Source organism: Bidens hawaiensis, unplaced genomic scaffold (assembly GCF_021521415.1).
Source record: "Bidens hawaiensis isolate Kalapana, Puna unplaced genomic scaffold, B.hawaiensis_p1.1 tig00045529_1, whole genome shotgun sequence".
Lineage (NCBI taxonomy): Eukaryota > Viridiplantae > Streptophyta > Magnoliopsida > Asterales > Asteraceae > Bidens > Bidens hawaiensis.
The window spans coordinates 1-143,049 of NW_027498116.1; the positions used below are offsets into that span (position 1 = coordinate 1).

Below are 143,049 nucleotides of genomic sequence, written 5' to 3' on the forward strand. Positions count from 1 at the left end.
GCTTCAAAAGCTGACGTGACCCGGCTTTTAATGCCTGGCACACCACACTGGGGCGTTAAAGTCCGGGTGATAAAAAAAGGGCTTAAGCACATTAACATGCGGTAAAGAAGGACTTCAACATATGATGGGACCAAAATGCTAACATGATCATAGGTTTTGATATGATAACATGGCATTAAACCACAATACAGCATTAAAGAGATATTGCTTTATCATGGCATAATGCTATAATTTGATATTTAAAATTCATCCATAGCAACCTGTCTCATACAAATAAAACTAGGGGAATTCCAAGGACACTCCGCATTTTGTTAAAAAAATAACCTATAAATACGTCACGTATAAGACTATACGAGACATATAGGGCCCGTATACCATCCATGTACCAACCAATTCTTAAAAGTATTATACTATTACCCATAGAACATTCTTATTACATGTAGGTTCTTGTTCTTACAAATTGACATAATTACCCTCACTATCTCATTCATAGGACATCCCTACATATGAAAGGCTCCACCAAGCTGCAAAGTGACCCACCACCAACACCTTCCAGAAGTTAATTACTTTCAACACCACCCTCATCTCTAAATAAACAAACACCAAGAAGAGATCAAAATAAGATCATGGGTGGTAAGGATGGTGGGCCATGTGGAGCCTGCAAGTTCTTGAGAAGAAAGTGTGTGAAAACATGTGTGTTTGCACCTTACTTTGACTCAGACCAAGGTACTGCTCACTTTGCTGCTGTCCACAGGGTGTTTGGAGCTAGCAACGCCTCTAAGCTCCTCCTTAGGGTTCCGGCCCACCGCCGCCTTGACGCCGTCGTGTCGATGTGTTATGAAGCTTTGTCTAGGGTTAGAGATCCTGTGTATGGTTGTATGCCTAACATCTTCACCCTCCAACAACAGGTACATGTTTTTTTTAAGAGAAAGAGAAACCTTATTTGGTACAAATATTTGTAACCTTCCAAATATATGTCAGTGGCTAACGAAAACCATCAGCCCGAAATCAAATATGTCGGGTCTTGAGTTTTGAGAGGGACATTTTTGAAGGTTACAAATATTTAGGCCAAATAAGGTTTTTCTTTCTGGAGTGTTTTGGAAATATTCTATTTTTTAATACATATTTTTGGGTTGAAAGAGTATCCAAAATATTCAAGGTGAGTTATACATAGCATCAAAATTAATAATCAAAATTAAAATGTTTTTTTTTTATTATTTTTATTTGTTGAAACACTGCATCAGATTGTCACTAGACCTTTTAAAATGACACGAGCTTGCTTTTAAACTTTTGGTTTTGTTTTGTTTTATTTTTTGTAAAGTTTCGAAATTAAATTTGAAATAGGGTAAAAAGCACTTGAAGATGGTACAAAGTCATATTATATATTGTCATTGTCATTCTATATGTACATTGACATAATATAATCACATCAATGTCCAATATGTATATATATATATCGAATGACAATATATAATATGTAATATTAATATATGATATGTCATAGACTGACCATAACGCTACATGTAAACCTTATGAAAATTTTCACTCTTTTAGCCATTTAACAATTTTTACCAATGACATTGAGTATTTGTAAATTGTAAGTTCCATATAACTTGTGCTTGTTAAAAAAAATTATTAGGCCATGCTTCAATAAGGTATTTGCTATTTTTATAATCTTTTCATTATGACCTATAGTGATTAGTTGCAACAAGATATCTTTATTTCATAATAATATTTGTATAAATAATAAGAATAATTGTCACTAAATCCTAATATTTTCGTGTTGGTATCATAGGTTGAAAACTTGCAAATAGAGTTGGCATACATTCGTGCTCAAGTTACAATTTTACAACACTTACATCAACCAAACCCATCGCCAAGCGATGTTTTTTGGTCGCCAACACCTTTGTCTAGTTCCACCGAATCATTGGTGCACTCCGAGCCCGTTATAAGCAACAAAACATCACTAGCAGTACCAACATTTCTCGAGGATGATACATCAAGAAGCCAAGTACCACAAGAGAGTGATCTAGAAGTGTTAGCTCGAGAGTTCTTGACGAACTACGCGCCTAGAGCCGACGAATGACAATCTTTTTGAAGAACATGACTTTGTTCTAGTGTTTCTTCTAACAACTAATGTTTAACCATTGTATTAAACTACTTTTGGTTGTTAATATGATCTGCTACGGAATAACTTACAACTTTAAATGATTATTGTGGATTACGGAACATATATTTCATTTGGGTAAAAGTTACAACCCACTGTTTCATTTGACACCTACTTTAAGTCTTTAACTAAAAGTTTTATAATTAATGAATTTTTTTCTGAGAAATTAATGAATTTGCACACAAAAATAACACTTCCCAAGTTCCAATAAATGTGTGATTTTTCAAGGTTTTGAAGTACATTATTTATTAAAAAAATTACATGGGGCCATTGATCTTTTCGTCCATGTCAAGGTCATATGGCATAGAGAATAGTTAAAACATTGACTACCAATTGTTGTCCGCTAGTGGAGCCGTGAAGGAGGTGTCGCGGGCCACGTAGATGGCGCATACCACACCGGCATCCCGCGAGTCATGGTGCGAATGGACCCTCGCAAGCCATCGTGAGCCAGGCCGCTGCTGGTGAAGAGAAGAAGATTAAGAAGAAAGGAAAATAGAAGGATGAGGAAGAAAGAGTGATCTAGTTATTTGTTTATTTTATTTAACATAATTTTTGTTAGGCTTTGTTATGTTTGAAAGATTATTGGACTTGGGTCAATTTTTTTTTCTATTTTGTTTTTTTTCATATATTATGTTTACTAGTTTTAGAACCCGTGTAATGCACAGGATAATTCAAATAATAAAGAATACAATAAAATTTTAAAATAAATGTATAATGTATGTGAAAAAATGTATTAACATTATACTTCTATCTATATGTAGAAAGAGGTTTTTCATTTACAATTTACAAACTAAACTTATATCGAATGTACAAGAACGAATCCTTTGTTAACTTTTAGTCTTTTACTGAAGCTTCAACATACACTAATAAACATAAATGATTGCAATTCAATGAACTTTTCAACAATCTTTATGGACAGTCTGTTATCATGTCATATACCTACTATTATTCTATAGCAGCCATCCATCATTGCCTAAAGTTAAAACATACGTAACAGGCAGACCTGTTTGATGATTCAACATGTGTAAAACAAAAAAAAATTGATGTTGTGGAAATCAAGATTTGTAAAATAGTAGAAAAAGAATCAAACAGTTGTTCCTATGAATTACCGGTGCTTCAAGCATGTTCTATCGTACATGATCAGACGCATCAACCATCATCATTTTCAGCAATATTGTTATTCATCTTCTGCTATTAATTCTTCATACTATGGACATAAAATGAACTGTAATCCTTCAATATACCTTAACCTTAAAATTGTATCTAATTTCACCTGCATTTTCTTTAAAACAATCAACACTAAAACCTCATGGGACATAATGCAATATATAGAGCCTGTTCAAAAGACAAACTATTACCAACAAATGGGTTGCTCCAAAAAAAAACTAACATGGTAATGATCAGAATATCATGTTGCAGCCCCGACTCATAGTATGATAACTCAAACAGAATAAATGCATATCTAGTGTGATTCAATGTAATGTGAAATAAAAATGTAAATATTTAACAACTTACCTATTTATTATAAACAAAACCCACAGAAGCATAAATTTCATTTGACATAGTCTACATTTCTCTGGTCCTGCTCACCACAAAACTAAATGGATTTATAATAAGAAGCTGCTATGTTTCATAATAAGATGACAAATATATTAATACATAGAGAATGCGCTATATTCAAAACCTCAATATCATTATATTCAAATAATCAATAGAAGTTTCCATAACATAATTTTAATTTTCTAAATGAACTACTTCAAAATCAAAATTCATAATTTAAAAAGAGGGTTGAAATCAAGAAATTGATTAAACTGGAAAGTGGGTGTGTAAATGCAAGTATGATTTCCATAAAAAAAAAAGTCATCTGTTTACACAGTAAGACGCACAGAGATACAAACTATTGACTCTGATCAAGATTATATTTTGTATTGTTTGAGTTGTGATTTTATAAATCTAGCATATAATTTTATCTTTATTATAAAAAAAAATCTTTTAATACATATTCTTGTTTTAAATTAAAAAAAAATCATAAAATTCGCTGAAGCCACCATTCGCCTGAACCACAACAGGCTCAGGCGGCTTCTAAGTGGCTTTAGCGAGTGTCCAATCATCATCTAGTTAGTACTGCATTTCACAATATTATTGAATGAATTTAGAGGCCAGCTTCAGCGACAACACATAGTCTCAAGATTTTATGTTTTTATGTTTGAACTAGACTTAATAGAGTTTTCCTCGGAACAATGAGTTTCTTCTTGATGATGTTCTTGAGTGAGTCAAGTCATATCAAGGTCAAATGGCATAGAGGTCATAGTTCCTAATGTGTTAAAAAAATTATATGTTTGCAAAAATTATAAACTTCACTTTGGACGTGATAATTATCAATTATCAGCACCGTCTCCTCTTGTAGGTATAATATATATATATAAATCATAAATTGAAGATTGCTTCGAATCATAACTGAAGAGGTAAGATACTAAGCAACTCAATACCATTCAGATTCGCCCCTATTAACAGATATAACACTTAGTTGGCTGTTAGTTCGTTACGCCTACGTGGCAAAAGCAATGCCATGAATTCACCAATAGAAAGATATCACCATCATAAAACACTTATACCTGAATTCGGAACCACTTCATTTAACAACAACATGTAATAACCATTCTCCATAAGGTGACACATTCATTCTCTCACATTCACTCACACTTACACACCCGCACACTCATCTCTACTTTTCCGATTATCGAGTCTCACCTCAGACGATGGTCATAGTCTCACAGAAAGAATTCAAGAACAACCTTTTTATGACGAGGCTAACGACGCTCCAACCACAAAATTACTATAATACCCTTTCACATAGACATTATATATTATGGAAAACAATATAAATTATAAGTTTCCAACTCCAAACCCTCATCATGTCAGAGTAGACTCAACTCCCCTTTCATCACTCACACAATCAAATCAAATCAAACCATGAACACAACCAAACCCGAATCCGATCCGTTATTCCACCACCACCTCGATCCAATCGACGATCCTCACCCGTTGATCTCACACCACCACCACCACCCGCCGCCGGACTTCTCTCTTCCGCACATGCCGGAATTCGACTTCTTCCGTGACGACGAGGACGACGATGACGTCAGCCACACGTCATCCGACGCCGAAGGTATCACTAACACTAACACTAACCCTAACTCATCCGATAACACAAACCCTAGGTTTCACTCAATTACAAACCCTAGGTTTCAGTCTATCGATCCAGAGCCTCATATATCGTCACAGTTTTACACATTTAATATTGATTCTCATAAGTTAATGATCCGGTGTATTGTCGAAAACCGTATCGCCACGGCGGAGGAGATTAAGGACGCCACGACGGCCTCGGTCCTCGCGAGCTGGCGGTCGGTGTGGAAGGACCGCAACGAGGACACCGCGTATTTGACCGCGTGGAAACGGATTCAGGATAAGCTCACGGTGCATATTGGCGAGCTCGGCGATAGGTTTTTGTGTTTTAAGAATAATTCTAATAATCAGTTTGTTTCGCATATTAGTCAGTGGCAGGATATTGTGATGCGGTTTCATAGTGCGGATGAGAAGCATTTAGGGTCGAAGGAGACGGTTGAGAGGATTAAGCAAGTGTGGACTGTTGGTGCGAAGTTTTATGGTATACCGGAGTCGTATATTAGGGTTTGTGTAGCTGCGTGTCCGGTTTGTTCGGGTTCGGAATTTGGTGGCGGAGGGCGGTCGAAGAGGCGGAGGTTTGAGTATACGGAGTCGTTCGATGTGCCTGCGACAGAAGTACCTAGTAAGTTGCAGCAGTTGGCGGCTAAACATAAGGTTGTGTTGTGTATAAGACAGAAGTATATTAGGTATAAGCCGTTTATGGCGGAGGTTAAGGATTATGCTTGTCATCGAGCGGGTGAGCCGGCTTCTTCGTCGAAGAAGTCGAAGAATTTTAAAAGAGAACCGTATGCGTCGAAGAGATGTGGATGTGGATTTAGGATAAGAGCGATTGTGCCGATTTTGAATTATAATGAGAAAGATAAAACTTTTGTTTATCAAGAAGAGGGGATGGCTGTGTTTAAGCTGTATGCGGTGCATTCGGGGCACGAACCGGGGCCGTTGTATGGTAATGCAAGGATAATGCATAGGGTTCTTGGGCATAAAGGAGGGTTATTGATGGATCAAGATATGGTTTACGGGATGAGTGATGATGCAGATGCTGTTTATGGGGATCCACATTGTTCTGTGCTGCAGCAAGTTAAGGAATTGAGAAATGAAGTCGGGTTGCTTGAAGGGAAACTGTTGAAAGTCCCACCCGAGCTGCTAGGTTCAGTGTCTCGGGAATTGTTTGATCTGTTGAATAAAGTTAAAACTATTGGAGCGTACGAGTCAACTTCCGAAGGTTTGCTTTCTGAGAAGATGCAGGCTGATGATGTATTGGTGGGAGAGAATGATTTAGCTGATTGGAGCCATCATCAAATGATGTACGGTGATGACAAGGATACAAATTTGATTGAAGACGATGATGACAGTTTCGGTCATACGCTTGGGGATGTTGCTTCTTGGGATCAGATCAGGGCTGATTGCAGGACCGAGAAAGCAGAAAACTGGTTGAAATGTGGTGGCATTGATGAAAAAGTTATACTCAATAATGACGACTCTAAACTAATAAAACCGGCGAGAAATGATATGGAGACGGACAGCCTTGTTGGTCTGCAAGTTGATGGCTTTTACCCTGAGAATCCAAAATGGTATGATTCTCCATGTGGGTTGGACCCGGGTGATAACGGGTTCAGGCATGGGGAAACTGTGTAGAATAATAACAAAACAGGGGCCGGTGTGCAGTAACATTATTCTGAGCATATATGGTGCCATTCACCTTTTTTGAGTGTGGGTTGTATATTTGTGTACACAGCAGGATCAGGTGGCTCACTTACTTTAGGCCTTTTATGAATTATGACTATGTCAATTATGTTGTGAATCTAGTAAATTTATATGTATCTTCTTTCTTCACATGTGTGAATATTTAATTCTCTCCTATCAAAGTTTTTTGTTTTTGTTCATGTTCGATTGTGACGTTTTTCAGTTTTCGCATTCTATTTTGTCAGTTGCCTAATTTAGGTTAACCATCAAGAATCATTCGAGAATGATGGCTATATTCATGCATGGACGTTAGACTGCACACTTGATAATACTTATGTGCGGTTGATTGTTTTACAAGGCATACAATGCAGGATATGCAGGTATTGCTTTGTCAATTCTAGCATATATTTGAATAGCAAATTTATGTGATATTCATTACCTTTTGCTTTTATCACCAAAAGCTATGGTCAAATCTAGTTTTAGGTTGTTTCGAGTTGAACATCAAGATTGTGTTTAAAGCACAAAGGAAAGCATCTTCACTTTCTGCAGCACATCAAAGTTAGGAAATCGAATCAAATCATACCACTTTTTTTTGGTCTTTTTATAAGATATTAATATCGAATAAAACGCAAACATAAGTGGAAGATTTATACTGTTATGTATTGTGGAGGATCATCTATGCTAGTTGAACCCAGTACAACCTCCCTCCTTAGTTTAGTAGTAAGCTTATGACAAACCCGCAGCTGCAAATAAACAGTGAAGCATCTTTAAGGAAACCGAGCTGGAATACACATGGCAGAGATCGAAACTTTATAATGTATACCTCGGATCTGATGATAAAAACAAAAATTCTCTGACCCATGTGTTTTAAATCCGTAGCAACATTTTTTAGCACCGAGTCACTGCAAACGGGTCAAAACCCCGTTACATATATCAAATGATTTTACAAATGAGGAAAAAAGGTACCTTGAACATCCATCATCGGATGCAAACTTTCCATGTCCCTGTGTCCTTCTAGATCTCCTTGATTGTTGGGCCCCACTCTTTTGTGCAGGACCAGCCACAGCCACTCCTAAAGACGAACTCGTTTCGTTTATGCACGGGAACTCGCCCTTCGGTAGATCATGTTTCTCAATCTTTTCAATCAACTCCTAAATCATTACATAGAAAATTAAGTTATTATTAACATTGATATGTTTGTTAACATGTAATAAAGATACTACCTCTATGACGGGAAAGAATCGAAAGAGAGCCCACGTTTCTTCTTCTCCTTGCCTATCTTTTCTTAGCGCTTTTTGTGTCTAACGTTAACCAAACCGAACATAACAACTTTCACAACTTCATGTCATGATGTAAGAATTAAATGATGTTATCTCACCTTTTTATCAAACATATGGAAACCACCTTTTTTTTCTTCTTTAACTTGTTTAGGTGGTCCTTCAAGCAATCTCATGTTATCTATTATCATCATATCCTCATGAGGCAAGTTTGCCATCTGAAAACACAACAAAGGAAAATGGGCTAACACTAAAAAAAATATTTATTTTTTAAACTAATTAATCAAGTTGGTACCTCCAGAAGCGACGCTGCCTTTTCGCCCTGGAAATTTTCTGGATCCGCTAATGCATAAATCATTAATAATCTTAACTTATTTTCATCATTACTGTCCTGTGAAATGTGTAAATATAAACTGTTTGCCATGCAAAAAATATGAGGTCTTAATGGATGTTAAGTTGAGCGAAAATGTACCCCGCTTTCCTCTAAATATTCAACGAGTTCTTTGTATCCAGCGTCGCCAAAGACAAGATCCTGCTCGATTTGACCAAGATCTCTAAGTCCGTCCTCGCCTATTTTTGCATTAATTTTCCCTGCAAGCTGATTTATGAGATATATTAGTCACGCAGCCGTTTAAAGATATAACTTGAAATGATTAAGGTTTTAGGATATATTAATGGAAACAAACCTCAACATGAAGTGAAAGTTTTTCCATTTGTTGGTTGTATTCGGGCAACGCTTGAACCAGTTGTTGCATGTCTCTGGTCGATAATTCACTACTATCTCTGCGCTCATGTCAAAGCTGTAATGTGAGAAGCACACACGCATATATGTACGTATAGGAGCGTGTTCTTATCAGAACCAAAAATACGTTGAGAACCGCGAGAAGCCGAGAACCATATAAAACTGTGCATTCCCCACTACTTCTTTACCTTATCTCCTCTCTCCTATTTATTTAAGTATACAAAGATGCGTATATATGCGTTTAGATACAAGACTATCAATGTTATATTTTTTAAAAAATAAATCTTTTACGGAATGAAATCTACATGCTTTACAGTAAATATTTATATTAAACAGTACAAGATTTAATGTGGTTCTCGCAGTTTTCAGCATATTATTTGTTCTGAAATGAATGCTAATTGATTGGAAGTACTCACTTTTGTTGCAGTTTTGCAGCTTTGTTTTTTGACCTCAAAGTGTCCATCTTATCACTCAATTTTTCACTAGCCTAATATGTAAACAAATGAAAAAAAAAACATTAAAAGTAGCCGAATTTAGACAAAAGAAAAAAGAAGAAACTAGAGACGCACGTCAGCGATATGCAAATGGTGCATTTCAAGCCAAACCGAATCATGATCTTCCAAAAGGAACTCTTTTTTCTCGGGAGCGCCACCAGATTTACTAGGAATCTGAATGAAAACGCTTGTGATTCATAGACGATAAGTTTTAATTATTTTACTTAATTTAAAAATGTACCTCCATAACATATTTGTTTCCATCCAAGTCTACTAGATCATGGCACATTGCATCATAAGTCCATTCATGAATAACTGGTGCAACCTAAACTTAAACTTATGCATTGTTACACATTACAGACGATAAAACTTCGAAAATTATGACAAAAAAAAAACTTATGACGATAAAACTTAAACTTATGCATTGTTACACATTGCATCAAAGAAAACAAGAATATAAAACAAGTGAAATAAATTACCAGATCAACCGATCTATCCAGAATGAGCAACTCGCATGTTTCTGTTTGTGGAAACTTAGGAATAGTAGTTTTATATGTTTTAATATCTTCATAAATAGCCGAAGCCAGCTTTTTAGGAATTGCGTCACGGAATGTTGCAGATCCCTTTACACGGTACCGTATAAGGGGATGCTCCTGAAATCAAATATGATTCTTTTCACTTACATAGATTGTTCATATATAATGATATAACTCTTTACCTTAAGTGAAGCAAAAATAGTGGCAATGCGAGTAGCCATTGATTGCTTCCTACATTTTCTCAAGTCACCAGATTGCTTTATTTGTAAATGGAGGCTTCTCATGCATTTGACCCGAATTCACGGGTATGGGTCTCACCAAACCCATATAACCCTTAAACGGGTTATAACATCTCATTATATTAAAAATTAATCTCACCAAATATTTGATATGAAATCCTATAAAATAGGGATATACTAAAACTAATATCCATTTTTTTTTAAAAAAAGATATTATTTATATTAAGAAACAATTTTATAGTAAAAAAAATAAGCGGGTCATGAGTCTCCACCAAATCCAGATAGCTTTTAAACGGGTTATAACATCTCATTTATTTATGAAACCCTTTCAGCATCAAACCATAAGTATATTATTAATTTTTTTACAATAAATAAAATTAAATTAGAAAAATATATATAAGTGTTAGAAACGAAAAATGAAAACAACCCCCGTAATACGGGGGACAAAACCTAGTAATAAAAATATTTAAATGAATATCAAACCATAAACCAAGGAGTTGTTAATAACTTAATAATATTCGAAGGAACCAGTGTTACCTGATTGTCTAGGAAAGTACTCCAGGTTCATCTGCAATCAAATAGGATCATACGAGTTTACACGGAAAAAAAGTATCAGAATCTAAGAATACTGTGATAATAATAATATTAACCTCTCTTAATGCACCAATGCGTGGTACAACACTCGAATCGGCCTTGGTTTTACTAATAAAATCCTTCGGGATTGGAGAACTAAAAAAAACAAACGCTCTGCAACAGAAGGAACAATATTAACCATAAATAGAATCCGGTTGATTGTAGCCTTGTAGGTAGCAACAAATCTTTACATACTTCTTATACAAAGGTTCTCTCCCCGACATGTCGGATATGAACATGATGAGGCTGCAAATGAGAGAAAAAAAAGGACTAAATCTTAGTCTCATTACAAACTATTAAGAAAATAAAGTTTGTTAAATGACAAGAGTAATATTATACTTTTCTTTACTTGGCTGCATGTAATATATGGCATCCATGTTAGGCATTGGCTCCCTTCTTTTGAAAAGTTGTTCCACCACTGCATAAGATGAAAAGATGCATCTTTAGCATTTTTTACATACGTGACACGAGTGGCGAACTCATGGTTATGTTAAAGTCAACAATCACATGTTAGTATTGAGTTTATATTCTTACACGAAACGCCTTGATCTGTGATGTCCGCCATTTTGCATGAAGCAGACATAACTTTCATAGTAACTTTATCCATGATAAGTACCTGCGAAAGATCATACCGAGATCGATTAAAATATTTAAACGCATCATACATTTTCAAAAATTAAGTCTTTTACAGCAGGTATAAGTCTTTTTAACATTCACAAATGAAACTCAAATTTCATGCAAAAAATTATGAAATCTGTACCTTCCAACTTGATTTCGAGGCATTTTTAAGCATTTCATATAGCAACCCTGCAAAATGATAATCACAGAAAGGAAAGATAAAGCATGAGCTGCATACAATGTCTTTCTGCAAGTTAAGTTGACATGCAACTAGGCTGTAAACAAACCCAACCGAACAAGGTCTTGTGTCTGTTAAGCTTTTATAAGACAAGTGAACGGTTCACAAACACCTAACTGAACGAAATTTCTTGTTTGTGTTGGCATGCTTGTTCATTAAGAAAATGAACTTGTTTGTGAACGGTTCACGAACATAAGTGAAACAAACAATGTTTTATTTTTTTGGCCAACCGAGAATGGCCAGTGTTAACGGTTCGGTTTGGCTACCAAGTTTGTGTTGGTATTTTTGGTATATTGGTTTTTATTAATCCCAACTATCGTCTTTTGGTCACTACCGAGCCCCCAACTAACGAATTGGCTGCTGACGGTCCCAACTTTTAACGTATTTGTTCCTAACGGTCCACGACTAACAGAATCCTAACGTCGTTAGTTTTAGATCACCGGAAGAACGCTTTTGGCTGGAAAACTCATTTTTTTTCCCGAAAACTCAACATTTTGGTAACTTTGTATCGGACCTTTAGGAACCTTTTTCTAGTAAAAGCCCCAAATATTGAGGTCACCGGAAACCATAGAACCATCGTCGGAATCGGTTGATGGTGCTCAAGTGGTGGTAGTTGGTTGGCGGTGAGTCAATTGGTGGTAGTTGTGGTGCTCAGGTGGTGTTTTCCGGCAACAAATTTGACTTTTCCGACCAAAAACGTTTTTCCGACGACCTAAAACTAATGGCATTAGGATTCCGTTAGTCGCAGACCATTAGGAACAAATACGTTAAAAGTAGGGACCATCAGTAGCCATGTCATTAGTTGGGACCGGCAGTAACCAAAAGGCGATAGTTGAGATTAATAAAAACCAATATACCTATATTATAACATTCGCATTCATAAGTGAATTAATCACATAACACTCATGTATGTTTTTGTTTTATGGTTGATACTTAAATTTATATGATAAGATTAGAAAACTCATTAAGAAAATATTAATAATCTTCATAATGAACAAACATAAACAAACTAACAAACATTAACGACCCGAACACAACTGAATAAACATGGCCATTAAGTTAATCGAGCGAAATCTGTTGTTCATGTTCGTTCATTTATTAAAAAATCTAGAACATAAAAGAACTTCTAGCCAAACAGTTCTACACATAATGACGTGGAGATTATTAACTTACGGTCGCGTGTGACTTGACGAAACATCTGGTGATCTCCTCCATGGGAGTCAGCTTCTGAATCGGACACCATCGAATTACAGCTCCAACAAACCTGTGACCAGGAGACAAGAGGTTCGAAATCCGGAAACGCGGAAATAATGCAGATGAATGCATCAACAACGGAATGGAATTCAAGTGAAGAGAGGATGAGAGGTAAAAGAGGCGTAGGTAATGGGAAATCATAAAATTATATTATAATATATTTCTTATTTTTACGCGCCATTTCTTTTTTGTAACGATATTTTAGTTGTTTGTGGTTTTACTATTTTGCCCCTGGTGTTTATTGGTTCGGTTTACGGTTTATTCGGGTAATTAAAAGTTAAAACCGAATAGAAAACTGGATTGAAATTACGTTAGGTTCAGGTTTCGGTCTTAAACTGATGGTTCTTTGCAAGTTTTCATAGCTTGTAAAGATAACATTTTATTAATTTGTAACGATGAAATATTCTGGAGTTTCTGTATCTCATAAATTATATACTTGTTATTAGAGTAAACTGCGGTTTTCGTCCCTGTAGTTTATTTAAATCTGGTTTAAATTCAATGGCTTTAAATTTACGATTTTCATCCCTGAGGTTTCTTTTCACTTGCAATTAAGCTAGACCCCACTAACCTCGTTAAGCCTTGTTAAACTCGTTAGCATGCCTCTCATGTGATGGGCAGTTTTGTCCATTTTCTCCTCAAATAAAACCAGCCCTAATTCGCAAGCCCCTCGCGTGAGGGGCACACTGATGGGTTCAATAACCAAACTTAATGGGTTTAGTAGGTCGGTTTAATTGCAAGTGTAATGAAACCACATAGACGAAAATCACAAATTTGAAACTATTGGACTAACCCCGCAAATTTAGACAAAACACATGGAAGAAAACCGCGGTTCACTCTTGTTATTATTTTTAATTTTTATGTTGATAAGTGATATTTTATGGTACTTTACTTGCATATACACGTTTTTTTGCCTTTTCATTTATTTGTTCTTGTTATGTGTATTTAGTATAATCACGGACGGTTCTTCTCTTGGGTCAAACCGGGCCGCGGCCCCACCATCTTTTTCGTTTAGTAGTGTATTTTTACCCGAAAAATTTTAAAAAAATTATATTTATTAAGTCCGACCCAACCATATTATTTGAGTCTGACACATCCATGTTATTTGAGTCTGGCTCATCCTTATTATTTGAGTCCGGGCTAACCACGAAAGGTTAAAAAATAAAGCCTAGTACAAAAATAAGCCCAAATTTTGTTGAATGTAATTTCCATCTTAATAAGCATGTCATGTGTAGATGACCGGGTCGGACCTATTGGGCCCGTGAGATTCATTAATATGTAATGAGTTTATGAGGTTGTAATCAGGGTTTTATTATATTTGGTAATGTCTTGGCTAGCAAGTTAGGTTAGTATATATAAACCGAGTTATGGTTAGACATTAGAAACACACACAGATGAAATCGAGTTAAGGTTCATCTAGAGAAATACGAGTTATATGTAATAGGGGTTGAGTTATATTTCCTTATATAATATTGAGAGTTATTCAATATTAGTTATTGTGTGTTTACATTTTGGTGAGTTATATCAATTCTTCCTTAAGATTTGAGTCCGGCCCATCTCTATTATTTGTGTAAGAACGGTAATTTGAATGATTGGATTTAAATTTAAATTATTGAATTGGTATTTGATTTGATTGATTGAATATAGTATGTTTTAATTATTTGACCCGACCCGAAACATAGGAGTAGAAAACAAAATTTTTTGGCTCTCGTTAATTTCAGCCCATCTATACTAGACGTTCAAGATCCGCCACTGGGTATAATGCAATCATATGATAAGTAGTAGGGGGTAGGAGTTCACATTGGAGGGTAGAGGGTAACACCTAGGAGGCTAGGACCATGTACGGTTTAAATAGACGAGGTCTGGACTGGCTTAACTCTAGACCTGATATAATTAGGTTACATTCTATAACTAAGCGAATAATAATATAAACCAACTAACAGAAAGGAAGAACACCAATGTGGAGCTATATCATTTAGGGCCACTTGAGGAGAACATATATCATTAAGTGCTGATAGTAGATGGACACCAATGTGTAGAGCTATAGGTACCCTCTCAATTGGTTAGAGGGAGCATTCACTACCACATAAACGACACAGTATTCAATTTACTCTTTTAAGAAAGGTGAACATTAGTTACTTTCACGGTAAAGTATAGTCAATGAGAAAATTTGACGAAATTAACAATATTGTTCTCTACAAATAATATGTAACGCGATTCACATGTTACCCGAGTAGAATCTCATATAGCAACTCACCCAGAGAGTTAGTATATAAAGATTTACAAAAATATAGCCAAAGTTAACGAGATGTATATACAGCATTTGTAACATTTTTGGAAAAATAAAGTTAAATTTATATATAGTGGAACTAGTATGCATAACAACTTCCTACTTCATTCTATTTATAAAATAACTTTAGATTGTAGAAAGTTAAAAAAGACTAGACAGATTAACAACAATTAATCCCAAAAAAAATTGTTTATGTCTGCCTAACTTATACTTTCATTAAATAAATTGCAAATTACAACTTTATTATACCAAAACAATAATTTTAAATTATCCTAATAATAAAGTAATAAACCCACAAGGTTGACCCAAGTTTAATTCATTCGACCACCATTTAGCTTCGACAACACTAGATGATAATAAAAGACCATGTGAATAGGTGATGATTACTAGTTCGATCATTAACTCTATAGGTTTAATCTCATCGTATTATCGTGTTTTCAAGCGAGTATTCACGGGTGTTGACCAGTATACTCTGATATGATGAATTTCGTCAGTAACCCATTTTAAGAATTCATTAATCGATAAATAAATAAACAAATAATAATAATAATAAGACTATGCGTTGTGGCCAAGCGAGCACCAGCTTCAACGAGTGGCACGAGCCACGTCCGCCACGAACACAACAACACCCTCGCTTCACCACTCGCCGTGAGCGGGCGCCACGACCATAGGCGAGCGTGGCCGCTTGGGTTAAAGGAAAAATATTGATGGGTTGGCTCGAGAATAGACGAATTCAGCAGCGCAAACGACAACAGAATGAATTCACCGTTGGCACGACCGACAAGATCTAGTAAGCACAACGTGACACAATATAATTACACCACGTGGTACAATATGATTGGATAAATTCGCACGCTACTACGCACCGTCTAATCCCACAAGTTCATTTGCATAATTCATGCTGACTATTCCTTTATCTCAAAACAAAAATAAAGCCCCCAGTCTTCTCTCTCACCATGTATCCACCATTTCTTCCCTAAAATTCATAAACCCTTAAAATCATCACAAGATTCACCAAAAATCAAAACCCACAAACCAAAATCAATCTTTATCAAAACCCTTCAAGGGTTTCTTGATTCATTCCATAATTTCAAGATTTGGGTATTCTTTTTCACTGATTTATTTGAGGAGTATTATGTATAGATCTGGAGCTGTGATGGCATGGAATGTGTTCAAATTCTGTACGGCTTTAAGAGGCTTAGGCTCCATCATGATCTTATTGGTTCTTGGTGTTGTTGGTGTCACTTATTATGCTGTTGTGTTGTGTAATTATGGACCTGCTTTGGCTGCTGGTGGGCTTGATTCGGTCATAGCACTTTTGGTTTTGATCATATTTCATACCCTGGTAATAAAATTTTAATCTTTTTAAGTTCATATTTATGGTAGTGAATTATTGTAATTTGTAAGTGTTTATTTGGTATTTTAGCTGCATATTTTATGAAAATTTAGCTGTTTGTTAATTCTTGAATATTGTTTTATGGGATGTGTAGTAGATCTTTGGTCATTTATGGAGAATTTGATCTGCTTGTAGTAAATTAGAAATTCAATATTTCCAAGTTCATATTTATTATAGCAAATTTTTGTAATTTATAAGTGTTTATTTGGAATTTTTGCTGCACATGTTATAATCTTTATGAAAGTTTAGCTGTTTGTTAATTTTTTAATATTATTTTAATGGGATTTGTATTGGATCTTTCGGTTTTGGTGATAGGAATGAGACCGGAACAGATCTTCAAGCCGTTCATGGGGGTTTCGGTTTTGGTGATAGGAATGAGACCGGAACAGATCTTCAAGCCGTTCATGGGGGTTTCGGTTTTGGTGATAGGAATGAGACCGGAACAGATCTTCTAGAGTTTGCGGTGGCACATGACCTAGGTATTATAAATTCTTTTTTTAGGAAACAAGATTCTCATTTAATCACTTTTAGCAGTGGCGGACGCGACACGCAAATTGACTACCTTTTGATGAGGCAAGGAGACCGACGTTGGTGGAAGGACTGCAAAGTCATACCTGGGGAGGCAGTTGTGACTCAACATCGACTACTAGTGACAGATATAGCCTTCAGAAATAAGGTGACTGTTCGAGAGAAGAAAGGTACACCGAGAATTCGATGGGGAAATTTGAAGGATGAAAATCTCGTACTGTTTAAGGATAAACTCATGCTGCATACGCGGGCTCGACTAAATGGGGACTCAACTCATATATGGGAAGCTATGGAGACAAAGATCATCCAAGTAGCAAAGGAGACTCTCGGGGTCACAACAGGAAAGACAAGTGGGCATAAGGAGTCTTGGTGGTTGAATGACGCAGTGCAAGACAAGATAAGGGACAAACAAGGATGTTTTAGGGAGCTAATGAGGTGCACGAATGAGGAGGAGCGAGTGGAATTGAGGGACAACTACAAAACGGCCAAGATAGAGGCGAAGAAGGCAGTGGTGGAAGCAAAGAAGGCGGCCTTTAAACGGATGTATGAAAGTCTAGAAACAAAAGAGGGGGAACATGCTATGTTTAAGATTGCCAAAGCCAGGGAGCGTAGAAGGCAAGATCTAGGACCGGTGAAGTTCATAAAGGATACAGATGGGCATGTACTGGTCAAGGAGCAGGACATCAAGCTAAGATGGCAAACCTACTTCCACAATCTTTTTAACAATGGGACAGCTTTCCAAGAAGAACATGACAACACAAACTTTCAACGACAACAATCGAATAACTGCTACTGCCGTCGGATCACACGAGAAGAGGTGAAGGATGCACTTAGGAGGATGGGAAGGTCTAAGGCGGTTGGCCCAGACAACGTACCCATTGAGGTGTGGAAGTGTCTGGGGGAGGAAGGAGTCATGTGGTTAACTACTCTGTTCAATAGTATTCTCAAATCAGGTAAGAAGCCAGACCAGTGGAGGAGCAGCGTTGTAGTCCCTATCTATAAGAACAAAGGAGACGCCCAATGTTGTGGTAACTACCGAGGAATCAAACTACTAAGTCATACTATGAAGCTATGGGAAAGAGTGATTGAGGGTAGACTTAGACGAGAAACTCAGGTTACGGTCAACCAATTTGGCTTCATGCCGGGGCGTTCCACCACAGAGGCAATACACCTTATAAGAAGATTAATGGAAAAGTATAGGGAGAAGAAGCGTGATCTACATATGGTGTTTATTGACCTAGAAAAGGCCTACGACAGTGTGCCACGACAGGTGCTCTGGGAGTGCTTGGAGGGTAGAAGAGTGCCCAGGAAATATATAGAGATAATTATGGATATGTATACCAGGAGTGAAACAAGTGTCCATGCGCCAGTGGGGGATACTGATTTCTTTCCTGTAGAGGTAGGTCTTCACCAGGGGTCAGCGTTGAGCCCGTTTCTTTTTGCAGTATTGGATGAGTTGTCAAAGTCGATTCAGGGGACTCTCCCGTGGTGCATGATGTTCGCAGACGATATTGTGTTACTTGCTGAGAAAAAACAAGATCTAAACATGAGGCTTGAGGAGTGGCGAACAACCTTAGAGACAAAAGGTTTAAATATTAGCTGATCTAAGACGGAGTACCTCCACTGTGATTTTGGTGGGATAAACGACAATGAAGACACACAGATCACAATTGAAGGGCAGGTGGTCCCGCAGGTGACGAAGTTCAAGTATTTAGGATCTTTTGTACAGAGCGATGGGGAATTAGACAGTGATGTGACCCACCGAGTTCAGGTAGGATGGTGTAGATGGAAAGCAGCCACAGGTATATTGTGCGACAAGAGTTTCCCGACTAAACTAAAGGGAAAATTCTATAGGGTGGCAGTTAGACCTGCAATGCTATATGGAACAGATTGTTGGGCCATCAAGAAGGCACAAGTGCGGAAGATGGAGGTAGCAGAAATGAGAATGCTACGTTGGATGTGTGGGCACACAAGGCTAGACCGAATAAGAAACGTTGTGTTTCGCGAGAGATTAGGGGTGGCGAACATAGCAGACAAGATAAGAGAGTGGAGATTGAGATGGTTTGGACATGTAAAGAGAAGACAGACGACGAATCCTGTTAGATCCGTAGAAAACATTACTATAGAGGGGAGGAGGGGTAGAGGACGACCGAAATTGACTTGGGATGAGAGGATTAGGCATGATTTGATAGACCTAAACCTCTCCGAGGACATGGTTGAGGATAGGAATTCGTGGAGAAGTAGAATTAAAGTTAAGGATTTTTAGAGAGAATTGAATACCTTAGGGCTTAGACTTAACTTATTTAGGCCACATACCATAATGGTATTTCCCTTACATATATTATTATTATTATTATAATTATTATTAGCTTTTATATAGCTGTTAAACTGTGATCTTATTATTAATATTATTATAATTAGTAGTAGTTTTTATATAACTGTTAAACTTTGATTTCCTTTATTTTGCTTTATTTTCCTTTATTTTGCTTCATACACATGTACTTAGAGCCGAGGGTCTCTCTGGAAGCCGCCTCTTTATTCCTTTGGATAGAGGTACGGTGTGCCTACATCCCACCCTCCCCAGACCCTACTTATAGCTTTGCTGTCGGTGGGATTTTACTGGGCATGATTGATTGATTGATTGATTGTATTGGATCTTTGGTAAATTATGGAAATTTGATCTGCTTGTAGTAAATCTTTGAGTTAATCAACTTAAATACTCTTTTAATGAGATAAGTTTAAAATAGGAAAAAATGAAACTATTATAATTTTTCAAGGTGTTTTGTTTGTGTTCTAGCTCTTAATATTGCAAGTTAATGTAATTTATAAAACTATAAGAGTAAATAGAGGAATTTTTAGCTGCACATGTCATGCTTTTATGGAAAATTTGCTGCTTGTTAATTCTGGAATATTGTTTTAATGGGATGTGTAGTAGATCTTTAGTAATTTATGGAAAGTTTGATAATTGATATGCTAGTGGTAAATCTTTTTCTGTTTTAGCTATATCTTTTGAGTCAATCAAGTTAAATACACTTTTAATGATTATAAGTTCAAAAATGGAAAGAATGAAATTATCATCATAAATTCCGGGATTACCTACTTATCCAAATCTAATTTTTTTGACCATTAGTAGTTATAAAGTAACTGTAATTAGTTTAAAAGAACATCCAAATACCTTCTTATTTGGTACTTTGTTATAAAATGTTTAGTCTTTCATGTCTATTCGTTTGATATATGCCAATTCCCATTAATTTAATTCAAGAAATATGCAATAGAAAGATTCTTATGCTTATCATGCAATAATTAGTTTCATATTCTTAGCAATACTCAATATTTATTACTTTATCATTAATAATTTATCTTTTGGATTACATCGAAACAGAAGGCAAGCGGGCAACAAGCTGCGCCGCTACCCCTTTTTTGAACAATTTTTTAACTATTATTATTATTATTGTTATTAACTAACAATTATGATGATCCAGCTGGTGATGCTATTATGGAGTTATTTTTCTGTTGTCTTCACGGACCCGGGTGGTGTACCACCTAACTATAGGCCTCTAGTGGATCAAGAAAGAGGCGAAATTAATCCATTGGAAGTGTCTGAATTTGGGCCATTGACTACACTTGATCCATCCAATTCAAGAATCCGTTATTGTCGCAAGTGTAACCAGTTAAAACCGCCTCGGTGCCACCATTGTTCTGTTTGTGAGTTCAATTTCTTACGTTATTTATAACCCTTGTGCGTGTTTCGTTCTACGTTTTGAATATTATAAAGAATATATGTTTTGTTGCGTTTTTATAGGTGGAAGGTGTGTACTGAAAATGGATCATCATTGCGTGTGGGTTGTTAATTGTGTCGGGGCACTAAACTACAAGTACTTCCTTCTCTTCTTGGTATGTTTGATAATTCTATCGTCCTTTTGGTGAAATGTCTAAAATACCCTTTTGGTGTTAATTGATATTATGTCAAATCTTTTTTGTGATATTTTTGTTACTTAACACAGTTCTACACGTTTCTCGAGACAACGGTTGTAACTTTGGCCTTGTTACCGCATTTCATAGCGTTCTTTAGTGATGGAGAGATTCCGGGGTCACCTAGCACTCTAGCAACCACTTTTCTCGCTTTTGGTAATATCAAATGAAGCAAGTTTACGTTTTTTTAACCTTTTAATTTTTGCTATCTTTTGTTCAGTTATGTAACTGGCTATTCTTTTTTGCAGTCTTGAATTTGGCTTTTGCTTTAAGCGTTTTCGGGTTTCTAATCATGCACATTTCGTTGGTGTCTGCTAATACCACGACAATTGAGGTATTGCTTATTTAACTTTAATTGTTTACAAAGGACCCATATAACCCGTTAAAATGTTGTTATGATCAGGCATACGAGAAGAAGACCACACCAAAATGGCGTTATGATCTTGGTCGCAAGAGAAACTTTGAACAGGTGCCATTTCATTCTTTTGAATCATATAGTATTTGACCTTTGAAGTTTGAACCAACCGGTTACTTTGACTTTGCTAAAGCGAATTTGAGATATTTGGTCAAGTCAAACATTTCTATCGAATTATATAACCTAGACTTTGGACAATACTATTAATATACTATGCTTGTGACATCATTATTATCTTTCCTCAACCTTTTGGTTTCAAAGTTTTTCTTTTGACCATTTTAGAAATGGTCCAAATAAATATTCATCGTTTGACTAAGCAAGGCTAAATACTATGCTAACAAAACTATAGTAAATGCTATATCACACCAGCTAAACCTCTTAGTTTAATGACTAGGTAAATAATTAACTTTAACTTGAAGACATGGTTTTTTATATTATTTACTTTAGCTACGAATCTCGTGAAAATTTCAGGTATTTGGGACGGTACAAAGATATTGGTTTATTCCAACTTATACTGACGAAGATTTGCGAAGAATGCCCGCCCTTCAAGGCCTCGAGTATCCATCGAAACCGGATTTGGACGCCCAAGAATTCTAAAACTTTCCTCAATTTAAACTTTACTTCATTTATAGCATCAAACAACCCCCCCCCCCCCCCCCACATCAACTACCAACACACGTGATGCACTGAATGGATTGCCACTAATTTAAGTTATAGGTGTTTTTTAACTTTTGTAAAAGTAGTAGTAACGCTGTAAGCCGGGAAAGTTGGAGAAACGAAAAGTTATTTAAATGTATACAGTTTTCCGGTTGGGATTGATGAAGTTAGTGTGAGCTGTGTATATGGTTGTTGTCACGAAATTACATTAGTAACGGTTTGAAGAACCGCCCTCATGTAATGAACTTGCATCTTTGTGTTGGTTTGTTTGTGTTTGTGGTTTATTTATGCCAATGGTTTTGCTTTATATGAAGTAATATGTGTTTGGAAGTGATGTTATACTCAAAATGAGATTGAAAGTGTCGAAGCATTAAATGAATCTGACCTGATCCATGACGATGTTTCCACGGTTTTTCGAGATGAACGAACCACATCTTGTTCTTCTTCTTTGGCTGCTTGAGACCTGCAATGGTTTTTCGGGGGTGTGGAGGTGACTGCTAAGAAATCCTGAGGAATCTCTTGTTTACAGACATAAAAAGTGGTGGTGGCTCTTATTGAGCATGACCCTTTAATAAGGAGGTGGAGACCTCCTTATATAGAGAGTCTCATGGCCACCATCATGGTACCCTAATGGGCCTAGCCCAGTTAGGGTTACCTCCACAAAACCCCCTCAGCCCAATAACATTGTATTAGTCCATATAATAAAATAAGCCAAATATAATAAATTTAAGGTCGTAAAACCGGGTTTAGTACCATACCCCAGCCAGCCCCCCCAAGTCCAGTGTTGCTCCTGGACGCGCAAGCGTCTAGGTGGAGCGCTGGACTTTATGAGGTGTGTTAGGCTATGAGGCAGTTTTTTCCCTGTTCTTTGGCCTTGTCTTTGAGTTTTGGGAGGTTTTCTTCATGATGGTGACGAGCTGTAAAAATAATGAAGCCTGCGCGCGAGGCGACTTATGGATCTATGAGAATAATGAAGCCTGCGCGCGTGGCGTCTTACAAGCTATAAGAATAATAAAGCTTGCGCGCGAGGCGTCTTACGAGCTATGAGAATAATAACAGCTTGCGCGCGAGGCGTCTTATGAGCTGTATGAATAATAACAGCTTGCGCGCGTGGCGTCTTATGAGCTGTATGAATAATAAAAGCTTGCGCGTGAGGCGTCTTACGAGCTAAAAGAATAATAACAGCTTGCGCGCGAGGCGTCTTATGAGCTGTATGAATAATAAAGCTTGCGCGCGTGGCGTCTTACGAGCTATAAGAATAGTAACAGCTTGCGCGCGAGGCGTCTTATGAGCTGTATGAATAATAAAAGCTTGCGCGCGTGGCGTCTTACGAGCTATAAGAATAATAACAGCTTGTGCGCGAGGCGTCTTATGAGCTGTATGAATAATAAAGCTTGCGCGCGAGGCGTCTTACGAGCTATAAGAATAGTAACAGCTTGCGCGTGAGGCGTCTTATGAGCTGTATGAATAATAAAGCTTGCGCGCGAGGCGTCTTACGAGCTATAAGAATAGTAACAGCTTGCGCGCGAGGCGTCTTATGAGCTGTATGAATAATAAAGCTTGCGCGCGAGGCGTCTTACGAGCTATAAGAATAGTAACAGCTTGCGCGTGAGGCGTCTTATGAGCTGTATGAATAAAAAAGCTTGCGCGCGAGGCGTCTTACGAGCTATAAGAATAGTAACAGCTTGCGCGCGAGGCGTTTTATGAGCTGTATGAATAACAAAGCTTGCGCGCGAGGCGTCTTACGAGCTATAAGAATAGTAACAGCTTGCGCGCGAGGCGTCTTATGAGCTGTATGAATAATAAAGCTTGCACGCGAGGCGGCTTACGAGCTACTTTATGTCCCGCGCCACGCGCAGATGTTGCATGCGCGTGCGCGTAGACTTTGGTTTTGTGTTATGCGCCACGCGCAGATGTTGCATGCGCGTGCGCGTAGGCTTTATGTCCCGCGCCGCGCGCAGATGTTGCATGCGCGTGCGCGTAGACTGTGATATGTGTGAGCATGTGATGCGTAAGCATGTGTAATATGCGTGAGCATATGTGATGCGTGAGCATGTGGTATGAGGATTCCCAACCCTTAAGTTTGGCGCTTGTCCATATGGGATATTATGAGGATTCCCATCCTTTAAGTTTGGCGCGTAGCCATATGGGATATTATGAGGATTCCCAACCTTGAAGTTTTGGCGCGTAGCCATATGGGATATTATGAGGATTCCCAACCTTTAAGTTTGGCGCGTAGCCATATGGGATATTATGAGGATTCCCAACCTTGAAGTTTGGCGCGTAGCCATACGGGATATTATGAGGATTCCCAACCTTGAAGTTTGGCGCGTAGCCATACGGGATATTATGAGGATTCCCAACCTTGAAGTTTGGCGCGTAGCCATACGGGATATTATGAGGATTCCCAACCTTGAAGTTTGGCGCGTAGCCATACGGGATATTATGAGGATTCCCAACCTTGAAGTTTGGCGCGTAGCCATATGGGATATTCTGAGGATTCCCAACCTTGAAGTTTGGCGCGTAGCCATACGGGATATTATGAGGATTCCCAACCTTGAAGTTTGGCGCGTAGCCATATGGGATATTATGAGGATTCCCAACCTTGAAGTTTGGCGCGTAGCCATATGGGATATTATGAGGATTCCCAACCTTTAAGTTTGGCGCGTAGCCATATGGGATATTATGAGGATTCCCAACCTTTAAGTTTGGCGTGAGGCCTGATGCACGCATGCACGGCGATGGAGTGGTGACTCGCGAGTGCGCGTGCATGGCGGAGGTCTCTTGCGCAAAACCCACATGGTGGTTTCCGCGGTGGCACATGCACGGCTGCGGAATGAGAACCCGCGGGCGCGCGTACATGGCGGCGGAAGTCTGGTAATTTTTGGATCTGCAATTTAAGAGTTAGACCTGCAATTTTAAACATAAAATCCAGGTCTGTAATCTAGATCTAGATCTGTAAATCAGATCTGGATAGATCTGAAGCTCGGAGCAGATTTAAAACCATCACAGATCCGGAGACTTGATCATTCGAGTCCGGCAGTTTCTTTTCGCACAGATCTGGAAGCCTCTTTTAGATCTATGGATCTTTTTGAGCTTTAATAGAACAAGCCTTGAAGCCTTTTTTCTGTAAACTTCCAGATCTGGGTTTTTCCTGGGAGAGATCTGACAGCCGAGATGAAGATCGGAGGGTAGTTCGTTGCCGTCCCACGGATGGCGCCAATGTCGAAGCATGAAATGAATCTGACCTGATCCATGACGATGTTTCCACGGTTTTTCGAGATGAACGAACCACATTTTGATCTTCTTCTTCGGCTGCTTGAGACCTGCAATGGTTTTTCGGGGGTGTGGAGGTGACTGCTAAGAAATCCTGAGGAATCTCTTGTTTACAGACATAAAAAGTGGTGGTGGCTCTTATTGAGCATGACCCTTTAATAAGGAGGTGGAGACCTCCTTATATAGAGAGTCTCATGGCCACCATCATGGTACCCTAATGGGCCTAGCCCAGTTAGGGTTACCTCCACAAAACCCCCTCAGCCCAATAACATTGTATTAGTCCATATAATAAAATAAGCCAAACATAATAAATTTAAGGTCGTAAAACCGGGTTTAGTACCATACCCCAGATCCAGATGATTTCTTGCAAATATGACGGCACAACAGATCCAGATGATTTCTTGCAAGGTTTTTACAACACGGGAAACCTAGAGAGCTGGACGATGCCAACATGGTGTCACATGTTTGCTCGCTGCCTCACGGGCGCGGCGCGTGTCTGGTTCGAGAGCTTGCCGACTGGGCAAATCGATGGGTTCGAGGAACTATTGGAAAAGTTCCAAGCCCACTTCGTACAGCAGCGCAGACACACGCGCGACCCTGATGACATCATGCACTGCGTGCGCAGGAATGATGAAACGATTGAAGACTACATAACACGTTTCAATCAGGAGTCTCTGGCAATCGGAGGTATAACTGAGCAACTCCTGCGCGTGGCCTTTATACAAGGCGCGCGCAGTGATCAACTCCGCCGAGCTCTCGTAAGCAGAGATGGCATGCCCACCACTTGGGCCAAACTAATGGAAGCATCGCGAGTCTTCGCGAGAAATGAAAAACAAATTGCCCAAGATAGGGCAAGAGAAAGAGCGCATCAAGCTGAGTCACCGCGCAGCAAAGAAAAAAGGGGCAAACAGAACTCTGTATGGTCCAGGTTGCAACCAACCAGTTTTTCTTCCGCAGAAAAGCAGGCGCAACCAAGCTCACTCCAGCCCCAAAAAGATGTTCGTAATCGCGGGGAGGGTGACAAGAGGGAAGGCGGCAGAGATCCTAACAGACCTCTGCCAAGAATATGGACTCCCCTCACTAAAACGCCTTCACAGGTGTTAAGCACTGAGAATGTCCAATTCAAAAGCCCCAAGCCACTACACTACAAGGGACCATCAGACAGTGGCAAGTACTGTGAGTTTCACAAGTCCACAGGACACAACACTGATGCATGCCACCACTTGAAGGATGCAATTGAAAAGGATGTGAAATCAGGCAAGCTGGCTCACCTGGTAAAAAACTCAAGACCAGAAAATGAACAACCAGAAGGAGCCTCTGCCAGCAAAAAGTACAAAAGAATCTGTGTAGCCGAGGGAGGAAGGCAAGGGCAAACATCAAGAAAAAGAAGCGCGCAAATCCAAGGAGATTGGCGCGAGCAACAAGTAATCTTCCCAAGAATCAGGGGAGGCCCTTCAATTAGCAGTCCTCTGGTCATCACTACACACATTGCTCATTACGAAGTGTCAAAAGTCCTGGTGGACACTGGCAGCGAGTCAGACATCATGTATGAGCAATGTTTCAGGAAACTGGATCCGGCAGACCAAGCAAGGCTTGAAATTGTGAATGCACCAATCTCTGGTGTTTCAAATGAAATCATTCATCCCCTAGGTCAAATACAATTTGAGCTAACTATGGGGGATGAGAAACACAAGCGAGCCGAAGTTGTTAACTTCTTGGTCTTGCCCACCACTTCTTGCCACAATATGATCTTGGGTAGGGGAACGATTGCCCAATTCAACGCCATACCGTCACCAGCGCACGGCGCGTTGGGGTTCCCAACACCAACAGGTGTAACTTTTGTATACCGAGATCATTTGTGCGCAGTGACAAGTACTCCGCGGGAGGGGAGAATGAAAATTCCAACGGCAGAAAACGCGCCAGAAGAATGGATTCTCAACCCGAAATTCCCGGAGCCAAAAATCACAATTGGCGCTACGATATCAGACGTCACGAGGTTGAGAATGAAAAGGTTGCTCACAGCATATATGTCGGTCTTCACGTGGCAACACTCTGATATGACTGGGGTTCCGCGAGACCTGGCACAACATTCTCTCAACACGTTCAAGTCTGTAGAGCCAATTGCTCAAAAGAAGAGAGTCATGGGGGATGAGAAAGTGAGGGCCATGAATGAGCAGGTTGAGGATTTACTGCGCGCAAACATCATCCGCCCGATACGATACCAGACGTGGGTAGCCAATCCTGTGATGGTAAAGAAAAGTAACGGGTCGTGGAGGATGTGCATTGACTTCAAAGACCTCAACAAAGCGTGCCCAAAAGATTGTTACCCCCTCCCAAATATCGACGCAAAGGTGGACTCCGTGGCGCCATTCAAGCTCAAATGTTTCCTGGATGCCTACAAAGGCTATCACCAGATTCAAATGGCACCACAAGATGAGGACAAGACCGCATTTAGAACCGACAAGGGTGTTTTTTGCTACACAAAAATGCCCTTTGGTTTGAAGAATGCGGGCGCCACCTACCAAAGACTTATGGATGCCGTTTTCAGCGAGCAAATCGGAAGAAACCTAGAAGTCTATGTGGATGATTTGGTGATCAAGAGCAGGGAGGAAAAGCAAATGCTCAAAGACATCGAAGAAACCCTTGGGCGCCTAAAGGAAGTTAACATGAAGCTCAATCCGAGCAAATGTACTTTCGGCGTACTAGAGGGAAAATTTCTAGGTGTAATGGTCACCAAGGATGGTTTCAAGGTGAACCCTGAGAAGGTGGAGGCCATCCTTGACATGCCCTCGCCATCCACCATGAAAGAGGTCCAGAAGCTGAATGGTAGATTGGTTTCAATCAACAGGTTCCTAGCGAACCATGCAAGCAAATCTACCCCATTTGTCAACACATTGAGGAATTGCTTAAAGAAAAGCCAATTCAAATGGACTCCTGAGGCCGAGAAAGCTTTCAGGGAGATAAAAGAATGTTTGATAAATCTGCCCGCGCTCACAGCTCCACTTCCTGGTGAAACTTTGACATTATACCTATCAGCAGGAGAGCGCGCCATCGGCGCAGTATTATTGGTGGATCGCAAGGGAATCCAAAAGCCAATATACTATGTGAGTCGGGTGCTGACAGATCCTGAGACGCGCTACTCCATCATGGAAAAGTTAGTTTTATCACTAACACACGCATCGCGCAAGCTTCATAGATATTTCAATGGTCATCCCATTGAAGTTCTGACTGGTTACAACATCCAGCAAGTCTTGCGGCGCCCGGCGCTCTCAGGAAGGCTAACAAAATGGGCGCTGGAATTAGGAGAGCACACGATCGCCTATAAGCCTCGTCCAGCAATCAAGGGACAAGTCTTGGCTGATTTCATTGCCGAAGTCCCCGAAGGAAAAATTGAAGAGGCTCAGCGCGAGGCAGACCCTCCGCGAGCCAATGATGAAGAAAATGGTTGGAGATTGTTCACTGACGGAGCTTCAAACAACGAAGGGTCCGGCGCAGGCCTAAAACTGGTAGATCCAGAGAATCATGAATATACTTACGCCATCAGGTTGGACTTCAAAAGCACCAACAATGAAGCTGAATATGAAGCCCTGCTGGCTGGCTTGCGCATCGCGCACAAATTCGGAGTTAAAAAGCTGGAGGCCCATGTTGATTCATACTTGGTAGCAGCACAGGTCAATGGCCTTTATGATGCCAAGGAGAACACCATGCCTCTGTATCTAGAGCAGGCGAAAAAGCTCATCGAGCAATTTGACTGCTTCAGAATCATTCATATTCCGCGCAGTGAAAACAAATCTGCTGACGCGCTGTGTAAGATGGCATCAACCAGTTTTGATCACTTTGGCAAAGATGTCAGGGTAGAAGTAATGAGCAACCCGTCAGTGGTAGCGAAGTCTGTCCTTGTAACTCATACAACCCCTTCATCATGGATAACTCCAATAATGGAATTCTTGAAGGAGGGAAAGGTACCAGATGATCGCGCACAGGCGAGGAAGATAAGACACAAGTCGCAGAACTATGAACTCCTTGATGGCACATTATATCGACGCTCTTATCTTGGGCCGCTCATGAAATGCCTAGATGCTGAAGAAGCAAGTTATGTGATCAGAGAGATACACAAAGGAATCTGTGGAATACATGCTGGCCCGCGCATGGTGGTTGCCAAGGCAATGAGCGCAGGTTACTATTGGCCTGGCATGTACTTGGACGCTCTAAAAGAGATCCAAAAATGCAAAGCATGTCAGAGCTATGCGCCAAACACCATGCGGCCAAAGAACAACTTGATTCCGGTGACCTCCGCATGGCCTTTCCACAAATGGGCAATCGACATTGTGGGTCCCCTACCGCAAGCGCAAGGGCGAGTAAAATTTTTGGTAGTGGCAGTAGACTATTTCACAAAATGGGTTGAAGCCAAGCCACTAGCAAAAATCACAGCCGAAGCGATGAAGCAGTTTATATGGAGCCACATCATATGCCGTTTTGGCTTGCCCATGGAAATTGTGAGCGATAATGGCAAGCAATTCACTGACAAGAAGATATCCAGCTGGCTCAAGGAATTGCACATCAACCAAATTTTCACTTCAGTTTATCACCCTCAGGGGAATGGCCAAGTGGAACGCGCTAACCAAAGCTTGCTGAATGGGCTGAAGAAAAGGTTAGAGGGAGAATCCCATTCTTGGGTCGAAGAGCTACCTAATGTCCTGTGGGCACACAGGACATTAAGCAAAACCAGCAATGGCGAATCCCCGTTCAGCCTAACCTATGGAACAGAGGCAATGATTCCAGCAGAAATTGGGTGCCCATCCCATAGAGTGCTCATGATGAGCAAGATTGATAACGAGCGCGAAAGAAGGTTGGATCTCAACTTACTTGAAGGGCGCAGAGAGGCGGCTATCATCAGTGAAGCCAAATACAAGAAAAAACTGGAAAAATATTACAACCAGCGCGTGAAAGAATGCCACTTCAAGAAAAATGATTTTGTCCTTCGAAACAATGAAGCTAGTCGCGCGATACCCCCGGGAAAAATGTCCCCCAATTGGGAGGGACCTTATCAAGTCTTGGAAGAATTGGGAAAAGGCGCATACACCTTAAAAGATTTGAATGGAAAGAAGATCCTGCGCGCATGGAACGCAGCACAGCTTAGAAAATGTTTCATGTAAAAATGTCAAGTTTGTAATCAAGGCTTTTTAAGCCATTATGAATAATGATACGCGCTATCTTCTCTTAATGTGGATTCTATTTTGCATACATGTTTCACACTTCCCTTTATTAGTTTTGAGCAATATGACAACATTGTATTGACATCAAAATGAAATAAAAACGAAGTAAAACATACATGCGCGAGCTTCAAGCTCAAACACGTTAACGAGTCTTAACTCTAAAACGACAGGGCCTTAGCCCAATTATATTACCCTTTGCATACATGTTTCACACTTCCCTTTATTAATTTTGAGCAATATGACAACATTGTATTGACATCAAAACAAAATAAAACGAAGTAATACATACATGCGCAAACGCGTTAACGAGTCTTAACTCTAAAACGTCAGGGCCTTAGCCCAAAATTATGAGCCTTAGCTCAGGGCCTTAGCCCAATAATGTGAGCCTTAGCTCAAATCACTCACAACATCCATCCTACATGCTGCGCAGCCTGACCATAAAATACCTAAACACAACTAAGGCAAAGCAAATGCCAAAACATAGTTGTTAAGGTCTCAGGTCGAGGTCGCGCATAAAATTGTAATGAATATCTGAGTAACACATTGACACGTAAAGGCTAAAAAAAAAAAAAAAAAAAAACTCATAATTCCATAATGCGCGATAACGAAGCGCAAAAGAGGAATAATGGAAACGCCAAGACACGTGTCAACATAATCAAGATATGGCGAAATCACTTACAATATGACAAGGATTAAGTATAATAATTTCCTTACAACCTTGTTCTTATTTCAACGTGCAAGCATATCTTATATTCAACAAGCAAACATTCAATATAAAGAGATGAATGGGAAATGCGCAAGATGCGAAGAAGGGAAAAACAACATTTCATTCCAAAGCGTTGAAATTTACAAGTTTACAAGATGAGATACAAACTACAAATAAAAATAAAAAACATGAAGGGCTTCTCAAGTCTCCACGTTGACATCAGCCTCTTCATCATCCTCATCACCGCCCTCAGCATCTGGCGCAGCCTGCTCCTCGTCATCTCCAAACTGACCATAGTCAAGTTGTTCATCTTGAATGGAGTCTTCTATCACAGTAGTGTCAGGAGCGGATCCTTTGGCCACGCCAGAGCCGCTTGCAGGAGCAGTATTCCCCGCGCCATCATCGCCGCCACCAGCCCCTTCGCACTCGTCAAGTAATTTCTTTAGCGCGCCGAGGTCGGGCTGGTCAGCAAGCGCGGATATCTGCAAATCATAAGCAAAAATATGAGTACAAAAATACTTGGAAAATAAATCAAAGTAATCTCATTAAAGTTAAAATACCTGCCCAAGGATGGGAATGGGAGTATTCAAATACTTCTCCCCCATCGCGGCCATGTCCGCGCAGGCAACGTCGCTCTGATAAGGGTATTCGGATGGGTTCTTCTTCAACATCCCATATTCATAGCCATCCTTAAACCCTTCAGCTCGACCAACCAAGCGCGCGGCAGCGTTGCAATCCATCACAAGGGCCTGAAACTCGTCTGAATATTTCATCGCATAAGCGCAACGAGTCATGCCCTGTGAGACTAGCCATTGGCGATCCTGCGCGAGAGAAGAAACAGTCGTCTCGAGGGCAGGAACCTGAGAGTTTAACAACTCAACAGTTTCCTTAGTCTTTTTTAGCTCCTCTTTGTCGGACGCTGCTGCCGCCAAGGCTTCTTCCTTTTCCGCCCGCGCGGAATCAAGTGCTTCCTGGCTAGACGCTGCCATCGCCAAGGCTTCATCCTTCTCGGCCTGCGCGGACGCCAGTTCCTTCTTCAGGCGCGCAACCTCACTCTCCAGTGATGATTTTTCAGTGATAGACTGGACAAGAGCCTGGTCACGCGCCTCCGCCTCTAGCTCCAAGTCGGGCGCTCTGCGCGCGTACTTGGCCGCGTCCGCCTCCGCCGCCTGCAGCTTCTCCCGCGCAGCCTGAAGCTCATGACCGCGCTTCACGAAGGCGCTGTTGGCACTTGCTCTGTTCTCACTGAGCTCTGCTTGGAGCTTCTCAGCTCTCTCGCGAGCATCAGAAAGATGCCAAGCAGACACCTTAGCCTCTTGCTTGGCTTCCGCAAGAGCATCACGTACTTTTACGTAATCATTGCGAAGCTCTTGGGAGGCAGCAAAGAAGGCCGACCCAGCAAACATATGATCGTTGAGCAAGTCGTCGCGAGCGCGGTACTCCTGGAACCTCCTTTCAGATGGAGGCACAGCATGAGCCCAGAATTCCGCACACACACCCATGGACTGAAATGTGCTGTCTTCAGTAATATTCCATCTCGGGCGGTAAATGTGATCGGCTTCCTGCAAAAACAAAGTAATTATCTAAGTCATCAAAACATTAAGATGGAAGTCCGCGCAGCGGAGCAAAAAAGAACAAATACCTGCGGGGATGAAGCAGAAAAGTCAGCGCCAGCCCCACGAGAAGGCTCCGCCGCGAAGCCTCGTGGCGCTGCAGGACTGGCGCGATCGCGGTCGGAGTCTTCAACTTCAAACTCCTCATCCTCCTCGGAAACAGGCCTTTTCTCCTGCGACCTAGAGCCAAAATCGGTCTCGCGAGGAGGGCTGTGCGCAGGAGGAGGTGAGGGAGGTCTCGACGCCGCCAGGTCGGCGCGCAAAACGGCCTCCTGCTCCTTAGTAATCCCCGATGAGGGGAGATTCATCGCTTGCAGGAGCAGGAGCAGAGCCAATAGCGCTGGCACCGGCGCCAGGAGTGCCGCCAGCAGCTTGTACGCCAGCTACGGCTTCTATGAAAAAATCAACAAAAAGAAATGGTTCATGACTTGATCTAAAAGAAAGTCAGAAAATAAGAGCGCAATACGTACCTTGGCGCAACTCCGTTCGCGAAGCAAACATCGCCATGAAGTCCATTCTACCCTTCTTTGAGGGTAAAACAGGGGACTTCGAAGCGACCTCCGGCGCAGCCTCGGCATCTTGTTGCGCTGTCGCAGGCTCTACAATCATTTGAGTGAGCAAAGATTCATTAGTAATTCTATCAGAATCGCGCTCATAGAACCACAAAAGATAATCAAAGGATAAGCAAAGTATACCTGTCGAAGGCGCAACACCGCTTCCCTTTTCCGCCGCGCGAAGGGAGGAGGTAGTGGCACCATGCCTCAGGTGGACAGGAGGTCTGCCCACTTTTTGAGGCAGGGAAGACAAGGAAACCTTGGTGGTAAACTCCTGGGTTTTCCCAAATCCCCCCGCCTGAGTAGGAGGATCCTGAACAACAGGGGCAACATCTTTCTTCTGTTTCTTACTGGCCCCCGCGCCAGTTTTCCCCTTAGCTTTACGCTTTAGTTGGGGCGCCTCCTCCTCCTCCTCTTCCGCGAGCTCCAGCTCGTAGTTTTCGAGCGCATCTACAATACACGCAACAGAATTGTTAGCAAAATTTGGTATTATAAGGAAAAATGCATAAGTACAAAGGATTACCAGGCGCATCGCTGTCGAAGACAAATCCCAGATCAACAGGGATGAACATGTCATCAAAGCGATCGGGGAAACCAACCTCCCCAGCGCCGAGCGCGACGGAGCCACCCTCCATATGCTCATCATATGCGGCGTGGATATACTCCTTGGTGACTGCACAAAACAAGTCAAATGATATCAGCAAAAAGAATTATATTCGCGCAGAAGTAAAGCAATGACATAAACTTACACAAGCCGTCGACTTGGATAACGGGCTCAGTCGCGCTGTCCGCCCACCTCCTGCTCATACCAACCCCCACCAACGCCTCCTCACAAATGTTCTTGGCGGGGGATGGTTCAGCGGTCAACTTATTAACCCAGGCGCCAGTTAGGTTCTTGAGGACACCCACATCCGCAGGCGCAGAAGAGATCTCGCGCATGGTCATGCGGATAGGGATCACACCAGCCCTGATGTAAAAAAACCTCTCAGACCAGTCATGAAGACTCTTGAATGAAACAGTGGAGCACTTCACCTTCTGACTGCGAGGAATAAAAGAGAACCAAGAGTCTTGGATCTTGGGCTTGTAAAAAAACTGAAAGCGCCGAGGGGTGGGCTCCTCGCGCTGAGATTTGCACATGAACTCAAAGTGAGTCATGCGCACGAGTCCAAACGGATGGACTTGGGATATATGAATCCCATAAAACTTAAGCAGCGCACCCACAAACCTTGTCATCGGGAGACGAAGGTTGCAGTGGCTGAAAAAAATGGCAATACAAGGATATATAGCCGGCAGGCGGGTCCGCCGCCGTTTGCCCGGCCCCAGGCAACATGCAGCCAAACAGAGGGGGAAAACCCTGAGAGGCGATAAGGCTGTCAAGATCGGCCTGCCTCAGTTTGCAGGGGATTTCATTCCACCTCTTCACGGCCTTGGTCCTCCCTACCTCCTCCGATGAGACCTCAGCAGCCTTCTTCCCCTTGCCGGTCTTCTTCAATGTAGACATTACTAACGATTTTCTACGGCAATGGATGGGGGAGATTGTGTTGTCTGAGCTATCAGACATACAACTGTGACAACGAACAAAGGATGATCTGAAGAACAGGGACCTGGAAGCAGAACAAAGGTAAGCAGAAGACAAGGAAAGAAAGAAAAGAACTCTGAATAATAAACAAGAAGATGAAGGATAAAAAACTCAAAGGGTTGGCTTTTATAGGCCCAGGAGAGAGAAGAATTGGTGCTGATCGGACTTCACGCGCCCCCACTCGCAGGTGTAAGCCAACGGGAGCGCGACACGTGTACATGACACTGTGTGAGGGGACACGAAAAGAAACTGTACAGCTGCTGCCAGAATTCACGCGCCACCACTCGCAGGAACGGACCAACGCAAGCGCGACACGTGTCCCTGACAGCATGTGAGGGGACACGAAAGGCAACTGTAGCACCTCGAGCACACGAAAAGTCTGACACGTCTCCATCACTGGCCCACGTCAGCAACAACCAACCACGTATAGGGACGATTCGTTTGCAACCAAAAGGATAGAATTTCGCGCAACGATGAATAATAAGAAGAAAAAGACAAACCCCTACTAAAAGAACAAACTAAAGTCTAATATCTATCTTGCCTCGCTCGCGCGAGACAAGACACACATTAGACTGGGGGGGCTTGAAGAGGTATGTACCCGCCTCAACACCGAGCAAGGCGGGTCAACCCACAAGATATAGACAAGAGGTTTGAAATCAAGACACTATGAAGGCACAAAGCCAAAACCTATGCGCATGGCGCATATCACATATGCTCATGCATCACATGCTCAGGCATCATATGCCCAGGCACCACACATGCTCAGGCATCATATGCCCAGGCATCACATATGCTCACGCATATCACATATGCGCGTGGCGTATCAGCGCGCGGCGCATATCACATGCTCGTGCATATCACATCTGCGCATTAAACACCTGCGCGTGAGAATAAAGAGAAGACCTCGCGCATCCTCAGGATTGGCGCATATCACACATGCACATAATCAACCTCGTCCTTATCCAAATCAGGATTAGGGCAACCTTGATTGTGCACGTCAGACAACCTTCCAGAAGGTATCTTTTTAAGGAATAAGAATATGCTGATGTTGACAGCTGCCAAATGAAAGGTGGACAACTCAGCATAACCCCTGTGCTACCACGTGATTATAACCAATGAAAAAGCACCAGGTGTCCCAAAGGACACGTGGCGCAAAGCAACTGGAAGAGGCCAACAAAACCCTAATTGGGTCTGAGCCCAATCATTGGAAACCCTAGCACTATAAATACAGCATCAACTCCACAAGGAGAGATCATCAGATAACATCCAATAACAGAGTATTCAGCTATTAAGCAATACACTTCAAATTCCTTACTCTCACATATTATTATCTTCTCCCACAAATACTTATTCTCACACCGGAGGGTTACCCCAAAGAGGACCCCTCTGTCCCTTTCTGAGGGGTAAGTTGACGGTGCTGTTCATTTTGTAGGTGGAAGAACCCAGATCCAAGAAAACCATCGGTGAAATAGTATAATCATACCCGAGGAAAGTAGATCGTCTACCAGTGAGTCGATCCACGCTTCTTCAGAAAGGATTAAATGATTGAAAATGATGTCTTTTGCTTTGCATATTTGGACAATAAGATTGTTTTATATGAAGTTATATGTAATGTTCTTAATTGGTTGTTATCCTGCTGCGTGTTGGGAAAGACAGTTAAGAAACGATATGTTGTAGTGCAAAAGGATTAACGAACGCAAGCTACCATATTAAAAACTTCAGGGGTTGTTTGTGTAAGTTAATGAAACTTGAGAGTTATCATATTAACTTGCGGAGTTAATAGATAACTTAATGAAACTTAGTGTTGATTATATAAGTTAATGAAACTTGAAGTTAATTGTGTAACTAATTACACTTGAAGCAGTGGTGCACAAACGGGTTATTTTCAAAACCCGTTAGTGGTCAACGGACAAAATAGCGGTTAATCAGGTCGGGTACTAACCGGCTTTGAGACGAAAAAAACCGCAACCCGGTATAACCAGGGTAAAACTGGAAAAAAACGGTTTTAAAAAATTAATAAAAGAAAACCAGATAACCAGTTCGGTTAAACGATTTATAACCAGTTTCAAAAATCATTAATATAACCGAAACCGGTTAGTGGTGGGACCGTGCGTCCTTAGCACCATATCATATACGCATGAAAGTAAAAAAAAAAATAGATAGAAAGAGAAAAGTAAATTACATGGAACATCTACGACTCTACTAGTTATCATTCGACTTCATTTAACTTATGATCTCATAGTAATTATTTAAACGAAAATGTTTAGTTTGCAAAGCTTATACAGCTGAGGGTGCTGGTAATAATTACAAGAAAATAAAGGCGGCAAAGTATAAATACACACAACTCATGTCTCATGAGAAGTTGAGAACTATCTAGGACCAGCTACACGACAAAAAGACACTAAAACATATTTATACACTTGCTGTTTTGATCATTCCATTTTCCTCGTAATATCTTCCATTGCTTCAGATCATTTTCTTAACTGAAATTCATAGGTACGCAATTTCTGTTTCTCACATGTTCTTTTTTTTAATCATCATTTCGTTTATAAAAAATAAAAATCTATACACTTGTGTTATTTTTTGGCAGTGTTTATGTGTAGTTTTAAGTTTATAATTCTGAAGTTGTTTATGTAATTATTTAAAATATATCCGGTTAACTACCTTAGGATGCAAACGAGTTGATTCGAGCCTAAACTCGACTAGGCTTAAGCTTGTTTTGAGCTATTTTTCTAAAGTTTGAGCTCAACTCTGAGTCAAATGGGCTTAGGTCGTTTATTACTTATTAATTAGTTTATATACGTTTTATATTTTGAGTTTTTTAGAAAAATTTAAACGCGCCTACGCTAGGCCGGGTAGCGTGAAATTAGTACATGAGGTTCAAAAGAGGTAAAAAAAACAAAAAACACGAGGCTCGGGCTCGGGCTCGGGCTTGATTTTGATAACTAAACGTTCTTTATTTGAAGATCGGGCTTGGTTCAAGGTTTTCATCAATCCGAGCTCAAGTAGCTTTATCTGAGGATCGGGCAATCAGGATATATTATTATTGCTCTATGCTCTCGTGACTAGAAGCAACAAGTACAAGATCAATTTAAGTAGAGACTAAGCTAGGGTTACAAACTTAGAAGAAAATAAATTATAAACGTTCCATAATAAAGAGATATAGGGTCGGTCCAAAATGTCTTCAAATTAATAACCGGGCGCAAACCGAGGCCGAAGCCTCCACAAACCCAACAATAACTTTGTTCTGAACTAGGAATCTTGAATCTATAGGATCTGTTGTAAAGGAATATGCAGCGGGACCGACAAAACCGAAGCATATTTTCTAGCATTTTTGGCGGAAGGGATCCATTTGACGACCCGTTTTTCACTCGACCGTTTGGGAGTATGTTTAACACACATAGTTCTTTTGATGAAACGCCACATTCAAACACAAATAGTCCCAAGGGGCTGCTTATTGAAGAGCTAGGTTCTGATGACGAATGAGAATATAAAAACGGTGATTCGGGCAAAGATCCCGTTGTTCCACATCCTGATGATGAAGGTACCGTAAATCAGTAAATGCATACAGCTTTAAAGTTGTGTTTTGTTATTTGTTACATATAATGATTATGTTTATAATTTATTTAGTAGAGGAAGTGAAGGAGGATGTGAAGTTTAATGTGAATCATAACCGGATTGCGAGGACTGAGCCTCAGAAACAGGGTGTTAGCTTTAAGAAAGTTACATATGGTGGTATAAATGGGACGTACTATACTGCGACTACAACCAGGAAGTCGGGCAGTGATGGAGTAAGTAAAGTTTATTCATTTGAATATGGTGCAACGGTGCGACGACCTTGATATCGATATTGATAATGCTATTTTTGGCGATCAGGTGGTGATCGAAGATAGCAAAGAAGCCGATAAAACAACAGGTCGAGCAACACATATAGTTTCTAAAGGAATTCATGAGAAGGTGCATTTTGCTTATTTGATTTATAATCATGTGGTTTCGTATTCATGTAAATAAGGTAGACCAAAGGTTAACGGTTGAATCTTATTGCATTATGCGGTAGTGTTATAGAATTTGTATAATAGAATTTACAGTTTTGTTGATTTTTATTTAGGCAAATTGGAAATAGATTTGAAAATCACTACTAGCGTCCCAACTTTGAACTATTTTTGTTTCAATGGACCTTCGTTAAAAAACACTTAACGCCTTCCGAGTTTCAAACCGATGTTTTAGGGATTTTGATATGAAGAACGATACGATTCGACTAATGTAAAACTTATCTTGAAAAGGTGATTCAAATGGCTTGATTTTTGTTAATTGGTAATTCAAACACCCGAATTGAAACACTATTCGTTGTTTGGATCACCGTTTCGAGAACGTTTTACATCAATTGACTCGTATCCTTCTTCCGATCAAAAGCCCTAAAGCATCGGTTTGAAACTCGGGAAAAAACTTAACGGCGTTAAATGTTTTTTAACGGAGGTCCATTGAGACAAAAAATAGTTGAAAGTTGGGACCGCTGGTAGTGATTTTAAAGTTGGGATTATTATCGGCCAATACACAAAAATACACAAAAGCTGGATTATTTATTTCCAATCTGTCTTTTATTTATTAATGAAGAAACTTAATGTTGCTACTTTATTTCTTTAGGGTCATTCGGTCACAAGGAAACTTGGTACCGACGGGAAAGTGGACACGATGCAGACACTACACAACCTCAATGAAGGTTAATTTTAAGGCTCTTAATAATCTCTCTCATGGCACATTTATTATTAGAGGCGGCATTTTTAACTCGTTTACTTATTGGCAAGTCTTTTATCTCAGATGAGTTAGCTGGTTTTGAACAAGAGTGGAAAGGTCGTGCCGACACGCACATTCCTGGATGGAACGAAGAATTCAACTTGTTTGAGAGGACAGGTAAGCATTGGTTAATTTGTCCAATGTAGAGGTGGCTAATATGACCCATTGGATTGGGTTGAATGAGTTGTAATAAAATGTATAATGGGTCAGAATGAGTTAAATTAAAATAAGAATACGGTCAAAACGGGTCAAAACGGGTTGACATTTTTTGATTTTTTTTATGTAACGAAAAGGAGGAAACTTTTTAGTTCTTTTACTTTTTTTAGTTTTTGATTTATATTTCGAGTTATGATTTTTTAATTATTTTTTTTGAATATTTTAATGAAGGGTTTCTGAAATCTCAACCCATTTTGACCTATTTCAAAAACCTATCATTAAAAAATTCAAAAAAATAATTAAAAATTCATAACTCGAAATATAAATAAAAAACTAAAAAAATACAAAAACAAAAAAGTTTCCTCCGTTTTTCTCGTTCCATAAAAAAATAAAGTAAAATAAAATAACCCCTCGAGAAATGCCAACCCATTTTGACCCATTCAATCATTTCCATTTTTTAGTTTGACCAATTCTGACATATTATATACATTTTATTACAACTCATTCAACCAAATAGGTCACATTTGCCACCCCTAGTTTGATAGTTATATGTTTTACTAAAACAAATCCAAAAGGTAAAAAACCAAGAGCTGAGTTCAGTTAACAAGTGGCTCATTTTATTAACTGTTTTACAGGAACAGGTAGCTCGCGACCATTTAGCTTGGCACTTAAGGGTAGCGAAAATGCAAACAATGGCAATGGTGCGAGGAGTAGTGGTTCGGGTGGACGGCCTAAAAAGGTGGTTACAATCAATATAGATTTAAGATCGAATCCATGAAAGCAGATGTTGTATATGATTTGAACACTCATCAGAATTGCATGCTATGGGCCGATCTGTAAGATAAGATATATTACTATTATTACGATATAATAAAAGAGGAGTTTGGTGCCGCTAAGCCCTCATTGGGCCAAGTGGTGGCACCAAATTGGTCCACTTCATTTTGATGTATTTTTTTTAAGTTTGGTACCATAACGAATGCAATGTAAACAGGCCGAACACCAATTTTGTGTTAATCCCAGTTTTGTAACGAATGTGACGAAAACTAATCGAATTCGCGAGCCTCACCGTCTGGGCCCGACATTCTCAGGTTTGACGTCATTTCATTGGCCAATCTCAACTTTCTTACATTGTTTGTATTATTGTTTTAGTTCCGATATCCTTATAAACGTAATTGAAACCGACCGAGTGCGCATTGACTTATCGTCGCAGCTCCTGACGCTGACAATGCTTGGGTTTTACCAACACCGACGTAATGAACAAAGCCAATATCGACCGAATTCGCTTTGACTCGTGCGGAAAATAAATCAGTGTCGTTCCCGTTAGACCTTTTTTAATATGTTATTTTTTTTATTATTTTAAGTTATATGAGTGACACTGTTGTTTCGGCATTTATAGATTAATTTTCGTGTTGGCATCTTATCGAACTTAACTTGTGCCAACCGAACCCCATTAATGCATTGCCGTAACACGACAAGTATATGTAATATGCTGCATTTTATTTTATTTTAATTATGTATGTTTTTTATATTTGCTATTGTATTATTATCTTTGTTATTGGGTCAAACCAGTTTTGACGATGCAAAACCCAAACCGGTTCGGTTTAGAAAAACAACGGTTTTGTACATCGCTAGCCTACAAGTGGTCAAGTATTTGTTCTATATAGATATAATCTTTTAAATTTTTTATCTTAGTTTAAGTTTAACAAAGTATTTGTTCCAGCAAATGCAAAGGCATAATAAGGCCATGAATGTAGTGTTATAACTTATAAGCCAATGACCTAATTTACGGTTTTAAGCCGAACCATGAACATCACCACTAAAAGCATGGTACGAAGTGGAGTCCTCATGGAATATATGGGCCCGGAATACATGGATTTTGTTGTAACACCATAAAAAGAACCGAGAGGTCATCAAAGATTGATCGACGATTCATATTTCTTAGAATCATTATCCTTTTGCAGATTCTGAAAAAAAAAATAGATAAATAAAAATAGTGAAAATAGTATAAAATATAAAATAATAATAAAAATAAAACATTACAAAGATATAACACTTGCACTCGAAAATAAATATATACATAATCAAATTAAATTAAGTTGAATAAATACAAGCAATTTCATAGAATAGTAACCAATTTTGAAAAGTGTTTCAATTAGGTCACTCAAGTTTAAAAAATATTCTAATTAAGTCACTCTACTTTCATATTTCATTAAATTAAAGATTTTAACATGTTTATTTTAGCATTTTTCTTTTTTGTTCCACATAGTAAATCTTTTTATCTTTTTTTTATGTTGACGTTGAGTGGTGACGTGATTCTTAATTTTTATTTTTAAATTTAACTACATATATTGCAAATACCGACTCACAAATCTTATCTTTCATTGTTTTCTTGAAGCACAAAAATCGGTGAGGCTAGATTTGAAGATTCGGGGAAAATTTGCAATGAGTAACCTAATCAAAACACATTTGAAACTTAATTACTATTTTATTGCATTTTCCCAATAAATAAATATACAAATAGAAAAAGTTGGAGAAGTATTAGGGTATGAAACAAATAAACTAATTAATTAATTAATGCACAAACATATAAATAACAATTAGAGTGACGAGACAAAAGTAAAGAGAAGCCTCTAAGACACGAAATGTAACAACATGAAATGTAAGAAGGCATTTAAGACAGGTCAAATAATATGCAGTTTTAGTTTATCCTTAAAACAGTCAGTTTTTTTTCTTTATCTTTTTTTGTGGCTGGCAGGAACTTTAGTTTTCAGATATTTCTAATGAAAGTCACTTTATTCAAACTCGAAAAACTGATTATTGCAAAAAACACCGCACATCCAGACACTCTTTGTTTTGATTTGATCCCTTGCTCACATATGTTGAGCTCTATTATCTTATTTTATTGATGATTTTCTTTTTCTGTTGTACAAGGGGGAACCGGTCTAAGAAATATGAAAGCCCAATCTCTGAAGATAAAAAGAATAATGCGACGGAGTCTCATAAAGGTATTGCAGTTTTAAGCCTCCTAAGTTAATTCATTAGATTATTACTGCAGTTTCTGTAATCACGTTTAACACATATAAAAGCTAGAAAAAACAACGAAAAGTGTATGCATCTTAACCTATACTAACATGCACCGTTTTGACCCGAACCCATTTTGAGTCAAAAAGAAAAAATGAGTAAAAAGAAAAACTTAAATCTTTTTAGGCAAAAAGAAAAAATTTAATCTTTTGATGGGTTAGTAAAAGCGTCAGTGATAAAAGGAAGAGAACAGAGCCCCACCCTTTTGGAACCGTCTACTAATTTACAAAAATGGTGTACTTTATAAATGAAAATGGACAATTATGTTCATTGTGCTGATTACTGACAGCATCATGCTTTAGATTTTAGGCATATACTAATGTTAGTTATATGGTTTAGGTGAAAATATGAGCAACCCTCGCGTGTTCTTGGAAATATCCATTAACAAAAGTCCTCCTCAAAGATTAGTAATCGAGGTCAGTATGTTTGTTTTTCTCAGTATGCATGCATTATGAATGGATTTGAAATATTAATTACTGAAATTTTGCAGCTTTTTGCTGATGTCGTGCCTAAAACAGCCGAGAATTTTCGAGCACTCTGCGTAGGTGTGCGAGTTTTTTTTAAAAATATTGAGAAGATGTACATTTGCATTGTAATTACAATATATTATTATTATTATTATGTGCAGGGGATAAGGGGAATGGAATCAGTACCGGAAAACCATTGCACTACAAAGGATGTGTATTCTTTCAGATCATTAAAGGCTTCTTCGCTCAAGTATGTTTATATTCTTATCTCAACCAAATACTTGCAAATTCTGTTCAAATTGGTTTCTTTTACCCTATGATTGCTTTGGAAAGTGAAGTTTTGGATATAAGGATTCATTTTAACATATAATTCCAAAATTTTGTTGCAGGGAGGTGATTTCTCTAAACAAAATGGTATGTATTTTGTTTAATTCTTGTTTTCGATAGAGTGAACAAGGGTTTCATGATCTTTTGATGGCTTGCAGGCACTGGTGTGAAAGCATATATGGAAATATATTTCCAGGTAACTTTAAAAAAGTTGTTTTGTGTTTAAGATTATGAGTACTTAAAATTTCATGTGTGGTTTTGTAAATGAGAATTTTAAACTGGATCATAGTGGGCCCGGTATACTATCTATGGCAAACGACGGTCCAAATACAAATGGATCTCGGTTTTACATAAGCTTCAGCCGTCAACTTTTTCTTGATGGGTAATACACTTAGAATTATGGGGAACATAGGGGTGGCAAATGTGACGCATGGGTTGAATGGGTTCTAATAAAATGTATATAATGGGTCAGAAAACTAAAAAAAGAAAAGATTGAAACGGACCAACACGGGTTGACATTTCTTTCGAGTTTTTTTTAATGGAACAAGAAAAACAGAGGAAACTTTTTTGTTTTTTTTTACTTTTTGATTTATATTTCTAGTTATGATTTTTTAATTATTTTTTTTGAATTTTTTAATGAAGGGTTTTTGAAAAGGGTCAAAATGGGTTGAGATTTCATAAACCCTCATTAAAAAAGTCAAAAAAAAAATTAAAAATCATAACTCGAAATATAAATAAAAAAGGTAAAAAAACAAAAAAATTTCCTCCGTTCCATTAAAAAAAAAACTCAAGAAATGCCAACCTGTTTTAAGCCGTTTCAATCCTTTTCTTTTTTTAGTGACCCATTATTTTATTATAACTCATTCAATCCAATGGGTCACATTTGCCACCCCTAAATTATGGATTTAATTGTTTGGCCATAAACTTATATGCCTTTAAATGCTGTTGATTTTGAAAGTAAAAGTAGTAAATTTATAAGCCCGCAATATGCTTTGAGATGAAGTGAAATTGTTATCCCTTGTTTAACTAGTCATTGTTTTGTTAAACGTCAGGTGTCATGTTGTTTTTGGAAAGGTCATAGAAGGAATGGAAACTGTTCAAAGTATTGAGCAGTTGGGAGCAACTTCAGAAGACCTATTGGGCCGGTAGAAATTACAGACTGTGGTGAAATTCCTCGAGATGAAAAACGTAACGTCATGATCTCTGATATACTTCAAGGTCCCCCCCCCCCCCCCCCCCGAAGTGCGGATATCTTGTTTTCATGATTTTTTGAAAATTATTTCAAAGATTATAGTTTTTTGATTTAAGGAAAAATGAGTAAAATCATTGAAGTATAACAGTTATGAGACAGATATACCTTAGATCTCCATTGTCTCTGAACCTTTGTGACGAGTGACCAATCCAATCATTACCTTCCTATGTCCTCCTGCCTTGACGGAAATAAAAATGACTCCAGGTTTCATAACAAGACTCAGAGATGATGATAAAAGGGAATATTTTAATTCATAACTGTTCTTCCCGAAGGAAGAACTTCTGGATATTTACATCATTTTCCCCTAAGGGGGGGCTTACTCACACATAGCTAAGATTACAAGGAAATTAAATTTTTTGGGAGAGTATTCGATGATCTATCCCTTACAATCGTCACATTATATAGGAAAAACAATGAACGTAAAGTTCTTTTTGTTTACGTAAGTGCTTACGTAATTATCTTCATAATTGAACCCATACGGGGTCCTAATTACATGTCCTCTATTATTCGACTAAGAGGTTGTCGCTTTGCCTGCTTTTTTCACATGCTTGCTTTTAATCAATGAACCCATGTGTAGGGTCCAATTCATGTGTATCCTCCATTATCTCGTCTGAGAGGATGTCATTTTCTCTGCACTCTTCACATGCATGATTTTCTATTAGGTGTGCTAGTTCTTGACACAATAATTTTTTAGTGGCCGGACGTACATCAAGTTGATTGGGAGTGATTCGTTGCTCAATGGTCTCTATTGCATGTTTTTCATGAACAGACAGGGGGGTTCCACTGTAACTAGTAATTATGCAGTTTTGGCTGCAGTAGTTAATTTTCTTAAAACTTCCAACTTTAATCTGCTGAAGAGTCTTTAAGATTTTTAGATATCCATTAACTCTAATGGAGACCCAATTGCTGATATCTTCTTTTTCTTCCATGACTTTGGAAGGTTGGACATTTCTTGTTTTAGCTAAGCCAACCTCTAATAAATGTAAAGCAGAAAAGCTTTTTCCTTGATACGAATATGGTAATGCAGAGGTGCATTCAATATAGATGTTGGCATCTTTGGCTGCTGCAATCTTTTTTCTGAAGGTTTCTATAGCCTTCTTCATGCCTTCTGTGAACAAATTGATTTCTTGTAAATTAGCAGAAGGATATATACATTTAATTAGTCCAGCAGAAAATGCTAGAGAAACTAAATAAGGATCAGATCCTGGACAGAAGTTGTATAGACTTTTTGATGTCTTGTCTTCTGTGTATATATTTTCGACTTCAAAGTCGTCTGGTCTAAGAGCCCTAGCTTTAGACCAGACTGATCGGAATTCGTCCAAACTTATTAGGTCGATTTCTTCATTCTGAATCTCTATTCTTTTTTCTGATCTTCTTTCAAATGGTGAATTTGAAAACCGGTGAGGTTCTTGTCGTCTTTACTACAGGTGTAGGAAAGATAGAAACTCTTAATGGAATTTCTTTTCTTCCAAATTCTGCAGAAAATCTCGTGGCTTCTTGTTGGGCTTGTAACAAGGAGCTGAATTTTTTGTAGGGAACTAATGTATTCTGGACATATTTTGAGACAATAGCCTAGTCTGCATAAATTCCTCTGTGGTCTCTATAAAAAATGACGTAGAATCTTGTATTTTGATTTCCTGGAGATGTTTTAATAGTTTTTGGCAAACTATCAGCCGTAAACGGATTTGAGTTGTCTTTATCGGAGCCGTTTGCTTCCGGACTAGAAGATGATTGTGGCTCATCTTTTGCCTCATGTATGCTTTTTCCCAAAGCATCAGGTATCAACGGACTTGATTTTTCTTTACCTTTAGCCGTTTGTAAAGGAATAGATTCTGTTTTTAGACTTTCGTCTTCCTGTACAGAATTTACAGTTTTGGTGTTAAGCAAATCATTGTATAACACAATTTGCTGTTGCACAGCTCGTAATTCTATTAAAAGAATTTTTTCTTTTAGGCGTAGGGCCTTGATTTTTTCTTTTTCTTCTTCCATCACAATTTCTTTTTCTAAATTAGGGTGTGATGAACTTTTGAAAGAGACGCATTCTATTTATAGAAAAAGATTACGTCATTGCTTACGTATTAAAGCAGTAAGGATTTTATTTTTTCTTGAAAAAGCCTTTGAAACTAGGCTTTGCAAACTATTAGGTTGATTAAAAACCTGTCTATTATTTTCAAAGGCTTAAGTTCAAGCTTAAGTTCATGCTTGATAAGCAAGCTTAAGTTCAAGCTTGATAATAGACAGGTTTTTAATCAACCTAATAGTTTGCAAAGCCTAGTTTCAAAGGTTTTTTTAAGAAAAAATAAAATCCTTTACTGCTTTAATACTGAAGAATTTTCAGTAGACATAAAGGATACATCGGGAAAAGTATTTTTGCCACTCTTAACTAGAGGAGAGATAGCAAAAAGACTTTTGACTATTAAACCCGAATTAAGAAAATCAATGAACATGGTGCATATAGGAGCGGTAAAAATCCTACTAAAAGCACAGTTCAGAGATGGAATTAATTTTCCTATAAAAATGGCTGTTGTTGATAATAGAATCGTTAACAGACAAGATGCTCTCTTAGGGGCAGTACAAGGAAATTTAGCTTATGGTAAATTTATGTTTACCGGATACCCTAAATTTGCTTTACATCGAGATTCAAAAGATTTCGACAAAACTCTTAGTTTCATACATCAGTGCGAAAGAACTGATCTAGTGGAACCAGGAAATAAAATATTGTAACATCCTAAAATTTTTAATGTTGAATAAAGAAAGTTACGTTTAGTGATTTCCGCGTTATTAATTAATTAATATCGAGTAAAGAACGGATCATGGATTTAGATTAATTGAGATGGGTTAAATGAGAATGGGCTTTAGGTCCATGGGCTTTAAGGGATATAAATATCCAATAAACCAACCTAAAACCCTAAACCCTCATTTCATTTCCATCATAATCTCTACACACTCCAAAACACACACACACCACACACCGCCATATACGGCCGGCGGCCGAGGGAGAGAAACGAGCAAGATCCGAGAGAGAGTAAACGATTAGTTGTGATTAAACAAGTTAAACGAGATCCAAACGAGCACAAAAGGTATGTTCTTGACCTTTAAAGTTTATGTTTTATTGAATGTCCTTAAGCTTAAAGATCCAAGCTTTATAGTATTTACGGGATATATATACGAACGAAATGGTTAGGGAACGTTAGTGGGTGATGTCGAACCATAACAAGGGTATTAAAATCGCCAAAATGCTTGATAAAAACCAAACCCGTAGCTGAACTGGGCAACTTCGCCTGCAAACTGGTAACTTCGCCTGCAAACTGGTAACTTCGCCTACGGCCAAGTTCGCCTAGCTGGTAACTACGCCTAAAGCTAAGTTCGCCTAAAGTTTAACTTCGCCTAAAACTAAGTTCGCCTAAGGTTTAACTTCGCCTAAAGCTAAGTTCGCCTAAGGTTTAACTTCGCCTAAAGCCAAGTTCGCCTAAGGTTTAACTTCGCCTAAAGCTAAGTTCGCATAAGGTTTAACTTCGCCTAAAGCTAAGTTCGCCTAAGGTTTAACTTAGGTTTTTAATTTAAAAACCTAATGGAAAATGAGTTAAGACAGTTAATGTAAATAAAATTTTTCTAAGTTAAACCTTAGGCTATAGAAACCTTCAGAAAAAAGATTGCAGCAGCCAAAGATGCCAACATCTATATTGAATGCACCTCTGCATTACCATATTCGTATCAAGGAAAAAGCTTTTCTGCTTTACATTTATTAGAGGTTGGCTTAGTTAAAACAAGAAATGTCCAACCTTCCAAAGTCATGGAAGAAAAAGAAGATATCAGCAATTGGGTGTCCATTAGAGTTAATGGATACCTAAAAATCTTAAAGACTCTTCAGCAGATTAAAGTTGGAAGTTTTAAGAAAATTAACTACTGCAGCCAAAACTGCATAATTACTAGTTACAGTGAAACCCCCCTGTCTGTTCATGAAAAACATGCAATAGAGACCATTGAGCAACGAATCACTCCCAATCAACTTGATGTACGTCCGGCCACTAAAAAATTATTGTGTCAAGAACTAGCACACCTAATAGAAAATCATGCATGTGAAGAGTGCAGAGAAAATGACATCCTCTCAGACGAGATAATGGAGGATACACATGAATTGGACCCTACACATGGGTTCATTGATTAAAAGCAAGCATGTGAAAAAAGCAGGCAAAGCGACAACCTCTCAGTCGAATAATAGAGGACATGTAATTAGGACCCCACATGGGTTCAATTATGAAGATAATTACGTAAGCACTTACGTAAACAAAAAGAACTTTACGTTCATTGTTTTTCCTATATAATGTGACGATTGTAAGGGATAGAGCATCGAATACTCTCCCAAAAAATTTAATTTCCTTGTAATCTTAGCTATGTGTGAGTAAGCCCCCCCTTAGGGGAAAATGATGTAAATATCCAGAAGTTCTTCCTTCGGGATAAACAGTTATGAAATAAAATATTCCCTTTTATCATCATCTCTGAGTCTTGTTATGAAACCTGGAGTCATTTTTATTTCCGTCAAGGCAGGAGGACATAGGAAGGTAATGATTGGATTGGTCACTCGTCACAAAGGTTCAGAGACAATGGAGATCTAAGGTATATCTGTCTCATAACTGTTATACTTCAATGATTTTACTCATTTTTCCTTAAATCAAAAAACTATAATCTTTGAAATAATTTTCAAAAAATCATGAAAACAAGATATCCGCACTTCACGGGGGGGGGGGGGGGGACCTTGAAGTATATCAGAGATCATGACGTTACGTTTTTCATCTCGAGGAATTTCACCACAGTCTGTAATTTCTACCGGCCCAATAGGTCTTCCTGAAGTTGCTCCCAACTGCTCAATACTTTGAACAGTTTCCATTCCTTCTATGACCTTTCCAAAAACAACATGACACCTGACGTTTAACAAAACAATGACTAGTTAAACAAGGGATAACAATTTCACTTCATCTCAAAGCATATTGCGGGCTTATAAATTTACTACTTTTACTTTCAAAATCAACAGCATTTAAAGGCATATAAGTTTATGGCCAAACAATTAAATCCATAATTTAGGGGTGGCAAATGTGACCCATTGGATTGAATGAGTTATAATAAAATAATGGGTCACTAAAAAAAGAAAAGGATTGAAACGGCTCAAAACAGGTTGGCATTTCTTGAGTTTTTTTTTTAATGGAACGGAGGAAATTTTTTTGTTTTTTTACCTTTTTTATTTATATTTCGAGTTATGATTTTTAATTTTTTTTTTGACTTTTTTAATGAGGGTTTATGAAATCTCAACCCATTTTGACCCTTTTCAAAAACCCTTCATTAAAAAATTCAAAAAAAATAATTAAAAAATCATAACTAGAAATATAAATCAAAAAGTAAAAAAAAAAACAAAAAAGTTTCCTCTGTTTTTCTTGTTCCATTAAAAAAAACTCGAAAGAAATGTCAACCCGTGTTGGTCCGTTTCAATCTTTTCTTTTTTTAGTTTTCTGACCCACTATATACATTTTATTAGAACCCATTCAACCCATGCGTCACATTTGCCACCCCTATGTTCCCCATAATTCTAAGTGTATTACCCATCAAGAAAAAGTTGACGGCTGAAGCTTATGTAAAACCGAGATCCATTTGTATTTGGACCGTCGTTTGCCATAGATAGTATACCGGGCCCACTATGATCCAGTTTAAAATTCTCATCTACAAAACCACACATGAAATTTTAAGTACTCATAATCTTAAACACAAAACAACTTTTTTAAAGTTACCTGGAAATATATTTCCATATATGCTTTCACACCAGTGCCTGCAAGCCATCAAAAGATCATGAAACCCTTGTTCACTCTATCGAAAACAAGAATTAAACAAAATACATACCATTTTGTTTAGAGAAATCACCTCCCTGCAACAAAATTTTGGAATTATATGTTAAAATGAATCCTTATATCCAAAACTTCACTTTCCAAAGCAATCATAGGGTAAAAGAAACCAATTTGAACAGAATTTGCAAGTATTTGGTTGAGATAAGAATATAAACATACTTGAGCGAAGAAGCCTTTAATGATCTGAAAGAATACACATCCTTTGTAGTGCAATGGTTTTCCGGTACTGATTCCATTCCCCTTATCCCCTGCACATAATAATAATAATAATAATATATTGTAATTACAATGCAAATGTACATCTTCTCAATATTTTTAAAAAAAACTCGCACACCTACGCAGAGTGCTCGAAAATTCTCGGCTGTTTTAGGCACGACATCAGCAAAAAGCTGCAAAATTTCAGTAATTAATATTTCAAATCCATTCATAATGCATGCATACTGAGAAAAACAAACATACTGACCTCGATTACTAATCTTTGAGGAGGACTTTTGTTAATGGATATTTCCAAGAACACACGAGGGTTGCTCATATTTTCACCTAAACCATATAACTAACATTAGTATATGCCTAAAATCTAAAGCATGATGCTGTCAGTAATCAGCACAATGAACATAATTGTCCATTTTCATTTATAAAGTACACCATTTTTGTAAATTAGTAGACGGTTCCAAAAGGGTGGGGCTCTGTTCTCTTCCTTTTATCACTGACGCTTTTACTCACCCATCAAAAGATTAAATTTTTTCTTTTTGCCTAAAAAGATTTAAGTTTTTCTTTTTACTCATTTTTTCTTTTTGACTCAAAATGGGTTCGGGTCAAAACGGTGCATGTTAGTATAGGTTAAGATGCATACACTTTTCGTTGTTTTTTCTAGCTTTTATATGTGTTAAACATGATTACAGAAACTGCAGTAATAATCTAATGAATTAACTTAGGAGGCTTAAAACTGCAATACCTTTATGAGACTCCGTCGCATTATTCTTTTTATCTTCAGAGATTGGGCTTTCATATTTCTTAGACCGGTTCCCCCTTGTACAACAGAAAAAGAAAATCATCAATAAAATAAGATAATAGAGCTCAACATATGTGAGCAAGGGATCAAATCAAAACAAAGAGTGTCTGGATGTGCGGTGTTTTTTGCAATAATCAGTTTTTCGAGTTTGAATAAAGTGACTTTCATTAGAAATATCTGAAAACTAAAGTTCCTACCAGCCACAAAAAAAGATAAAGAAAAAAAACTGACTGTTTTAAGGATAAACTAAAACTGCATATTATTTGACCTGTCTTAAATGCCTTCTTACATTTCATGTTAATATGAGGAAAGATAACATGACAATTTTTAATATAATAAATAGCTTATATATTATAATAGCTGGTTGAAATTATACCATCATATTTATAGTTGAATTATATAAAAGAATGACTCTTTAGTCATGTCATTTATCTGTTACTCAAATAATCTGAACTGTCAAAACATTTTATTATCCATTTATAAAAAATTTATTATTCAATATCAAATAACCAACTCCGAAATGCACATCCAAGATTCCAAACACCCCTAAAAATACATATATTGTAGAAAAGCATCAGCCAACCTAGATTTGCTTGGATCATCTGTATGCTGATGTGGCTTTTCAAATGTAACTTCCCTATCATCGCTAGTTGTAACAAGCACGTTGTTCTTCAATGTAGCCGATTCATATTTCTTTAAACTATTATCCTTTTGCAGATTTGCTTCAGATTCTTCTTTCCTGACTACAATTAATTAACCGGATTAATAAAAAGTAAATGGCAATACAACAACCATAGTAAGTAAAAATTCCACAAATAGTAAAGCTATTAGCAGGGTCTAGGGAGGGTGCGATGTAGGCAAACCGTACATCTATCCCAAAGGATAGAGAGGTTGCTTCCAGAGAGACCCACTGCTCCAAAACCATATGTATGAAACAGTATAAAAAAATATATAGCAGAGAGGGACAGCTGGACAGATAAATACAATAAAATAAATAAATCGGTAGCAATAATAATAAAAGTCATAATAATAATAATAAATAGATAAATAAAAATAGTGAAAATAGTATAAAAATATAAAATAATAATAAAAATAAAACATTACAACAGTATAACACTTGCACTGGAAAATAATATATACATAATCAAATTAAATTAAGTTGAATAAATAAATATACAAAATAGAAAAACTTGGAGAAGTATAAGGGTATGAAACAAATAAATTAATTAATAAATACATAAACATATAAATAAAAATCAGACTGACACAAGACAAATATAAGGTAAAGAGAAGCCCCTAAGACACACCTGAAATACTTTGAGGTACATGAGACTCTATCACATTGCGCCTTTTATCTTGAGAAATTTCACCACAGTCTATAATCTCTACCAGCCCTTTAGGCTTTCCAGAAGGTGTTCCCATCCGCTCAATATTTTGAACGGTTTCCAAACCTTTTATTACCTTTCCAAAAACAACATGGCATCTGCGATCAAAAATAACAATGGCCGGTTAAACCAGGGCTAATAAAGGTTACTTGATTTCACCCAGTTTCTATTTTCAAAATCAACAGCATTTAAAGGCATCTAAGTTTATAATAATCAAACAACTATTTGAATATAAGCTTATAATATAAGCCCTTAAATGTTGATTTTGGAAGACATTCCTAACAAAGAAACTGAGTTGAAACGCATCCATAATTCTGGTCAGTGAATTACCCATCAAGAAAGCGTTGACGATTGAAGCTTATAAAAACCGAGATCCATTTGTATTTGGGCCGTCATTTGCCATAGATAGTATAGTATGACACAGTTTAAAATTTTCATCTACAAAAACCGCACATGAATTATAGATACTAATAAATCTACAACATCAAATTGAACGTTATTTATAAACTGTACCTCGAAAAGTTTTTCCATAAATGCTTTCCCCACCGGTGCCTGCAAACCATCAAAAGATCATGGAAGCTGCCTTATGAAAAACAAGACTTAAATAATATACATACCATTTTGTTTCGAGAAATCGCCTCCCTGCAACAAAAAAATTATATATAAAAGTGAATCCTTATATCCAAAACTCATAGGGTAAAAGAAACCACGGGTTGAACAGAATTTGCAAGTACTTGATTGAGCTAAGCATACAAACTATTAAACAAACATACTTGAGCTGCGAGGCCTTTAGTGATCTCATGGAAAACACGTCCTTTGTAGTGCAGTGGTTTCCCGGTAGTGCTACCAATCCCCTTATCCCCTGCACATATATATAATAATAATAGTTATATTGTAATTACTAATTACAATGCAAATTTTAAATATCTTAAAAGACTCACACATGCAGAGTGCTCGAAAATTCTCGGCTGTTTTAGGCACAACATGAGCAAAAAGCTGCAAATTTTGAGTCATTAATTAATATCTGAAATCCACCATTCATCCATAGTATTAATGGTAATGATGCATATTGAAGAAAGACACATACCTCGATTACTAATCTTTCGGGAGGACTTTTATTGATGGATATATCCAAGAACACACGAGGGTTAGGGTCACTCATTGCTTCACCTAAACCATAAAACTAACTAACTTTAGAATATAATAATAATAATAATCAATACACAATGAACAAAATTAGCCTAATATGATAAAAACCTAACCCTCCTTGCAGATAAACGCGATAAAACCCTAAACCCTGCGCGAAGATGTAAATTGAACAACAACAATTTACAGAAAACTATTACAAATTCCCCCCTGGCCATATTTGATTTGATTTGATTTGATTTTTTTTTTTGAACAGCCAATTTGGATAGCTTACAAGCCACTGACCCACCCAATCATCTACATTCCACCCAACTTAAGCCACCCAAAGTCCCAAAGTTAGTTCCAAGCCCCTTATCCCCTACACATATAATAATAATAATAATAATAATAATAATAATAATAATAATAATAATAATAATCTTAAATTATGCATGTTTATTGATTGTTAGCTAGCTAGCAGACGAAATCAATCAAATGTGATGCAAACATAAGTGAAACTAATATCATAATCATAATAAAATAAAGCAAAATCAAGCATTAATCGATTAATTTCGTACAAAATAAAATTAATTAATAATTGTCTTAATAATTCAATTCCAGTTCGTTTTTTAGTATATAATCAACCCTAATCGAAAAAAGATGTATAATTTATTTATTTATTTAAGAATACCTGACTGACTGATCAATTAATGAGCGTCAGGCGTTGAAGTAGTCGGGTCGGGTCAGGTCAGGTGGTGATCCACGGCAATTTGGTTTACTGACGAAGAAGCAAGCTTCGTGACCTAATAATATGTATATATATAATTAAATAAAAAAAAGATAAATAAGTGAAGCTCGAGCTTGGGTTTGTTTATTAAACGAGCTTAATTTTAGGCTCGAGCTTGGGCTTGGGCTACATCGAGCTTTTTACGAGCCGATCTCGAGTAGCTCACGAGCAGCTCGGCTCGTTTGCACCCTAACCCTAATTAAATATATACATTCTTTATGTAATGAAACTCATCTCCTCTCCATCCGGCTATATAAAGAGGGGCTGTTTAGGGGGTGTTTGGGATTGCTTATTTTCACCAATCTGTAACTTCTTAACTTTTCTAAAAAGTTAATAATTTGTTTGGTATTGCTTATGTTGTCATGATATTTGACTTGTTAACTTACGACTAAAAGTTACAGGGAGGTAAAATAAGGATCCCCAAACACCCATCCATTGCAACTTCAATCTTAGCAACACTTTACAAAAGTTGTCTTATTGGCTAGCGCTAAATCAAATTTAATATATGTATAACAACAACCCCAACTTTCAACATATTTTCCTTCAATGATCTTTTCACAAACGAGGTTAAATTCCGTTAGTTTTTTCTGGCATGGATGATTATGTATTAAGAAAATGATAATAAAACAATAATGCGTGCACACACACATACATACACCACCATGTTTTTGAAAATATACATACATATATGAAATATGTGTTTAGATCAAATACAAATGGCTTTATTGTGAAAAGTGTACAAATAACTATAGTAATTATGTTAACACTAGGGCAAATAACTATAGTAATTAAGTTAATACTAGTGCATAAGTTATGTTATTATGTATATTATTAAATTTAACTTTTTGTTGCATTTCTTTAACCACACATGTATTACACGGGCTATATCCTAGTAATTATTATGACATTATTTTATTTTTTATAACATAATTATTTTAGTTCAAAACTGTAATTATTCTAGTTTTTTGTATATTTAGTAGATTAATTTTATTTATATCGTACTTCACCCACCGAGCCCAAAACCCAAAATGGGCCAATGGGCCTCCACAAACCCAACGCGATACGCCAGATAATGCATATTCATAGTTGAAATGTCAAAACCAAATAATAATCACCTTACTAAATAACTTGCAACCGGAAGTGCATAAGATTACACCCGAAACTTACCACTCAAGGTTCTAAAAGCAAATAAATTACTCCAAAAAAATCATACACTATGGGTTGGCCCTAAAAATGAGATATATTCGATCTAACTCCAATAGTCCAATTCTATCGATACTTACATAATTACATAAAGATATTTTTTACCATAGTTTTTAGAAAATATGATTGAAAAGCTACATGTGTATACTGTATAGTATATAAGTGTCTAAAAATGTAAATATGACGGAGAGTCAGTTATAAATTGTGTCTTTTTTCTTAAGTTAAAGCCTATAATTGAGTTTTATTAATCAAAGTTTTTAATGAGATAGTGTTAACTCACTATTGAGCTTAAACTAGACGAAGGTGGTTAGGTGTAGAGGATCTACATTCCAAAAATTAGGTACAACCGTACAATCAAAGTGAGGTGTTGGCTTATACCTACCACTTTAGGGGTTGGTGGCTTATCATTAACCATCTAGCTACAGTAATAACGGGTATTTTTGAAATATCATATTTTGCATGTTCAAGCTTTGTTATTTTTGGTCCCTCAATTTTTAAGTTCTTTCAATTAGCCCTTTCAAAGTTTTAAACTGTTGTAATTTGATCCCCAAACATTATCTTTTGCTAAACTTTGTTTTATTTTGCCCTCCTAAAGTATTCATGGTTTTAACTGTTCCCTAATCTGTTATTATATATGCATATTTAAGTTACTGATGTTTTTTAATGAACGCCATACGAAGTTTTAGATTTTTTAGTATGCCGTTACGTACGACATGTTTATTTCATCAATGTAGTGTCGCTAAAACGGATATGTATTCACAATAAAGTAAATAAGTTTCGTTGAAAAAGAAATTGTATTCGCAATAGGATATAAATTTTTACTGTAAGCTATATAGTGAGTGTAGTACCACGTCGATACCGTAATGAGTCGAACCGATACCAACCAAGTTTTTTTTTAATATTTAGATGAACATTTTTTGGTATCAAAATAAAAGTCGTTATAATGTGTTTGCATATCTACGTTTAAAAACTCGAGCCCATTACTAAGTTTTTCAACGCGCGAAGTAAACACACTAGTTCTATCTATGCAATCTTCAATTATGCATGTTGTTATACATGGTTTAAGCCCAAAGTTAAAGGCCCACTAGTCTTAAAAGTTTAATCTTTTAGAAAAACGAGGCTGCCGCACTTTTCAAATTTGGAGAGTCCTGATGTTCTATTCTGGTCAGACTATGTTGTCTTAAGCAGGCTCATATGTGGCTTCAGAGTTTGGCTTGGGTGTTCCCCGGGAAACTATACCGCCAGTTGCCACTTGACAATCATTGTGCTGCCACAACAGTTGAACTCTTTGCATAACACACCTCGGACGAAAACCCGGTTGGTCTCAGGATTCGAACTAGCAATCTCACAAGACCTAGCTCAAATCCTTCATTGCTAATGTCCACTCAAAGCGACACAAGTGGGGATCGGATATTAAATTTTTTATTATAAAAATGTATTTTGTAACTTAATCATTCGAAATAAAGCATCCTGTAATATTTAAAAAAATGCTACATTTTCATATTAAAATTTCCTTTTTACTAGTTTGAAGAAGTTTTTTTTTAAGAAGAAAATACACTCATTAAAAAGTTATCACGCTTTTTTGAATTTTGAACATATGAATTATAGAATTACCACATGTTAAATAGCTATTATAAAAATATATGTGGATTAGCAGTCAAAGATTCCAAGTGTTAGGTGGATGCATATTTCTTTTAAGATTATTCTTGAGTATGCTATTTAATTTCTAATCAAATATGTTCCATTATTCAATCCATAATTATACATTTATACATGCACACAAAGAGAGACTAAATACTGATTACTAAACAACCTTGATATAATCAAAAGGTGAATTGGATTTTAATAATCCCAACTTAATGCAGTTGACCGATAATAATTTCAAGAAAATAGTTGTTACCGGTTCCAACTTTCACACCGTTTGTTTTCATTGGACCCCGTTAAATAATCTTAACGGCGTTAAGTTTTTTCCAAATTTCAAATTGATGTTTTAGGGCTTTCGATCGGAATGAGGATACGAATCGATTGATGTAAAACTTACCTTGAAACGGTGCTCCAAACAGCTTGACTTTTGTTAGCTAAAAGTTTGCACACCAGAATCGCAGCATCATTTAGTCGTTTGGACCACCATTTTGAGATAAGTTTTACATAAATAGACTCATATCCTCGTTCCGAATGAAAGCCCTAAAACATCAATTTAAAATTTGGAAAAAACTTACTACCGTTAAGTTTTTTTTAACAGGGTCCAATGAAAACAAACAATATGAAAGTTGGGACCGGTGACAACTGCTTTCTATTTTGGGATTATTATCGGCCAACCGTCTTAAGTTGAGATTATTAAAATCCAATTTACCTAATCAAAAGAAACTTTTAATAAAATAAAGTATTTATAAATCAAGTAAAATACTTTGTTGGTTTTTATAAAACCTTATAAAATGTTTTAAAAGGTTGTAGAAGTTAACAAAAATACTTCCGACTCTTTTATAAAGTTTTTCACATATGCAATTGGTTGGTTGGGGGAATTTCTGGATAAGAAAAGCCTTCCAATATGTTTTGCAACTTCAACTTTATAGTTCTTACATTTTTGTTAAAACAAAAATAAATAAATAAATAAATAAAATATATTGATGAAATATTTGACTATATTTTTCTGTAAACTTGTTAACAAAGTCCTTTCAATATCCAGATTTAATCCTGAAAAATAGTATACCATCCAAATAAAGATTAAAACAAAAAACTCTATCCTATGGCCACATAGTTTATAAAATTTTTATCCCGCATATCCTATTATGGCTTAGCTTGCCATTTTGTAACCCACATTTTATATGCAACACAAATAACTTGAACCTTAACAAAGATTAGATAACCTTACCCATTTTCAATGGCTCATATCCATCACCCAATCCATTCAAATAATAAAAGAACACCCTAAAATATAAATTCTTTAAAATTCAAGAATTAGATAAGAAAGCAACCTTTTTTCACATAAAATATAAAAACAAAGATTATATCTTGTAATCATAGAAAATGTAAGATGCTAAAAAAGCAGAATAATATCTTATTATAAGTTGTAAGATTGTACATTACTCAAAACAACACCTCAATAGTAACCAAACAAATCACAAAACTTTGAAAATTATGTTTCAATTTTGGTACAAATAAACGAGAGCATTAAGCGATCAACCATTTAACTTCTAATTGTCTCTTCTGATCTTCGTTTGATTTAAGGTGTTCGTTGAAAAGCATCAAAGACTAAAAAACCGACTTCTTATTATTCCTCGAAGAATTTGATGTCGGGTTCAAACCAACAATCCTAACACACTTGTTTAGCAGCTGCAATCACAGCTTCAACAGTAAGCCCATATTCCTTGTAGATCTTTCCTGCTGGTGCACTGGACCCCCATTTGTCAATGCCAATAGATTTTCCTACACTTCCAACAATTTTCGCCCAACCGAAAGTCGACCCGGCTTCGATGCTAACACGAGCAGTCACGCCCGATGGAAGCACGCTTTCCTTATATTCATCAGATTGTTCATCAAAAAGTTCCCATGATACGAAAGACACCACACGAACCGTTTTCCCTTCTTTTCTTAGCTCATCAGCAGCTTTAACCGCGATTTCCAGCTCAGATCCGGTACCGATCAAGATAACATCGGGCTTGTTACCGGTTGAGTTATCGGTTATCGTGTACCCACCTTTCGCAGTTCCTTCAATTGAAGTTCCGGGCAAGTTGGGCAACTTTTGCCTAGAAAGAGCAAGAATTGAGGGTCGTTTTCGGCTTTCAACTGCGACCTTGTAAGCACCAGCTGTCTCGTTTCCATCAGCCGGGCGGAACATTAAGATGTTGGGCATGGCTCGGAAACTGGCCAGGTGTTCAATGGGCTGATGGGTGGGCCCGTCTTCTCCTAGACCAATGGAGTCATGTGTCATTACGTAAATGACTCCTGCTTCTGATAAAGCCGAGATTCTGATAGCGCCTCTCATGTAATCGGTGAAAACAAAGAATGTAGCGCAGTATGGAACGAACCCAGGGCTGTGGAGGGCAATACCGTTTGCAATGGCTCCCATACTGTGTTCACGGACACCGAACCGAACGTTGCGTTCTTCGGGTGTGTTTTTTTGGAAGTCGCCGAACATTTTCAAAAGAGTCATGTTTGAAGATGCAAGATCTGCACTTCCACCAATCAGACCGGGTACAACTGGTGCCAATGCGTTAAGCATTGTTTGTGAGAGGTTCCTGGTTGCATCACCGGGTGTTTCTGGTGTGTATGTCTACATAGATAGCATAATTATTATAAAGTTCCGGAAATTCAAGATTCAAATATGCATGACTTAATAATAAGGTACTCACAGGAAGAGCCTTCTCCCATCCAGCTGGCAATACACCAGTGACAATAGATTTCAATTCAGCAGCCTCTTCAGGATACTTACTTTCATAAGCTGCAAATTTAGAATTCCAATCAGCTTCAAGAGCTGCACCATCAGGGGTGTGTCGGCTCCAGTGCCTGCAAACAAGAAAATCAAAATCATCAAACCCTAGTTCAGAATTTCATATTGATCCAAGAAAACAAGTTGAAAGTTTGAATATTTTAAGATCTTTCGTGTACTTCTTAATTTCAACCCTAGTTTAGAATTTCATATTGATTCAAGAAAACAAGTTAATAGTTAAAAAGTTAAAATCTTTTACATACTTCTTAACTTCTTCTGGTACATGGAATGGCTCGTAAGGCCATCCAAGGTTTTGTCGGGTTGCATCTACTTCTTTTGCACCCAAAGCGGCTCCATGGACACTGTATGAGTTAGCCTTGTTTGGTGACCCAAAACCAATTGTTGTTGTCACCTGCAAGTTGGTGGAAAACTTTAAAAATACCAAAAAGAGACCGAGTTTCACTCAGGGTTTGCAAGATCATATAGTTACTGACCTTGATCAAAGTGGGCTTATCAGTGACAGCCTTGGCTTCTTTGATGGCAGCACGGATCTCATCATAACCGGTGTTACCATTCTTCACCCAAATGACGTGCCACCCGAGAGCTTCAAAACGTTTGTCAACATTCTCAGTGAAGGCGATCTCTGTGTCACCATCAATGGAGATGTGGTTGTCATCATATAAAGCAATCAGCTTTCCAAGTCCCCAGTGTCCAGCAAGTGAACATGCTTCGTTTGCAATTCCTTCCATTTGACAACCGTCGCCAAGAACACAGTATCTGAAACACAACCCACAATCGTTTTAATCGTTTTAGTTTTAATATAATAATTGGATTTGTGAAACACCCATAAAGAAATATCAAATCTTACGTGTAGTGGTCGACAACCTCAGCATCTGGTTTGTTGAAACGAGCAGCCAAATGCTTCTCGGCAAGAGCAAGACCAACAGCATTGGCAATACCTTGACCAAGAGGACCTGATAGCAATTTACAATCGTTTAGACACAAAAAAAATTTATCAAGATTTTAGTGTTTATACATAATCATGTATCTGAGTACTAACCGGTAGTGACTTCAACACCAGGAGTTTCAAAGTTCTCGGGATGGCCAGGAGTTTTGCTTCCCCATTGTCTGAATTGCTTCAAGTCTTCTTCCTATAAAACATATGACAACGTATTAATAAAAATGCTAATTAATCACTGACTTGAAGAACTGATTCATAGATCGATCAATCAATCGTCAGTTTGCAAAGATCCGTAAAATCAAGAACTTAACCTAAGATCATGCCACGGAAAAACAAATTCGCCCTATTAACAAATTCGCCCTATTTTAATAAAAAAAAAGAATATATTCCTAATTTAAACCAATGCCCATATCCCAGACAAGTTACATATCTTCCAACAGTAGCAGGACCACATAGAATTCTATGAAACAGACTAGCTAAATAACATATTCATGCTGTAAAGATGTGATTTTTGGCACAATCCCAGATCCGAAAACAGATTCAATTCATTCAGGCATTTCAACAAACACACGGTGCGCATAAACGATGCAGCAAACAAACATAAAAAAAACCATCAAACTGTTGTAATTGATCACCTAACCATCCAATTAACTTATTTGTACTGTCAAAATATAATTTTTCACATAATCCCAGATCCAAAAACAGATTCAATCCACCTAGACATTTCATCGAACACACGGTAAGCATAAACGATTCAACAGATAAACACTAAACAAAATAATCAAGTGTTATAGTTGATCACCTAACTTATCCAATTAACTTTATTGTACTATAAAGATTTAATTTTTCATAAAATCCTAGATCTAAAAACGGATTAAACCCACTTACGCATTTCATCGAACATACGGTGTGCATAAACATTTCATCAAATAAACCAACAAAAACAATACCAATTTCCTGTACTCAATCAATTAATTATAACCCAAACTGTTACTAACGCATAGATGTTATCGAAATGACTTACTTTGACAGCATCATATCCAGCAAGATGAAGCAAAGCATACTGAAGCATACACCCATGTCCAGCAGATAAAACAAACCGATCTCGGTTAAACCAATACGGGTTCTTCGGGTTATACCTCATAACCTCATCATACAATATATGCCCCATGGGCGCACAACCCATGGGCAAACCCGGATGACCCGAATTCGCCTTCTCCACGGCGTCAATCGCCAGGAACCTAATTGTGTTAATCGACTTCTCCACAAGTGCCGTATCGGTCTTTTCTAACGTCTCCACCGCCGCGTTGACGATCACGCGCCGGCGCGTGGAGGGAGCATGGCGGCGCGTGGAGGAGACTTGTTCGCGCGTGGAAGCGCGTGCGGCGGTGAATTTGAGACCGGAGAAGGTGGGTATTGAGAGAGTGGGTTGTTGGGTGGTGGAAGAGCCATGGCGGGGTACGGCGGAGCGGGTGAGGGCGGCGTGAGAGAGAGTGATAGAAGCCATGGCTCTGGGTTTTTTAGAGAGTGATGGGGTTAATAATATTATTATTGGGTTGGGTTGGGTTGGGTTGGATGGGGGTTTTTATCAGTTTGTGAAGAATGGTGAGGGGTGGTTGAGGTGAAATGGACCGTTGGATGGGTTTGGAGATGTGATCACAGCCGTTGAGTGAGGGTAGGAAATGAATGTATTGCCTTCGTTTGCAACTTGGATTTTTGGAGTGTTTATAAAATGGTGGCTTTGAGGTATATGGTCAAGTATATACCATTTTCTTATTTATGGTAGTTTTTTTATACCGATACGAGTTTTCGGTACTGTTATTTCTTGAATTTTGCACTAAATAATAGTATTGTATCCGGAGCTCATCTTATAGTTTGGGGAGCATAGATTGAAAATATGCAAGACTCTTCATACTTGAACCGATTATACATGTTTATAATAGAGTTGGGTTGGTTCCCGAGACCCATAAATACTAATAAATCGGGTCCGAGTATGCAAGAATAGCTTAGCACTACTAAAAAACTGTTCTAGGACCCGAGTCGCCAACCTATGACCTGAACCAAGCATTAACAATAGGGTCGAGTCCTATGTATAGTTTTTGCCATTAATCGGGAATGAGTAGGGTTTGGGTCGATTTTGATGGGTAAGGCCTGTTTGATCACCCCTGGTTTTATACTAATAAAGATAAGAAAAAGGTGACTGTAAATTTTATTTTATTATTATGTTTTTTTTAATTGTTGTTTTGAAAAAATTGAAATAACTATTCAAGGTAAGATGTTCTTAAGGTTTTAGACTATAATAACTAAAAGGATAAAATGTGCTTTTGTTGATGCTTACTTGTATTTATGATGAGCAAATACCATTAATAAAGAAGCTAGGGTTAAAAATAGATTTAAATCCCTTTTCTTTACAAATTCACTTTCACATAAAACCCCTTTAACCTTACACTAATAATTGCAAGAATTTGAAACCGTCATCTTCATTTATGATAGACACCATACCACTAGACCATTAGTCATCATAATCCTAATATTTATTAAGTTTTTGTTTTAATTTCCTTTTATGATAGATTCTTTTTTACCTTACTGAATTATTAATTATTTTACTTTTTATATCTATTAGTATTATTCTTCTTACTTTAATTACAACAAAATTACACCAATTTCGCACCCTTGTAACGTTTGACTATGTAATGTTTGACTACTATAATAAATATTTTACTTGTTATAAATAAACAGAATTAAATAAATCGTTGGTGATGTTTATGACTCAACGCATATATATTTGATTAGACCATGCATTCAATTTAATCGAACTCTCGTATTCACATCTAATCTAAACTTTTATTAAAGTTATTAATTATCATCCCTCGAAATAAAAATTAGTATAGATGCGATACTTTTTCACCTACCTCCGTTATCACCTACCACCAGCACCAACTTATTGATTTCAACAAGTATTATAAGAACACGAATCATTGTGAAGGAAGTGGGTCCATATGTAAAGTAATAATAAACAAACTATGGTTTTTTAATAAACAAAAAATTTGATGATAGTATAAATTAATGTAAAAATTCTCAAAATAAGCATTTATGAAAACAAATTTTTAGTTTAGGTATCATTTACAAAAAATTTCAGAAATAGGTATTATAAACTAGTCGTGACGAGTAGTTTGTAGACACCAATTAAACTTGCCACGTGTTCTTAAACTAACCATAACGAGCACGTTTACTAATCATTTACTCGTCACGACTAAATAAGTTTCATGCCTCGTAATCAACTCCCACGAGTAATTCACAAGTCCTTTAATCGCGACGAGTAGATTATGAGGTTAAGCTAGTCGCGACGAGTTAACTACTAATAAACTACTCGTGTAGGGAATGTAAACTGAAGAAACTAGTCATCGCGAGTCGCGACTAAAGGACTTATGAATTACTCGTGGGCGTTGATTACGAGATATGAAACTTATTTAGTCGTGACGAGTAAATGATCAGTGAGTGTGCTCGTAACAGTTAGTTTAAGGACATGCGGCAAGTTTTAATTGGTTCTACAAACTACTCGTCACGACTTGTTTATAATACCTATTTCTGAATTTTTTTACAAATAGTACCTAAATGTAGAAATTTGTTTTCATAAATGCTTCTTTTAGGAATTTTCCCTAAATTAATCGTATTAAAATGTATTTAAAAGGTATATTTAAATATTATAAAATTAGGACAAGATTTGCTTCAAATGCACCTAACCGGATCTTTATTATTTTAAAAGTTAATTGAATCTTTTATTACTTATTAGGGTATCAGGGGCATTCTTTGGGTAGTGGATCCGCTTCATATGCAACTTCGGTACATTGTCTCCGATGGCTCGGGTAGCCCATTTGGTTATAATGTTTTGGCTTGATTCGGCTTATTTATTCTTGAGGGTGCGATGAATATATTTTATTCCTCTTCTTGTTATACTGCTTTGTGGATACATATATAATGTATTTTATACTGATTTATCAAACACAACCTTTTCATTCAATTTTAAACCCAACTTTTACAAATGTATTTTTATACTAACTTATTATTAGTTGACATGTTAAATATTTTATTATACATTTATTTATGTTTTGAACAGCTTAATGGGTAGGATGACCAATTATATGTTGTGTTGTATAAAGCAAGTATACACTATTTTTCTAATTTTGGATTTGGATGGATGCATTTCCCGTACATGTAGTTAAACTCTAACCCAGCGAGCTTTTAAGACACCTAAAGCTCCTTTCACGTTATCTCTTACCACTTCTTGCTATAAACCTCCGTCATTCTAGTCCACTATTGGTGTTCATATAGGCACCACATCATCTTGTGAAATCGTTTTTCTTGAATTAAAGTTATAAGCGCTTTCAAGCAAAAAGACACTAGAGAAGAAACATGATGGCAAGAAAAAAAACGTAGTTGATACAATTGGCAAATAGAGGTGGGTGAAAGTCGACCTAGTTTTTAACTAGGGTGTATGGAATAAAAGACTAAACTACCCCTTATGTGTCGTTACCGTGGGGTGACTAAACACCTAGGAAGAGAAAATGTGTAGGAAGTTAGGGCATGTTCGTTTCACGAAATAGAATTGAATTGGAATTGGAATTTGCATGTGATTTGGAATTGGAATGAATTGAATTTGGAATCTGAATATTCAAAATATAGGAATTGGAACTGAAAGGAATTGAAATCCAATATTCCAATTCCATTATTGATGTATTCGTTTGACAAATGAACTGTAATCTATCACTACAAATGAAGTTAAATCGATTTTTGTTAAACGAGGATAACGACAGAAACATTTTAGTTTTTCTAGATTTTTTGTTTTCTATTTATATTTTGCGTTATTACTTTTTTATTTTTATTTTTTTTTTTAAATTTTTAGGGGTTTTCTATTAAGTTACAAAACCACTCAAAAAATATTTAAAAATAATAATAATAAAAAATTCATAACTCAAAATATAAATGAAAAAAAAGTAAAAAAAAAAACAACTCAAGAAAAGATTCTAATGAATTTAACTTGAAATCCTTCACATTTTGAAAGGATTTGAAATCCCTTTATTTAAAGGAATTTGAAGGAATTGAATTCTAATTCATTGATCACCGAACACACCAAAATGAAATTAAGATTTCAATTCTAACGAAACGAACACGCCATGCCATGAGATTTTAATTCCAATTTCTTTGAATTCACACGAATTATGTGAAACGAACACGCACTTAGGGAAATGTGAGACGACACCTTCCACCCTAAAAATAGAATTGCAAGAATTATCATCCGTGAAAAAGAAAGAAGAAATCGATCATAATAAGATGATAAGTTGATAATCTCAATAATTAACAACAAAATTGACTGAAAAAACAACATTATCGTTTTATATTATTTGGTTGGATTGGATGACCGGTTTATATTATTACAACTTGTTTATTTAACAATAGATTATTTTATATTCATGTGTGACGTCGGCAACCTCCTAAAATTCAACCTTTTTTGTAACAAAAGGAATTATAAACGATTTTAAATGAAGGAAAAAAGGTTCTGACTATCAATAAAATACCCATTTTGTCTTTGAAATAAAAAAAACATTGTTTATTAAGTATATTTGCTTCATGAATCATCTTCATTATGGTGGTTTTTCTTTGCGTTTTGCATGCCTGTAAAGACGTCTTGTAAACATGCCTCTTGAGTTCAATAAAAAATTATGTGACCACTGAGAATATTTTAATATTAAATAATTAAAGTGCCAAAATCATTCTTGGTGTCTACTCAATTATATGAATTAAGTACAAAAAGTTTATTTTGTGCAACTGAATCATTAAGGTTTCTCAATTATTGCCAATTACGTCCAATTCGTTAACTTCGTTAGTTATTAATGTTAACTTAGGGGTAAAACAATCTTTTAATTGTCTTTATTATTTTAATATTTTACACTGAACCACACCCAATCTTTACAAGAGGTGTAAATTTAGGGCCGTCTCCAAGGTAAATTAGGGCCTTAGCCCCTTTCGTTATTGAAGAGGGCCCGCATTTTTACTTTTTTCTAAAATATATATAAGAAAAATGCTATGAGAGCCTCTCTATATGTCTAACTTTATTTATTTATTGTTAAACTTTGTTTTGTATTTGTTTATCGCTATAGTTATTTGTTTTTGTTAATTGTTATCACAATTATCGGCAACCTTAATAAAAGTATATGTAAGAGTCATTTTCAAATACTCGTCTGAGACACCAAAAATCTCAGAGACAGCCCTGAGCGTAATGTTGTGTGAGCGTGATCCATCCGATGTGGCCTTCGGCGCTACCCCACTACACATTCCCTTACGAAATTTTTTCATATATATTTTCATGGGTCGTTACTCGTTAGGGTGACGTAGTAGTGTAGCCTTTGGGCAAATGGTTGACTTTAGATACATATTAGGCCCAGGTCCAAAGGTGAGAGCCCAACTTGAAAATAATTGTAGAAACATTACCAGTCTTTATTCAATTGTAATGTAGTACACACAGGACATACAATTTGAAGGTGAAATCAGACAGTATGTCACACAATAAAAAATATTTCAAAAGTAAATATTTTAAACCATAGTATGGTAGCGAAAATGGGTGAGATCGGATGGTTTGGTTTCGGTCCTTGGTAGTATCTTCAATTCTTTCATGCCCTTAAAATCAAGTTTATAAATCTTTTTAACTTTATTATAACTTATTTAAAGTCACTTTTGGTCTCATGTTATAACCTGAGGAAATTGACCAAAACTCGATTAAACTCATAAATGCAAGCAAAAACATATACAAAAGTAGAAATGTTACACTAGCTGAGTATGCAATAATAAACAAACTCAGATAAGTTTAACTCTTTTGTTGTTTGAAGCCGAGTGTCTGATTCCTTTAGGTGTCACAGAATAAGGCGCAGATGCTGACCGGAGAGAGGGTGACTTGTCAATATATGCATAACGTTCATCGCCATTCCAGTGCAAGATAATGCGATTTGTGGAGGCATGTGACCAACTATCACCTGTAAATAAGTTTTAACAAACACCCACATAACAATAATCTCTAATTATGCAAAATAATAAAGGAAAAAAAAGATATTAACATATACAAGTTACCTAGTGCAAGGGCTAAATGGAATGAACCATCCGAGTACTTAGTAGTCACTTGATTCAGTAAAACAACCTGCTCAGTATGCAAATAAATTAGTTATATAATTTTGATATTTAATTGAATAAAAAATTACTTAAGTATTCGGGTGATTAATCTTACCGCCACACCAAATTTTCTGGCAAGTTTCATCAAATTCAAGGCCATTCCACCGAGTACTCTTGTTCTAAGTGCCATGTCATCAAAATCTTGACGAAAGTGAAATGTGATGCTATCGATGATAACCACCTTAACCTGTAAACTCATTTTGATGTATGATAAATCACTGTAAGAACTGAAAACAAAATTGAATTGAAATGTGTATATATGTATCTACATCTTTATGCTGTGTGATGAACTTGTCTAAGTAATTTGTGAGGGCAATTTGCTCGGTGTAACTGCAGACACGAAAGTAAAATATATTTTCAAGAAAATCTTTGGGCTGCATCATTTTGACATCACAAGCTTGAGGCCCCTTGCGATACAAGCGATTGTATTCTGCCATGTCATCACTACAAGCTTCTGCAATCTGTAAAGCTCGTTCAACCATGAAGCTACCTTCTGTATCTGCTATCAAATAATAAAATGTTAAATATAACAAGATTGCGATATATGGTAACAGACTTACCTATATATATTGCCTTGCCTCCAACTCCACCAAATTCATACGGGATCTGAGCATTAACTGCAAGTTGAATTCTGTATCTTCTGTTAGCAAAACACTAAAAATACATAATGAAAATATCAGAAAATAATATGCTAGCAATGTATACCCGAGTTGTGTTTTACCGATGCCCGGAACTCCACCTAGTTAGAAAAGGATCAAAAACTTCTTTTATCATTAAAAGAACTAGAAAATGAGTGTAGAAATATAATAAAGGAACGAACCGATTTCTGTGACTTCTTTGCAGCTTATCCCTCCACCCAAAATGTCATCCAAGTCAGCACATGACGTGGTAATATGTACACAGGTTTCCTCTTCCTGCAGCATATCCCACGCACTCTGGGCGCCTGCAACAAATGGTAACATCAATGGCTGCTGCTAAATCTTTCTGAAAGGCAACTTTGTAATCAGAAATGATAAACAGACTGAAAATATGGTAACTGAAGAGTGAATAGTACCATTGACAATAGTATGACTGCTACTGGTGCTCTGCAACCTACTACCATCCGACACACTCTTTAGAATTTCAAGCGCCTCTGTTTCTGAAATCTTCAGTTCTGTTGCAAGCATACAGCATAATTTTTTCAATGAAAATGTTTGTGCTGAAAGTAATGGACAAAGACAACAACCAGGGAGGGCATTAATCATGCTCAAGGTTGTTTAGAAAATAATCCTTCAATAACGAAATCTGCTGTATATGAATGATCAAGCAGTTCACTACCAGCTTCACATATGTTTGCTCTTATATAATTTTGTATTCTAGATTCTCCACGATAATGATTACTCCAAAGAGAAAGACAAAATGACCACAAGACTTAAGGAGTCTTGTGCATTCACTCTTAACAAAATATCCTCACACCCTCTTTACAACCATATAAAGTTTCCAAAAAAAAACACAATTATACACGATTCTAAAAGCATTTTAGCCTATTTCGACAACTAGAGTCTAGCAGTGGGCTGTCCGACCCGTTAAATAAAATAGGATTTAGTAGTAGGTCTTGGTTTGTTATGTAATTTGTGTATAGTTATGAGTAATTTAACTACTATATAGGACTAACCAAAACAATAAGGATTAAGAAACAATACTTGATGAGATTACTATTAGTTTCTAGTCCGAGCGGTCAACCACTTCATAAAGTCATGTGGGTCTTATCAAACCAAGAAATGATTATTTTGATACCTATAGTTACATACCTAAGCTTTATGGTCAATCTGTCAAAAACCGATGGCTTGGATGAAATATGGTCATTTGTGGATGATCTCAGGATAATTATCTCAACAAGATATAAGATTGAGTAGACAACTGGCAATGACAAACAAACACAATCACAAACCTAAACTACCTTATGAAAAAACTCTACACAATAATTAGCCTATAGAAGATCATTAAGCTCTTGAATCTTGACATCTTTATGAATGGATATTTGAAGCTAGTGCACAACTATTTAAACAAACCACCCATGTAAAGAAGTGTTTAACAAGAGTCAGGATCTCAGTGATCATTTGAACAAGATAAGCATACATGAAACAGATAATATCAAAAAGTTTAATAGTGAACAAATGCAGTCACACTAATTACCGTTGCTCGTAGCTAGGGGTGGCAAATGTGACCCATTGGGTTGTAATAAAATGTATATAATGAATCGGTCAAACTCAAAAAAGAAAAGGGTTGAAACAGGTTGACATTTCTTGAGTTGTTTTTTTTATGTAACGAAACGGAGGAAACTTTTTACTTTTTTAGTTTTTGATTTATATTTCGAGTTATGATATTTTAATTATTTTTTTTTTGAATTTTTTAATGAGGGGTTTCTGAAATCTCAACCCATTTTGACCAATTTCAAAAACCTCACATTAAAAAACAAAAAATAAAAATTAAAAAATCATAACTCGAAATATAAATAAAAAACTAAAAAGGTAAAAAAACAAAAAAGTTTCCTCCGTTTTTCTCGTTCCATTAAAAAAAAAAGAAACCTCAAGAAATGTCAACCCATTTTGACCCGTTCAATCATTTCCTTTTTTAGTTTGACCCATTCTGACCCATTACATACATTTTATTACAACCCATTCAACCCAATGGATCACATTTGCCACCCCTACTCGTAGCAATGGCAGAAATTTGGTGACTGTGTGACTTAAAACAAAGAAAAGGCATCTGTAGATAGACACCTTACTGCATCTTTTACTTCCGTATCAACACGGTTAAACAAGAATTTCATATCCTTTTATTTAATTATGTTTTAAGCTAAAACCTATGGAATCTACCTTCAATTTCGCATTAAGTCAGTTTGTAGCATGTGTTCATAATATTTGAATTTAGGTAATATCCAACGCGCAGCCAAATTTCAAATAGAACCTTAATAACATAAATTCCTAATATTTTTCTCCAATCCACAAATAACATCAACAATTGAAAACAATGACACATTTAGGTTCGTTCATAAAATATTAACTATCAAACAGTTGGTTAAAAATGAGATACCTAGAGCAAGATGTGAAGGAGAAACTAAAGAAATTGAAGCAATGGAAGTGAAGCCTGCAGACATCAGTTTCCCCTTTTGTGACGCCGACAACGGTAATCGCAGCACCTCCATTTTCTGTGTAATTTCAATCTTCCCGCCAACTCTCGGTGTTTGGGGATTATTGTTTTTAATCGGCTGAAATGTTTTGGGACCGGGAGTCAAAATTAGGACGGCAGGAGTTTTTCAAGCTCAAGCTTGAGCCGATCCCGAGCCAAATTAATTTTACGTCAGAGTTGGGTGAAGTGTAGGCTCTTTTAATTTTTTCTCAAAATATATAAAAACTAATAGAAGCGTATGTTAACTAATTAGTAAATAATAAATAGGACGGGTCTGATTTTGAAAAACCTACTCACGAGTTGAGCTCGTGCTCACACTCTTGTAACTCAAAACAATCCGAGCTCGAGTCTTCAGTTCATTTATACACATAGTCAAATGAATTAATCGTGTCACTTGACTCATTTCTTAGGTACTGTAATGAATTTAACGTTACCGGCCGAAATCGCGTCCACAACGTCCGAGCGTTACCGATTTTTTTTTTCTGGTTTAGTTCTAGTAGCATAGCGAACCTAAGAAATACTAAATTCAATTTGCGGCCACAACGTCTGGGTTTTACCATTCGAATAAACTTCGTTTTAAATTTGACAATCGTATTCACGGTGTTTACTAACATTTTTTTGGTTTAGCAACTGGTACCATAACAAACCTAACAAATCAAAGTGGTGCCACTTTTATCATAAGCTCTATTTTGAACGTCTACAATATTGGATTTACATTTAGTTCTGATACCGTAACTAAATTAACGTATAGCTTATAAGTCATGACCTCGCTTTAAGAATAGTTTATTATTTATAGACTTTTGTTGGATTCATCCCTAATTTGTTTGTTAAGACTCACAGCCACATGGGATGATTCTTAAGTCTTGTCCTCCACAACGCAATCGAACATTACCCAGGTATGTATGTATGTATGTATGTTCATCCACCAAACCCTTTTCATTTAAATTTATTTGATGAATTCAATCGGGTTACTAACATAATGGGATGAGTTCAGTTAAATTTTGAGATATCGTGTAGGAAATTTGTAGAAAATGATGGAATCTAGGTTTTATGTCACGGACTGAAATCATTGCAAGGTGTGGGACTTGTCGGTTGTATGGGCAACTGAACTGATGTTGGGTTTATAAGCCAAATGGGTTCCTCACACATTAACCAGTCTTTTGGGTTGAGTTCTTCTGTTTGTTCTGTTTGGCTTGTAACATTTTATCACCGTTAAATTAACACATTAAGAAAATTCCACATCACCTGTGGCAAGGAGCGATTCATGGTTTATAAGTAATGCCACGCCTCAAATATCACCAACGCGTTTTAGGCTTTAGTTGGCTGTGGAGCAAATGAAAACTCCGGGCAACCAAAAACAAATCCATGAGTTCCTGGATGGGGGCAATATTACGAGAGGCCAGATGTTACATTGTTTGTCAAATGTTACTTATTTGTAGGATTGATGTTTCTTTTGACTTTGCATGTTTTAGACTATACTAAGGTCATTCTGGTCGTGATTTAGAAGTGCATTTGGAGTGTTTATTTGTGCGTGTACACATAATATGTCACGGGATCGTGTAGTATATGTACCAAAAGAAAAGACTTGATTTTGTGGAAGTTTTACTTGTTTAAAAATGTTTTTAAAAATTTTTTCAAATTAATGAGCTTGGCTCGAGCTTTAAATAAGCCGAGCTTGACCTCGATTTTTCAGCTCAATAAAGTAAGCGAGCCGATCTCCAGCCAGCTCTTTTAAGTACGAGCTCGCGCTCGCCTTGGCTCGGCTTGATTACAACCTTATCTGTCACGGGATCATGTAGTACAAGTACCAAAAGAAAACACTTGATTTGGTGGAAGATTTTCTTGTTTATTATGTGAACTTTTTAACTGCAGAGTCTGCAGAACAAAAAAATTTGAACTTATAAAATGTTAACATCCAAGCACTACAAGCATTGAGAAAATGTAAATACTTTGTACAACATTATTCTTTAAAATCGTATTAAAAATTGCAGGTTCCTGCATGGTGCCAATATCTCTAATGCCATCACCTGGCTACCCTAACAACCTTTATAGCATTGGATATTTGAGATCAAACGTCTCGTCTGTCACGTCTTCTTCTGACCTTCTAAGAACTTCATATTCACTCCAGAAAACATTATATGCTCGGTTTTGGATCTTCCATTTGACACAACCTTTTTTCCTCAAGGATTCAAAGTGAGTAAACTTCTGCTTTAACGAATAGACGATATCTAAATGTTGCATTTTGATTATTGATTGTTGATTGTTTTGCTGCATAGGAGGATGATGTGGCATATAAGAAGCAGCGCAGATGGCGGTGGTTTTAATCCCTCGTCCTCAAATAATAACAGCAACGGGACTCGACTTATAAGGGCAATACAGGCATTTCAGAATAAACTAAATGCAAGAATTAAAGAGCTAAGAAAAGATCTTCCAATGAAACTGCTGTTTTTCTTGACTGGTTTTTATTGTTCAACGGCGTTTGCAACAGTTATAGGGCAAACGGGTGATTGGGATATTCTGTCGGCTGCGTTGGCTGTGGCTGTGGTGGAGGGGATCGGGGCCCTTATGTACACGGGTTCGGTTCCTTTAGTCAATAAGGTAAGGAAGTTGATCACCATGTTTAATTATTGGAAAAGTGGCCTTACTATGGGTCTTTTTCTGGATTCCTTCAAGTATTAAAGAGGCCTTGTTGCTCAAGAAACCATCAAAATTTAACTCATTTCGGCTCTCCAAGATTACATTTTGGATCCTACATTCCTGTAATTTTGACGGGAGTTGTTAAATGCGATTAAAGTTGATTCTTTTGAAGCGGAAATTTTGTGGCTCAAGAAATCTTGCGGGTTGGGTCTAACCCGCTTATTGATATTTCAACTCGAGCTGACGGGCAGAAACGACATGATGAAGTTGTATGGCAATTAATCTTTGGGTTCATGTGATTAGTAGAAAATATTTAACTTCAAAGGTGATGTTGCATATTGTTTAATTAACAGATGACTTTTTTGTATATATTACAGCAGAGAAACATGTATTTGAAATGCAAAACATACTTGTTTTAACTATCGTTAAAGAGTAAATTGCATTTTTCATTCTTTATGTTTTTATGTATTTACAAAGGGTGGCCTTTATGATTAAATTTGTCTACAGGTTTCGTCCTTTCCACTAATTAGCGTTAGAACTTAGAACTTTCTATTTAGTCCAGTAATGTGCTTCGCACATGAGAGCATTTTTGTCATTTTATATCATTCTAAGGACATATAAGAAAGGATATGCCTTTTGTTTTATCAGAAAGGATATTTAAACATAGCATCTTGTTTACAACATCCACAGCTCATATAAGTCATATATAAACCAAGTCTACTGCACATGACTCTGTTTTTGATCACTACATAACTGGTTTGCATTCAATATGAACAATCACAACTTCAATCCATTGGCAAGTAGCTTAATCAAGAACCTCCAAATACCTACATGGAACAACATATGCACTAGTGTTAACCAACATATCAATCAATCAATCAATCATACCCAGTAAAATCCCACCGACAGCAGAGGTATAGGTAGGGTCTGGGGAGGGTGGGATGTAGGCACACCGTACCTCTATCCAAAGGAATAAAGAGGTGGCTTCCAGAGAGACCCTCGGCTCTAAGAACATGTGTATGAAGCAAAAAAAGGTAATCAAAGTTTAACAGTTATATAAAAAACTACTACTAATTATAATAATATTAATAAAAAGGTCACAGTTTAACCGCAATATAAAAGCTAATAATAATAATAATAAAATATGTAAGGGAAATACCATTATGGTATGTGACCTAAATAAGTTAAGTCTAAGCCCTAAGGTATTCAATTCTCTCTAAAAATCCTTAACTTTAATTCTACTTCTCCACGAATTCCTATCCTCAACCATGTCCTCGGAGAGGTTTAGGTCTATCAAATCATGCCTAATCCTCTCATCCCAAGTCAATTTCGGTCGTCCTCTACCCCTCCTCCCCTCTATAGTAATGTTTTCTACGGATCTAACAGGATTCGTCGTCTGTCTTCTCTTTACATGTCCAAACCATCTCAATCTCCACTCTCTTATCTTGTCTGCTATGTTCGCCACCCCTAATCTCTCGCGAAGCACAACGTTTCTTATTCTGTCTAGCCTTGTGTGCCCACACATCCAACGTAGCATTCTCATTTCTGCTACCTCCATCTTCTGCACTTGTGCCTTCATATTATAGAAAATAAAGTCCAAAGTCAACAGGCTGGGCTAGCGGCACAGCTTGTTCCCCGTTTACCTTCTGTATCGATGTAAACACTACTTTCTAATTAAACATATAAATACTAACCCCGGCCAAAAGGTCCTTGGATAGCAGCTTTCGCTTTTCAGCACCATCTTCGACTGGTTGTTTATGAGGGAACTGGCGAATCACTTTGACTGCCTGCAGATTACCTTCAATCTCTGGTGTCTTTATGTATGCATGCGTAATTTTCATGTATTTTTAAGTAAAAAGTTTAGCCAAATGTTGCTGGTTAACCGAACCGCAAAGGGGAAGAAAAAATTTGGACCATTTCTCGATTTGTGCGTGTCATCCTTGCGCAAGGGCCATGCTAATCTTCTCTGTATCGTTCCAATTTTATCGGATGTCCCCGAAGGGACATACATTTGCTCCAAGGAACGCTATATAAACTAGGCGTAGGCTTTGTTTCTGGCCGATGTGGGACGAGTTGATTTGACATATCTCGTTGCTTTAACTAATTGACTATTTTAATTATTCTCTTTACTTTATTTTTCCTCGTAAACATTTTAACAAAGCATTTCATGATTTTTTTTAAATTGTTTTTATCAGCTCAACATTTGGGAAGACCATCATGAGATCACCACCGATCTTGAAATTCCATCGATAACGGTGGGGGTGGGGCGGTGTTCCCTCTGGGTACCGTATCAATTTCATCCCGTGCTACATGGTCCCGACTCCATTAGAGCTTGCTTGCTTTCTCTTTTGGAGATTTGAGATCTTTTTTTCCCTAAATTAATGAATGAAGGATGAATGATCAACATATCCTTAAAAATTTTTTGAACGTCGTTAGTTTGGTGCCAACAATCTCTCCTAAATGATCATAGCACTGATCCAATGGTATCCTTAGTGCCAAACCACTTGACCACCCGAATAAACTTGCAATGACATTTCTTTTTAAAAAAATAGAAAAATCCTTAAGAGTAACATATCACGTGGTCCAAGTCTCGGACCATAAATAATTACAATTAACGTCCGAATCCATAAAATTTAAATTTTAGGAACCATATGTAATTTGTTGAGCAAGCTACATTTTACATGATTCCATTAGATAGCAGTTGATATAGTCGTGGACCCGGTTTATCACTATATATTGTAATCACTGTTAAATGGAAGAAAAACAGCTCAATCTTTTACCATCCTACGTTCTATATAAAATTATAAAAACCCTCGATTATCTCGATCAAAACAGGAACTTCCCTGTTTGTTGCTTACCCCGTATGCACAATCTGAAAGAACCAGCAACAAACCCACAAATGTTTGTGATTATTTCATTCAATTCTTTGTATGTTTCAACATTTTGGCATCCAGCAAGAATCTTGCCCGTGTAAGTGGTTTAACGTTTAAACGCTTCCTAAATGCTTGTTGATTAGTTAATTAGCAAAGTTTAATGAATAAAAGTGATCGAGAAGACAAGAAAGTTTGCTCTATAAATTTAAAAAAAAAAACAAATGAAAACAAAATAAAAAAATACACCACTTTATAAACAAACAAAAAAATAATTTGAACCTGACGTGAATCGAACACGCAACCTTCTGATCTGGAGTCAGACGCGCTACCATTGCGCCACAGATCCAAGTTGTTTTATTAACTTAGACGCAAATTATTTAAATCATTAATGAAGAGTTATATTTTTGGCTTTTTGAAGGGCAGCATCTATATGAATTTGCAGTGAACATTTTCGAGTCAAGTCGAGCACGAGCTCATCTAAGCTAAATCTCATCTCATTGTCGGCCCGTGATAATGATAAATTAGGGGCGTAAACAAGCCGAGTCACTCGCCCTCTACTCGATGTCGACTCGTTAAAAGCCCGAATCAAGACAAAGTTAAAAAAGTTTATAGTTATAAAAATAAATATGCATTATAATTCAGATTTCTAAATAATAAAATGAATATTATTAATTTAATAAGTTTGAGTTAACCTTCTGTTATTACTTAAAATGATATTTAATATATTAAAAAAAGAAAAAACTGTTGTGCATATAATATATATTAAGCTCATGTTGGTTCGTTTAAGCTTGCAAACATAGTGAAACACGATATGTAAACCGCAAGCTCATTTATCAAAAGTGTTCCAATATAAACCTGAGCAAGATCTTGAACTCAAGTTCAAGCTTGTTTAAGTTATGATCAATTCAATCTTTTAGTGAGTTGATCTCAAGTAACTTATAGATGGCTCAGTATGTTTACACTTTAATTAATTATATTTGTCTTTGTAAGAGTTTGGGCTCCCTTAAGTTAAATGAGCCGGTATCAAGCTTAGACGAGCTCGAGCTTGACCCGGCTCAGTTCGTTTACACCCATAAACTTTTTTGTTTAGATAATAAAACTAATAAAAACAAACAAAAACAAATGTTGATTCTCCAACTCTCCATATTGTTATAATTAACAATAGTAAAAAATCTTTTAAAACTGAATCGATCTGAATGGTCTAAAAAAAAAGACGACGACTAAGGAAATAAAGGCATGCAGCTGAGCCCGGTGTTTTCGGGAATTCCCATCATCAAGTTGAGGTTTTGTAAAGCTTGACCCGAAGCTCCCTTCACAAGATTATCAATCTGCAAACAAAGTTTACAAGATTAGCATATAGTAAACAAGTTTATAAAACTTATTAAAAAATAGACTGTTCGAATAATGGGACATACGACGGATATAATTATTGCTCTCCCTGGGATGCGATCCGGGAATACGTTAATATGACAAGCATTGGAACCTTGAACATATTTGGTGTGTGGAGCTTGATCATGTGGCAGCACAACTACAAACTCTTCCTTCTACAAATACAATAAAATGTTGTATTAGAAGTCAAAAAAAAAATAAAAAAAAATGTTTTGGGTCGGCTGATACAGCCCGTTTTTTTAAACAGGTCGACTCGAACACGGCCGGTTTGGTTTTAAGTGGGTTCGACACGATTTGACTTACACACTAGTAAAAAGTTACCTCATAAAATCCCTGGAGTTGTTGCTTCAAATCCACAACTGAAACCCCTGGAGCCATTTGTACATTTATAGTCGATTGCATGCCTCGGCTCTGCAAGTTGATAATAAACACTTAGTGTTAGAACCAATAAAAAAATTAATTATATATGAATGGCGAAGTAAGATTTACCATCGGCATTAGGGTAGGAGTAAAGCTAACGGTTACTTTTGAATTTACAGCATCCGATAATTCTTGTTCTATTTCAGGTACTGAAACCAAGTCAAAACAATCATATTATAAAACTTCTCAACTTACAACTTGTTCAAAACTTTTGAGCCAAACTTATTTTGCCTAGAAACCGCATTGCCCCAAACATTATGGCCCGTTTGCCTACCCGTCCAGTTTTCCAAGCGAGACTAAGAAATCAATCTATTTACAAATATTTATAATGATAATGATAATAATTGGTACAGAAATACAACGAAACATAGGTATGTGATGCTACCATGGCGATGCCTTGTGATGCCATAAGAATGTATGCCTTCTGATACCTCCGTGTATAAATTTGCTTCTTTCGCACTACGTCCTGCATTTATAAGCTTTATTAGGGACGAAAATGGGCTCGTTGTAAGCATTTAATCACTTTTGACACGTTTCATTTTTAACTATACCAGTAAGTGTTTATTTAAGTTTATGCAATACACAATATACATCCTCAAGCCATTTAATTCTTCAGTAATTACTTTTTTTAGTTTTTTTTTATAATAATTTGCGTTCATTTAATATAACTTGTGTTCATTAACTTAAAGGAAAAAAATGCGGTTGTTTTTCTCAATGTTCCGATATAAATTGTATTAAAAACACAAATGTATTCTAAATAATGGAGCTTTTTTAGTATCGCAAACTATACCGAATGCCGTTACTGTACCGATTCCGTGTCGAACCGAACCAATACCAACCGAACAGCATAGGTACCTGTGTTGGTATATCAGAACTAGTATCGATGTTCACTTTTATGGTTTCCGGTAGAGGTGTACAAAACTGGTTTATTTACACACCGAACCGGTTTGGTTTTTGCATATTCCAAACCGGTTTGGGTCAAACCGGTTTGGTTTAGACACCGGTTTAAGCATAGAAGTAGCCAAACTGATCCGGACCGGTTCGTGTCAGTTTTAAACCAGTTTAAAAAAAACCGGTTTGATTGTAAAGTACCCAAACTGTTATACGAACGGCGGTTTTGTTCGGTTTGGGATCCGGTTTGGTAGAAACCGATTTTAGAAACGAATCGGTTCGGTTCGGTTTCAGGTTAACCATTTCCAAACCATTTTTTTTGTAGACCTCTAGTTTCCGGTCGATGTAAAACTCCGCCACAACAAGAGGGCACGTTTACTAGTTAGACAAAAAAAATACACAAATTAGAATTAATTTATGTGCGTGAACAACATAGGTCCGGTGTCGGTATATCAGGACTGGTATCGATATTCACTTTTATGATTTCCGGTTGATATAAAACTCCGTCGCAACAAGCGGGCACATTACTAGCTAAGACATAAAATGTATACCAACTAGAATTAATTTATGTGTGTGTGAAGGGTGGGTTGAGATAAGTAACCTGCTCCACTAACTCCGGAGTTTGAGACAATAACAATATCTTTCAATTCAATAAGACTAGCCTGTCATCATAAACAATATAATAATCATTTATATTTATTAGTGTGAAAATATTTTTAATGGAAAAAGCACGAAGAATAAAGCAACCTTGAGCAATGGAACAAGAGGAAGTAATATAGTAGTAGGATAACATCCAGGATTTGCAACAAGACGTGCGCTTTCAATCTTGTTTCTGTATATCTCTGTTAGACCATAAACGGCCTCTTTCTGCAATTCTGATGCTTTGTGAGGCTGACCATACCATTCACCATAGTCGTTAATATCACGTAATCTGAAATCCTGCAAATATCTTTTATAATATATTATATCCAAAATAAACAATGATGAAGAGTGAGGAACACATTATTTGCCAAACGTACCGCAGAAAGATCAACAATCTTTAAACTAGTTGGAAGACCTTTAATAATTTCCTGTAATAAGAACTTATGAATGGTGCAATTAAAAATGGTATTTATTATAAGAATAAAGAAAAACCTGAGTGGTTCCATGTGGCAAGCAACAAAAAACAGCACCTACACTAGAAAAATCTGCATCCTTGACAGCAACCAAATCTGGCAAATCCTGCAAACATATAAACAATACAAACAACAAATCAACAATGCGTCGTATGGTTATACTAGGGGTGTAAAAAAGTTGAGGCACTCGTGACCTTTTAAAAACTTGAATTGAGCCGGGCCTAACATACACGAGTTCGAGCTTTTATTATGGCTCATTTAAAAATCGAGCTCAAGCCGGATTGTGAGCATTAATGAGCTTTCTAATTATATAAATATCTAATATATTTATAAATAAATATTATGAGAAATAAACATATGATAATAATTACATAATAGCTCAAGCTGGATCGTGAGCATAAATGAGCTTTCTATTTATATAAACTTTATCAAATATATTTATAAAAAATATTATTGGAAATAAACATATGATAATAATTACATAGTACATATTAAATTATATATAAAAAAGTGTGTGTATATATATATATATATCGGATAGAGAGTGTTAAAATGTTAAAAATCAAGAGACTTGCAATGAATTAAGCATAGTGTGCAAGTGGTTATTGGATGAACTCTTAACCTCCTCAACATTAGATGAAGCGGGATTCAGAGATTCAAAATTTAAATCGGGCCTCTCATACTCTCCCTCCCCTATGTTCTATCTACTGATTGCGATCGAGCCGAACTTAGGTAAATCCTTACTATCTCAACACAATTCCTTATTCGGTATATGCTTTTTGATTAAACGTATTGGTGAATTTGATGTTTCTTATGCTATGACTTGTGACTAATTTGATGGTTGATTTCGACTGAACAGGTTTTTGATGAAGCTGAACAACGAAACAGATTTGAACTTTCAATCGAACTCTAGAACGACACTGTTTTGACCCGCTCTAAATTTAGATTCTTTGTTTATTTATGTCCACTATGGGCAAATTCGTCCAAAAGATGCCAAAATATGCTCAAACTGATGTTGTGTTAACAACATATGGGGCTGTAGCTTAGACTCAGAGTATTCATCTAAGGTAATCGAGTTCTTTCAGTCTACATGTATTTATTATAAACATGAAACTATTTTTTCTCATGTGTATATCATATATACGTTTGTTGTAGAACGCTGAAGAAGGTGGTGGACTGGTGGCCTTTATTCAGTGCGGTATAGGTTGGTGCCTGATGATGCACATACTATCAAATCTGCTAAAAGCCACATTTAACTGGCGGCAACCACCCTTGTTGCTGACCAGTGATGGTGTCTTACCAGTACCTCTATTCAAGTATGAAACTCTTTTTTTCATAATATAGTTTTTTGTAACTTTGTTTAAACGTAGCAAAATCGGCCAATCAAGTTGGTTGAGTAACCAGTCCAAACGAGTCATTTTAGTACACGTCAAAACGGGTTGGGTCAGGTTGAGTTTCATAAATATTTTTGATTGGCTAAAAATTGTTGTCTTTTGAAATAAACGTAAGGGTATTTACTCGGTATCGATAAAAAACCACTCAGTTGCAGAGATTGAATACAACTCAAAACGGGTCGAGCTTGAGCTCGGCTTGTCTACGCCCCTAGCTAACACACTCTTAAAATATCATTATGTGAAATATTTGCAACAAACGCTTACCTGTGTGATCAAGTGTGGAAATACTGAAGCAATTGATTGTCCGGCTTTTCTATCAGCAGTCATCAGAGAAATGCTAAAGTAGGGATGGTTTGCAATGAATCTAATAAGCTGAAAACCGAAAATATTGTAGTTAAAAATTTAGCAATAAAAATGATGAAACGTTTAGTTGGTCAGTGAAATAATAACTTACCTCGACACCAGTATACCCGCTGGCTCCAACAATACCAACTTTTATAGATTTATCAGCTTTCTGAGATGATACAGCTAACACTCTGACATGCCTTTTGCTAGATTTCAACATTTTTGGTTTATCCTATGATTCAATACCAAATATCTTTTTGACATAAGAAACTGAACACTGAATAATCTCTTTTTCATTATATCCAACAACTAGAGTATAAACCAACCTAGCCACTGGTGAGCAGCTTAAAACTGGCTCGCTAAAATAAACATAAAATATAAAATTTTAATTATAAATATATATATGTAAATAACTAAAAAACTAACAAATTGATATATTTTAAACGAGCCATGCCCGAACCAAGCTCAAACATGATACATTAATCTCAAGCCACATACCGAAAACATGAAAACGTATACACCGATTGTGATTGGTTGGTAAAAAATGTGCATTCTAACTAGCAATTAAAAATCAAAAGAAGTTATAAAAAGCTGAAAAATTATTGTATGATAGTATGATACGAACCTGAAACCCGGAGAAGCAACCTCCATCCATAAAAAGCGAACGCAGAGCAACCATGGAATTCATTTTCTAGAAAAAAAAATAAAATAAAAATAAATATATAGGTTAATGGCATAGTTCCCCCCTACAAACCTCTCCTTAAATGCATATATACCCAGCCCAACCAAAATTTTAAATGCATATTTACCCATCCATCCTTAATCTCAAAAATTGCAAATTTACCATTTTGATTTCTTTTATTCAAAAAGCAAATAAGCAATTACAAATATACCCACCATTTCATTATCTGTAAAACTAGTAAATATATAAAAATGTCCTTTTTGGTCACTTTATATACCTTTTGGTTTTTCCAACCGCAAAACAAAAGCTGATCCAAAAACTTTTCTTAAAAATTCTTAAAAACTATTTTTGAAAAAGCTTTAGACCATGTGCAGTGGATGGGCTATTTAGGGGGGGGGGGGCAATATTCGGCATGTGGCGCCACGTCACTAGGGGCGATTTTCATTTTAGGGTGTAGTGGTTTGTAGCCCAAAATCGCCCAATAATAATATAATATTATTATTTTTCTAAGTTGAACGGCAACATGCCCCCACACCAGTGTTGTAAAAATCCCGACTACGCACCGATTAATCCCCGATTAATCGCTAGTCCCCACTTTATTGATTAATTATAGGCTAGTCGGCTAATTATTCGGTCAACGGTCAAATCCGGCCAAAACCGGCGGTTTTCGGCGAGTTCCGACCAAAATTAGCGGTTCCAGCGAGATTCCGACCAAAATCAACGGTTTCTAGTGAGATTACTGCAAAGACTAGGGGTTGATTCCGGCCAATTTCTAGCCAAAATATGTTTGTGTATGTATAAAACTGAAAATTACATATAAAAATGTGTGTGTATATAAAACTGAAAAATATACATTAAAGTCCTATCCAATTAATCTCGACTAATCCCGATTAATCGCTAGTCCCCACCCGACTACCGACTAGCGATTTTTACAACACTACACCACACCCCACAAAATCATGGTTAATATTATTATTGACTTTCACCCCAAAATCGCCCTAAAATTGCCCCACGGCCTAAGTAAATAAGCATATTTGCCAAAAGCACTTTTGGAGTTAAATAAGCTTAGCCAAACTATACCTTTACTTTGTATTTGACTCGCAATTGAATGACTCACTCCCAGATAATAGCCGGTGCCACTTTCAAATAGCAGTCACAGGTCGGAGATTCAATTGTTTCGTGGTTAGTGTCTTGTCATTTGTGTCTGTCCATCATGTGGGATATTTGTTTGTTAGGGTAGAATTTTATTTTAAAAAAATAAAATAAAATAAAATAAATATGTAATTAAAATTTTAGACCGGATAAATATGCAATTTTTTCTGGTTAATTTATTTCACAAAAATAACTTAAAACATTCTTACAGCGTTTAGTTTTAGAGACACCAGGGTGATGATGGAAGACTAGACGAGTATGCCGTGCCTCCAGGCGAGTGTTCACGGGTATCGGCCTTGGTTTTTCCTGGATTGAAAGACGAATGCATCCTGATGTGATGAATTTAGCCAGTATTCCATTTACAGAATTCGTTTGTCGTAAAGGAAAAAGTACTATATGAAAAGATAAATGAAGGCGAGCCGTTTTGACTTACCAACCCGCTCATCTTTAGCGCAAACTCTCATTCTGGTATTTCAATTCATTCAGAGCCGACCCTAGGGAGGGGCTGGGTGGTCGACAGCCCCTGTCCCGACACCCCGCTAGGCCCAAAATTATTTTTTTTAAAGGTTTTATAGCACATTGTGTGCTAAATGTAGATGAGTTGTTTGTAGGATTATTCATTTATTGTATATATTATAGAAGAGAGACATGTATTTGAAAACATATTCTTTAAATATCTTTAATTTGCCTTGTATACCTTCTTTTGCTAGTCCATTTTGTAATGATTGTCACATAGAGATGAAATAAAAATGATACTCAGAGATGGACAAAAAATTGTTCCCAGGTTAATTTGGAATAAAAAAGGGAATTAAAATATAGCATCTTGTTTGTAATATCCATAAAAAACACCACACAACTCATATATTAAGCAAGTCTACTGCACATGATTCTTCTGTTTTTTGAGCACTACAAAACTGGTTTGCATTCAGCAGGAACAATCACAACTTCAACCACTGGCAAGTAACTTCATTAAGAACCTCCAAAAACCTACATGTACACAAGTAACCAACATGCTTCATATTATTGCAAATAAAGTTCCGGTCAACAAAAATAAATAAATAAAATACTCACCCCAGCCAACAGGTCCTTGGATAGCCGCTTTTGCTTTTCAGCACCATCTTTGACTGGTTTATTCTGAGGGAACTGGCGAATCACTTTGGCTGCTTGCTGATTATCTTCGATCTCTGAAGTCGTACCATTTTCTTGTTGGATTTTACGTTTCTGCACAAGCCAAGTAATTAACATGATTATCATACTTTTTGCATAACGTTAATCTGCGCTAGACTTGTGTAACATATAAGTTCAAGTATACCTTCTTTAGCCGTTCGTCTATGGAACTTAAAGCACGAGACTGATCAACTTTTGCAAGATAGAAATCCCGCTCCTTTTTAGCTGCCGACAGTTCCAGTGCTAGTTTTTGCTCTCTTGTTGCATTCTTATACGCTGCATTACAAGCAGTTGAGTTAACATTACAGATTTTTGCAAGATTTGAGTCATTAAGAATATGTTTAAGGACATCAAAAGTTTATACCAATCTCTTCAGTGAGATGATCCCATTTGAATTTACTTAAGTATTTAATGTTCCAAAGGTCATAATAGAATGATGACTTCTTCTTCCCGCCTAAACACGCAATCAACGCCACATCAGATAAGTAGCAATCTACCTTTATAAATATATTTTTGCTTGCATACATACCTATTTGTTCACCATTCAACATCGAAGCAACCCTTTTAGCAACACTCTTGTTTGTAAATTCAACCCATCTACAAGAAGAATAAAATAATCACTCTTATTCATTCAGAGTACCTGATCATCCAACATATTTCCCTTCAGCTATTTGTCAAACAAAAACTTACCCTTCGGTGAACCCTTGTCCACGAAAGCCACCTGCTTTTTTACGGTGTACATGAGCTGTAGGATCTGTAGAAAGATTGTATATGAGTATGAAATACATAGTAAACATAATAACAAATTATTCTGCAAGGAGATCTTTTTCAATGAAGTGCATTTGTCAACTAAAACAAAGATAAGATTAAAAGTAGAAAAAGTAAAAAAAAAAAATAGTAACCTTCCGGTGTGAGGTAAATTCTCTCGATTTCTCCATATTGAGAAAGAATTTGACGAAGCTTTAACGGATCCATCCGTGGAGGAATTCGGCTCAAGTAGCATACACCACGCTTATTAGCCTTAGCAGCTTCCTTCAACAAACGTTCCTTCCTCCTCTTTTTCCGTTCCGCCTTAACATCGTCTAATTCTGCATCGGGTAGTTCCGTTGTGGAGTCATCTATTTTGGTTTGTTCTTCCTCAGCCATTCTTTAAAACTGAAAACGCTGGAACAATTCGGTCAAAATTCAGAAAGTAACAAGAGGCAAAAGCATACTTACAAAAAAATGCACATATAGCCATATAGGTATCAAAAATCCATTAAAAATATCATAAAACTTGTTGCAAACAATTATGCATAGAAGAGGTATAAGCAGGTGATGTTGGGTCTTTGTTTTCCTTTAGGCGTTATCAAACCAAATACACAGCAACTTATCATGTAGTTATATAGACGAAGGCGCCAAGCTAGTAGACTAACATACTAACATAGTGAAGTATTTACCATAATTAATTGGTATTTTTATTTTTTGAAATATGACAACTGGTTGTCTATTGCTTATAGGGCCGTGCAAAGTCGGTTTGGTTATGGGGGCTTAACCATAACCATAACTGAATGGTCGTTTAACTATCGGTCAGTTAGCCGTCGGTTTCGGTTAAGTTCAGTTAATTCCCCAATGTATATCCTTATTATTCTTTTCCATTGTTCCGTTCAAAAATGGTTCTATTATGGTGTTCCAAGCGCAAGTATAAAGTTTCAAAGATGAAATATGTTGGTTTCCAAGCTCGGTCATAGACAGTTGCAGCATGATTTTAAATGTTGGAAGCTTGAATTGAGGTATAAAAAATTGGAAATTGAGGTATAAAATTTGGAAAAACATAAACATATAAGGCTTGATTCGATTTCACTTAAAGTTGGTTAACGAAGACACATTAACTGTAACCACAACTGGATGGCCGGTTAATCATATCCACTTAGCTAACCAATTGGTTTTGTCGGTTATGATTAATTTTGGTTTTCGGTTATGGCTTGATTTTTGCTCATCCCTAATTAGGAGTGAGCATAAACCAGGTAAGACCCCGCAATAACTAAGAACCGAATAGGGTCGGTTCTCGGGTCCTCCAAATACCATTAACCGGGTCTGGTCGGGTAAAACCCATTTGCTCCGAGCATAAACTGCGTAAGACCCAAACCGAGCAGGCCCGGGTATTGCGAGTAAGACCTGTTTGCACACCCCTACTCCTAATTGCTTGTCTATTCTGGGTTTGACCTTTAAGCAAATATTATACTTATATAAGGATGCACACCAAGTGTTTGTTAATATGCCAATGATAACAGAGACTAATTCTACACTGTAAAGAATGATCAATTCAACAGCAATTGAAAGCAGATAACTATTGAGTTATTATAGTTGAAATCAGAAAACGAAAAAACCCTAATTTGCTTACAGATTTCGAAGCTCGAACAAAAAACCGCCGCCGGTAAAGGCAGATGATGCGACCAAACACCAGGTTTAGTCCAAACACGACATATTATAAAAGGGTTGATATTTAATGTTTTTATATTTTTATTTAATTTTTTTCCTATGATATTTACTTTCTACAAAAAATAATTTTCTACATCTAAATTAAAATTATTTCTCACTGTTTCAAACAGGCAATGTATTTCTAAAGATAAGGTGAAAGAGTTATATGCGGTTTGTCTGATAACGTTATGGTGTTTTTGAAAGTAAAGGAATGCATTAGTCCATCAACGGAAACCGGTCCGTCTTCAAAGCTTGATTGAAGAAATAAAAGTTCTTGGCTTTCTATGGATTAAGAGTAGATCGACGCGAAGTGGGTTATCGTGGGAGGATTTGGGTGGGTTCCGGTTGTAAATTGATTTGTAGGTGTGATGCATGTACTTGGTAGCGGCATGGATAATAGGTTCATTGTTGGATTTTCTTGTGTTTTTATAGTCGATGGTTCTGGCGTCTTGCTAGTAGTCTAATAAAAAGAAAAAATATATATAAGAGTGAATAATAAGAATGTTTTATACAGTAATGATTTTTCTTAGTCATAAAAATCCAAAATACAATATTTAATTAGAATCTATACTAAAATAAAAGAAAGAGTTATGTGTTATTTTCGTACTTGTGTAATTTTAATACCGTTTTTGAATTCATTGCAACTAAATACCTGACATTTCAAAAATATGTCATTTTAGTACTTTTTTCTAACTTCGTCTATTTTATCCGTTAAATCAAAGGTAAATTGGTAATTTTGTTTTATTTATTTATTCTTTTGAGTTAAGTTCCATTTTCATACATGGGATTTGCTCGATTACGCAACTTTAATACCTTTTTTGACTTTCTTGCGACTGCATACCTGGATTAGTTTTGGATACATAAGCAAACGAAAAAAGACATTACATATTACATATTAGAATTAAAAGGTCCCAAAAATACATTATAGAAGATAAAAAAAACAGTCATGAAATGCATAACATAATTTTTAGCCTTTTGATCGTGAATGTTAATTTTTAGTCTTGCATTTTCTTCGCGTGCGTTAATTTTGTTCAAAAGTAAGGTACAATAACAGTAGCTCTTTGACACATCTGAGGATCAAACCAAATAACAAACCCACGACTTCGCATCTTTCAATATAACATCAATTAGGCCAGAAGTGGAGAACCAACATCGATTAATTAGCTCAGAAGTGAACAAAATTAATGTTTTAACATAACTTTCTACCACAACAATAAAAATGTTGACCAGGGTTACACGATGTCCAAGATGGCCAAACAATGGTTGACGAACCATATGGGCAAAGCACCATATCATAATTCATTGAACTTAAAGATGAACAATGGTTAGGGTTTGAAGGATCAATGAGCAGGTAATGATATGTTCCTTTAGGGTTAGAGATGACCTTTTAATTGTAATATGTGATATGTAATGTCTTTTTTTGGTTTGTTTATGTATCCAAAACTAATCAAGGTGTCTAGTTGCAATATATTCAATAAAGATACTAAAACTGCATAATTGAACAAACCACATGTATGAAAATGGTACTTAACTCAAAAGAAAAAATAAATAAAATAAACGAAATTACCAATTCCCCTGACTTAACAAACAAAATAGACCGGAGTTAGAAAAAAGTACTAAAATGACATGTTTTTTAAATGTCAAATATCCAATTGCAATGAGTTCAAAAACAGTACTAGAAATGCATAACTAAACAAGCCAAAAGTATGAAACACTTAACTTAAAAAAAACATGCAAAGTATTACAAATTATGGACTGGTTTCTTTAGGTTGTTCACTATGGAGGGGCTTGTCATCGTCATGTCAACGCCAAGTAAGAAATGGGGCTTCGAAGCCCTGCTCCATAACGTCCCATTGTTGTTTAAAGCCCCTTGTGCGCCCCAATATATATATATACACACACACACACACACACACACATACATACATATATATCATAGTTGTCAATAACGATGATAGCGCTCGCTATAGCGCGCTATGTACCGTAGCAGGATTTCATCGCTATCTCATATTTAGCGCTTAATAACGTGAAGAATAGCGATCTTTCAAGTTTATTTATTTTTTCCCCTTGTTTTAATTGAAATAGCGATGATAAACCCTATATTTTAGCTGGATTACGCAAATAGTTAATTACACTTGATCAACGTCATTAACTACTTACCTTACGAATCACGTGCTAAATAATTCCTAGAGTGATAACATTTGTGTTTCCTTAGAGATAAGATAGATGACTGTTACAAAAGAGGCGGACACGAGAAGAATCTGAGGCAGAGCGATATACGAAAACAACATGACTCCAACTGCAAAAAGTAATGAAGAAGTCATGCTTGGAGCTTGTAGTCAGATATGCTAAGAGAGTTGCCAAATTGTCACAAAAGCATCAAAGGAAGCCCTTGGAAAGACGAGACGAGACTTGAGACATCGAGAGCCTCATGGACAAGCTACCTTAAATAGCTAAAACACATGACCACCATTCGATGGCTGCAAAGTCGGGAGTAAGAAGGATAACTCAGAAAGCAAAGGCGATTCACTAAAGTGTGTAAATATAAGAAGTTTTCCTTTTATAGGGAATAAGTTAGGTTTCGGGGACGAAACCTCTTTAAGGAGGGAAGACTTGTAACATCCCGAAATTTCCAAAATAATATTAATTGTATTACTTAATAATAGAGGGAAAGTTTACTCGGGTTATCGGGAAATAAATAAATAGAGTAGGAGTTGGTATGGGTCGGGCTAGTGTTGGGTAATGGATATGGGTTATGGACTTGGGTTATGAAAGAAGGAAGGAGAGTCCATGGGCTTAAGCCTATGATCCCTAAATATAAATACCATTAATCACCATTTAATCCTCATTCTCACATATTCCATACACCACCAAAACACACACAACACCATCTTATAACCCGAACCAAGATCCGAAGGCGAAAACCCGAGCTTGTTGGTGCTGGAACGTCGTGACGGACCAAAACAACATCAAGGATTAACCGGGTTCGTAGTTCGACTCGTTCAAGGTACGTTTATAGTTAGAAATCGTTCGCATAGGTTCGGTTTGATTTGGGAAATCATAGATCTGTGTTAGTTTGTTATAAATGAACCTAAAACAACAAATATTACTGGAATTGATTAGCATTTGATAGGTTAATTGTTAACCTAAAAGAACCAGTAACCTATATGCCTAAATCGCACCCCTTAAACATCGATGAGGCCGATTTGATGGTTGGGGTTTGTAGGCGCTGGTCAGACGATTACGTGGATACCTAAATCGAGTTATTTGGTTAAGAAACGAATATGATTAAGGACGAACAGTAGCTGCAGCCGACAACTTCGCCTGCAAGCTAAGTTCGCCTGATGAACTTCGCCTGCAAGCTAAGTTCGCCTGATGACAACTTCGCCTAAAAGCTAAGTTCGCCTGATGACAACTTCGCCTAAAAGCTAAGTTCGCCTAAGGGTTAACTTCGCCTAAAGCTAAGTTCGCCTAAGGCTTAACTTCGCCTAAAGCTAAGTTCGCCTAAGGCTTAACTTCGCCTAAAGTCGAGTTCGATTAGAAAATAAATTATAAATGATAAGTAAAAGTAAGCTAATACTAGGCCACCAGATTAGATCAGGCGAGTATTGATACGTGTAACTTATACAGTCAGCCGAGCTCAGTTAAAGAAGGGATTTACAACTATCGGAGGAAGAGGCAGAGTTCAGGTGAGTTTCTAGCCCCATTTATGTGTTATGTTTTCGGGGCTGTGTGCATACTCGATGTGCTGTTAATACATTTATCCTAAGTGATAAGTGTATGCCATATGTGATATATGTGATGGATATGAATGATTGCTTGTCGGTACGCGAACGATCTTCGGATATTGCACGTACTGTCAGGTTGTAACGCTAAGTATAAGGTAAGTATGATATGTATGCTTATGTGTATGAATGTGATAAAGTTAATAAAAGAATGAAAGGATGGTTGTATGGTTACGAAGAGGGTACCGGGCCCTAATAATACTCGAGGTATGATGTATGGTTGTATGGTAACGAAGAGGGAATCGAACCCTACTAATATTCGAGAACTAGGGAACCGAACCCTACTAATATTCGAGGAAAGAGGGACCAGACCCTTATAATATCTGTGATGTTAGGGACCAGACCCTTATAATATCTGTGATGTTAGGGACCAGACCCTTATAATATCTGTGAGGTTATAGGGCGAAAGGCTTTTTAAAACGTATGACTATGTATGTAAAGAAAGTATGAAGGTAAGAATGAAAGTATATGCAATTATGTGTGTATGAAAGAAAGTTAAGAGGTTAAGTATGAAATGTAAGAAGGTATTGTATGATTATGTGATTAACTAGAACTCACTCAGCGTAGCTGACTTTTAGTATGCACGCAGGTGAGTAGAATGAGACAACTAGCTTGAGTGGGCACATGGTGGGCGAATAGGACTATGTATGTAAAGAAAGTATGAAGGTAAGAATGAAAGTATATGCAATTATGTGTGTATGAAAGAAAGTTAAGAGGTTAAGTATGAAATGTAAGAAGGTATTGTATGATTATGTGATTAACTAGAACTCACTCAGCGTAGCTGACTTTTAGTATGCACGCAGGTGAGTAGAATGAGACAACTAGCTTGAGCGGGCACATGGTGGGCGAATAGGAGACTGACATCTGAAGACTCAAGATGTTTTAATGTAATTGACGTTTATTTTGAAAGACAAGAATGTTTAATTAAGGCAAATTTTGGATTGCTGTAACGTTTCATGAAAGTTTTTATATTCCGAAAGTTTTAACGAACTCTGATTTGTAAGAACTGTATTTATGAGTAAATCCGACGCTAAAGTAGGGCTACCGGGTTCGGGGCCTTACATTCATGATCCTTGTTTTAAGGACCATCTATTTGGTCGGTATAAATCGCACGAGGTTTGTATTAATTTCCAGCATATTAACTTGTCGCTGCTTCAGTTATTCTAATATATATTTTGCGATTATTAATTGCTATTCAAATATCTAAATTTGACTATTACTTGGTGTAGGTCTCAACTAATATATATAGGGATATACCAATTAATTAATTCAAGGTCTCAATTGACTAATTGAGGTAAGCAAAATAAACTTTATATTTTATTTATTACTACATCATAACTTATTATAAGTTTACATTAAAAAGATAAAAAGAACCATTCTAAGTTTCGGGTTTATGACATTTGCCAGTTTGATCTTACATACAGAAGATTTGGATATTTCGGAGATATTGATACCTAGAGCTTCACATCATTCGGGTTTAGGATTTCAGATAGTAAGTTTATAAGGTCGGTTTTGGATTCAGAATTTTTGGCAAAACCTATATAACAAATTGTTTATAATTAGTACCAGCTGATCCATTAATTCTATAATCGTTCATTCAGTTATGAGCGTTAAAGTTTTTCTTACTATGAGCATATGAGTCGATCTATTTGGCGTTTATAACACCGGTGATGATTAAGTAGTGGTAGTGCGGAAAAATTGTTTTCTTCAAATGATTGTGTAGCTTTAGAATTACGTTTAAACTTTAGAGAGTACATGTGTGAGTTAGCCGGTCTATAAATACATTTTTATAGTTATTTATAGTTTCACATTTTTAATTAACTTTAAACTTAGATATCTCACCGGGGCTCTTATAAACACTTATAGAAGTCTCGTTTTTATAGTTATAGTTTTCCTGATATTTTTTTAGTAGAATATAATATGCGTAGATACATAATATTATAAACATATACATACAGCTAGAGAGATTAATAAATGAGTATGAAGATATTATTAGCTTAATAAAAGGATTATATATGATGGTTAATAGATCTCCTTGCTGGTCAACCTACATACGGCCAAAGAATCAAATAATTTCTTATGCCACACTCCCATGCATGATCATACTTTAATTATACTTTATGGTCAGTAACGGATATTGGTTACAAATGTTACGTTAAACGGCAAGAGTATAGATGTGTATCAGTGTATATATATCTTCAAAGTAGACTGGCTTTATGATATGTTTAAAGTATAAAACTTATTTAGTCAGCAATGAAGATTAACTTTTATTTTACTATATTATCTCCCATTAAAAAGAACACACAATATATATGCTAACTTAAAAAATTGCTTAGTAACTAAAATACTTAGATTAATAATCAGATATTGAAAACTAAAAAATGTATATATAATTTAACTAGGAAAGATGCATGATGATCATTATATATGATTCCAATTTATTTTCTTAATGTTATTTGTTCAGTATACTATTCAATTAGGTCAAACACTCAAAACTTTATAAAGTAAAACACTCTAGAAGCATCATGAATGCATGGCACGTGCATGTGATTAAGGCAGGCGTTCTACTGGAGTATTCGAGCAAAATAATGGTAAATTTTTGCGAACATTTCTTTTCCTTTTTGAAAAAAAAAATTATAATAAAAAAAAATTTAACAGTTATCTTTTTATGACCTAAACCCAGACACCCACTCTTAAACCAAAATGTTTAAAGGTTATTCTTTTATCAATAGACCACCAGCCATTAGTACAAATAATAATTTGAAATTATTTTCATACAACCAAATTTATTATGAATTTTTTTATGGTTAAAATGTATGTACGTTTGAGTAAAAAAATAGAACATTTTAAACCGATCAAACATAACTAAATGTATATATTAACTCCGAAAGTTCATATTTAAACTTAACAAATTAGCCACAACATTCTGACGTTAATATGAACATTAGGTTTTCTCATAAGGCGTGCATCGTTTTTCTTTTTGTGTGATTTTTTTTTCTAATTCGGTTAAGTTTTTGACCAAATAAATAGAATAAAACTTTTTTTTATATTTTCTCTAACTATTTTGTTTTTCTATACTAACGTTTATATTATTTGTTACTAATTAAATTAAGGGTGGTGCTAAACATACCCTCTTTCCTATTCATTTTTACTAAACGTATCCCCTCCTTCAAGTTTTGCATTAATACGAGTTAATTCATTTTGTTTCTTCTTTACCGTTTTGTTATCTTTTATTATCATCATTATTCTAAAAAGTTTTTTTTATTCTTTAAAAAGTTTTTCTTTTCCTTTTTTATCATATTATAAAACTTTTTTTGTTTTTTTTTAATGACAAAAAAAATTGTTTATGTAAAAAACATTTTTTTTATCTTAAAAGAAAAAAAAAACAGTTTTATAAGTGTTTTAATACTTTAGAGTATGTTTTTTAATAGGTTTTAGAAATAGCTTACATTTAAAAAAAATCATATTGTTTTTAATCAATAAAAGAGATTAAATAACATCGAAGTGATAAATAAGTTGGTTCTTTTCTAACATGACAATAATCTTATACGTCCGAACTTAATAAAATATATTCAAATGATTCTTTTTATAGGGCGGGAGACATATAATAAGATAAAAATATAAAAATCATTTTATCGTTTTTATAAAGAGATTATATCACTATTTCTTTAAATATATTTGATAGTGATAATAAATAATATCATTCTAATGAGCTTTACAAAAAATATTAAAGGATAGTAATATGTCAAATAAAATTGTTAAAGGCATTGAAAGTCTAAAGAGGAGATATGACAATGTACGTTTAACCTAACCCTCAAATTAAATTGGGATAAATAAGAATGCATTAAATTGGTAACCGAATTGAGCTAAATTACAATTTAATTAAGTTGTTTTATTCCAACTAAATTTAGATTTCTAAAACTAAAAACTCAATTTAGTTTCCCCGGCAACCCAAACAGAAAAGTAAGGATGAATGGGTACCGGTATTGAAAATATGGGTATTGAATTTTTTAAATTCTTGGTATTGGTACCAAAATGTTCGGTTCGATACTAGTATTAAAGAAAAAATTCAAAAAATACCGGCCGATACCGAAAATTCAAAACTTGGTATCGATTTGGTATGGATGGTAGTCATGCTACCAAGTCGGTACTGGTACCGAATCGGTACCAGCTACGAGAAAAAGATAACCCAATTAGATTAATCTCGACTAAAAACCATGTATTCCGGTTCGGTTTTACCTGGTTACATATTGATTCAGTTGTATAAAGATCCGTATATGTTCCTTATGATAAAAAAAATTGTTTAAATAATTATATCAAACATTCACGACTAGTATATATTATGTATTACATGCGGAAAGTTGTATATTTAAAACTCTAGTATAATTTTTAAGGAAAATTTGAAATAAATAATCCCACCTTTTATATATTGGCTGATAATAATTTTACTTTTGAAAATCACTAGCAATGGTCCCACCTTTTAACTATTTTCGTCTCACTGGTCCTCCGTTAAAAAATACTTAACGTTGTTATGTTTTATCGCTAGTTTCAAACCGATGTTTTAGGGTTTTTGATTAGAAGAACGATACGAGTCGACCGATGTAAAACTTATCTCGAAATGGTGATCCAAACGACGAACCAATGTTTTAATTCGGATGCTTGAATTTCCAATTAAAAAAAATCAAGCCATTTGAATCACCGTTTCGCAATAAGTTTTACATCAGTCGACTCATATCGTTCTTCTAATCAAAAGCCCTAAAACATCGGTTTGAAACTAGGGAAAAAACATAACGACGTTAAGTATTTTTTAACGGAGGACCAGTGAGACAAAAATAGTTAAAAGGTGGGACCATTGCTAGTGATTTTTAAATATAGGATTATTATCGGCCAATACACAAAAGCTTGGATTATTTATTTCCAATTTTTCAATTTTTAATTACCAACTTGCAAATAATGTGAGACCCCCCCTATATATATATAACACCACCTTAACCACTTCTAGATCCACATCTCAATAACATTTGTTCAAACAAAATGTCACATACATTCCTCTCTTTACTAATTATCCTCACCATATTCACCTTAAACCCGACAGTCAAGTGCGGTTCTCGAGATAGGGCGTACATCGAACACCAATGCCGTCCAACGTTATACACCGACCTATGCATACGCACCCTTCTACCCTTCGCAAGCAAAACAAACGCGCCCAACCCCGAACAACTAGCCAGGATTTCCCTAACCACATGCCTACTCAAAGCGCGGCTCACAAAGGCCTACGTGAACAATGTCGCTAAAGAGTTCAATAAAACGAAGAATGCACGATACTATGAAGCCGTGACCGATTGTTTAACTCAAATCAACGATGGTGTGACCCAAATAACGCAATCGGTTAAGGAGCAAAAGAGAATGGCGCATGATGCAGAGAAGTATTTTTCGTGGCACGAAAGTAATGTGCAAACATGGGTTAGTACGGCATTAACGGATGTGACAGCGTGTCTTGATAGGATATCGGATAAGGCGATTGGGGGTAAGGAGAAGGGGATGATTAAAGCGCGGGTGTTGAATGTTAAACACCTTGCGAGTAACGCGCTTGCGTTGTTTAATAGGTTTGCGACGAGACACCGTGGGTCTCGTAGGATCAGGACTCCATGAACATGTAGTTGTTTGGGGTGTTGGTGTTGTGTTATAATAAAATGTTGTTTTTTTGTTGTGTTTTTTTGTGTTGATTGACACTATGTGTTTTTTGATGAACGGTGATTTAGATAATTACGTGGATATGAATTTTGAAATTCAGATCTGAACTCGGCAGAAGGTAATCAAGCCTCATAAACTACAAGTGCTCAATTAATGAGATTTGCAAGATTGCATGAGTTGATTAGTCAACGCACATCTTTTCAGTTTATTTTTTTAACGGCCAACAAAACATTTTATTATTCCCATAAGACCATTCGCTATGGAACGCTTAAGGGGCAGCTTTGGGCACGCACATCACCGAGGGGCGTCGTAGGTGGGGGCGCGAATAGAACGACCGGCGCAGAAGTGGTTTCTTTCTCTCTCGATCTCTTCCTCTCATACACACACATACATGCATACATATATATTTATATATATAATAGGGTGTCCTAGGGGCTTTAAACCATAGCGGGACGTTATGGAAAATGGCTTCAAAGCCCCAGTGCCCACGTGACGCTGACGTGACATTGTAAACGGTTTCGATGCCCCCCCCCCCCCCCAACCCACCCACCATAGAGATTAGCCTAACGGACGAAATTAACATGATGCTAGCTATATATATTGATATTGATATTAAGTTTATAACCGTTACAACCTATTACTGAAAAATTAAATTTAGGTCATGGAGTATACCTTAACAACATGAACGTTAAAGTTGATTTGTCAACGGTTAACGAGTGGAACACAACTTTCTTCATTGTTAAGGGGCGTTGCATGCAAGATCAGTTAAAGTGTTAATGGACTTATTCGAAAATCCTCTACACTTACATAAAATTATTTAAGAATCGTTTTAAATTAAATTGAGGTGGGTTAACCGTTTAAACCATAATCTTTAGGTGAGATGCGGTGAAAATAGGTAAAGTGATGCTAACTGGAGTTAAATGGCATTAATGTATACCCCATAAACTCCATGAAAGGTCGAAATAGGTGTGGCAAAGCTTAGAGTCCAGCTCGTGAGGAATGAGGAAAGCCACCACGCTATCAATGGCGAAGTTTCATTAGGGCCAGGGATGCCCCCCCCCCCCCCCGTTTTTTTGCGTGGCACTGTAAATGTATCCGTTTTTTTACCCAAAAATTTTATACGTAGTGTAAATTTACCCATTTTTTATCAAAAATTTGAGCTCGACCTACCCTGTTTTTTCGCAGTAGTATAAATGTATCTGTTTTTCGCCCAAAAATTTTATACGTAATGTAAATTTACCATTTTTCGCCCGAATTTTGAGCGCGGCCCCCCTCGTTTACGATTTTTTTTAATGCATTTTCAGTTCGGCCTCTCCAACGCTCATGTCCAAGCTTCGCCACTGCACGCTATATCGCAGAGCCGCCACTACCAGCACGATGTTCTCCCTTAGGGCCACATGCCAACAAGACATCCTGCGCTTGGCATTAAGGGTATTGCGTACACCCGGCCTTAGCTCGTGGCCGGGGGCACATGTTTATACTCAATTAGAACCGAAATCAACTAGCTATGTTTTATTAGTAGACGGTAAAGACACACACCTTTTCCGCTTTTGCGAGAAAGATTATATAATTTATTTTTAATCACACTTCATTTCACACTTGAACAACATAACTAGTCACTTATGACTTATAAATAATACTATTTTTTATGTTTGACAAAAATGCTAATAACTTACAAATGTATTGGGAAAACGTAAATGTTGTGAATTATTTAGCATGTTCAATATATTTAAAACGGGCGGTGGGAATTTAATGCAATTACATTCATTAAGGAAGTTGCATGTGCATGCAAAGAAATTTCCATTAACTTAATATAAAGTTTATTAGAAACGCATGTGACAACTCCTCTATATAAGCACAAAATGTCACATATTTCATATCTCAAAACACAAACGAAAATAATCACAATATGTCAAGAATTCTCCTCTCTTTCTTACTTATTTCGTTCACAGTCTTCGCCTTTTCGACCAAAGTTGAGTGTCGTTCTCGTGCACGAATGTACGTTGACTCGTAATCTAAATCAACAAGATATCCTGATATATGTGTTCAAACTCTTTTACCCTATGTAAGCAAAAGAGGACTACCAAGCCCACAACTACAAGCTCAAATTTCACTAGCAACATGTCTATCAACTGCTCGGTTCACAAAGAGCTACGTGCGCATGGTAGCAAACAAGTTGAACAAAACTGATAATATTGGTAACAATCAAGCAGTCAAAGAATGTCTTGACCAGATCGACGGTGGAGTGAAACAAATTACGCAATCTTTTAAGGAGTTGCAACAAATAGGAAAAGACGGGGATGAGAACTTTATGTGGCACGAGAGTAACGTGCAAACTTGGGTTAGTGCTGCCTTGACGGGTGTTTCCTCGTGCTTTGATGGGGTCTTGGGGAATGAAATAAGCGAGAACGAAATGGCTTTGATTCAAGCGAGGATATTGAAGGTGAAGCAACTCGCTAGCAACTCTCTTGCGTTGTTTACACGTTTCACGACAAGATATAGAGCCTCGCATGGGATTCGTGTTCCGTAAATGGAGTTGTAAAGTGTATTATTTGTAAGGTGTAACTATAAGTTGTTAATTCCCTTGTATTGTTTTTTGTTGGTATATTTTTTTAAAAATTGTTAGAAACATTCTTGAATAATTTGTAAAAGTATATTAGAAATCAGAAAGTATTAAGAAGTAATAAAACCTCCGTATTTAACATTGATCATTAATTATAAATAATATTGTGATGAAAACCTAGAGTTTTTTATACGTTAAATATAGAGTGGCAATGCGGAAGAGAAACAACACACAAAGCACAAACAAATCTCATGCAGAAAAATAAAAATACAAAGAGCACGACAAATTAAATTGGTTCGGTCAAGATAACATTCGACTACGGTTGCAACTAGGGCTTAACTTTATTAGATCAAAGTACAAATATTACAATTGCATAGTTTAATTATATAGAAACTAACTAGGATTAATCACTTAGGGAAGGTTCATGTATAAAATAATCTTCACATGAGAACGAAGGAAACAATACTAATCTACCAAAAATGGGAACGTAGAAAACAATATCAACTAAAATATCAATCTACATAAGCAATGCTTTATAAAAACAAAGAAAAAACATAATAATAACAACAAAAGAATCAAAATTAGTAACAAAATAATAACAGCAAATACTTATAACAGCATAAGAAAAAAAAACCTAATAATAAAAAAAATGTAAATCAACAAATACTTACAACGTCTCATTATCGGAAATCAGCAAATACGAACAAAAAATAATAACAAACAATTATAAAACCAAGCCTAATAATTACAACAAATTGGTTCTCACTGTTTTCATATTAAAAATAAAATGTATTTGATCCTAAAACTAATAACTTAATGAAGAAGAAACGAAATATTGGCCAGCCCATTGTTTTCTGTGGCCAACTTAAGCCCAAAGACAAAAAAGCCCAATAACTAGAAGGCAATTGGTGTGTACCGAAACATCACCTAACTTATATTATATGGGTAAATTGCTAGATTGCAAGTCGTAAACCATTACCTAGGGTGTCACAAATGCCGTATAGAGTACCCACTAAAGGCGGCTTTGAAGGATCATGTATGTATGGACATATGTTTTGCATACGAAATTGCATATATAGTGAGAGTTAGTATTATAAAGCACCAACAACACATCATTAAAGGAAGATTTCTCAAACACAGGCCCATAACTCCATAAGCCCAACTTTATTGCATATTTATATACATACAACATCGGGAGAGTTTAGCATTCATTTGTTGTACTACATGTTGTTTCAGTGATACTTCGTCTGACTATGTGCTGTCTGTGTTCATATTTGTTGCCATATGCTTAAGTTGTTGCCACGTTCTTTCACACATTTTCCTCTCTACTTCTGTTCTGTATCATAGATGACTTTTCCTAACACAATTCTTCAATTTTATGCATAAGGTTTATTGAATTGAAGTTCACACTTTTTTGTATCTAAAAATAAAAGAAAATAGCATAAATATAATGGCTAATGTTTTTAATTCTTCCTCCTCAAATATAAAAACAAATTTATTTGATTGTTTGTTTATAAGTTACCTGCATTTGTGTTTGTAATATGTATAAATAAAAAAGTTTGATAGTTTTATGTACATGAGTTGCAAATGTACGTGTAAGAACTATAGAACTTAATAACTATTTATCAGAAAGTTAAATGGTTTAAATACTTAGTTTTATTTTTCATGCAAAAATTTAGTGTTATAAGAGTGTTCTTTTCGTGTGTGTACGCATGCGAGTAAAAAATACTTTCTATTGAAAAAACTGTTACTTAAAACAAATTTTTAGTATATAAAATTATAAACAAAAAAGTTTTTATTCTTTCTTCTGCAATAATTTTTATAGTTTTTGATATTAAAAAGAAATCTAAATTATATGTTAAACAAAGGGTTATTGAATTTTAATAATTTCAACTTTCATCTATTGGTTGAGATTAATCCAAACTCAAAAAATATTTACACACAGTCTCATCTTTAAACGTATTTTCCTTCAGCAATACCATACTTATTTAATTTTCCACATACGTCATCATAAAGCTAAGAGGGTTATTTTTCAATTAGTATGGGATTGATGCAATTACGAAAGTATAGAACACTTTAAAGTTAAGATTGATACTCAAAATAACTCCATTACTCCAGCTGATCATATATGGCATTGAAAGTCGGTGTTCAAATAAAAATGGCGGTGAAAGTAAAGTATTGTAAAAGTTACAAGTTTACAGGAACCGAAATCAAAGGATATATAGTCTTTTTGAAGTAACCTCTATTTTCAATTGCTCATAGCAAGTTCCATGAAAATCTATCGTTTCTATCCCCTCATGATTCACGGTAAAACCGAATCGGATCTTCGTGACGATGATCATTGAACAAATATCCCTATGATAAAAAACAACCTTCATATATTATGTTAGGTACTTTAATAAATATAATATGTAATTTAGGGTTAACCCTAATTACATACTATAATTTTAAGCCAACTGGATTTTTAATAGGGATTTTTATATATTTCTCCTTATTTAACACCCTTAATTACATATTTTCCCACACCTAAACAAGTAATTACATATTTCCTCTTTTCATATCAAATTACCAAGTTACCCATATTTTTTACTATTAATAAATTAATTAAAAAAACAAAGTTATATTAGTAACTATAGAGTTAAACCCACACAATCAAATCACTTTCTCCAACCTAGTTCCGGCAAGCTCGATTTTTCCGGCAAGCTTCTGGCCATCTCATCACCGCCATAATGAGATGGTAAGCAATTTGATCACAATAATGATTATGAGCGGAATGAGGAACCGTAAATTTCTGGTAAGCAAAAATATGTGAAAATCAAGTATAAAAGGAGTATAAAATATATGCATGTTATCTGTCAGATCGCTAGTACATCTACGAACAAGTCATTATTTAGATTATGAATTTTTTATTACATCGAAACAGAATGTAAGCGGGCAATAAGCTGCCCCGCTATATATATATACAGGGATGCAATGACTAACCCTAATCATCTCCACCCTAAGGACTTAACTCTTAATTGCATATTACTATATTTAATAAGATGTTGATGGTAAGTAGTTTTACAATTTCACAAGTAAAATGATTGTATTTTTATCACTCAACAACAAGATTACTTGATATTGTAAACAGTCAAACGTAATATGTGGATAAGTACTTGAAGAATTAATCGATGCAAATTGCAATTAGTTTCATAACTAAGCAAGTTAATTACGTGTGTGATATGGAACATATATTTAACGTAAAGAATTTGGGTTGATTAATTTAATACATGTGACTACTCTATATAACCCCTCTTTTCTCTTCTCATTTCCATCTCAACACACAATAAACCACAAAACACACAATAAACCACAAGCATGGCACAAAACATTCTTTTTTTCTTGGTACTTTTTTTCCCAATCTTCGGGTTTTCGAATGTTGTGGAGTCGCTTTCTCGTGAAAGGGTGTATCTCGAGTCACAATGTCGATCAGCATTATATCGTGATCTATGCGTTCGAACTCTTTTGCCATATGTGAACAAAAACACCGTACCAAGCCCACAACGACTAGCACAAATTTCGCTAGCATCATGTCTATCGAAAGCTCGGGTAACAAAGACCTATGTGGACATGGTAGCAAAAAAATTGAACGAAACGGATAAGCTTCAAGAGTACCAAGCATTGGAGGAGTGTATTCATCAAATAGACAATGGTGTGGATCAAATTACGCAATCTTTTAAGGAGTTACAAAGGATGGGAACCGATGAGGATGAAAATTTCGCGTGGCACGAAAGCAACGTGCAAAGTTGGGTGAGTGCTGCCTTGACGGATATCACAACATGCATTGATGGGATCCCAGGGAATGGGATTGGTCGTAGGGAAAAGGCTATGATCAATGCGCGGTTCTTGAATATGAAGCAACTTGCTAGCAATTCTCTTATGATGTTTACTCGTTACACGACTCGATATCGGGCAGCTCGTGGAATAAAGAATCCCTATCCCTAAGTCTAATAATTACAAGTTGTGTTATTAAGTTCTAAGTATGAATGTTGTATAGTTGGTGTAAACCAACTAATGGGTGTATTTATTTTTCTTGTGTGCTTTTGATGATTGCATCGGTCATTCATCTATCTAATAAACACAATTGCTTACAATAGTACTTGGAGTTTCCACAAATTGTTGAACATGTGTAACAAAATTTCTTGTAATTAAATTACCTAGATGTATCATATAGGTGTTGGTCACAGGATTATTGATGAAAGTAGGGGTATAATCAAGGGTTTGTGGGTAAGAAGCACATAGGAAAAAACCGAATCGAATTGAAAATTCGATTTTCGGTTCTATTGTAAGTTTCACAAATTTTGATTATTTAAATAACCGGAGCGAATAAATTGGTTTAATTTGTTGAATCCGGTTATGCCAGATACATTTCTAATTTGGTTCGATTTTCTATTAGGGCAAAAACAAATCAAAACCAAATAAACCAATATTTCAACCGATAAACACCCCAACAAAATAAACAAATTGGCTTAGACAATTTTTCATTTAATAACCTCAAACCAATCAATCGAATATGTATTAACATGATCCATGAAACACTACTTGAATACAATTCTTCTCGTGAACAAAAAATACTATAAATTTTTGCTTCTACTGGACCATTTGTATATATGTGTGTCACACCCCGACCAATGAAGGCGGAAACGTCGAGGCGCGACATGATTGTTCATTGCACAACAACACTATAAAATGACAATATTTAAGCAACTCATTTAAATCAATATCATTATAAATAACACAACAATTGTTCATACGAAATACCAAATAGATAGATAAACAAATAACTTGTTCTTTCATTTTCTAATATCCTAAAGCCAAGATGATAAGTTTTTTCAAGTAATCCAATCAAGCTAACATCAAACCTGTAACATTGCATAAAATAGAGTTTGTCAACACAAAGGTTGGTGAGCATTTTCATAGTTTTGGACAATAAGTATATAGTATAAAATCCACAATTAGCATATGAAAACAATAAATAATAGCAACAATTTAGATAATAAAACCGTCAATAAGAATACATTGACGACAATAATGAAATCGTCAATAAGAATACATTGACGACACCTTTCTATATGGGGATACCATACATACTCAAAATTAACGTATGATCATACTTTGATGAGGCTACCTGCCTTAGCATTCAAGAGGCTACCCGCCTTAACATTCAAGAATTTGCACATAATCATGTAAAGCATGTAACACCAAATCGAGCATTTATTTAAGTAAACATATACAATAAGTATTGGGGTTTAAGACTCAAGTATAAATCATTTGAATTTAAATAAGTATGCAATGCCACCCCCAAAACGAAAGATGGAAAACAGGGGATGAAAAAGTACTCACATTAACAAGTAACTTGAAAGATAGTGTCGTGAATAATCGGAGAGATCGGTTTAACGAGCAAGACCTGTATTAAACGGGTCTTGTGTTAGTAAGTAGTCTTGGTAGGGTATAAAATAAAATACATGACAAATAAAGTAAATAAATAAAGTTTAGGGTTTAAAATGTAAATATTTGAGAAATTAAAGAAACGAGTTTTTTAAAAATAAGTTTACTTGAAACCGGGTCTCGGTATTCTATTTATTAGTTTTTTTTAACTCAACCTATGTCAAGTAATAATGTGGGTTAAAATGCAATATTGCAAAACCCTTGGTTATAAGAATACCAAAACGAGGTTTAAACGAGTGTTCGGGTTTGTCGGTTCGAGACTTGATAATTGACCAAGCTCAAAGTTAACTTCCCAAAATAATAAATGTTATGAGATAACTCAATAAAATCAAAATAGACTTAACCAAGTATGTAGTTCTATTGTGAAGAACCTTAACGTTCGTTAAGCGAGTATACAACTTTATCGGTCTGAACTTGTTATAAGATCAAGTTGGTTACCGACATGCCAAGTATGTTTAGAAATTAACTAAAATTGTTTTAAAATATAATCTAGAAGAAAATATGAGTTTTTGTGGCTAAAAACACACTTGTGTGTCTTAAGCGAGTGAACTCGGTTTAGTTTTGTTTTTGGTTCAGTCCTTGACTCGGGATAAGACTGAGGATGGTTACCACTTACCCGATTACCATGGAACTTGTAAAATAACTTATAAATAACAATACTCAAGTTTTACATTAAAAAAGTTAACAATAAAGCTTTTAAACGAAATTTCAGTTTTTGGTTCGGTTCTCAACTCGCGATGAAACCGAGGCTAGTCACCACATACCCAATACCATGGAACTTGATAAATATGACAATAAACTAAAATATACCGAAGTTAAGCAAGTATAACAAGTTATATGGTTAGATTTGTTAAATATATAAACAAGGACTACAAAATCCTCCATGTAACCTTGCCTTACTAGCCCCCAACATTTCAACCGGCCGAGACGGGAGAAATGAAAGACCGAAGGTAAACAAGGAGTGTATATTATATATATGTTGTATATGTTGTAACATCAAGCTTTATGTATCAAGAAGTTAGTTAAAATGAAAGATTAGCTTAGTTTGACCTTGAGAGTCAAACAATGAAGAACAACCTTAGAATTCAAGAATTTGAGAGAGAAATGAGGAAATGAGCAAGCACAAATGAAGAAGATGGGTGTGTGTATATAGGGTAAGTTGAATGGGTCTTTCATAAAGGGTGTTGCATGAAAATAAGTTGGTTATAGACCCAAGAAAGCACAAACTACAAATGGGTCCTTCAAGTCTCCATTTTGGTAGTTTTTGTCCCTTGAGTTCGTTTTGAGTGTTTTCGGGGCATTTTAAGAACCGAAAAGGGTGTTTTTTTTAGATCCAACAACTAAAAAACAAATATGTAACATAAAATTCATCATTTTGATAATATCGAAAGGTTCGGGATACAAAACGGGTCGGGTTTACATTAAGAATACAAGTATAAAATAACCCGAAATTGACAAATGTCACAATGTGCATCAGGATCCTGATTCATGGATCTTGAGGTTCAAAAAAGAAAAAGGGGAAAAAAAGGATCAGCCCATGATATACCCGCACTAATTCAATAAAATGTGGTTAATCTCATATCTAATTAGAGTGCTATAATTTTGAGTATCAATTTTTATTTGATCAGTTTGGTTTCATGGGAAATTTGTAGTCGTCAACTCGCGATGAGAGAAAAAAGTCTTTATCAAACGTCCTAGAGAAGCGAAGTTTTGTTGCTAATTGTGATTATTAACGAGGTAGCAATGCATAAAGGGCATGACGGACAGTCCATCATGCCATTTAAATGTTGTGAACACCGCCTATCCAAAGTCCAAAACCACTTTACAACACAACAATGGAACTAAACGACACAATTAAAGGATTGGGGGGGGGGGGACCAGTCCAACAAGGCATATATATATTTTTAACAGGTTGACAGAGACGGTCTTTTAAACACCTAAAACTTCTAGGTTCAATTTCTAGAAAGTTTTTTAAATATTGTCTTTTAAATATAGCTGCATACACAAGTTTAAACATGTGTAGCTCATTTTTCTTAAATAATACTAGATTATCCAACAATTTATGTTTACCTAAGTTACCTTTCATCAATGGCCACTCCAGCTCATATCATTATCATTAACTATGTTGAAAAGTCAAATCTTCTATAGTTTATTAGATTAGAAGTACCTTGATGGTAGGATGATGTTTGTCAAGTAACTTCTATGTTTCATTTCTTCAAGACAAGTTTCCTTAAATTTCTTTTGGCACTCTTCCCTTAAACTTCAATTCACTTGGTGTTCAAATCAGATATCGTTTGTAGTCGTGTAACTGATTCTGATTTGCACAAGATTCTAACTTGATAGATAAGGTCACCTTAATTAGGACCGACTAAAGAAAGCAAAGTTTAGGACTGGCAAAAACAGTTGCAAACAGGTTAGCTACAGAAATGAATGTCATGTTAATAACTTCCACAATTGATTTTGTCACGTATTATGCGCGTGAATGACGTAAATCAAAATAAACTAAAAACTAAAGACATAAAATAAATTGTATAAATTTAAAATTATTAAAAAGTTAAAAATAATTGATGTTTATTTCGATTATCATTTAATTTGTCAAATAATGTGTTCATTATTTATTTAATCATAACTATATATATATATATATATATATATATATATATATATATATATATATATATATATATATATTTAATTTCGAATATAACATGCCAAGGGAATTTATTGATAAAAAAAAGAAGGTAGGTTTTTTTATATGCAATAAGGGACCTTTACGATAAAAATATAAAGTATATTGGTTTTTAATGTAAAAAAACGCTAAGAGAATTTTACAAGAAAAATCTAAAAGTATATTCGTTTCTTTTGGTATTTGTACTAAAAAATAAAAAGAAATAATCGGATTTTGGAAAGTAATAATGTAGAAAATTTGCGATGCGAATTCGTTAGTAATGCGTTGTTAACAGCCTTTAGCGACAATTTTCCAACCAAACTTATCTTAAAAACATAAATAAATTTTGTTACCAAAATCTAGTTTAACTTAAAATTATATAATGAAATAGTCTGAATTGGGGAAAAGGCTAAGGTGATCCATGCAATTTGCCAAACTGTAACTTGGTATTTGTGGAAAAAGTGGAATGCGTTAGTTCACTTCGAGTCTCCGATTCATTTGTCTTCTTTGATTGAGGAGATAAAAGTATTGGGTTATATTTAGATAAAAAAAAATAGAGTGATAGACGTGCTATCTTGGGAGGAGTGGTATAGTTTTCGCTTGCAACGATTAAGGCTCGATGGGTGTTGTGTAGGCGGTTGTTTTTATTTTGTTTAGTGCCATTTTTCGGTGTGTTTTGTTATTTGTGTTGGTTGGTCTAGCATCTTGTTAGTTTTTTAATTGAATATTTTTTTGTTGGTTATTAAGAAAAAAATGAAAAAAAAAGTCGGTGTCAATTGTTTCTTTGAGAACAACTTTTGGATTATTACAATTCAAGCTTCAATTAAATTAGTGCATATTCCATAAGCAATTTGCATGTGCAATATGAAACATAATTTCTACGTAAAGGACTTTAAAAAATAAAAAGATACATGTAACAACTCCCTTATATAAACCTTATTCTTTCTTCTCATTTCCACAACACAAAACAAAAAAAACATAAACGTGTCACACTTTGTCCTTCATTTGATACTTATTTCCCTCACAATATTCGGGTTTTCCCCAACAGTCGAGTCTCGTTCTCGTGCTAGAATGTATCTTGAGCTACAATGCCGATCAGCATTGTACCGCGATCTATGTGTTCAAACACTTCTCCCATATGTAACCAAAACCGGCCTACCAAACCCTCAACTTCTAGCCCAAATCTCACTCGCTTCATGTCTATCCAAAGCTCGGTTTACCAAAACTTATTTGAACATTGTAGCGAAGAAATTGAACGAAACTGATAATATTGGGAACGACCAAGCGGTCGAAGAATGTCTTCGGCAAATTAATGATGGAGTGAGTCAAATTACACAATCTTTTAAGGAGTTGCAACAAATAGGGAAAGATGGTGATGAAAACTTTGGGTGGCATGAGAGTAATGTTGTGACTTGGGTTAGTGCTGCATTGACCGGTGCGGCAGACGTGTGTTGATGGGATCTTGGCGGGTGGTGTCGGGAAGAGGGAACAGGCAATGATTAAAGCGCGGGTGTTGAATGTGAAGCAACTTGCTAGTAATTCTCTTGCGATGTTTAGTTGTTTCACGATGAGATATCGCGCATCTCGTGGGATCAAGAATCCTTAAATATTGTTGTGAAGTGTTGTAGAGATTTGTAGTGTACTTGTTTTTCTTTTGTGTTTTCTGATTTTTATGTTCATGGAAGGCTTAATTCATAAATTTTCTGTTGATGTAGGTGGTTGTTTTAATACAACCGTTCGATGTGGATTGATTAAGACAACCCTTTCTAATGAAACGTGTGTCTGATGCAAACCCATTCTGACCAGAACATTAATTAGGAAGGATTTTTGAATTTCGTTAAAGAGTGAACTGCGATTTTCCTTCATATGGTTTTTCCAAATATGCGGTTTTCATCCAGTAGTTTCAAATTTGCGATTTTCGTCCCTGTGGTTTCATTTCACTTGCTATTAAACCCGAATTCACTAATCTCGTTAAGTCTGGTCGTTAAACCCACCAGCGTGTCCTTCACGTGAGAGGCACTTTTGTCCTTTTCTTCCCAAAATACACTCCAGCCCCTCACGTGAGGGGGCTTACGACTTAGGACGGGGTTTACTTGGGGAGAAAAATGACCAAACTGCCTCTCACGTGAAGGACACACTGATGGGTTTAACAACCAGACTTAACGGGGTTAGTAAATTCGGGTTTAATTACAAGTGAAATGAAATCACAGGGACAAAAGGCGCAAATATGAAACTATTAGACTAAAACCACATATTTGGGCAAACCACAGGGACGAAAACTGCAATTTACTCTTCGTTAGATGAAGTATTTTAGTCAAATTATTTATGTTAAAGGTTGATCAAATCACTTTTAACAGGTTAAACTTGAAAATTCCTTCCTTCTCAGTATCAAAGGCTGATTATGATCATTTGCACATATAGCCGTTTTTAAACTTAATTATGGGGTTAGTTTTAATGAAATACAATACTTCAAGGGTTAATTTTAGGTATTAATAATAATGCCTCAACCAATAACAACATTTTGAATACTAAAGACATATATGTTCATGTTCCTGATAATCAAAATGGTTCCGCTTCCGGGTTGAAACCAGTTAACCAGTTTTTCAAAGTGGGTCGTGTCCAAACCACTTTCAAGGTGCAAGAAGACCTAACAAACCATTGGGTTGGGAACTGGCTTGGGTCAAACCAGTTTTAGTGTGATGTTAGGTCGGGTAAAAAACCGATTTATAAGGACCAAACTTCTTTTTTTCCCATCTCTAATTTCAACTAGAGAGTGTTTCGGTTCACACAACGCCCAACTGATTCACGGTTCGTTTAATGCTTTGGTCGATCACGCTAGATAACGGAGTTGATGTGGGCCCATAGATTGTACGGTATGGATTGCGATTCTAAACCCATTGTCGATAAATAAATTCAAGTTGTGTTTGTCTACAGGTCTCCAACGAGTATAAACTTTAACAAGCAAGTTTGGGCAGCTTTTTTCACCAGGCAATATCCTGTGGCATCTTGCAGCATTTTTGGCCTTTCAGCTTAATATGGACATGTCTAAACTCCAGAACAAGTCAAACTGAACACAATAAAAAATTCTTAATAAAGAAGAGCGAGACAGAGTGTGCCGATGCATGTTACTTTGCGGGTCAGAATGGGACAATGCAGATTACTTAACGAGTCAGAATAGGTTCATCCAAGTAAATCAAGCACAACTGAATCAAACACATCATTGGCTAAGCTCGTTCTGAAATTGGGGTGAATGAAGTCCTGTTTTCCCGAACCAACTGAAACAGGCACACGTTGCTTCCAACTAAGCGCGAACCAAAAAAAAAATGAAACCAACCTGAACCGGACAAAGCTAAAAAAACCAAGACCAAAACGAAAAATTGACTAAACTGAAACAAAACCAAAAAACCCAAACTGAACCAAAACTTCAAAAATAAAAAAAATAATAATAACTCAAACAACACAAAAAATTGAAATTGAACCGAAGCAAAACCAAAAATACTTAAACCGAACATAACCAAAACCCAAATGAAGCCAAAAAAACAAAACCAAACCGAAACCAAAAAATCCAAAATCAAACCAAAAACCAAAACCAAACCAAAAACCGAAACTAAACCGAACGGTTAAAAAAGTATAAAACACATATCGATTATTGGTTTGATTTGAGCCCAAAATCAACCCGAACTAATGTCAGAACTTTTCAGTTTAAAAACCCTAACCTAACAACCGTACTTAAATAAGATATTTCAACTGAAGAGTTCAAAGAGAACACTAAAACGAAGTGACGGGGAAAGCATCATTCTCCGTGAGTAAATAATGATGATATGGCCTGTTATGACCCTGACCCACACCCGTTTTGACCCGGCATGCTGCCAGACCAAGGAATAAAATTTAGAAAGCCAAATTATAACAGTACCAAGGAATCAAAATAAACCCAAAGCAATCTAAAGACAAAACAATTGTAATTCGACAAGAATTTAAAACCAAAATTCACAATCACCGCTAATCATTATTAATACTAAGGCTGTTCAAATGGCCCTTCAGCTCGGCTCATCATGAACAGCCCTAATAATACCCACATCACATGATATAAATAAACGTCTCCAACCTTTTTCTCTTCGTACCCGAAAATGATACATCTCATAACTACTGTTTTCGTCTTTTTAAACAATACACAACAGATCCGCTACTAATTTAACCATGGGAAAACCTTGGGAGAGGTCGGTAGTCGTGCTGTAAGAACTTCCACTCCAGTCTCCGTTACCTGCACGAGACCATAAACATTAGAAAATTTATATATCTAAAATGGAAACTTAAAAAAAAAATTAAAACAAGATGAGCGTTGTAAACAGCATACCAGAAGTGTATGTTCAAACTGAGCACTGCGTTTGCCATCTGCAGTAACAGCAGCCCACCCATCAGGCCACATCCTATCACGCCACACACCTGTATTGAAAATATGTTAGTAAATCCAAAAACAGAAATTGGCATATCATTATTTCATATAGTGTTTAACACTTCAACTTACCCATATTTATCATAGGCTCAATAGTGAAAGTCTGTCCAGCTTTCATCACGCCTACCGCCTTATTTCCTAAATCATGTTAAGGTCATCATGGTGGTAGTAGTAGTAGTACTACTACTACTACTACTAATACTACTACTACTACTACTACTACTACTACTACTACTACTACTAATAATAATAATAATAATAATAATAATACTAATACTAATACTACTAATACTAATACTAATGCTAATACTAATACTAATAATAATACTAATATAATACTAATAATAATAATAATACTAATAATAATAATAATAATAGCCGGCTGTTATAAAAAGCAGGTCAAAAGGTGCCCAATGTAACAACAACAACAACAACAACAATTTTTATGCAACAACAATAAGACTATTGTTTTTATGCAAAAACAACAACAACAACAACAATAATAATAATAATAATAGCCGGCTGTTATAAAAAGCAGGTCAAAAGGTGCCCAATGTAAGATGCATAAATCAATTTTTATGCAACGAATAAGACTATTGCTAAAAGTACCAAAATCAACCATTTTGACCCAAATTAGAATTTTTATCATGTTGTAAAGGATGTTAGCCACACACACAATTATGAGTTAACTACACACTAAATTTAGGATACTGGCATAATGGGGTATGTTTGGGGCACAATGAAAGAGGTCCCCGATACCATGCCCACAATAGGATTTCACCTGAGATTAAAAGAATAAATGATATCACGATCAATGCAAAGTTGCAAACAGAAGAGTAGCAGAAAATTTAATGAATTGATAAAAAGGGAAAACAGATGAGTTTATAAATTACCACTGATAAACCTGACATCGTAGCATGTCTGTTTATGACTTCCCCAATTTCACGAAAACGTACTCCAGGTTTCACTGGATTGATAAGAACAAATTATACATAAATAATATAAAGTTGTAAAGGGGTGTTCCTAAAGCCTATTCAAATTATATCAAAAATTGTCATTTGGACAATGTTAGTTTTTCTATATAAGATACACAATGCTTACCAATAGCTATTGCTTTTACTAAACACTCGTAAGTGCATCTGACCAGTTGCTGAGATGCCTCATCCACATTACCAACAAAAAAGGTTTCATTTAGATCACCTGCAAATGCAATAAGCAGTTAGTGGTCAACCGTTCTTAACCATTTAGGTCAAACTTAAAAGAGAAAAACTGTTTCAAAGTCACTTTTGCAGATAATTGTATTAACTTTATGTTCTTCAAAACCCGTGCACGTGTTTCTCCTAAAAGTTGACTTATTCTTTTCAAATAGTATGTCATGTCTCTTGAAAGCTTATGTTAGAAAAGTCAGTTTTGTTTTTTACAGGTTTGGTCAGAACGTAACCAAGAACCGGAATTTGAAAGATACAGAAGCGTAGTAGTGAACCTCACCATGAACCCCTTTATAATAAACAGATATATCAACATTAACAATATCCCCGTCTTCTAACTTCCTGGAAGCAAGTCACAGAGAGAAAACATAATCAGAATATACAAACTAAATAGAAGTAACACTAGTACCAAAGAATACAAATTCTTGATCTTGTTAATTGTTATAGAAGAAAATCAAGTACTAAAATAACTGAAGGTTTACAAAAAGTTACAACACATCTAGGATGAATACCTTCCATCTGGAATCCCATGGCAGATTACTTCATTAACAGACCTGGATATATGCGCACTCGTGTTAATTTAAAAGAAGATAGTTACATAAGATCGAGAATATAGTAGAAGATAGTTACATAAGATCGAGAATATAGTATAAACAAATCCTTACGTGCAGCAAGACTTTGGGAAGAAATGATAATTCAATGGAGATGGATATGCTCCTGCAATGAGTAATCATCAAAAAAGTTAAAAAGAAATTCATTGGGAATGCCAAAAATACTACTTTCATATTTGAAAGTAATATTTCAATTTTCAGAAAACAAATAATTAATACACTGACATGTTAAAATTACAGAAGAACAAACAATAAGAATAATTTCCCTTAAATGCACTAACATGTCACATACCAGCAGCGATGGTTGCTTCATGAACCACAGCATCAATTTCATCAGTCGTCACACCAGGACGAACAACACGAGCAGCCGCATCCAAAACTTCCCTTGCTATCTGTAAAAATATGATTTATTATTAATAGTAAAACGATATGGAGTACTGTATTTCTATAAATGTTTCAAAAAAAACACATGAAGCGGCCAAAAATCTTACTCGGTTGGTTTCTCTCATTCTCTCAATTTTCTCTGGAGATTTGATCTTCACATACAAAATATTTGAAAAGAGTGTTAGATCAAACTATGGTCTATGAATAGAAAGAAAAAAGCGTCCAGCATTAGTATTAAAAATACCTCAACAACATGTTGCCAGTCACTAGCAGGCTCGATTTTTGGAATTCCCTGCAAAGTTGCATGGTTAACATTACCAATGTTAATTAAGTGACTGTTAAGGAAAAACAAGTAAAAATCTTCAGACAAAATTTCAATTATGGTCTTGATGACTCACATCAACTGCCCAGTCAGGTAGCTCAATGCCTGCAGGTACTATACGTTTTTTTGATATGGGATATGGCCTTAGTGGTCTGCAAAAGAATTTACAAAATTTAAGAAACAGAAGATCACTCAGGTAGACTGATAAGACATAGTCACATAAAAAGTGGCATAAATAAAGCAGCAAGACAACAATGAGAAAGCTATCAGATCATATTCTCCTAAACAAGCTCCTTTAATATACTTAAGCGAACATAAAAAAGATCTGAATAATGACTCTTAAATTTTATATAACGTAAAAATGAAAGATGTGAATTTAATTTTTTACCATATATACTTGGTCTTTAAGAGAACAGCCACGTGATTGTATTCGATTTGTACTCGTAAGATCTTTTTTCAATTTAACTAAAGCCCAGCGTAAATGAACCTCAGCCATGTAACCCTATTATTCCAAATTGATCAACCCCAATATAACATACCCAAACTATAAAAAAGCCTAGAGTTGCACACCTACGGAATTTTATTTGTTCGAGTATACAAATAAATTGCAAAAACGATCCAAGTAATAAAGGCCCAAGTTTCCTTTTACACATACAATTCTAAGGAATTATGTAGAGTCCAAATTACTCATCTAATAATAAAGGTGCCCAAATGTTTCCATGCATATACAATTTACATGTAAATAAATAATTATTCATCTAAAAGAACTTTTTCAAGTTTATATGGCCTTAATGGTCTGCAAAAGAATTTATAAAAATTTAGAAACAAAAAATATCATTCAGGTAGAGTGATTGAGAGAAACGAAAAATAAATCAAGCAACAATGAGCAGACACCAAAAATAAAACTAGCAGATCATACTTTCTTAAACTGACTCCTTTAGAATCTACTTCAGAGAATATAAAAAAAAATATATCCAAATAATCATAAATGAGTCTTAAATTCCATGTAAAGTAAAAACAAAATCCAAAATTTTAATACTTCACCCAAATTAGTTGGTTCTCACCAGCTAAGAAAAGATGTTTTAAATACACCGTATTGCGTTCTTTATTTATCCAAAAGAACTTTTCTTAATATTAAATAGAGATTAACATAAATGAACAATAACTATATAACCCTATTCCTAAACTGACCCCAAAATAGCATACCAAATTATAAGAAAACCTAGAATTGCCACAACTGCAGAAATTGCTTCTTGCAAATTTTTATTTGCTCGACTATGTGCTTAAATCACAAATACGATCCAAGTAATAAAGTCCCAAGTTTCTTTTTACTAATACAATTCTAAAGAATTATGTCAGGAGTCCAAATTAGTCATCCAATAATAAAGGCACCCAATTGTTTCCATGTATATACAATTCAATACGTAAACAAATAATTAATCATCTTAAAGACGCTTTTCAAGTATATATCAATTAGCCTGCATTACCTGTCTGGTGTCCTAATCCTAACATCATTAAAATCATTAAAAACCATAACATTAAAACGACAATCATTCTAAAAACAATAAAAAGCGCTGTCCAAAACAATACCCTGTCCAATCAAAATTCGGCATTTGTGCTGTTCGCGACTGTCCTTTCCTCAAACAATACAGCCAACCGTCACTCGGCGAAGCTATATTACTTTCCCAAGGCGCATTCGATCCAATTGACGACAACTTCGCCTTCAAATGAACCGACTTATGAGCACTCCATGACGCCTTAAAACAGTCCTGAGAACTATAACAGTAACAAATCAGATAAAAAATTTAACCTTTACAACCAATAACAACTAATAATAAACAAGATAAGGCAAAACAGCAACACACCAGAAAGAAGCACCTTCACGCGGAAGCTTCAATTCAACACACTTAGGACACCTGCAAAATTATTATCATATATAAGTTCAGATCTCATGGCCGGTGCCGCAATGGATTTATTGAATATTTTGTTGGGAGTTTTGTTAAATATGCTTATTTAATAAATTTATCTTTTGGGTTTAACCTTTAACGATACCAACCAAATTCGCGTCGACTAGCCGTCACAACACCTGAGTTTTACCGTTTTTTGTTTTAATTATTATCATATATAAGTTCTGATCTCATGGCCGGTGCCGCAATGGATTTATTGAAAATTTTGTTAAGAGTTTTGTTAAATATGCTTATTTAATAAATTTATTTTTGGATTTAACCTTTAACGATACCAACCGAACTCGCGTCGACTAGCCACCGCAACGCCTGAGTTTTAGCCTTTTTTGTTTTAAAAATGTTTTTTTCAAGTTTATTTCCGCTACCATAGCAAACCTAACCGAATTCGCTTCAATCCGCCGCCGCAACACCGGGGTTTTACCAACCGCATAAACACTGTTTTAAATATATTATATTTTGTTTCATAAGCTATACAGCTGACGATACTACTTTGGATGTTTACTAATTTATTTTCAACCTCAAGCGTCGGTATCGTAACAAACCTAACCAACCGAATTCATGTCGTTTTGATCACACGTTTACAAATTTATTTTTAAATTTAAGCTATACAGCTGACGATACTATTTTGGATGTTTAGTGTTTACTAATTTATTTTTTGTTTCATAAGCTATACAGCTGACGATACTATTTTGGATGTTTATTGTTTACTAATTTATTTTCAAGCTTAAGTGTCGGTAGCGTAACAAACCTAGCCAATCAAATTCATGTCGTTTTGATCACACGTTTACAAATTTATTTTTAAATTTATTTCTAGTACTGTAACGAACTTAACAGATACCTACCGAATTTGCGTAGCTGTAAAATTAACCTAGGGCTCCTTCTAACCTATTCAATTTAATTACATCTACATAAGCTGAACGAATTATAATCCAATTGAATTGAAATGACAAACACGTACTGAAGATGAGCTGGTTTGCCGCATTTGAGACACGATAAGCTGGTTTCCGTAACGTCTGTACCGCCGGTCATTACGATCAACTGAAAATTGAATTGAATTAATGAGTGTAAGTGATGACGATTAAACAATTACGCGATGAATTGATGCGATAACGTGAATTGAACTTACCTGTGAATCGAATTGGAAGATGAATTTGTTGCAGAGAGAAATTAGGGTTTGCAGAATGTGTTTGCAATCGGTGATGATAATAATAATAATATACTGGCGGCCGTGTTGTGTTGGAACGTTGAGGGGGGGGGGGGGGTGGGGGGGGTTGAGCATTTGATATTATTTGGGGTCGATTTTGTAATTGTAGGTGCATGTATGCTTGTTAGGAACACAAAGTCAAATGGGGGGTTTGAAATAAACCTATGACTAAAACTTTGAAAACTTTGTTTGTTTCAATTTGAAAATTTATACTAGTGATTGCTAACCATTAAGTAGGTTATCACTTTTACACAAAACCCGAAACCTAATCTAAAAAAACCTGTATTTGAACCCGAACTACCGACAAACCCAAACCTGAGAAAAAACAAAACCAAGAACCGGGTTGGTTCTTGGATTCAAATAATGGGTTTCGGGTCAACCTGAAAAACCCGAATAAACTTTTAGTTTTAAAACCAAATAATAATAGGCATATACCGAATGTTGTCATTCCATTTATTATGGATGGATTGTTTTTAATTTATTAATGTTTTCAATTTATAATAAAAGAAACGATAATCGAACACCCTAATCATGACATATTGAAGACGATTGTCTTAGTTTTGTTTATTATGGTTAGACTTTCTAAAAAAGTTTACTCTTTTTTAGATCGTTTTACCATGTTATTTTTGTTTTGTTATTGGTTATTTATGTTACAAGTGAAAACGAACATGTTAGTTTTTGTTTTAGTGTTGTAACTTTTTAATCTTTGTTTACTATTTTAGGATATTCGAAACCCAATTAACCGAACCTAAAAAGCCCAAACTCGAGCTACACGAGCCCGAAAAAGCCCGAACTCAAACTACCCGACCCCGAAAAAACATGAGAGATTTGGGTTGGGTTTGAGTCTAGAATTTGAACTTTGAAACCCAAATAACCTAACCTGAAAAACCCGAAACCTGAAGAACACCCTTGCTGGTAAGGTAATTTCTTGGCATGATTCTAACTTCAGATAATCGATAATTATGGTGTATTCATTGGTAGTTTATTTACACGGTTTGTAATAATAATAGATGTCATGTCGTTCGGAAATCCACTCTATATAATGTATGTTCGTTGATTAAAGTAAACAGCTACTCTAAAGCTTATGTTGTTCGAATCCTATCATGTGGTTTGCAATTATAGAAGCAGCAATTATAGTTAAACACGTATGTCGTTCATAATGTTTAATTAGAATTTATGATTCTATAATGAAATTAAAATTATAGACAAATCATCATCATACTCAGTATATCCCACCAATAGCAAAGCTATGGTAGGGTCTATGGAGGGTAAAATGTAGACAACCTTACCTCTACCCCGTAGGAATAGAGAGGCTGCTTCCGGTTAAAATTATAGACAAATGTAAATCATTATCTTTTACTTTTATCGAATATTAAAAGCTGATTAGTGTTTTATAACTTGAATAAATTTTATTGAAGTAAATAACAAAGTGGCCAATTTTATTTACAAACTAATATGTTTCCGGGAAAGACTTCGGATCTAAGATCAAGAAAAAACACAAACAAACCAAAAAATCCGATTTCATAATCATTTCACATGAGTGTCGAATCAAAATCGAATAAACATGTCCTAATATTGAAGTTAGAGTTAATTTAGCCGGACAAAATTGCTAAATCAATCATAACAAATACGAAAGAAAATATAAAATTCCAAACTTATTAAACCAAAAATAAACTCAAATTAACACTCACAATTACCCATTGATTTCTTCCTTATGTAACAAAGTCGTTACCTCCTCTCGTGGGCTGCTACTGGATTTTATTTGTGGGCTGCATCCAACATAATTCAGCCCATTAAGTGTTAAACAACACTTTTACACAACTCACCAAGTTCTCTCCTTTTTCTTCTTGTATACTGGTAGAGAGGTGCATAAATCGGGTTTTTCTAATATCCGGTTTCGGGTATAAAATCGGGTTTAGGTACTGGTAAATTGGGTATTGGTCATACCGGGGTCGGGTTCGGGTCTAGGTATTGTCTCTAAAAACCATACTATATGTACCGAGTTCGGGTCGGGTATAGAACATATGTTAAAACTGGGTATTTGAATACCCTATTTTCGGGTATTGAAAAAAGCCCTATTTTCAGGTTTTTTTTCGAGTATAGATTGAGTTTTTTTTAAAGGATGCACTTTGTTATTTGGGTAATTTCGGGTATAGATCGGGCATTTGAAAAACTCGGTTTCAAGCATTGGAAAAACCCGGTTTCGGGGTATGGAACCTGTTTCGTTTTCGCGTATTACCGGGTACATATCGGGTCCGGTTTCGGATACGGGTTTTGGTAATAAAATGCATACCCTACGGGTAGAGTAGAGTCGGTACGGGTTTGGGTTGTAAAAACTAGAGTATAAAAAACCCGATTCCAAATTATTTTTTTTTCATGTCCAGTTCTAAGTTCAGGTTTTTTGTGCACTCCTGTGGTACTACAGCCATCAAGGTTTCCAAACATATAATTTGCACATGCTTTCACTTTAGTGGTTACATTTTGATTTATGTATTTATTGATTTATCTACTATTCTCATCCCATAAATTCAGCCACTTAAAATCGATCATAACGCAAAATTGACCTAATTCGCAAACGCGTCTCACCTAAAAAATACAATATAAACACTCTAAAGTAGAGTTCCGTTGAAACAAATGTTTCACCAAAACAATGAAGTGAACTGTAAACACAATTAATGTATGAAATGAGTCGAAAAACTTTATAACACTATAAATGTATCTACTAAAAACTAATAATTATACAAACTTAAAGAATGTATTAGAGTAAATTAGATATACAATTTATAGTCGCATCTTAAAAGTCTAAGTAATGTTAGATGCTTAAGTTGTGTGATTTTCATGTTATAACAAATTTGAGTTTTAACATTCGATATCCGTCAAAAAATTTTAAGTTGTTGAAAATTTATAAAATAAAATAAAAACTTTTACGTTAACCCACCCCTAGCATTGTAGCGAGATCGTTCAACCTTAAAAAAAGTTTACATTGAGTATGTGTAAAACTTTGCACACATATGCTTATATGACTTGTATATTGTCACACGCGGCTTTATTTTCTAGTGTTTGATATTGAATCAAAGCCCCAATCTAGTATGAACTATAGCATTTGTCAAGGATTGATGGCGGTACGTTGTAAGGCAAATTGGTCCGTGGCAGTTAAAGCCCAAACAAAACCCTAATCAAATTCAAATCCAACATGGCATTTGATCAAACCAACTTTTTAATAAAACAAAATCCAACTTATTTCATTTTCTAAGGGTTTAATTTGATTTTTTTTAAGAAGTTTCCTTTTAAAATTTTTTTTGACTCAAATGTTATAGAAGTTGGTTTTATAGAAATGAGGTGTCTCATGATAGCTTGAATAATTCAAAACTAATTTTGTTTTTATGAAATCACATTTATGTGTGTTGGTTATCTTTTAAAGCATTTTTTCTTTAAATTGAGCATATGTTGATTGTCTTTAAAAACATTTTTTCTTTAAATTGAGCATATGTTGAGGTTGTTGATTTGACGTTGATGAGGTGCGTTTGTGTTTATAAGGTATACTTGTCGTTCGTTGTTTCAAATCTCATAAGTTATGAGAGGTATTTGGACGGTCAATGCACAGCCATCGCATGATCGACCATAGCCTTTAACTTGTATTTATATGAATTAACATTTCGAGAGTCGGTCCACAATCGATATATCCATTGACCGTAGAGTCGTTGTTTTAGTTCTTTGGTTGATTTATTAGTTTTGAGATTATAACACAAGATGATCTAATCAATTTTATTTTACATTCAACTTACATTGCCTAACTTCTATTACATTGAAATAAACACATTTATCAAAGGACCTCTAAGTTTCTAGTGGGGATGAGCCTGGTATCAGTAATGAAAATACCGACTCTGAAAGTCGCAAAAAATGGGTACCGGTATTAATACCGTAAATGATCGGTACAATACTGGTACCGAAGGAATAAAATGGATAAAATACCGGTGTCGTACCATGCGCATCCTAAAACCTCAAAAAGTAGGTATCAAAAGTACCCGGTTCAATGCCGACTCATCCCTAGCTTGAAGGATAAAGGCATGTTAAAAGGTTTTCAAACCTACGTTGTTGATAAACATTTAACAATTTAAAATAAGCATTTAACAATTTTGACAAGCATCCACCCATAGAAACCTAGCCAACCATCCATGATCATTAACATTTTTGGGTCTTCTTAATGAATATAGTTAAATACTTAAACCTTAACAGATAAGAATCAAATTAAATAATTGAAAATGACATCTAATTTATATAAACATTTCGTTAGAGTTGTGTTATGAAAGATCTTAATTCCATTTTAAATTTTTTTAGGTAATCAATGGATAATGGTATAATTTAAATCTATATTCCATCAACTAACTAATATTCGAAATCAGATATTTGACGGCAATTCTTAAACCATCATTTCATTCTTTAGCTGAAATTGTTGACCCTAAAATAGTGCTAATTTGTAATCGAGAGTGTATTTTCATTATCATTTAGTGGATAATTTTTTGCTTTTAATTTTATTTTTGAAAAGCTGTGATGACTGATGAAATTGAGTGGATAATTTTCATTACGAAACTGTTTACAAAAATACTTTATATTTTATTATATAAATATAAGAAACATTTAAGTATGAAAGATTTCGTAGGTGAATAAATCGGATGGTTTTAACTTTTAACTTTGCTTTCTCATTTTTATGCATATTTTCTCAATGCTAAGAGGATGTAACTTGATTATTAAGTAAAATAAAATCTATTATATTATACAATAGATTCGAATACACATAGTTATTTAGAAACAAGAAAACTATCGTTGAAGGAATTATGTTTACTACTTGTTAGGCAATCTGGAAGTATATGAATGAAGCCGTCTTTAAGGTCCACAATTTGTAGTCGAAGCTAATCTTTGATTCTATTATTTCATTTTAATGGATTGTAACTAGAAACAAATAATTAAATATCTCTTGGACCCAAGTAGTTGTATGCAAAATCCTTTACTTTTCATGTAATTTTGTAGGATGTTTGATTAGTTTTTTCTAACCATCATCGTTGTCATAAATTGATTACCATTAAAAAACACTCAATCCATCAATAAAATTATGTCCGATAGTTAATTCTAAGATACGATAATATCATGAATACTTTTTTATCATATATAAAGAGACGAATTTTCACCAAGGTAGACCATAATTATTTATTTAATGATGTAATTACTTAAATAGTTTAATGTAACACAAATTACGGTTTTATAATTATGCATTTGAATTGTATATGTAAACTATTGTGGCCATAAGTGTAAAGTGTAAAAAGTCGTTTATAGATTCTGGATTTCTGGATGGTATCCTCGAGCGGTGGCTGGGCAGTGCTCTTTTTGGTGGTAGCGGGGTATAACCTGTTGGAAAATTAAATAGAAGTGTGTCTGAATGAATGTCTCAAAAGTTAATGTTGTAAAACCTTGCCCCACACCGGACGTGGAACAAAATGAGAAGTAGTTTATAAGATGCAATCTTCACTACTCATTTGAAAATTTGTGATGTGTTTTACTACAACTCCTACCGCACGCAGGGGGGGTGCAAAATTGGGTTTTCCGGTTTTGCATTTGTTTTTGAGACTTTCGTAACTGAAGTTGGTCAAACGATTTAATGATAATTATTCTCTTAATGATGATTATTATTATTAATTTCGTAACTGATAGTCAATGACATTAATGATCATTAAACAGTAATGATTATTATGTTCTGTTTCATTGCACCAATGATGGCCATTATTATGATAATTACTAAATATCATTATGCACTAATGGTCAATAATAAGTTACAAGTTTTATTGTTATAAAACTAGATGAAATGCTTCAGTTCATATGACCATAAAGACACACAACTCTCTCATCCTCTCCGCTGCAACATCATTGCGGTTTCATTTCAGACAAGTGATCAAGTCCGGCAGTCCGCTACTGCCTCAAATCGGAGTACCCTGGGAACAGACCGCGAATCTGTTTAAGGGAATTGTGTAAAACACAAGCCAGGTTCACCTTTATCATTTATTGTTTCTAATTATTTGTTTCCGGTTCTACTACAGGAATATCCAACAAACTTAAACAGATTACTAATTGTTCATGTGTCTTTCATTTCAGACAGCCATGATCGTTGCTTCTGTTGTTGCTATCACAATCAGTTTGGTTGCACCACTGCCTAATGCAGTTACGTCTCATGCTGAGAAACCGAAAAAATTCACCGGTGTGAATTTTAAAAAGTAGCAGCAAAAGATATCTAACCACGTTGAACCTAGCGAGGTTCTTGACTGAAACCGTTCCCCTTGTTGATAAAGGGGAAATGGATGCTCATTCGGTGAGCGCGGTTCAGGCTTGTAATCATTCGGATTTCTTGTGCCGGAATTATGTTTTAAATGGTATGGTGGATGCATTGTACAATGTTTAATGCAAGGCCAAGACTTCCAAGGAATTATGGGAGTCTTTGGACCGCAAATACAAAACCGAAGATGTCAGTGTTAAGAAAATTCGCGATGGCTAAGTTCTTGGACTTTAAAATGGGAAAGGCTCCAACCTTGGTCATAAGGGGAGAATTTAAAATAAATAAATAATAATATATTAATAATAAAATAAAGTTCCAAGGAACTTGTCACAATTATGGAAAACAAGGCCATAGGGCCAATGAGTGTAAGCTTCCAAAGAATGAAAATGCTCGACAAGTGAATATGGTTCATGAGGTTGATAACCTCTCGATTATGGTCACTAAAGTTAACTTGTGTCGAAGCAAAACAAACAAGATCGTCATTCAAAAATATTGAACGATTTATCGAACCCCTCGAGATGATCCACACTTATGTGTGTGATCTAAAAGTAATTCCTACTCGTTATGGAGTAAGTACTTCATCATGTTTATTGATGATTGTACAAGGTATTGCTATGAGTACTTACTTAAGAGTAAGGATGAGGCTATTGATAATTTTATCTTGTTTAAAGTCGAAGTTGAGAATCAACTAAATCGGAAAATCAAAAGAGTAAGGAGTGACCGAGGAAGTGAATATGTTTCAACTTTTGTTGATTTGTGTGAAAGAGATGGAATCATACATGAATTCACGCCTCCTTACTCCCCTCAATCAAATGGCATAGCGGAACGCAAGAACCGCACTTTGAAAGAAATGATGAATGCCATGATGATAAGTTCTGGTATAAGCCGAGACATGTGGGGGGAGCAATCTTATCGGCGAATTATGTCTTAAACATGATACCCAATAAGAAAAAAGATGTAACTCCATACGAATTATGGACGAGAAATAAATCATCATATAAATACTTGCGAGTATGGGTGTGCCTTGCCAAGGTAGTAGTAACACCACCAAACCGGCTATTAATAGGACCCAAAACAGTGGATTGTATAGTTATAGAATACACTCGTCCTGGTGGTGCATTTCGTTTTCTTGTGCATAATTCCAAGAACCCTGGAATAAACAAAGGCACCATACTAGAATCAAAGGATGCAGCATGGTTTAAACATATGTTCCATGCTTGGGTAAAGAAAAACCAAGTTGTTTTTAGACCGGTTGAGGAAATTGTTCTAGAAAACGAGGGTACAAGAGATGAACCTCGAAAACAATCTGAAATAGAGGAAGTTGAAATTAAAAAGAGTAAAAGGCAAAGGACTGAAAAATCCTTTGACTCTGACTTCCTTACCTACATGGTAGAAGAGAAACCTCAAACATACCAACAAACTTAATGATAATTATTATCATTCATTTCAGTTTCAAATGTTGCACTAATGATCATTATTCTGTTTTATTACACTTTAATGATTATTATGACGTTTGTTATGATTTTATGATAATTACTAAGTATCATTATGACGTTTGTATAATTTTATGATAATTACTAAGTATCATAGCCATCAAAGGTGAGATAGATTCTATCTTACAAAATCATACTTGGGAACTAGTGGATCTTCCTCAAGGATGTAAACACCAGGATATCGATGGATCTTCAAGAAGAAGATGAAACCAGATGGCACCATCGATAAGTATAAGGCAAGGTTGGTGATCAAAGGATATAAACAACGAGAAGGTTTAGATTACTTTGATACATATTCGCCGGTTACATGAATAACCTCCATCAGGTTGGTGCTTGCCATTGCCGCCATTAGAAATCTGGAAGTTCACCAAATGGATGTGAAAACAACTTTCTTGAATGAAAATCTGGAGGAAGAGATTTACATGAAACAACCTGAAGGTTTCATAGCCATTGGGCAAGAAAAAAAAGTTTGCAAACTTGTAAAATCCTTGTATGGATACACAAGCAACCCAAGTTCAATTCATTGGAATTGTGTGATACGGTTGTTTCGATACCTAAGATACACTCGAGAATACGGGTTGCATTATAACAGATATCCGGCAATTATCGAAAGACACTGTGATGCAAATTGGATATCTGACACGAATGATTCCAGAGCAACAAGTGGGTATGTATTCACACTTGGAGGTGTTGCTATATCGTGGAAATCGTTTAAACAAACGGTTATACCTAGATCCACGATGGAATCAGAATTCATCGCCCTAGATAAAGCGGGCGAGGAGGCAAAATGGTTACGTCAATTTGTCGAGGATATACCAAGATGGCCTAAGCCGGCATCGGCCATTTTTATACATTGTGATAGCCAATCGGAAATTGGCAGAGCTCATAGCACAATGCATAATGGTAAGAACAGATATATTAGACGTAGACATAATACGGTACGACAACTAATCTCTACAGGAATTATCACTGTTGACTACGTGAAGTCAAAGGATAATATTGCGGATCCGTTAACAAAAGGCCTAAGTAAAGAGTTAGTTCAGAAGTCGTCCATGGGAATGGGACTAAAGCCCTTGAAAAAATTAAAGGCTCATACGAAGGAAACCTAACTCAACAGATTGGAGATCCCAAGAATTGTGTTCAACAGGAAAACCTAATTGTATGAATTAATGAGGTCACTGTGGGGGGAATAACCCTACGTATTTAAAACGTAGTTTACTACATGGTTGGTAAACTTCCTAGTCCATTCTTAAAAGTGACAAGTGTGAGGCTAAGCCTATGGCTTTTAATGATTCGACTAAGGTAACCATACATGGTGAATCACCTATGTGAGAGAGAAGTGGGGTCACTTTGAAGGGTATTGTTGGGGCACAATACTTAATGGCTCTCACAGAACCAGGCTCTTGTTCATGACCATAACGAACATAACTATGAGGACTTGACTTTGTCAGGGAGAGTCTTGTGTGAAGTGTATTGTCGTCTACACAAACGACAGACGAGTTCAAAGACATCGTTGTCTACTCAGAGTCAGTGGGCTAAGTGCGCTTCATAAGAAAAGGTTCAAAGAGTAACATCTACCTATTGTATGCAAGATTCAACTGCTGAAATCTAATCGGAATAATGTTGTTTCAACCTCCATTCATGTGGGGGATTGTTGGAAAATTAAATAGAAGTGTGTGTGAATGAATGTCTCAAAAGTTAAAGTTGTAAAACCATGCCCCACATCGGACGTGGAACAAAATGAGAAGTAGTTTATAAGATGCAATCTTCACTACTCATTTGAAAATTTGTGATGTGTTTTACTACTACTCCTACCGCGCGCAGGGGGGGTGCAAAATTGGGTTTTCGGTTTTGCATCTGTTTTTGAGAATTTCGTAACTGAAGTTGGTCAAACGATTTAACGATAATTATTCTCTTAATGATTATTATTATTAATTTCGTAACTGATAGTCAATGACATTAATGATCATTAAACAGTAATTATTATTATATTCTGTTTCATTGCACTAATGATGACCATTATTATGATAATTACTAAGTATCATTATGCACTAATGGTCAATAATAAGTTACAAGTTTTATTGTTATAAAACTAGATGAAATGCTTTAGTTCATATGACCATAAAGACACACAACTCTCTCATCCTCTCCGCTGCAACATCATTGCGGTTTCATTTCAGACAAGTGATCAAGTCCGGCAGTCCGCTACTGCCTCGAACCGGAGTACCCTCGGAACAGACCTCGAATCTGTTTAAGGGAATTGTGTCAAACACAAGCCAGGTTCACTGTTATCATTTATTGTTTCTAATTATTTGTTTCCGGTTCTACTACAGGAATACCCAACAGAACTCGGAAGGACACAACCCCGACCAGCCGGCCTGTACTGCATATGCTTAAAGAAGGGCTATGGGGAGATGAATGCAGTCTTGATTTGACTAGGTTAGAGAAGATGATGGTAAGACTATAATCCAATCAGCGGAAACCATATCAAAAGGTATGTATGCAATGCGTTCGACATTCCTCCAAAGCTCCTTTGTCACTCTACAATCCTCCTAACTTCAATTATCCGATATTCTCATAAATCAACATCAGTCCAGAGAGATCCATTCGACGGTCTTTCGCTCTCTCGCTTCGTCTTCCTAGCCTTTCCTTTAAATGCAGGTAAGATCAGATCGAATGCTCATTCTGGCTTCTCTCCCACTACACCACCCTATTTATTATTTAACTATTTTATAGATTGAACAACGGACAGCTTATGCTTCTAATAGATTCAGCTAGCTAGCTAAGATGCTAGCCCGAGGCTCCGACGGATATGGAATCTCCTGGGATCGAGCTAATCTTTCTTTCGCTTGTAAGAAGCATTATGCTTTGTCTACCAATTCCTTTAAGAGTTCTTACAAGCCTTAACTCCAGCTGAAAGATGAGACGAACTCCTTTCCGCCCATTATTGATCTTCACTCTAAGTGAACATGTCAAAGCAGTTGAGGTGATAGCAATAGTAAGCAGGGAAGCAGAAGCAAAAGGTCTTCAAAGAACTTTTGTGTAATAAAGCTTCTTGGTCTCATTTCATTGGTCTCTCTCTCTCTTAAGGCATGATACATGAAAGACGTAATTATAGGGGCAGTAATAAAAAAATAAAAATTAAATAACGTAATTAAAAGGTTTCTTCAATTCTTCATCAACTTTCATTAATAGTTTCTTTTTACCGTCAATATAATCGACTTGTACCCGAACAATCGATGTCAAAGGAAAAACGCCTTATAACATATCAAAATACCATTTGATTACAATCTAATCTATTAAAAGTATCTACAATAACATGTTTTTAGGGATTGTTTTCGAATGCTTTTCCATGTCATTAGTTTCTCTATTGTAGAAGTCATTTTTAGGACTCATTTTTCAAAAGGATTTTTTTGGCAAAAACTAGAAAAAACAAGACAATGTGTGCTCTTTTGCATGTGGCGGGACCGGTGTCGTATGGATTCCAAATTGGGTGAGTTTTTTGTATTTTTATTAAATAATAACGTTTTTGTGATATGCCGGCTAACTAAACATGTTTTTTATGTTTTTATATATATTGTGGATGCTCTAATAGTTGTAAATATTATATTTTTAAAATGTATTTTTGGAGTTTAATAAACTGTCAGAAACACGATTATGTGTGTTATCTGGAGTCCTATAAATAATTTGAAGGAAACAAGTTGTTTGACGAATGACAAGTTGCAGGAAGAATGTCAAAGGATTGGTGTATAACAAAAAAATATAGTAACTACCATGAAGATAACGATTTTACTTATAAGGCATAATTAAATATATAAAAATTTATCAATTAAAAATAAGATTTTGTTTCTTAATTATTTGACATAATTTATAGTTTTGTTCAAAATATAGACATAAAAAAAGATCGTTTCCCATATAATATGGGGGGCTGTTTTTATTTATTTCATCTAACATGGGCACAATTTTATCTACAGACAATTACAATTTTTTATGGAGAAATTCACACTCATAATCTACAAATACTTATATATCATTTTACTCATAATAACACTTGAACCATCACAAGTTGAGGGTCATGACTTCATCGTAGGCTATGTGTAATTCTCTCATACGTGGTGTGGGTGGGTTAGCCATGATGGACCACATGTGTTGTACACCGCCCAGCTTGGGCATGAGCCATGAGTAGTGTGCTGGGCAAGGTGCATGTGTGAAGAGATGGTGCTTGGGGCGTATGGTTTGACCGTGTTTGGCAAGTGATTCAACACAAAAAGAGTCGTTTGCTCTTACTTTAAATAAAAAATAATAAAATAATTTAACCCTATAACTATAAATAGAATAATAAATAATCTATAATAATACGATATATATATATATATATATTATATATATATATATATATATATATATATAAAGGGTTCAAATAAGAATAAAGAGTTTCCTAAGAATAGTAAGAACCAATATATTTTTGACATTTGACATTAAAACCTATGGTAAAAAAATAATTCTAAAAAACTATGTCGGATTTTAGTAATTTTAAATCTCAACCCTTGTATCCCCTAATCTAATGACCCATAATTATTCTTATAATTCCTAGAAACCATTGTCTTTTTACAATAACCTATCCTATATATATATAGGTAAAAAAAGCCTAAAAGAATAAAAAGAACACATATGGAAATTCATCGAGCCCGTGAAGAAGAGGAGAAAGCGGGTGCCAATGAGCCATCATAAATGCAACTAGTATTTCCCATTGCAATTTTAGTAGTGTTGGTTGTTGACAAACAACCTAGTCACGTTTGAGGCGAGTTTGACAACTATTGATGATGGTGGTAGAAGACAACCTTAGAGAAATCTAGCTAAGTGTTTAAAAAATAATAAATGCCAAGAACAAATTTCGATTTGCTAGGTGTAATGTATAAACTATTATATAAAAGTAGAATATTTATATGTACGAGAAATTATTCCATTAAACTCAAATTCTTTGGGTTATGCCTTCGTATTTAAAGTAGTATAGCTGCAGAACTAAACTAGTTATTATTATTAATTAAATTAAATTAAATCAAAGCAACAAACTAATTTAATTAATTAAGGTAAAAAAAAAACAGACCTAATTTGTGAAAGCTTTGTTAATGGTCACGTTAGACCGTGCCGAACACGCATGGTCTCACACTCTAACGCTCTATCCAAAATGTGGAGCGTGAGAAAGCTGCATGGCTGACTGCAAAAAACTTTATGAAGACATAATATCCAAAATCAATAAAATCATTGATTCGTACAACGTATATGTGATGCCAATTGCCATCAGATAGATTTCTTTTAAGTAATTTATAATACAAATTAGTAAAACTCACCCGCACAAAGTCCAATCTTCATGCCTTCTTACACCTTAGACGGAGCTTTTTACATGGATTAGAATAAAGGAACACATAAAAATATATTTACAAGAACATGCCTATTATATATTTACATGGACGTGTACATGTAACATGTGAATACATACAAAGATGTAGTGATCTTTTATAAGGGACAAAATTGTTGATACATGTCATAAAGTAGACTAATTAATTTTCATTTTTCAGTCATTTTCGTTAATTGGCATATTAAGTTCGCATATCATATTCTTATCAGTAAAAATCACAAAATACAAAATAATCCACAATACTAACATAGGTTTTTGGATTTAATGTTCGAGTCCGAATAATTAATCAATTGAGTTCTTATACTTTTTAAGACTGTGTGTAGTGGACGTGATATCCCCATAGCATCCTCACAGTGTCCTGTACACCACCTCCCAAGACTCCATGGGGTATTTTTGGCTCCAGGCGTTATGCACATCGAGCCTATGGGGTGTGTGTGTGATGAGTCATGATTGCAAAGGGTTATGGATTATACCATTACACCATTTTTTTCTCATAATCCCCCTTGTTGATGTAGTTGACGCGCGTCACATAGCGCCCCCACAAAAGAGAGGGGGGGGGGGGGGTTAAGACTACACATGGTTTAAGACTACCCCAAGTTCCACTAATCTTACATTGTCATCACTAATACTCCTAGCTATCCTAAAACACATTTATAAAAGACAACACTTATCTCAACTACCCTAAAACTATTTTTTTAAAATAATAATTATAAGATGAGTGAGGGCCCACTTGCAATTCCCATCAACACTACCCTAATCGGGTAGAAGTACCCCAAATGGGTGCCCTCTTCCCCCCGCTAGAGGTGCACAAACCGGTTTTTTTTTAAAAACCGGTTCGGTTATTAACCAGACCGGTTTTTTTTTGGCCCGGAAAAAAACCGGTTCGGTTAATAACCGGACCGGTTAATAACCGGTTTTTTTCTGTCAAAACCCTAACCGGTCTAACCGGTTAGGACCGGTTTAGAAACCGTTTAGAACCGGTTAATAAACCGGTTTTTTTATTAACCGGTTTTTTTTATTAACCTGTTTTTTTTTTTTTTTTTAAATTTCGCGGTTTCAAATACGAATATTTGTTTTTTATTAAAGCTTCAACACCACCAACATTGATGCAAGGGTTTAACGCAGCAGCACATGTCTTTAGTAGTTGAAATAAACGAGTACGAGTATGAAATAAACGACTACGAAATAAGAGCGTATGGAGTAAACGACTACGAAATAAGAGCGTATAATCGAGTATGAAATAAACGAGTACGAGTATGAAATAAACGACTACGAAATAAGAGCGTATGGAGTGGTAATGTGGTATAATTGAGTGTGAGATAACAAAATAATCGCGTATGAAATAAACGTTTAGAGCTAGTAGAGTTGTATAATCGAGTGTGAGCTAACCTACCCAACCTAAACTATATATAGTTGTTTGTGGGGGTAAAATGTTAAAAAAAAACGGGCAAAAAAGGACCCAAACGGTCATATGGCCGTTTTATAACGGTCAAAAACCGGTTAACCTAAAAACCGGTTAACCGGTTTTTAGGTTAACCGGTTTTTGACCGTTAACCGGTTAACCGGTTTTTAGGTTAACCGGTTTTTTAATAACCGGTTTTTAAATTTAACCGGTTTTTTTACTAACCGGTTCAATAACCGGTTTTTGTCCACGAATGAGTAACCGAAGTACTAACCGGCGGTTCAATAACCGGTCTAACCGGTTTTTTAATAACCGGTTTTTCTATTAACCGGTTTTCGGTTAAACCGACCAAACCGGTTCTATAACCGGTTTTTTTGAACACCTCTACCCCCCGCCCCCCCCCCCCCCAAAGTAGGCGGGGGTTCTCCTCTCATTGTTTAACAAGTACCCCAAAGAGGTACCCAAAACTCGAATGACTCCCCTTCCTCGCCCCCAATGCTAGAAACCTAAATATGTCATCAAATGAGGCTTGTTGGTGTGTGTGGAATGCATGAAACGAGGCAATCTTTGAAGACAAAAAGGTATTGAGGATGAAAATTTTAAAATATATCAAGTCGTTGGGCTTCCTTTAAATGAAAAAATAAGCCCTCTTTTAAAGCTTTAAATTGAACATATTTGTGTATTTTTCTTTCCCTTCTAATCTTATTTGTGTATAGTTGTCTTGGCTCTAGCGTCTTGCTAGGTTGTCGTTTTAATGAAAGTTAAAAAAAATATATGTCACGAAACAAATGACACTCTAAAACCGAGATCTATATATCGTACGTGGTGTGTTAATAACTATCCAAAAATATATGAAGTGTTTATAAAAAGACAAAATTAACACACTAAGGCAATAACATGAGTTGCTTCCAGGCGAAAAATGAGAATGCGATGATTTTTACTTGTAGGGGTATGGTACTAAACCCGGTTTTACGACCCTAAATTTATTATGTTTGGCTTATTTTATTATGTGGACTAATACAATGTTATTGGGCTGAGGGGGTTTTGTGGAGGTAACCCTAACTGGGCTAGGCCCATTAGGGTACCATGATGGTGGCCATGAGGCTCTCTATATAAGGAGGTCTCCACCTCCTTGTTAGTGGGTAATGCTCAATAAGAGCCACCACCCTATTTTTGTGTCTGTAAACAAGAGATCCTCAGGATTTCTTAGCAGTCACCTCCACACCCCCGAAAAGCCATTGCAGGTCTCAAGCAATCGAAGAAGAAGATCAAGTCGTGGTTCGTTCATCTCGAAATCCGTGGAAACATCGTCATGGATCAGGTCAGATTCATTTCATGCTTCGACATTGGCGCCATCCGTGGGACGGCAACGAACTACCCTTCGATCTTCGTCTCGGCTGTCAGATCTCTCCCAGGAAAAACCCAGATCTGGAAGTTCACAGAAAAAGGCTTCAAGGCTTGTTCTATTAAAGCTCAAAAAGATCCATAGATCTAAAAGAGGCTTCCAGATCTGTGCAAAAAAGAAACTACCTGATTCGGATGATCAAGCCTCCGGATCTGTGATGGTTTTAAATTCTCTCCGCTACGAGCTTCAGGTCTATCTAGATCTGATTTACAGATCTAGATCTAGATTACAGACCTGGATTTTAGGTTTAAAATTACAGATCTCTCAAATTGTAGATCCAAAATTACCAGACTTCCGCCGCCATGCACGCGCGCTCGCGGATTCTCACTCCGCAGCCATGCATGTGCCACCGCGGGAACCACCATGTGGGTTTCGCGCAAAAGACCTCCACCATGTGGGTTTTGCGCAGAAGACTGCCACCACGCATGCTCGCTGGCGGGTCACCATTCCGCCGACATGCGTGAGCGCAACTCTCCGCCATGCACGCGCGCCCGCGAGTCACCACTTTGTCGCCGTGCATGCGCACATAAGGCCAAGCGCCAAACTTAAAGGTTGGGAATCCTCATAAACCCATAAGGCCACGCGCCAAACTTAAAGGTTGGGAATCCTCATAAACCCATAAGGCCAAGCGCCAAACTTAAAGGTTGGGAATCCTCATAAACCCATAAGGCCAAGCGCCAAACTTAAAGGTTGGGAATCCTCATAAACCCATAAGGCCACGCGCCAAACTTAAAGGTTGGGAATCCTCATAAACCCATAAGGCCACGCGCCAAACTTAAAGGTTGGGAATCCTCATAAACCCATAAGGCCAAGCGCCAAACTTAAAGGTTGGGAATCCTCATAAACCCATAAGGCCACGCGCCAAACTTAAAGGTTGGGAATCCTCATAAACCCATAAGGCCATGCGCCAAACTTAAAGGTTGGGAATCCTCATAAACCCATACGGCTTCGCGCCGAATACAAGACCGAACGCGGCTCCGCTCCGCTCAACACGCCGTCATAATTAAACCTATTAACACAAGCCACGTCACATGCGCGCCACCGCGGGTCAACCATTCCGCCATTCTACATGCGCACCGCCATGATGCTTGAGCACAGTCGCATATCACATGCTCATGCACCACTTATGCTCACGCATCACATATGCTCACGCATATTACTTATGCTCACGCATCACATATGCTCACGCATATTACATATGCTTACGCATCACATGCTCACGCATATCACATCAGCGCACGCAACATCTGCGCATGAAACATCTGCGCGTGGCGCATGACACAAAGTCTGTGCGCACGCGCATGCAACATTTGCGCGTGGCGCATGACACACAGTCTACGCGCACGCGCATGCAACATCTGCGCGTGGCACATGACACAAAGCCAGAGCCTATGCGCAAGTGCATGAAACATCTGCGCATGACGCAAAGTCTACGCGCACGCGCATGCAACATCTGCGCGTGGCGCATGACACACAGTCTGTGCGCACGCGCATGCAACATCTGCGCGTGGCGCATGACACACAGTCTGTGCGCACGCGCATGCAACATCTGCGCGTGGCGCATGACACAAAGCCAAAGCCTATGCGCAAGCGCATCTGCGTATGACACAAAGCCAAAACCCATGCGTAAGCGACACAACAAATGAGAATAGTCTAATCCCAAATCAGGATAAGGACAACTTTATTTAGCAGCAATGAACTAGGGGACTATCGTGGTATACCACCACTACATTATCGCGATGGAAGACATCCGAATCTTAGGGCGGGAGCCTAACAATATCCCAAACGGCCACGCGCTAATTTGATATGTTTTTGCAGGTTCGGCTACGAGTCGCACAAGCACATATGACATTATTATTATCTGGCCGATTGCGCCTACATTATTATTTTGAAAACAAGCTGGGATAGTCATCTTGCGTAGAAGAGGCCCTTGTGGGCCAGTCACTATCGTCATATTATAGCTCATAAGCCGCAACATGCGCAAGCTTCATTATTTTTATAGCTCGTAAGTCGCCTCGCGCGCAGGCTTCATTATTCTTATAACTCATAAGCTACCCCGCGCGCAAACTATTGAGCATCATTATCGAGATGCGCTCTATCTTTTATCAGGCCTCGCGCCACTATCGTAAGTCGACATTGCGCGCAAGCTTCATTATTTTATAGCTCGTAAGTCGCCTCGCGCGCAAGCTTCATTATTTTATAGCTCGTAAGTCGCCTCGCGCGCAAGCTTCATTATTTTTATAGCTCGTAAGTCGCCTCACGCGCAAGCTTCATTATTCTTATAGCTCGTAAGCTACCTCGCGCGCAAACTATTGAGCATCATTATCGAGATGCGCGCTCTATCTTTTATCAGGCCTCGCGCCACTATCGTAAGTCGACATTGCGCGCAAGCTTCATTATTTTATAGCTCGTAAGTCGCCTCGCGCGCAAGCTTCATTATTTTATAGCTCGTAAGTAGCCTCGCGCGCAAGCTTCATTATTTTTATAGCTCGTAAGTCGCCTCGCGCGCAAGCTTCATTATTTTATAGCTCGTAAGTCGCCTCGCGCGCAAGCTTCATTATTTTTATAGCTCGTAAGTCGCCTCGCGCGCAAGCTTCATTATTCTTATAGCTCGTAAGCTACCTCGCGCGCAAACTATTGAGCATCATTATCGAGATGCGCGATCTATCTTTTATCAGGCCTCGCGCCACTATCGTATGTCGACATTGCGCGCAAGCTTCATTATTTTATAGCTCGTAAGTCGCCTCGCGCGCAAGCTTCATTATTTTTATAGCTCGTAAGTCGCCTCGCGCGCAAGCTTCATTATTCTTATAGCTCGTAAGCTACCTCGCGCGCAAACTATTAAGCATCATTATCGAGATGCGCGCTCTATCTTTTATCAGGCCTCGCGCCACTATTGTTATGATACGTGCTATATCTTATTCATGCCAGTGCACCATCATCATCATAAAGATCACAACATGTCACCATCATGGAGAAAACCTCCCAAAACTCAAAGACAATAAAGAAAAGGCCGAAGGAAAGGGAAAAAAAAACCGCCTCATGTCCTAACACACCTTATAAAGTCCAGCGCTCCACCTAAACGCTTGCACGCCTAGGAGCAACAATGGACTTGGGGGGCTTGTAGGGGTATGGTACTAAACCCGGTTTTACGACCCTAAATTTATTATGTTTGGCTTATTTTATTATATGGACTAATACAATGTTATTGGGCTGAGGGGGTTTTGTGGAGGTAACCCTAACTGGGCTAGGCCCATTAGGTACCATGATGGTGGCCATGAGGCTCTCTATATAAGGAGGTCTCCACCTCCTTGTTAGTGGGTCATGCTCAATAAGAGCCACCACCCTATTTTTGTGTCTGTAAACAAGAGATCCTCAGGATTTCTTAGCAGTCACCTCCACACCCCCGAAAAGCCATTGCAGGTCTCAAGCAATCGAAGAAGAAGATCAAGTCGTGGTTCGTTCATCTCGAAATCCGTGAAAACATCGTCATGGATCAGGTCAGATTCATTTCATGCTTCGACATTACTAAAATAATACGTAGGTCGTGTTAGCATCATATGTTAATACCCTACCAACCTTTAAATATTACTTTAAAAGAACATGCAATAAGGCTTCTTTCATACCATAATAATTTAGTTTCTGCATCCAAATTAAATGTATTTAGTTTTATGCAAACGCGTTAAGCATTGCGTGCCCACCATAAATCCCACGCAACAAGGTCAACTAGCTTAATAGCTTTTATACACACATACATAATGGATCAAATACAAACAAATAATTGGCGCGCATCATGCAAACAAATCAAACAAAAGTTAACAACGGCGCGATTACTATTGTGTAAATAAACTGTCGATACATCAATTAAAATAGTGCTCAATCAATTAAGAAAACATTGCTACAAATGGTTTGAGAGAGAAATTTGATTTGTATTTGATCGTTTGCTTTCACTTTTCCTCGCTTTAAATTTAATAGCTCAAGCATCTAACTACACACATGTAAATCTCTATTGTGTTGATGCCGCTATCTTCAAAGACGAAAGAAAAACATAATATGTAATTACTCTAGTTATGCACTTACGCATAATAGTACTCTATATGTAAAACAACTTTGATTAGATAAAAATTGCTTTATATAAAAAAAACTATTTGTATAAAGACAATTACTTTAGTTACACACGATAATTACTTTAGTTATAAACAACAATGATAATAATTACTCTCTTAATACATGATAATATATTACTCTGACTACATGTGATAATTTCAGGCTCTGCTAGTCAATTTACATAAATTCCTTTAGAATTTAAAGAATTCATTGAGTTATTGAAGAATTATTAAATTCCTTTTATCAATGAAATTTGATGTAACTTTTTCCAATTTCAATTTCATCATATTATACCAACCAAACATAAATTTTAAGTGAAAACTTCTTTTTTGAATTTTGATTAACTCTTTAATTCACTAAACAAAATAGGAGCTGAAGAAACGTGGATCAACTCACTGGTAGACGATCAACTTTCCTCGGGTGTGATTATGCTATTTCACCGATGGTTCTCTGGGATCTGGATTCTTCCACCTACAAAATGAACAGCATCGTAAACTTACCCCTCAGAAAGGGACAGAGTGGTCCTCTTTGGGGTAACCCTCCGGTGTGAGAATAAGAGTTTGTTGGAGAAGATAATAATCTGAGAGTAAGGAAATTGGAGTGTATTGCTTAATATAGCTGAATACTGTGTAATAGGGCATACCTCTCCTTGTGGAGTTGATGTGGTATTTATAGTGCTAAGGTTTCCAATGATTGGGCTCAGACCCAATTAGGGCCTTTTTGGCCTCCTCCAATTGCTTTGCGCCACGTGTCCTTGGGACACCTGGTGCTTTTTCATTGATTATTCTCTGACCCATGTGCAATCACGTGGTAGCACATGGGTTTTGCTGAGTTGTCCACCTTTCATTGGCAGCTGTCAACATCAGCATATTCTTATTCCTTAAAAAGATACCTTCTGGAAGGTTGTCTGACGTGCACAATCAAGGTTGTCCTTATCCTGATTTGGATAAGGACGAGGTTGATTATGTGCATGTGTGATATGCGCCTATCCTGAGGATGCGCAAGGTCTTCTCTTTATTCTCACGCGCAGATGTTTCATGCGCAGATGTGATATGCACAAGCATGTGATATGCGCCACGCGCGGATGCGTCACGCGCAGATGTGATATGCGTGAGCATGTGATATGCGCCACGCGCGGATGCGTCACGCGCAGATGTGATATGCGTGAGCATGTGATATGCGTCACGCGCGGATGCGTCACGCGCAGATGTGATATGCGTGAGCATATATGGTGCGTGAGCATGTGATACGCGTGAGCATATGTGATGCCTGAGCATATGTGATGCCTGAGCATGTGATGCATGAGCATATGTGATATGCGCCATGCGCATAGGTTTTGGCTTTGTGCCTTCATAATATCTTGATTTCAAGTCTCTTGTCTATATCTTGTGGGTTGACCCGCCTCGCTCGGTGTTGAGGCGGGTACATACCTCTTCAAGCCCCCCCAGTCTAATGTGTGTTTTGTCTCGCGCGAGCGAGGTAAGATAGATATTAGACTTAATAGTTCGCTCTTTTAATAGGGTTTGTCTTCTTATTACTCATCGGTGCGCGAAATTCTATCCTTTTGGTTGAAAACGAATCGTCCCTGTACGTGGTTGGTTGTTGCTGACATGCGTCAGTGATGGAGACGTGTCAGACTTTTCGTGTGCTCGAGGTGCTACAGTTGCCTTTCATGTCCCCTCACATAGTGTCAGGAACACGTGTCGCGCTCGCGTTGGTCCGTACCTGCGAGTGGTGGCGCGTGAACTCTGGCAGCCCCTGTATCGTTTCTTTTCGTGTCCCCTCACACAGTGTCAGGGACACGTGTCGCGCTCGCGTTGGCTTACACCTGCGAGTGGGGGCGCCTGAAGTCCGATCAGTACCAATTTTTCTCTCTCCTGGGCCTATAAAAGCAAGCCCTTTTGAGTTTTTTATCCTTCATCTTCTTTGTTGTTTATTCAGAGCTTTCCTTTCTTTCTATTCCGATTAAGTGCCTATCTTCCAGATTTCCGTTCTTCAGAAGCAACTTGTGCCTGACTCTGTTGTATGTCTGATAGCCCAGACAACACAATCTCCCCCAGCAATCGCCGCGTGAAATCGTTAGTAATGTCTATGTTGAAGACCGGCAAGGGGAAGAGGGCTGCTGAGGCCTCATTGGAGGAGGTAGGGAAGACCAAGGCAGTGAAGAAGTGGGATGAGATCCCCTGTAAACTGAGGCAGTCCGATTTTGACAGCCTTATCGCCTCTCAGGGTTTTCTCCCTGAGTATGGCTGCATGCTGCCGGCGGCCGGGCAAACGGCGGCGGACCCGCCCATCGGCTATATATCCCTTTATTGCCATTTTTTCACCCACTGCAACCTTCGTCTCCGATGACAAGGTTTGTGGGTGCGCTGCTTAGGTTTTATGGGATTCATATATCCCAAGTCCATCCGTTTGGACTCGTGCGCATGACTCACTTTGAGTTCATGTGCAAATCTCAGCGCGAGGAGCCCACCCCTCGGCGCTTTCAGTTTTTTTATAAGTCCAAGATCCAAGATTCTTGGTTCTCATTTATTCCTCGCAGTCAGAAGGTCAAGTGTTGCACTGTTTCATTCAAGAGCCTTCATGACTGGTCTGAGAGATTTTTTTACATTAAGGCTGGTGTGATCCCCATCCGCATGACCATGCGCGCGATCTTCTTCTGCGCCTGCGGATGTGGGTGTCTTCAAGAACCCAACTGGCGCGTGGGTAAAAAAGTTGACTGCCGAACCATCCCCCGCTAAGAACATTTGCGAGGAGGCGCTGGTGGGGGTTGGTATGAGCAGGAGGTGGGCCGACAGCGCGACTGAGCCCGTTATCCAAGTTGACGGCTTGTGTAAGTTAACTCATTGCATTACTTCTGCGCGAATATAATTCGTTTTGCTGATATCATTTGACTTTTTTTTTTGTGCAGTCAGCAAGGAGTATGTCCACGCCGCCTATGATGAGCATATGGAGGGTGGCTCCGTCGCGCTGGGCGCTGGGGAGGTTGGCTTCCCCGATCGCTTCGATGACATGTTCATCCCTGTTGATCTGGGATTTCGCTTTGACAGCAACGCGCCTGGTAAGCCTTTGTACTTATGCTTATGCCTTTATAATACCAGATTTGGCTAACCTTTCTGTTGCACGTATTGTAGATGCGCTCGAAAACTACGAGCTGGAGCTCGCGGAAGAGGAGGAGGAGGAGGAGAAGGCTGAGGTGCCCCAACTAAAGCGTAAGGCTAAAGGGAAAACTGGCGCATGGGCCAGTAAGAAACAGAAGAAAGATGATGCCCCTGTTGTTCAGGATCCTCCTACTCAGGCGAAGGGGCTTGAGAAAACCCAGGAGTTTACCTCCACGTTTTCCTTGTCTTCCCTGCCTCAAAAAGTGGGCAGACCTCCTGTCCACACGAGGTATGGTGCCGCTACCTCCTCCCTTCGCGCGGCGGAAAAGGGGAGCGGCGTTGCGCCTGCCGTTTCCTCTTCGACAGGTATACTTTGCTTATCCTTTATGGTTCTATGAGCG

The 143,049-nt window shown here is 36.5% G+C and overlaps 13 protein-coding genes, 1 long non-coding RNA gene, 2 other non-coding genes and 4 pseudogenes across 19 annotated transcripts; 10 read left to right on the forward strand and 10 right to left on the reverse strand.

Annotated features, from left to right (window-relative positions):
* Nucleotides 1–626: 626 nt before the first annotated feature.
* Nucleotides 627–2,086, forward strand: LOC143595788 (LOB domain-containing protein 31-like). The gene is made up of 2 exons (XM_077074721.1): nt 627–908; nt 1,796–2,086. The coding sequence occupies exons 1-2, from the start codon at nt 627–629 to the stop codon at nt 2,084–2,086; spliced, it is 573 nt and encodes a 190-aa protein (XP_076930836.1).
* A 3,054-nt stretch (nt 2,087–5,140) lies between these two features.
* On the forward strand, nt 5,141–7,244 carry LOC143595790 (uncharacterized). The gene has a single exon (XM_077074723.1). The coding sequence runs from the start codon at nt 5,141–5,143 to the stop codon at nt 6,986–6,988; it is 1,848 nt and encodes a 615-aa protein (XP_076930838.1). The 3' UTR covers nt 6,989–7,244.
* A 305-nt stretch (nt 7,245–7,549) lies between these two features.
* On the reverse strand, nt 7,550–13,056 carry LOC143595791 (protein transport Sec1a-like). The gene is made up of 21 exons (XM_077074724.1): nt 12,987–13,056; nt 11,718–11,764; nt 11,492–11,573; nt 11,297–11,375; nt 11,153–11,203; nt 10,975–11,071; nt 10,862–10,892; nt 10,268–10,347; nt 10,029–10,202; nt 9,791–9,874; nt 9,625–9,723; nt 9,472–9,542; nt 9,000–9,096; nt 8,786–8,911; nt 8,609–8,704; nt 8,415–8,531; nt 8,260–8,337; nt 8,003–8,187; nt 7,860–7,938; nt 7,690–7,779; nt 7,550–7,579 (listed from the first exon to the last, which is right to left on the reverse strand). Exons 1-21 carry the CDS (start codon nt 13,054–13,056, stop codon nt 7,550–7,552), a joined length of 1,863 nt encoding a protein of 620 aa, XP_076930839.1.
* Nucleotides 13,057–16,283: 3,227 nt separating this feature from the next.
* LOC143595775 (putative protein S-acyltransferase 14) lies at nt 16,284–22,296 on the forward strand. Its single transcript, XM_077074712.1, has 7 exons — nt 16,284–16,699; nt 20,761–20,983; nt 21,081–21,172; nt 21,283–21,406; nt 21,499–21,584; nt 21,654–21,719; nt 22,137–22,296. The coding sequence occupies exons 1-7, from the start codon at nt 16,490–16,492 to the stop codon at nt 22,260–22,262; spliced, it is 927 nt and encodes a 308-aa protein (XP_076930827.1). The 5' UTR covers nt 16,284–16,489; the 3' UTR covers nt 22,263–22,296.
* Nucleotides 22,297–38,541: 16,245 nt separating this feature from the next.
* On the forward strand, nt 38,542–40,994 carry LOC143595792 (uncharacterized). Its single transcript, XM_077074725.1, has 6 exons — nt 38,542–38,750; nt 38,897–39,057; nt 39,143–39,223; nt 39,911–39,986; nt 40,085–40,177; nt 40,852–40,994. The coding sequence occupies exons 1-6, from the start codon at nt 38,558–38,560 to the stop codon at nt 40,992–40,994; spliced, it is 747 nt and encodes a 248-aa protein (XP_076930840.1). The 5' UTR covers nt 38,542–38,557.
* On the forward strand, nt 40,991–44,263 carry LOC143595793 (uncharacterized). The gene is made up of 6 exons (XM_077074726.1): nt 40,991–41,052; nt 43,148–43,221; nt 43,637–43,713; nt 43,788–43,842; nt 43,926–44,014; nt 44,154–44,263. Exons 1-6 carry the CDS (start codon nt 40,991–40,993, stop codon nt 44,193–44,195), a joined length of 399 nt encoding a protein of 132 aa, XP_076930841.1. The 3' UTR covers nt 44,196–44,263.
* A 5,861-nt stretch (nt 44,264–50,124) lies between these two features.
* LOC143595777 (uncharacterized) lies at nt 50,125–54,286 on the reverse strand. Of its 2 annotated transcripts, XR_013146586.1 has the most exons (4): nt 54,252–54,286; nt 54,148–54,186; nt 50,938–51,055; nt 50,125–50,265 (listed from the first exon to the last, which is right to left on the reverse strand). It is a non-coding gene; the product is annotated as an uncharacterized LOC143595777 (long non-coding RNA). The 2 variants fall into 2 exon arrangements; XR_013146585.1 differs by lacking the exon at nt 54,252–54,286 and having other exon boundaries at nt 54,148–54,212.
* LOC143595776 (uncharacterized) lies at nt 51,148–52,258 on the reverse strand. The gene is made up of 5 exons (XM_077074713.1): nt 52,193–52,258; nt 51,701–51,777; nt 51,572–51,626; nt 51,397–51,485; nt 51,148–51,257 (listed from the first exon to the last, which is right to left on the reverse strand). The coding sequence occupies exons 2-5, from the start codon at nt 51,767–51,769 to the stop codon at nt 51,216–51,218; spliced, it is 255 nt and encodes an 84-aa protein (XP_076930828.1). The 5' UTR covers nt 51,770–51,777; nt 52,193–52,258; the 3' UTR covers nt 51,148–51,215.
* Nucleotides 54,287–59,788: 5,502 nt separating the features above from the next.
* Nucleotides 59,789–63,653, reverse strand: LOC143595789 (transketolase, chloroplastic). The gene is made up of 7 exons (XM_077074722.1): nt 63,164–63,653; nt 62,239–62,329; nt 62,047–62,152; nt 61,673–61,955; nt 61,442–61,590; nt 61,102–61,255; nt 59,789–61,022 (listed from the first exon to the last, which is right to left on the reverse strand). Exons 1-7 carry the CDS (start codon nt 63,644–63,646, stop codon nt 60,063–60,065), a joined length of 2,226 nt encoding a protein of 741 aa, XP_076930837.1. The 5' UTR covers nt 63,647–63,653; the 3' UTR covers nt 59,789–60,062.
* Nucleotides 63,654–68,917: 5,264 nt separating this feature from the next.
* LOC143595778 (DNA repair protein RAD51 homolog 3-like) lies at nt 68,918–72,556 on the reverse strand (annotated as a pseudogene). The gene is made up of 9 exons (XR_013146587.1): nt 72,436–72,556; nt 70,415–70,513; nt 70,181–70,303; nt 70,066–70,124; nt 69,921–69,991; nt 69,630–69,859; nt 69,416–69,547; nt 69,262–69,328; nt 68,918–69,167 (listed from the first exon to the last, which is right to left on the reverse strand). The product of XR_013146587.1 is annotated as a DNA repair protein RAD51 homolog 3-like (transcript).
* Nucleotides 72,557–74,519: 1,963 nt separating this feature from the next.
* On the forward strand, nt 74,520–75,210 carry LOC143595779 (uncharacterized protein ycf20-like). 2 transcript variants are annotated; one of them, XM_077074716.1, is made up of 2 exons: nt 74,520–74,724; nt 74,808–75,210. In XM_077074716.1, exons 1-2 carry the CDS (start codon nt 74,531–74,533, stop codon nt 75,208–75,210), a joined length of 597 nt encoding a protein of 198 aa, XP_076930831.1. In that variant the 5' UTR covers nt 74,520–74,530. The 2 variants fall into 2 exon arrangements, with proteins under 2 accessions (XP_076930831.1, XP_076930830.1); XM_077074715.1 differs by having other exon boundaries at nt 74,520–74,676.
* A 1,860-nt stretch (nt 75,211–77,070) lies between these two features.
* LOC143595796 (U6 spliceosomal RNA) lies at nt 77,071–77,173 on the reverse strand. The gene has a single exon (XR_013146588.1). It is a non-coding gene; the product is annotated as a U6 spliceosomal RNA (small nuclear RNA).
* Nucleotides 77,174–78,315: 1,142 nt separating this feature from the next.
* Nucleotides 78,316–78,387, reverse strand: TRNAW-CCA (transfer RNA tryptophan (anticodon CCA)). The gene has a single exon. It is a non-coding gene; the product is annotated as a tRNA-Trp (tRNA).
* Nucleotides 78,388–79,244: 857 nt separating this feature from the next.
* On the reverse strand, nt 79,245–85,390 carry LOC143595781 (putative N-acetyl-gamma-glutamyl-phosphate reductase, chloroplastic). The gene is made up of 13 exons (XM_077074718.1): nt 85,364–85,390; nt 84,221–84,285; nt 83,705–83,827; nt 83,515–83,622; nt 81,876–81,962; nt 81,761–81,811; nt 81,489–81,680; nt 81,343–81,403; nt 80,236–80,316; nt 79,920–79,999; nt 79,752–79,841; nt 79,457–79,585; nt 79,245–79,369 (listed from the first exon to the last, which is right to left on the reverse strand). The coding sequence occupies exons 2-13, from the start codon at nt 84,281–84,283 to the stop codon at nt 79,262–79,264; spliced, it is 1,173 nt and encodes a 390-aa protein (XP_076930833.1). The 5' UTR covers nt 84,284–84,285; nt 85,364–85,390; the 3' UTR covers nt 79,245–79,261.
* Nucleotides 85,391–86,216: 826 nt separating this feature from the next.
* LOC143595780 (pre-rRNA-processing protein ESF2-like) lies at nt 86,217–87,753 on the reverse strand. The gene is made up of 7 exons (XM_077074717.1): nt 87,499–87,753; nt 87,287–87,350; nt 87,126–87,193; nt 86,961–87,050; nt 86,742–86,872; nt 86,501–86,650; nt 86,217–86,416 (listed from the first exon to the last, which is right to left on the reverse strand). Exons 1-7 carry the CDS (start codon nt 87,740–87,742, stop codon nt 86,399–86,401), a joined length of 765 nt encoding a protein of 254 aa, XP_076930832.1. The 5' UTR covers nt 87,743–87,753; the 3' UTR covers nt 86,217–86,398.
* A 10,122-nt stretch (nt 87,754–97,875) lies between these two features.
* On the forward strand, nt 97,876–98,505 carry LOC143595782 (pectinesterase inhibitor 9 pseudogene; annotated as a pseudogene).
* Nucleotides 98,506–100,444: 1,939 nt separating this feature from the next.
* LOC143595784 (pectinesterase inhibitor 9-like) lies at nt 100,445–101,065 on the forward strand (annotated as a pseudogene).
* Nucleotides 101,066–104,346: 3,281 nt separating this feature from the next.
* LOC143595785 (pectinesterase inhibitor 9-like) lies at nt 104,347–105,184 on the forward strand. The gene has a single exon (XM_077074719.1). The coding sequence runs from the start codon at nt 104,456–104,458 to the stop codon at nt 105,080–105,082; it is 627 nt and encodes a 208-aa protein (XP_076930834.1). The 5' UTR covers nt 104,347–104,455; the 3' UTR covers nt 105,083–105,184.
* Nucleotides 105,185–110,261: 5,077 nt separating this feature from the next.
* On the forward strand, nt 110,262–110,859 carry LOC143595794 (pectinesterase inhibitor 9-like; annotated as a pseudogene).
* A 2,315-nt stretch (nt 110,860–113,174) lies between these two features.
* On the reverse strand, nt 113,175–119,405 carry LOC143595786 (methionine aminopeptidase 1A-like). Its single transcript, XM_077074720.1, has 17 exons — nt 119,322–119,405; nt 119,154–119,233; nt 118,097–118,147; nt 117,822–118,007; nt 116,308–116,383; nt 116,154–116,201; nt 116,017–116,061; nt 115,818–115,917; nt 115,580–115,631; nt 115,427–115,468; nt 115,195–115,256; nt 114,808–114,906; nt 114,600–114,673; nt 114,418–114,487; nt 113,779–113,844; nt 113,608–113,696; nt 113,175–113,514 (listed from the first exon to the last, which is right to left on the reverse strand). The coding sequence occupies exons 2-17, from the start codon at nt 119,222–119,224 to the stop codon at nt 113,440–113,442; spliced, it is 1,206 nt and encodes a 401-aa protein (XP_076930835.1). The 5' UTR covers nt 119,225–119,233; nt 119,322–119,405; the 3' UTR covers nt 113,175–113,439.
* Between the last annotated feature and the right edge of the window lie 23,644 nt (nt 119,406–143,049).

Coding starts and splice junctions, on each gene's coding strand:
- LOC143595788 (XM_077074721.1), top strand. CDS start 627: ATGGGTGGTAAGGATGGTGGGCCATGTGGAGCCTGCAAGTTCTTGAGA. Junction 909..1,795: donor TCTTCACCCTCCAACAACAG/GTACATGTTTTT, acceptor TTGGTATCATAG/GTTGAAAACTTGCAAATAGA.
- LOC143595790 (XM_077074723.1), top strand. CDS start 5,141: ATGAACACAACCAAACCCGAATCCGATCCGTTATTCCACCACCACCTC.
- LOC143595791 (XM_077074724.1), bottom strand. CDS start 13,056: ATGGTGTCCGATTCAGAAGCTGACTCCCATGGAGGAGATCACCAGATG. Junction 11,376..11,491: donor CACAGATCAAGGCGTTTCGT/GTAAGAATATAA, acceptor CATCTTATGCAG/TGGTGGAACAACTTTTCAAA. Junction 7,780..7,859: donor TTTTTATCATCAGATCCGAG/GTATACATTATA, acceptor GTTTATTTGCAG/CTGCGGGTTTGTCATAAGCT.
- LOC143595775 (XM_077074712.1), top strand. CDS start 16,490: ATGTATAGATCTGGAGCTGTGATGGCATGGAATGTGTTCAAATTCTGT. Junction 16,700..20,760: donor TGATCATATTTCATACCCTG/GTAATAAAATTT, acceptor ATGATGATCCAG/CTGGTGATGCTATTATGGAG. Junction 20,984..21,080: donor GTGCCACCATTGTTCTGTTT/GTGAGTTCAATT, acceptor GCGTTTTTATAG/GTGGAAGGTGTGTACTGAAA.
- LOC143595792 (XM_077074725.1), top strand. CDS start 38,558: ATGCAGCGGGACCGACAAAACCGAAGCATATTTTCTAGCATTTTTGGC. Junction 38,751..38,896: donor GCTAGGTTCTGATGACGAAT/GAGAATATAAAA, acceptor TAATTTATTTAG/TAGAGGAAGTGAAGGAGGAT. Junction 39,987..40,084: donor ACTACACAACCTCAATGAAG/GTTAATTTTAAG, acceptor CTTTTATCTCAG/ATGAGTTAGCTGGTTTTGAA.
- LOC143595793 (XM_077074726.1), top strand. CDS start 40,991: ATGAAAGCAGATGTTGTATATGATTTGAACACTCATCAGAATTGCATG. Junction 41,053..43,147: donor TGCATGCTATGGGCCGATCT/GTAAGATAAGAT, acceptor CTGTTGTACAAG/GGGGAACCGGTCTAAGAAAT. Junction 43,714..43,787: donor CTCAAAGATTAGTAATCGAG/GTCAGTATGTTT, acceptor GAAATTTTGCAG/CTTTTTGCTGATGTCGTGCC.
- LOC143595776 (XM_077074713.1), bottom strand. CDS start 51,769: ATGAGCAACCCTCGTGTGTTCTTGGAAATATCCATTAACAAAAGTCCT. Junction 51,627..51,700: donor CTCAAAGATTAGTAATCGAG/GTCAGTATGTTT, acceptor GAAATTTTGCAG/CTTTTTGCTGATGTCGTGCC. Junction 51,486..51,571: donor TTTTCGAGCACTCTGCGTAG/GTGTGCGAGTTT, acceptor TATTATGTGCAG/GGGATAAGGGGAATGGAATC.
- LOC143595789 (XM_077074722.1), bottom strand. CDS start 63,646: ATGGCTTCTATCACTCTCTCTCACGCCGCCCTCACCCGCTCCGCCGTA. Junction 62,153..62,238: donor TGGTGTTGAAGTCACTACCG/GTTAGTACTCAG, acceptor AATTGCTATCAG/GTCCTCTTGGTCAAGGTATT. Junction 61,256..61,441: donor GTACCAGAAGAAGTTAAGAA/GTATGTAAAAGA, acceptor TCTTGTTTGCAG/GCACTGGAGCCGACACACCC.
- LOC143595779 (XM_077074716.1), top strand. CDS start 74,531: ATGGTGCCAATATCTCTAATGCCATCACCTGGCTACCCTAACAACCTT. Junction 74,725..74,807: donor TTTTTCCTCAAGGATTCAAA/GTGAGTAAACTT, acceptor TTTGCTGCATAG/GAGGATGATGTGGCATATAA.
- LOC143595781 (XM_077074718.1), bottom strand. CDS start 84,283: ATGAATTCCATGGTTGCTCTGCGTTCGCTTTTTATGGATGGAGGTTGC. Junction 83,623..83,704: donor GCGGGTATACTGGTGTCGAG/GTAAGTTATTAT, acceptor TTCGGTTTTCAG/CTTATTAGATTCATTGCAAA. Junction 81,963..83,514: donor TTCCACACTTGATCACACAG/GTAAGCGTTTGT, acceptor ATATGTTTGCAG/GATTTGCCAGATTTGGTTGC.
- LOC143595780 (XM_077074717.1), bottom strand. CDS start 87,742: ATGGCTGAGGAAGAACAAACCAAAATAGATGACTCCACAACGGAACTA. Junction 87,351..87,498: donor AATTTACCTCACACCGGAAG/GTTACTATTTTT, acceptor ATCTTTCTACAG/ATCCTACAGCTCATGTACAC. Junction 87,051..87,125: donor GTTGAATGGTGAACAAATAG/GTATGTATGCAA, acceptor TTGCGTGTTTAG/GCGGGAAGAAGAAGTCATCA.
- LOC143595785 (XM_077074719.1), top strand. CDS start 104,456: ATGGCACAAAACATTCTTTTTTTCTTGGTACTTTTTTTCCCAATCTTC.
- LOC143595786 (XM_077074720.1), bottom strand. CDS start 119,224: ATGACCGGCGGTACAGACGTTACGGAAACCAGCTTATCGTGTCTCAAA. Junction 116,384..117,821: donor CCGAATTTTGATTGGACAGG/GTATTGTTTTGG, acceptor ATTCTTTTGCAG/ACCACTAAGGCCATATCCCA. Junction 115,918..116,016: donor GAATGAGAGAAACCAACCGA/GTAAGATTTTTG, acceptor ATATTTTTACAG/ATAGCAAGGGAAGTTTTGGA.